This window comes from Entelurus aequoreus, linkage group LG26, assembly GCF_033978785.1.
Source record: "Entelurus aequoreus isolate RoL-2023_Sb linkage group LG26, RoL_Eaeq_v1.1, whole genome shotgun sequence".
Classification (NCBI taxonomy): Eukaryota; Metazoa; Chordata; class Actinopteri; order Syngnathiformes; family Syngnathidae; genus Entelurus; species Entelurus aequoreus.
In genome coordinates this window covers 19,364,246-19,508,424 of record NC_084756.1, presented here as the reverse complement: position 1 = coordinate 19,508,424, position 144,179 = coordinate 19,364,246, and the positions used below count along the sequence as shown (strand labels likewise).

The 144,179-nt window shown below is 38.7% G+C and overlaps 1 protein-coding gene across 4 annotated transcripts; it reads right to left on the bottom strand.

The window, feature by feature from the left end:
* Nucleotides 1–30,866: 30,866 nt before the first annotated feature.
* Nucleotides 30,867–124,608, bottom strand: atg7 (ATG7 autophagy related 7 homolog (S. cerevisiae)). 4 transcript variants are annotated; one of them, XM_062038241.1, is made up of 18 exons: nucleotides 124,526–124,608; nucleotides 111,549–111,732; nucleotides 111,251–111,305; nucleotides 107,676–107,793; nucleotides 107,516–107,593; nucleotides 106,901–107,017; nucleotides 106,417–106,566; nucleotides 100,365–100,453; nucleotides 97,131–97,252; nucleotides 89,290–89,380; nucleotides 86,044–86,188; nucleotides 85,810–85,968; nucleotides 55,195–55,389; nucleotides 50,053–50,061; nucleotides 49,138–49,381; nucleotides 48,496–48,611; nucleotides 38,655–38,730; nucleotides 30,867–30,937 (listed from the first exon to the last, which is right to left on the bottom strand). In XM_062038241.1, the coding sequence occupies exons 2-16, from the start codon at nucleotides 111,718–111,720 to the stop codon at nucleotides 48,499–48,501; spliced, it is 1,857 nt and encodes a 618-aa protein (XP_061894225.1). In that variant the 5' UTR covers nucleotides 111,721–111,732; nucleotides 124,526–124,608; the 3' UTR covers nucleotides 30,867–30,937; nucleotides 38,655–38,730; nucleotides 48,496–48,498. The 4 variants fall into 4 exon arrangements, with proteins under 4 accessions (XP_061894225.1, XP_061894223.1, XP_061894224.1 ...); XM_062038239.1 differs by lacking the exon at nucleotides 124,526–124,608 and adding an exon at nucleotides 124,141–124,519; XM_062038240.1 differs by lacking the exon at nucleotides 124,526–124,608 and adding an exon at nucleotides 124,029–124,141.
* Nucleotides 124,609–144,179: the final 19,571 nt, after the last annotated feature.

The following is a 144,179-nucleotide window of genomic DNA, read 5'->3' as shown; positions in this document are numbered from 1 at the left end:
TAATATGGATCTATAATCATGATGACCGAAAATTGAGAAATGAGCCTTTTGATCCTCATATTTATGTAGACAAAAACGGTCGACCGTGTATTCTATATCCATGTTGGCTTGATCAGTTGGTCAACTTGGTTGTCGACATAAAGAGGGTGGACTTAAAACTGGTTTGACTGTTTGTCTCCACTTGGTACACTGGATATTCCTATGGGTAGAAAACGTTATGAACATTTGGGGAACTTTGTGTCAAAATGAACACAAACATGAAAATAGTGACTCTCTGGCCCTCTTTTGAATTTTTTGCCCTAAAATGACACAGATGTGTGTTTGTTTTTTCAGTCTAAACGCTCCTTAGCGCTTAAAAACTGATCTTTTCGCTTTAGATTCAGGCCACATCAGGTGGTACTATGAATCCGAATGGAATCTGATCTTTTCAAATGTGACTTCAGTCTAAACTCGATGCGACCTGAATGCGACCTGTAACGTGACTTTTTTGTCAGCTTTGGGCGAGCTACGTCATTCCTGTGTGCGGGGAAAGACACAGCCCGCCAGCAGAAGTGGATACTTCATCACAACATCCGGTTTCAGTGAGGAAAGTCTTTTAACGGGCAAATTTTCAGTGCACCACTAGTAAATTGTGTGCAAATAATAGGCTATATTAAAGGCTCTATTATAGGCTGTATTTGACAAGAACAAGAAAGTTTGATCATATTACGCCTATACCGGCTCACCTGCACTGGCTTCCTGTGCACTTTAGATGTGACTTTAAGGTTTTACTACTTACGTATAAAATACTACACGGTCTAGCTCCATCCTATCTTGCTGATTGTATTGAACCATATGTCCTGGCAAGAAATCTGTGTTCGAAGAACTCCGGCTTATTCGTGATTCCCAGAGCCCAAAAAAAGTCTGCAGCCTATAGAGCGTTTTCTATTCGGGCTCCAGTACTATGGAATGCCCTCCCGGTAACAGTTAGAGATGCTACCTCAGTAGAAGCATTTAAGTCCCAGCTTAAAACTCATTTGTATACTCTGGCCTTTAAATAGACTCCCTTTTTAGACCAGTTGATCTGCCGTCTCTTTTCTGCTCTGCCCCCCTCTCCTGCATGGAGAAGTCGGGACCCAGGGTGGACCACTCATCTGTGCATCAGTTGGGGACATCTCTGCACTGCTGACACAAGATGATCTCTGCTGGCCCAACTATGGACTGGACTCTCACACTACAAACCCCGGTTCCATATGAGTTGGGAAATTGTGTTAGATATGAATATAAACGGAATATAATGATTTGCAAATCATTTTCAACCCATATTCAGTTGAATATGCTACAAAGACAACATATTTGATGTTCAAACTGATAAACATTTTTTTTTTGCAAATAATCATTAACTTTAGAATTTGATGCCAGCAACACGTGACAAAGAAGTTGGGAAAGGTGGCAATAAATACTGATAAAGTTGAGGAATGCTCATCAAACACTTATTTGGAACATCCCAGAGGTGTGCAGGCTAATTGGGAACAGGTGGGTGCCATGATTGGGTATAAAAACAGCTTCCCAAAAAATGCTCAGTCTTTCACAAGAAAGGATGGGGCGAGGTACACCCCTTTGTCCACAACAGCATGGGCAAATAGTCTTTTCTGGGCCCGAGATCATCTAAGATGGACTCATGCAAAGTGGAAAAGTGTTCTGTGGTCTGACGAGTCCACATTTCAAATTGTTTTTGGAAATATTCGACATCGAGTCATCCGGACCAAAGGGGAAGCGAACCATCCAGACTGTTATCGACGCAAAGTTCAAAAGCCAGCATCTGTGATAGTATGGGGGTGCATTAGTGCCCAAGGCATGGGTAACTTACACATCTGTGAAGGCACCATTAATGCTGAAAGGTACATACAGGTTTTGGAACAACATATGCTGCCATCTAAGCGCCATCTTTTTCATGGACGCCCCTGCTTATTTCAGCAAAACAATGCCAAGCCACATTCAGCGCGTGTTACAACAGCGTGGCTTCGTAAAAAAAGAGTGTGGGTACTTTCCTGGCCCGCCTGCAGTCCAGACCTGTCTCCCATCGAAAATGTGTGGCGCATTATGAAGCGTAAAATACGACAGCGGAGACCCCGGACTGTTGAACGACTGAAGCTCTACAGAAAACAAGAATGGGAAAGAATTCCACTTTCAAAGCTTCAACAATTAGTTTCCTCAGTTCCCAATCGTTTATTGAGTGTTATTAAAAGAAAAGGTGATGTTACACAGTGGTGAACATGCCCTTTCCCAACTACTTTGGCACGTGTTGCAGCCATGAAATTCTAAGTTAATTATTATTTGTAAAAAAAAAAAAAAAAGTTTATGAGTTTGAACATCAAATATCTTGTCTTTGTAGTGCATTCAATTGAATATGGGTTGAAAAGGATTTGCAAATCATTGTATTCCGTCTATATTTACATCTAACACAATTTCCCAACTCATATGGAAACGGGGTTTGTAGATCCACTCGACGTCCATTGCACCGGTTGCCCGGGGGGGGGGGGGGGGGGGGGGGGGTATGGTTGGGTCTCCACATCTGCCGTCCCCTTCAACGTTTCTCATTGTATCCCATTGGGTGGAGTTTTTTCTTGCCCTTATGTGGGATGTCGTTGTGGCTTGTGTAGCCCTTTGAGACACTTGTGATTAAGGGCTATATAGATAAACTTTGATTGATTGATTGATATATGTAAATATGAAAATATATTTGGGGAAAACAGATTTTGAAAAAAATCAAGATTCAGGCCACTTTGGCCTGCAGTGTAAACGTAGTCTCTTACACGTTAGTTGTGTCATTTTCCAAAAGACACTCATTCACCCAATTGGGCCAGGGTATGAATAGCCTTGGCCTAAGTTAATATTTGTATTGGTTCGAACAATCCAGCTCACATTCACAAACTTATAAAATATCATTTTCACATGCATCGTGGCCCATAAAACACTATGATGTCCTCTTTCTTGCCTTACTATCCTGGACGCATCACCAGTGACAGTACTAAATTGCAGTATGCAGTATGTGTGTGTGTTACTCTTGGCTGTAATTAATTTACAGAGGGAAAAAGGGACCAAACTGAAGACTGGGGAGACATAAAACCAAAAACGCTAACTGTATAAGGTAAAGAAAAGTATTATGAATAGAACAAACTGAAAGTATATTCAATAAGAAGAGGTAATAACTATTTTGAGCTATAAAAGTGAACTGACTCTAATAGGCAGTTACAGCAGGACACTCCAGTCCAACTGCAGCTATAAATCAAATAGTGAAGTAGAAGGCTCGATCAAATTTGACAACACATTTTTAAAGACATGAACCTCACTGGCGGGATGCCAGGTTCGCAGCACACATTTTCCATGCATAACATAATCCCTCACAAAGGACCCATTCACACACTTATATATATATTTATGCACGCACGCACACACACGCACGCACACACACACACACACGCACGCACGCACTCACACGCACATACAAACACACATATTGTTCAGTCCGTCTAAACTTTAACTTGAACTTCCCCCAAAAACCCTGCAGTGACCGCATGAAAAGTAGCTCTCAGGTTACAAATGCTCCCAAAATAGGCCTTAAGTACATATTACAGCCCTCTGGTGACGTGCGTGATAGTTTTTGAAGGGTTACACATACGCACATGCCAAATGATGAATTGACTACCAAGCTTTAGAAAAAAAGAGCCACAGGAAATCAAATATATAAATGTCAAATATAACCAACACAATTTTGATTCAGGGTTGCTGTAATAAATGTACAGTGTATATCAGACCTGGGTAAATTAAGGCCCGTTAAGCTTTTCAATCTGGCCCGTCGGACATTCCCAAAATATTTTTTTAGTTCTTTAAGATGGAAACTGTAGCTGCCATTATGAAGTGCAGTGATGTTTTTAAATTACCGTAAGTCTTAAACTATACAAAGTATTTCAGTGGTTGCAGTCTGTGCTGTTGCGTGATGTGAACCGGTGTCGGGTAAGACCAGCGGGATTCGGTCAGAGCCAAAAAAAAAAAAAAAGTACCTGCTTCGGTACCCACCCTTGCAAGTCGCAACAATGACTAGGACAGTGTTTCCCACACATTCATTTATTTGTGGCGGCCCGCCACGAAAGAATTACGTCCGCCACAAATTTTAAAAAAACGTCCTGTCCAGCTTCTCAGGCAAATCATACAGTTGGTGTAGATGCCCATATAGACTGTTCAGATTTACTTTACAAAAGAGAAGTGTAGGATACTTCTCTTGTTGCCTTATTTGTATTTGACCACTACTGTTTTCTGTTTATTTGTTACTGACTGTGGCACTGTTTCACTTTATGTTGCTGGTAAATAATATGGTTGTAGTAGTAGGCTAAAGTTAAATTATTTAGTATGCACTAATTAAAGGGGCAGAGCTTTCAGAGACATTTCAGCTTTTATATTTTATAAGATATATTTTTTGTAAGAACCACAATTAATAAATATATTTCAGTGAATAACTTATTGTTCAAATCTGTATATATAAATATGTACATAACGTGTTGTAATTGTATTGTAAAATGGATGGATGGATGGATGGATGGACGTTTAAAACAAAACTGTTATTATTAATTAGTAAGTATACATTTTTTGAGCCTTTTTAGAGAAAATCATATCATTGTAGTACATTATGCAAATTATTCAATGATGTCATGGTGACCACGCCCATAGACACGCCCCCACTGCCACAGGTATCTTGGCAGTTTATGGGAAACACTGTAGGAATAATACATTTAATACATTTAATCCACTTAAGCTTGTTGGCAGAAGCGAGGTGGAGAGTTGGGAGGCAAAGTCAACATGACCATGGATACTTTCTGAATGTTTCAAACCACACATTACTTGTTCATTGCTTTCTTTGGACTCATATTGAGCTAGCAAAACAAAAAAAAAAGGAGAAAATGCTACGAAAAACAAACAAATAAAAAGCATACAATGTAGAAGAGTAGCCAACAGCAACACCCTGCTGACTGAATGAGCAGTGAGCACCGGAGAAAGAACAGCGCGCCGACAATGGATGTGCTGTTGGCACAAAACAGCACACAATGAGTAGATAAATGGTTCATATAGATAAGGTTCATCAACCAAAGCATATTTTTCTCCCGTCTGTGGCTCCTAAATCGAAAAGGTTCTACAATGAGGGGTTCGTAAATCGAGGTTTCACTACTCCTCCACACATGACGCTCGGCAACCCAATCTTTGCCCATTTGGTGACGTTTTCCAATCGGTGACTTAAGCGGATTATCCATTTATGGTAGAGGTTTACCCAAAGTACTTTGCACGACTCCACCACTGTCGTCTTCTTTGTTGTCAATAAGTTCTTTCTTTTTCTCTATCCTCTTGTTGCGGGGCAGTCTGGCTCAGACATGCACATAAATTCTTGCTGTTGCCATTTCTAATACGAAGTAGCATATAGTATAAACTTATATCTGTCAGTAGAGTCACTTTGGAAGCACTAAAAACTACAACAAATATGGCAGGAAGAAGACAGTCCAAATGGAGGCACATAAATAAGATTGCCCACAAAACGGTGCATCCTGGGGAGACTTTCAGAAAGCGGCTTGATAACAGTCTGTAAAACATAATCTATGCAACATTTTGACCAAAAGAGCCACCATTACATGGTGGTTAGTAATGTAGAAATAAAATCTTAATATCCCCTTTAAAGGCTGATTATTTATTTCTATGTGATTTATTATATTTTTTAATTTCTAACATGTTTACAAAAAATGTTCATGTTGTCATTCCATTCTGTGTTGTTTTGTTTAAAATTTTGCGTGGGGAAACTGTGACTACAAATTGTCACATAACAAAATGTAGAAAAAGTGAAGTGCTGTGAATACTTTTATTGTAAATCCTCTTTTCATCAGAACAAAAACGCTTTATGGCCTTTACTGTTACCGTAATTTCCGGACTATAAGGCGCACTTAAAATCTTTTTTTTCCCCTCAAAACTTGACAGTGCGTCTTATAACCCGGTGCGCCTAATGTACGGAATAACTGTGGTTTTTGTCACCGACCTCGAAGCAATTTTATTTGGTACAGTTTGTAATGATAAGTGTGACCAGTAGATGGCAGTCAAACATAAGACCTACGTGGTAAGAGGTATGGTGGCAATATGACTCAAGTAAACAACACTAACATTTTATATTTTCTATTGAAAATATATAACATTACACACGGCGCTCAAAAATGTATCAAAATGTTTTAGTACGACTTTGGTAAGCTATGAAGCCGCACCGCTTGATGGATTGTCGGCACATTAAACATGCGAGTATTATTATGGTGTGCGTATAAAGTAAGACATATCTCATGTTTTGTTTCGCAATATTATGCAAAAGCAACTTTTTTTACCCCCTGGTGGTACCGGCTGATCTGTATTTGGGATCTGCATAAATCCTGAAAAATTGCGCAAGTCCGTCTTTGTAGTCCGTGGCGACATCGTAGTCGATAAGCGTCTTTTTTTTCTTGTTATGGGACATTCATCCTCCGCTGTTGCCATTTCTAATATAAAGTAGAGTAAAGTTCTTACTTATATCTGTCAGTAAACTCGCCATGAAAGCGCTAAAACATACCGGTGTAGTGAGTTTACATTATTCACCCAAGGAACGTCAGCTATTAGAGTTCCGGTCGGACGTTTTTTCACGGGACACATTTCCGGTGTTGTTGTTTCCGGATGAGGAGATGCTGCTCCGTTATTGATTGAAGTAAAGTCTGAATGTCATTAAAACAGTTAGCGCCATCTTTTGACACTTCTTCCACTCCCGTCCTTGCACGCTACACAGCTACAACAAAAATGACGGACAAAAGACGCTGTTGAAGGTGAGCCACGTAAATAAGACCGCCCATAAAACGGCGCATCCGGAAGCGACTGTCAGAAAGCGGCTTGAAGATGATCTGTAAAACATAATCTATGCAGCATTTTGACCAAAGAACCACCATTTCATGTTATGTAGACCACAAGGAAGTGTTTTACATTTAGAAAAAAATAAAATAAATAATATGACTCCTTTAAAGCGCCCTATAATCTGGTGCGCCTTATATGAAAAAAGATTGAAAATAGACTATTCATCGGCACTTACGATACTTACAAAACTAGTTTTGATGTACCACAAAAATTGTCTCTCTTTTTTTTTTCTTTTTCAGACCAACTATGGTGTGTGTGCCGGAAAACAGGCGATAGGACTTGTGGCTTTTTGTAGGGCTCAGCAATCAAAACAATCGCTCTAGCCTCTGATTAAAGGTTGTCAACACGCGTTCTCAAAGTAAGACGGACCGCGGTAGATATGAGGCAAGAAAAGAAGCCCTAAAACATAACTTCTTTCTTCTCATCCACTGTTATCTTTTGCCTCCTCTCTTTACTCCTCCTCCTCCTCCTCTGTGTTATGAGTAGGAGTCGGGGAGGAAGTACGTGGGATTTTCCCACAGTTTGGCAAGACCTGATTCCAACCCCCGCACCACCTCACAACACACAAACACGCACACACACGTATTTCTGTCCCCCCCACTAATGTCAAGGGGGGAGTCTTGAGGAAAAACACTCATATTCAAGCACTGATCATTCTGGGATGTTTCTTGGAACTTTATACCACGCGTTTTGTTGGACATATACTGTGTGTTGCTGCTACGGTAACAGAACAAAGGTTGCAAAAGATTCTTATTGAGGTTATCCTGCGCAAGATCGCGGGGGAAGCTCACAGTTGTGGCCCACCTTTATAAAGTCGGTTCAGGTTCAAAGAAATTGTTCCCCTAGGGTAGGGGTGTCCAAAGTGCGGCCCGGGGGCCATTTGCGGCCCGCAGCTAATTGTTTACCCGCCACATTCTGGAAATACTATTGTAAAAATAGAAAATAACATTAAAAAAAGTGGAATGAGGTGAAATCTAACGAGAAAAAGTTGCAATGTTGACACAAAAGCTGCCATGTAGGCTGTTATTTTTTCTTTTGTCTTTCTTTATTTTTCTTTTTTTGCCATTGCTCAAAAAAAAAAATAATGACAAAAAAATCCATGTTACAATGAATTATTTTCAGGGCTCCAATTACTTCAAATATTTCACTTTAAAATGTTTTATGTGGTAAATATTGCATATATTGTGTAGTTGCCATACAAAAACATCAAAGTTTTCTTTGACAAAAGCGCATAAAACAAACAAAATAATAACTCCAGCATAAAATCGACAGATATATCTGAAGTTGATCTCGTAACTTAAGTGTTGAAAGTAAAAGAAAAACCTAATAAAAATGTATCACTTTATGAGTGGGGGACCTTTTGGATCCCAAATATATTTAGTGGTATTTTATTTATCTTTTCACTGTGATTACTCAAAAATATTAAAGAATTAAAATCAATGGTGTCCTGCATTATTTATCTTTTAGGGCTCTAATTACTAAATACTGCATATTTCAGTTTTACTATAAAAAAAAACAAAGTTGTTTTTGACAGAAAAGCCATAAAACATTTTTATTTTATTTTATATTACTTTATATCAACTTGAAGTTCATATAGAGATTTACTGTAAGCGTTAAATAATTAAAAAAAATTATAATCTGTCTTATTTTTAACATTTTAATGACTCAGACCCTTTATGGTCCCCGGGACCCCTAAAGGTAAAATAAATAAAAAATCCATATATTTTGTTATGGTTTGAAAATGAAAAATATCAAGATGGCCCCCACATGCTCTAATTTTACCGTGTGCGGCCCTCAGTAGAAAAAGTTTGGACACCCCTGCCCTAGGGTGTAGAAACCACATCAACAAAATGCAGCAACTGACGGTGGGAGTCTTTAGTGTTTTACCTCTGCAGCCTGTGTCTCCTGGTGCAACAATGTCAGCCCCGTAAGATCCTCCAGGAAGGAGTGTGAAGAATTGAAAACCTTGGACAGGAAGTCGAAGCCTTCCCTCTCATAGTGGTCCAATACCTAAAAAAAACAAAGAAAAGCAATATTAAAGATATCATCTTTATGATGAAGTCTATCTGTGAGTGTCTGTGGGTTACTAAAAGACTTTAAAGCAGCACTTTAAAAAAAACCTGAAAATAAAACACAAACTGAAGAAACTGGAATACGATTGAGAACCGAATATCATTTATTTATTTAATTATATGTGTCTACGTACCACCGAGCTGAAGACATGTGTAATGTTTTATTGTTATTATGTCCGCCCCTCTATAGGTTGTAAACTATGTGGGGCTCAAAGTGGTGGGCCACCAAGTGTCTGTTGACATCACGTTCTGGGCGGCATTTTGCCTTTCTCAAAGAAAAATGCCCTTTGCTTGCGTTGTTTTAGACTGTTGGAACCATTCGAATCGCGAAAAAGTGTAAACGTTTTTTTCCAGAGTTCCTTGAGAGGTAATCGAGAAGGGCGAAAGCGTGCAAGATTTTATGAAAAGTAAAAGAAAAAAGTGTCACACACTCCAGTCCAGGGGAGCAGAGTCAAAAGAACGCACAAGTTTGCAGTGATCACTTTGTTAAAGGTTTGTTTGATGTACAAAACCCAAAATCGGTGAAGTTGGCACATTGAGTAAATAGTAAATAAAAAGAGAATACAATGATTTGCAAATCCTTTTCAACCTATATTCAATTGAATAGACTGCAAAGACAAGATACTTAACGTTCGAACTGGAAACTTTATTTTTTGCAAAAATTAGCTCATTTGGAATTTGATGCCTGCAACATGTTTCAAAAAAGCTGGCACAGATGGCAAAAAAGACTGAGAAAGTTGAGGAATGCTCATCAAACACTTATTTGAAACATCCCACAGGTGAACAGGCTAATTGGGAACAGGTGGGTGCCATGATTGGGTTTAAAAGCAGCTTCCATGAAATGCTCAGTCATTCACAAACAAGGATGGGGCGAGGGTCACCACTTTGTGAACAAATACATGAGCAAAATTGTCGAACAGTTTAAAAATAACATTTCTCAACGAGCTATTGCTAGGAATTTAGGGATTTCACCATCTACGGTCTGTAATATCATCAAAAGGTTCAGAGAATCCGGAGAAACCCCTGCACGTAAGCGATGATATTACGGACCTTTGATCCCTCAGGCGGTACTGGATCAAAAAGTGACATCAGTGTGTAAAGGATATCACCACATGGGCGCAGGAACACTTCAGAAAACCACTGTCAGTAACTACAGTTCGTCGCTACATCTGTAAGTGCAAGTTAAAACTCTACTATGCAAAGCGAAAGCCATTTATCAACAACACCCAGAAATGCCGCCGGCTTTGCTGGGCCCAAGCTCATCTAAGATGGACTAATGCAAAGTGTAAAAGTGTTCTGTGGTCTGACGAGTCCACATTTCAAATAGTTTTTGGAAACTGTGGACATCGTGTCCTCCGGAACAAAGAGGAAAAGAACCATCTGGATTGTTATAGGCGCAAAGTTCAAAAGTCAGCATCTGTGATGGTATGGGGGTGTATTAGTGCCCAAGGCATGGGTAACTTACACATCTGTGAAGGCACCATTAATGCTGAAAGGTACATACAGGTTTTGGAGCATAACATATGATATCGAAATGAACCCCTGCATATTTCAGCAAGACAATGCCAAGCCAAGTGTTACAACAGCGTGGTTTCGTAGAGATCCTGGACTGTTGAACAACTTAAGCTGTACATCAAGCAAGAATGGGAACGAATTCCACTTCAAAAGCTTCAAAAATTGGTCTCCTCAGTTCCCAAACGTTTACTGAGTGTTAAAAAGGAAAGGCCATGTAACACAGTGGTAAAAATACCTGTGTGCCAACTTTTTTGCAATGTGTTGCTGCCATTAAATTATAAAATAAGGATTATTTGCAAAAAAAACAAAGAAGTTTCTTAGTTTGAACATGAAATATTTTGTCTTTGCAGTCTATTCAATTGAATATAAGTTGAAAAGGATTTGCAAATCTTTGAATTCTGAATTTATCTAGGAATTACGCAACGTGCCAACTTGACTGGTTTTGGTTTTTGTAAAATAACCTTTTGTGTCACCCGTATGTGGGCTCTGTACCGAGGATGTCGTTGTGGCTTGTACAGCCCTTTGAGACACTTGTGATTTAGGGCTATATAAATAAACATTGATTGATTGATTGACAACCAAAAAGGATAATCAAGAGCATGAATTTATTTCCGTTGCACTTGTACCTTGGAGCCTGTTTCAATAAGAAATCGGCAAAATGGACGTTTGTCTTGCTGACTTGCCACAGCAGCTCCGCACCCAATTGTGTTTTCCATTGAGACTCCCCTCCCGTCCCCGCTCTCAACGTCATAGTCACAGTTTAGATTCCCCAGATTGGTCGCTTAGCCGTGGTCTGACAATTTTCTGTAGACGACTATGAGTAAACACGTCAGTGACTCAAAGTATACGGTCTGCAAAGGCACGTTTGGAAACACAGACCATGCACTGACTCATGAAGAAACCACTCACGCCTCAAGAGCATTTCAAAGGCTGAAGGAAGTGAAGGCCATAAACAACATGTGGTGTTAGACGCAGCGAGTAATGGGCTGCTGAGTTCATTAGAGGGAAAAATCAGTGCAAAACTCTCCTTTACACATTTAACACGTGAGGCTTCGAAATTGCAGGCCTGTTCCGCTGGTTTTAGGAATTTATTGCAAAAACTCTAGCCAAAGATCCTCCATATGACAGGAATTTTTCCAACATGGCGCCGCTGTAGTGGCTGCTGTTGGCAGGACCTCTGTGCTCTTGCGTCATCCGTTTGTGTTCCTGGTGTTTCCCTCTTGTTTTCATGCCTTTAATTTTTTTTTTTTGCCTTTTGGTCCGGGACCCTTTGAGACTGTGCGACAAGGGGTGGCACTTTCGTGACTTCTGCGGTGCTTTTTTGTGAACTTTTGGATCTGCCTCCTGGGAGCCTTTCGGCCATGGAGACCAGCTGCTGGGTCTCTGCCACACCAGAGTCAGTTTGGAGAGACTGGAGGGGATGCGGATAAAGAGACAGGGCTGCGGAGTTGGCGCCGGGCGCCGGGACGGACAGGCTTCACAGTGTCTTGGCTGAATGAGCAGGTATCGGACGCCTCGGTTTACAGGGGTCTCAGACACGCGGCCTGCGGGCCAATTGCGGCCCGCAAGACGTTATTTTGCGGCCCGCACCTTAATATGAAAATGTAATGTTAGTGCGGCCCGCGAGTTTCATATGATTGGCACTTGACAGCGTCATACTTGCCAACCCTCCCGATTTTTCCGGGAGACTCCCGAATTTCAGGGCAACCATTCTCTCGACTGTCTGCCGATTTTCACCTAAACAACAATATTAAGGGTGTTCCTTTAGCGCCCTCTACAACCTGTACAAATGGCATGCCAGCCCAGTCACATGTTGTATTTGGCTTCCGTACACACATGTAAGTGACTGCAAGACATACTTGATCTACAGCCACACAGGTCACACTGAGGGTGGACCGTATAAACATCTTTAACACTGTTACAAATATGCGCCACACTGTGAACCCACACCAAACAAGAATGACAAACACATTTCGGGAGAATATCCGCACCGTAACACAACATAAACACAACAGAACAAATACCCAGAACCCCTTGCAGCCCTAACTCTTCCGGGCTACAATATACACCCCCGCTACCACCAAACCCTGCCAACCCCCCAAAAATCAACCCCCACCCCTACGTGCATCGGTAGAGGTGGGCGAGGTTTGGTGGTAGCGGGGGGTGTATATTGTAGCCCGGAAGAGTTAGGGCTGCAAGGTGTTCTGGGTATTTGTTGTGTTGTGTTTATGTTGTCTTACGGTGCGGATGTTCTCCCGAAATGTGTTTGTCATTCTTGTTTGGTGTGGGTTCACAGTGTGGCGCATATTTGGAACAGTGATAAAGTTGTTTATACGGTCACCCTCAGTGTGACCTGTATGGCTGTTGATCAAGTATGTCTTGCAATCACTTACGTGTGTATGCAGAAGCCTCATACAACATATAACTGGGCCGGCACGCTGTTTGTATGGTGAAAAAGCGGACGCGAGGACAGGTTGTAGTGGACGTTAAAGGCAGTGCCATCACGGTACGCCCTTAATATTGTTGTCCGGGTGAAAATCGGGACAAATTCGGGAGAATGGTTGCCCCGGGAGATTGTCAGGAGGGGCACTGAAATTCTGGAGTCTACTGGAAAAATCGGGAGGGTTGGCAAGTATGTTGCTAGGGCGGGATAGCCATTCAAAGAAGGTGAATTCATTAAAAAGTGCATGTCTGATGTTTTTAAGAAATCTTTTCTTGCGGCCAAGCCTCACCCAGTTTCTGCATCCAGGGGCCCCGAGGTAAATTAAGTGTGAGACCCCTGACTTAGACGCATCCTCGCTCATCCATGCGGACTGGACACTGGCCGAAGGGTTGGTGGGCGGCCGAGGGGGGAGTCAGCTCTCTTGGTTGCTTTGTTGGGTTTGCTCCTGTCTCTGGCCATGCTCCCCCCACCCCAGCAGGCAATGACCTCGAACACCACAGAGGCCACCACAGTGTATATGTTTTTTTTTTAGTTTTGTAGCTGTATGTAGTAGAGATGTCCGATAATATCGGACGGCCGATATTATCAGCCGATAAATGTTTTAAAATGTAATATCGGAAATTATCAGTATCGGTTTCAAAATTATCAGTATCGGTTTCAAAAAGTAAAATTTATGACTTTCTAAAACGCCGCTCTGTACACGGACGTAGGGAGAAGTACAGAGCGCCAATAAACCTTGAAGGCACAGCCTTCGCGTGCCGGCCCAGTCACTTAATATCTACGGCTTTTCACACACACAAGGGAATGCAAGGCATATTTGGTCAACAGCCATACAGGTCACACTGAGGGTGGCCGTATAAACAACTTTAACACTGTTACAAATATGCGTCACACTGTGAACCCACGCCAAACAAGAATGACAAACACATTTCGGGAGAACATCCGCATCGTAACACAACATAAACACAACAGAACAAATACCCAGAACCCCTTGCAGCACTAACTCTCCCGGGACGCTACAATATACACCCCCCGCTACACCCTACCCCCCCACACCTCAACCCCGCCATGCTCTCTCAGGGAGAGCATGTCCCAAATTTCAAGCTGCTGTTTTGAGGCATGTTAAAAAAAATAATGCACTTTGTGACTTCAATAATAAATATGGCAGTGCCATGTTGGCATTTTTTTTCCATAACTTGAGTTGATTTATTTGAGAAAACCTTGTTACATTGTTGAATGCATCCAGCGAGGCATCACAAGAAAAGTAGGCATATTAATGTGTTAATTCCACGACTGTATATATCGGTATCGGTTGATATCGGAATCGGTAATCAAGAGTTGGAAAATATCGGATATTGGCAAAAAAGCCATTATCGGACATCTCTACCCGTCAGCGATCCTGTTCTGTCTCCCTGTAATGTTTGTGTGCTCTTGAATGGGATTGTGTTGAAAATCTTAATTTCCCCCTTGTGGATTAATAAAGTATTTCTGATTCTGAATGCTCTGCTGTTTTTGAGAAATCCACTGCAAATACACAACATCTTAGCTGATTTTAAAGGGCAAGCTGAATATCTTTATAACATCTATATGACAGGAGTGCACTCCTGCTGTTTTAGTAGCATTTAGACAATTATGGCTTGTACGTAAACAAAAAAAAGCATGCATTTCTATTATTAGAGGTATCATATTTGATAGTGTTAGCATGAATACTTGTAGTAAGCGGCGTTTGGCACCATTTTAGACAAATCCACGTCAGCTGTGCCGTGTATTTTTACTGGCTGGCGTCCTTACATAGACACACACACATAGTGCAAAAAAGCCCCAGCCCTACAGGAACCGCTCCAGCCCAGACAGGGGCTGAATTGTTTTGTTTCCATAGTGACCTGGCAGCACACAGCTGACTGAGGCACACAGACAGACATGCACTCACTTGCTCTCTCTCTTTCTCGCTCGCTCGCTCGCGCGCACACACATACACACATACGCGCACACACATACACCACACACTGGAGTCAACGGGTTGTTCGCTGGACACACAAAGGGAGTGTTGGGGGGGGGGGGGGGGGGGGGGTAAATGTGGCGGTGGGTTGTACATAGAAGGAGCAGGAAAAAAGAGCCAAAAATGTAAAGCTGCAGTGGGACATCTCAGCGGATTGAGATGTGGATTTGGCTGAAAAGGAAAGAAGGGAAAAAAAATGCGTGGGTGGGATTTAAACCCGATTCAAAACAAACCTGCCATGTTCTTGATTGTTTCTTACAACACTGGATTTCACTGAACGCTCTAAGCCGGGGGGCAGCAACCCGCGGCTCTAGCGCCGCCCTAGTGGCTTCCTGGACCTCTTTCAGAGATGTGTGAAAATGGAAAAAAGATGAAGAAAAAAAAAAAGTTTTTGTTTTAATATACAAACCCCGTTTCCTTATGAGTTGGGCATTTGTGTTGGATGTAAATATAAACGGAATACAATGATTTGCAAATCCTTTTCAACCCATATTCAATTGAATGCACTACAAAGACAAGATATTGATGTTCAAACTCATAAACTTTATTTTTTTTTTGCAAATAATAATTAACTTAGAATTTCATGGCTGCAACACGTGCCAAAGTAGTTGGGAAAGGGCATGTTCACCACTGTGTTACATGGCCTTTCCTTTTAACAACACTCAGTAAACGTTTGGGAACTGAGGAGACACATTTTATTTATTTTTTTCATAAAGAAATACAATCATGTGTGCTTACGGACTGTATCCCTGCAGACTGTATTGATCTATATTGATATATAATCTATATATTGTGTTTTTTATGTTGATTTAATAAAAATTAAAACTTTTTCTTTTTTTTCTTTTTTTTAATTTCTTGTGCGGCCGAGTACCAATCGGTCCGCGGACCGGTACCGGGTTGGGGGACCACTGCTCTAAATGACAGAAAGTCTCTGCTGTTTTTAGGAATATACTGTTAAAATGCTAGTCAAATACCCGCTATATGACAGAAGTGCTCTGCTGTTTTAAAGATCTAAGGCACAAACACTGGTCAGAGATCCTCTATTACCAGGAGTGATCTGCTGTTTTAAGGGATGTACTGTAAAAAAATAGAGTCAAAGATCCTCCAAATGCCAGAAGTGCTCCGTTCTTTTTAGAAAGTTACTGTAAAAATGTTAGTAAAAATGTGGTCTACATGACAGAAGTGGTCTACATTTCAAAAACACTAGTCAAAGATCAAAACACTGATTTCGTTAAGAGTTACTGCAAAAAGAAGACTAGTCAACGATACTCTTTTTAACAGGAGCGCTCTGCTCTTTTTATAAATTTACTCTGAACATGCTAGTTAAAGATCCTCTACATGACAGGAAGGCTGTGCTGTTTTTAGGAATATACTGTTAAAAATGCTATTTAAAGAAGTGCTCTGCTGTTTTAAAGATCTAAGGCAAAAACACTGGTCAGAGATCCTCTATTACGAGGAGTGATTAGCTGTTATTTAGGGATGTACCATAAAAATTGGGAGTCAAAGATCCTCCAAATGCCAGAAATGCTCCGTTCTTTTTGGGAAGTTACTGTAAAAATGTTAGTAAAATGTGGTCTATATGACAGTAGTGCTCTGCTGTTTTTAAAGAATACATTACAAAAACACTAGTCAAAGATCAAAACACTGATATTGTTAGGAACGACTGCAAAAAGAAGACTAGTCAACGATACTCTTTAAAACAGGAGTGCTCTGCTCTTTTTATAAATCTACTCTGAACATGCTAGTTAAAGATCCTCTAAATGACAGGAAGTCTCTGCTGTTTTTAGGAATATACTGTTAAAAATGCTAGTTAAAGACCCGCTATATGACAGAAGTGCTCTGCTGTTTTAAAGATCTAAGGCAAAAACACTGATCAGAGATCCTCTACTACCAGGAGTGATCAGCTGTTATTTAGGGATGTACCATAAAAATTGGGAGTCAAAGATCCTCCAAATGCCAGAAGTGCTCCGTTCTTTTTAGGAAGTTACTGTAAAAATGTTAGTAAAATGTGGTCTATATGACAGAAGTGCTCTGCTGTTTTTAAAGAATACATTACAAAAACACTAATCAAAGATCGAAACACTGATTTTGTTAGGAATGACTGCAAAAAGAAGACTAGTCAACGATACTCTTTAACACAGGAATGCTCTGCTCTTTTTATAAATCTACTCTGAAAATGCTAGTTAACGATCCTCTACATGACAGGAAGGCTGTGCTGTTTTTAGGAATATACTGTTAAAAATGCTAGTCAAAGACCCGCTATATGACAGAAGTGCTCTGCTGTTTTAAAGATCTAAGGCAAAAACACTGATCAGAGATCCTCTATTGCCAGGAGTGATCTGCTGTTATTTAGGGATGTACCGTAAAAATTGGAGTCAAAGATCCTCCAAATGCCAGAAGTGCTCCGTTCTTTTTAGGAAGTTACTGTAAAAATGTTAGTAAAATGTGGTCTACATGACAGAAGTGCTCTGCTGTTTTTAAAGAATACATTACAAAAACACTAGTCAAAGATCGAAACACTGATATTGTTAGGAACGACTGCAAAAAGAAGACTGGTCAACGATACTCTTTAACACAGGAGTGCTCTGCTCTTTTTATAAATCTACTCTGAACATGCTAGTTAAAGATCCTCTAAATGACAGGAAGACTCTGCTGTTTTTAGGAATATACTGTTAAAAATGCTAATTAAAGACCCGCTATATGACAGAAGTGCTCTGCTGTTTTTAAAGATCTAAGGCAAAAACACTGATCAGAGATCCTCTATTACCAGGAGTGATCAGCTGTTATTTAGGGATGTACCGTAAACATTGGGAGTCAAAGATCCTCCAAATGCCAGAAGTGCTCCGTTCTTTGTAGGAAGTTACTGTAAAAATGTAAGTAAAAATGTGGTCTACATGACAGCAGTGGCCTACATTTCAAAAACACTAGTCAAAGATCGAAACACTGATGTTGTTAGGAGTTACTGCAAAAAGAAGACTAGTCAACGATACTCTTTAACACAGGAGTGCTCTGCTCTTTTTATAAATTTACTCTGAACATGCTAGTTAAAGATCCTCTAAATGACAGGAAGACTCTGCTGTTTTTAGGAATATACTGTTAAAAATGCTAGTTAAAGACCCGCTATATGACAGAAGTGCTCTGCTGTTTTTAAAGATCTAAGGCAAAACCACTGATCAGAGATCCTCTACTACCAGGAGTGATCAGCTGTTATTTAGGGATGTACCGTAAAAATTGGGAGTTAAAGATCCTCCAAATGCCAGAAGTGCTCCGTTCTTTTTAGGAAGTTACTGTAAAAATGTTAGTAAAAATGTGGTCTACATGACAGAAGTGGTCTACATTTCAAAAACACTAGGCAAAGATCAAAACACTGATTTTGTTAGAAGCTACTGCAAAAACAAGACTAGTCAACGATACTCTTTTTAACAGGAGCGCTCTGCTCTTTTTATAAATTTACTCTGAACATGCTAGTTAAAGATCCTCTACATGACAGGAAGGCTGTGCTGTTTTTAGGAATTTACTGTTAAAAATGTTAGTCAAAGACCTGCTGTATGACAGAAGTGCTCTGGTATTTTAAAGATCTAAGACACAAACACTGGTCAAAGATCCTCTATTACCAGGAGTGATCTGCTGTTTTAAGGGATGTACTGTAAAAAAATAGAGTCAAAGATCCTCCAAATGCCAGAAGTGCTCCATTCTTTTTAGGAAGTTACTGTAAAAATGTTAGTAAAAATGTGGTCTACATGACAGAAGTGCTCTGCTGTTTTTAAAGAATACATTACAAAAACACTAGTCAAAGATCGAAACACTGATATTGTTAGGAACGACTGCAAAAAGAAGACTAGTCAACGATACTCTTTAAAACAGGAGTCCTCTGCTCTTTTTATAAATCTACTCTGAACATGCTAGTTAAAGATCCTCTACATGACAGGAAGTCTCTGCTGTTTTTAGGAATATACTGTAACAAATGCTAGTCAAAGACCCGCTATATGACAGAAGTGCTCTGCTGTTTTTAAAGATCTAAGGCAAAAACACTAATCAGAGATCCTCTACTACCAGGAGTGATCTGCTGTTATTTGGGGATGTACCGTAAAAATTGGGAGTTAAAGATCCTCCAAATGCCAGAAGTGCTCCGTTCTTTTTAGGAAGTTACTGTAAAAATGTAAGTAAAAATGTGGTCTACATGACAGAAGTGGTCTACATTTCAAAAACACTAGTCAAAGATCAAAACACTGATTTCGTTAGGAGCTACTGCAAAAAGAAGACTAGTCAACGATACTCTTTTTAACAGGAGCGCTCTGCTCTTTTTATAAATTTACTCTGAACATGCTAGTTAAAGATCCTCTACATGACAGGAAGTCTCTGCTGTTTTTAGGAATATACTGTTAAAAATGCTAATCAAAGACCCGCTACATGACAGAAGTGCTCTGCTGTTTTAAAGATCTAAGGCTAAAACACTGATCAGAGATCCTCTATTACCAGGACTGACCTGCTGTTTTTAGGGATGTACTGTAAAAAATGGAGTCAAAGATCCTCCAAATGCCAGAAGTGCTCCGTTCTTTTTAGGAAGTTACTGTAAAAATGTTAGTAAAAATGTGGTCTACATGACAGAAGTGGTCTACATTTCAAAAACACTAGTCAAAGATCAAAACACTGATTTTGTTAGGAGCTACTGCAAAAACAAGACTAGTCAACAGTACTCTTTTTAACAGGAGTGCTCTGCTCTTTTTATAAATTTACTCTGAACATGCTAGTTAAAGATCCTCTACATGACAGGAAGTCTCTGCTGTTTTTAGGAATCTTCTGCAAATGCTTGTCAAATACCCTGCAAACAGGGAGTTAGGAGTGAAGGTGGTTTGATCCAGCACCACCCTTGTCTTCACATGAAAGTGTTATATAGATCTGAGGCTGTTTGACCTTTTTAGAGACACAAAGAGCGCATTGAGATCAGGAGATGAAAGCCTAAAGCAGACTTTGACAGGAGTTCACTTCCTCTGTCTCGCCTGTTTTAACTTTCACCCTGGACACGTTTTCACCAAGCGGTAATCCGGTTCCTATTGGTGGGGTAAAGTCTAAAGAGTTTGGGTTTGTAGTCGGCAACACAAAATGCTGAAAGAATGGTCTGGAGCCGCAAAAAATGATAACACTTATATAAGTGTTATAATCAAGACAACAGATGATGTAAGTGTCTATATTAGCTATATTAGCCTACTATCAAAAATGACTGTGTCGCAGGCTGACGCAAATCTTTGTTGACAGAAATGTTGAAATGTAATATATATTCTACACATTTTTACAACATTGGAAAACATTAGTAAAACTTCTCAGAGGGTGAGATAGTTCCTGTCTTAGAATGGCCACACACACATCTTAGTATTGATGTGTGTGTCCAAGTTAAAAGAAATGGCTGGCTGTCTTCTTCTAATGGATTTATTACAATCTCTGCAAGCTAGGTAACGTTTGCTGTGGTCTGGAACAACATGGCACACAAACAACTATCAAAAATGCAGCCAATCTTACATACAGGTAATGTGTCATGAAACATGAAAAAATAAACTAAATACACAGAGGACATAATTAAAGGAAATTAAATGAGCTCAAATATACTTACAAACGAGGCACAATGATGCAATATGTACATAACAGCTAGCCTAAATAGCATGTTAGCATCGATTAGCTTGCAGTCATGCTCTGAACAAATATTCCTGACTAGCACTCCAACAAGTCAACAACATCAACGAAGATCAACTTTGTGCATTCACACACAGCATAAAACGTTTGGTGGACACAATGAGACGAAGAAGGAGTGGCATAAAACATCTTTCTGTGGCAGCGTCGGAGAAAGTTATACACGTAAACAAACTGTTGAGTCGCAGCCCTCACAACGGTGAGTTCAAGGGCCGCTGAAATCAGTAGGACAAAACGGCGCTGGCCAAATACTCTCATCAGTGCAGCACAAACACATTAAACAGTGGGCTTTCTAACAATTAGGAAGGTTTGTATAATGTTTGTCCTCCTACAAAAACCATATTACAACAAAAAAAAAATGTTCACCCCATTTTTTTTCCATTTCCACCAGGGCGTCGCTAAAGAGCCGCATGTGGCTCTAGAGCAGGGGTCACCAACCTTTTTGAAACCAAGAGCTACTTCTTGGGTACTGATTAATGCGAAGGGCTACCAGTTTGATACACACTTAAATAAATTGCCAGAAATAGCCAATTTGCTCAATTTACCTTTAACTCTGTTATTATTAATAATTAATGATATTTACACTTAATTGAACGGTTTAAAAGAGGAGAAAACACGAAAAAAATGACAATTAAATTTTGAAACATAGTTTATCTTCAATTTCGACTCTTTAAAATTCAAAATTCAACCGAAAAAAAGAAGAGAAAAACTAGCTAATTCGAATCTTTTTGAAAAAATAAAAAAAAATTTTTATGGAACATCATTAGTAATTTTTCCTGATTAAGATTAATTTTAGAATTTTGATGACATGTTTTAAATAGGTTAAAATCCAATCTGCACTTTGTTAGAATATATAACAAATTGGACCAAGCTATATTTCTAACAAAGACAAATCATTATTTCTTCTAGATTTTCCAGAACAAAAATTTTAAAAGAAATTCAAAAGACTTTAAAATAAGATTAAAATTTGATTCTGCAGATTTTCTAGATTTGCCAGAATATTTTTTTTGAATTTTAATCATAATAAGTTTGAAGAAATATTTCACAAATATTCTTCGTCGAAAAAACAGAAGCTAAAATGAAGAATTAAATTAAAATTTATTTATTATTCTTTACAATAAAAAAATAAATTTACTTGAACATTGATTTAAATTGTCAGGAAAAAAGAGGAAGGAATTTAAAAGGTAAAAAGGTATATGTGTTTAAAAATCCTAAGGTTGTATTTTTTCTCTAAAATTGTCTTTCTGAAAGTTATAAGAAGCAAAGTAAAAAAATTAATGAATTTATTTAAACAAGTGAAGACCAAGTCTTTAAAATATTTTCTTGGATTTTCAAATTCTATTTGAGTTTTGTCTCTCTAAGAATTAAAAATGTCAGGCAAAGCGAGACCAGCTTGCTAGTAAATAAATACAATTTAAAAAATAGAGGCAGCTCACTGGTAAGTGCTGCTATTTGAGCTATTTTTAGAACAGGCCAGCGGGCTACTCATCTGGTCCTTACGGGCTACATGGTGCCCGCGGGCACCGCGTTGGTGACCCCTGCTCTAGAGCCACAGGTTGCTGACCCCCGGGCTAACACTAGATTGTGCTGTCCCAGCCGAGTCATACCAAAGACTATAAAAATGGGACCCGTTTCCTCCCTGCTTGGCACTCAGCATCAAGGGTTGGAGTTGGGGGTTAAATCACCAAAATGATTCCCGGGCGCGGCGCCGCTGCTGCCCACTGCTCCCCAAGGGGATGGGTCAAATGCAGAGGACAAATTTCACCACATCTAGTGTGTGTGACAATCATTGGTACTTTAATCTTTAATGAATCTTAATCTAACAGGTCTGTGATCCTTTCTGTTACTGCAGAAGTGAGCATTCTCTGTCCACCGTTATCACTATTGTACTGGACCACTGCAAAAACCTGTTTTTTTATGGTAGCCATTACAAATGCTGACAATGGAAATGCAAACAAGTATGTGAGACCCAATACTCTTTCATCTACATTTCAATATTTATAAAAAGCTGCAGAAAACAACAATCAGTTGCATATTTGGGGCATCATTATACAACCACTGCAGATCAAGAAAGTCATTATGGGCAACAACTCTGCATAGATTATGTTTTGCAGATCATCTTCAAGCCTCTTTCTGACAATCTCTTCAGGGTGCGCCGTTTTGTGGAAAGTCATATTCATCTGCCTTTACGTCAACTGCATCTTAGTTTACTGACATATACTGTATGTAAGTTAGAACTACACGCTAATTTGTATCAGAAATGGCAACAGCGAACGATGCATGTTCATGTACGAGCCAGTCTGCCCCACAACAAGAGGATAGAGGGAAAAAAAGGGAGCTTATTGACTACATCGCAGACTACAATGGTGGACTCATGCAAAGGACTTTGGGTAAAATTATACCATACATGGATAATCCGCTGACATCACAGGTCAAAAAACATCGCAGGACAGAGCAAATTCCAAAAGGCTTGTTTAGAAGAAGTATTTTGTTTATACTGTGAATATATTCGCCATGCCTCTATGGCTTGATTTAAAATTTTCTGGATTTATGCAGACCGCAAATACACAAAAACAGGTACCAATAGGTAAGCAAAGTTGGTTTTGCTATTATAAATCTCTTTAAAGTCGCATTCTCGAATGAAAAATTTAAGATTTGATGAAAATTAAGGTGCAGTATTAAACTAAGTTTTACAAAATATGCAATTAAAAAAATTAATAAATAAAATTAAGTAGAACTTTTAAATGGATCACAATTTGGACATGGGTGATTATAAAATCGATTAACAAATGTCAATATTCGATAATTGATTCATTTATTGTAAATAAAGTAATGCAGACAATTCTAAAATTTGGCTGATTGCAGCGAGCCACCTCGCTGGCAAGCTACCTTATTATAGGGCACTAATGATCCAGTTTCTTATTAAAAATGCACTGTTTTTAAAAGTTGTAAGGGATAAACGTTTATTTAGTGAAACGAAAAGAAATGTAAAACTGCATGAATATACAGTACAGGCCAAAAGTTTGAACACACCTTCTCATTTCAATGCGTTTTCTTTATTTTCAAGACTATAAGACTATTGTAGATTGTCACTGAAGGCATCAAAACTATGACACCTGTGAAGTGAAAACCATTTCAGGTGACTACCTCTTAAAGCTCATCGAGAGAATGCCAAGAGTGTGCAAAAAAGTAATCAGAGCAAAGGGTGGCTATTTTGAAGAAACTAGAATATAAAACATGTTTTTCAGTTATTTCACCTTTTTTTTGTTAAGTACATAACTCCACATGTGTTCATTCATAGTTTTAATGCCTTCAGTGACAATTTACAATGTAAATAGACATGAAAATAAAGAAAACCCATTGAATGAGGAGAAGGTGTGTCCAAACTTTTGGCCTGTACTGTATATAAATTTTAATCGACTCGTAGCTCCTGAATCGTAATCGTAATCCAATCGTGAGGTGGCTAAAGATTTCCACTTCTAATGGAACTAACTATATGAATGAGTAAAATGATGTCTTCATTATTGGTTTAATTGTTGTAAAATGAAAATATGGCTTTGTAGTTGCCAACATTGAAAGTCAGTTGCTGTACTTGTGAGAACAGGGGGCGGATAATAAGGTTTTAATTTCTTTCTGGTCCCTTTCATTCATAATTTACTTTAATGTGATGTTTATTGTTTTATTTTTCTTCCTTTGTTTTTTCATGAATTAAATTAAATTAAATAAATGACCTGACCTGAACTATTTTACAACTAGAAATGCACTCGGAAAGTGCAGATCTCCGCCAGGCCCCATCTCCTAAGAGTAAATAATAGTTTTTTAAAATGCTAAATCCAGACAGTGAACCAGATCAGCCCCAAAATGTTATCATCTGTCCCTTATCTAATTTCTGACATTTCCTGGAGGTTTCATGACAATCCACCCACGTGGCTCTGATGTTAAATCGGTAATCCAAATGCTCGAGGGTTCCTGGTACAAATCCAGTTTCTGCCATCCTAGTCCCAGCCATTGTGTCCTTAGGCAAGGCACTTCACCCACTCCCTTGAAAATAATAATTCTAACTTTTTGAGCTATATGTTGGAAGTAAAACCAATGTTTGAATTTTACAAAATGTTATTGTATATATCAATGTTATTGTATATTTATTACACTGGAAACATTTCTAATTTGAAGTCAAAATACACTATATTGCCAAAAGTATTTGGCCACCCATCCAAATGATCAGAATCAGGTGTCCTAATCACTTGGCCTGGCCACAGGTGTATACAATCAGGCACTTAGGCATGGAGACTGCTTCTACAAACATTTGTGAAAGAATGGGCCGCTCTCAGTGATTTCCAGCGTGGAACTGTCATAGGATGCTACCTGTGCAACAAATCCAGTCGTAAAATGTCCTCGCTCCTAAATATTCCAAAGTCAACTATTGGCTTTAACATAAGAAAATGGAAGAGTTTGGGAACAACAGCAACTCAGCTACGAAGTAACAGGCCACGTAAACTGACAGAGAGGGGTCAGCGGATGCTGAAGCGCATAGTGCTACAGAGCTCCAAACTTCATGTGACCTTCCAATTAGCCCACGTACAGTACGCAGAGAGCTTCATGGAATGGGTTTCCATGGCTGAGCAGCTGCATCTAAGCCATGAATCACCAAGTCCAATGCAAAGAGTCAGATGCAGTGGTGTAAAGCACGTCGCCACTGGACTCTAGAGCAGTGGAAACGTGTTCTCTGGAGTGATGAATCATGCTTTTCCATCTGGCAATCTGATGGACCAGTCTTGGTTTGGAGGTTGCCAGGAAAATGGTACATTTCGGACTGCATTGTGCCAAGTGTGAATTATGGTGTGGGGTTATTTTTCAGGAGGTGGGCTTGGCCCCTTAGTTCCAATGAAAGGAACTTTGAATGCTCCAGGATACCAAAACATTTTGGACAATTCCATGCTCCCAACCTTGTGGGAACAGTTTGGAGCGGGCCCTTTCCTCTTCCATCATGACTGTGCACCAGTGCACAAAGCAAGGTCCATAAAGACATGGATGACAGAGTCTGGTGTGGATGAACCTGACTGGCCTGCACAGAGTCCTGACCTGAACCCGATAGAACACCTTTGGGATGAATTAGAACAGAGACTGAGAGCCAGGCCTTCTCGGCCAACATCAGTGTGTGACCTCACCAATGTGCTTTTGGAAGAAAGGTGGAAAATTCCTATAAACACACTCCACAACCTTGTGGACAGCCTTCCTAGAAGAGTTGACGCTGTAATAGCTGCTAAAGGTGGACCAACATCATATTGAACCCTATGGGTTAGGAATGGGATGGCACTTCAAGTTCATATGTGAGTCAAGGCAGGTGGCCAAATACTTTTGACAATATAGTGTATCTAAAGAAACTTAATACAAGTCACAATCCCCTGAATAGTACATTTTCAGTGAGACATAAGAACTTGTTTTTAGCCAATAGCTCTTCTGAGGGAAAAATACTACTTTTGAGCATCTCAAGTTTGTTATAAGACACGCAACTTCACAATACTAGTAAATATAGCTAATAATACATTTTAATTGCTAATGTCCTATTTTAATAAATCTTATCAAGACAATTGTTCTATTTGCAGATTTGTAACTCATTACAACCAAAAATAACTTCCATCCTCGACAAGTCGCCACCTCATCACAGGGCCAACACAGATAGACAGACAACATTCACACTCACATTCATACACTAGGGCCAATTTAGTGTTGCCAACTTGTACAAGCAAAATTGACTTGTAATGAGCAAAAAAATCTGCCAATGGAACAAGTCAAAATAGCAATTAAAACTTATAGTTAGGTATACTTACTAGTATTGTGAGGTTTTGTGTCTTATAACAAACGCTTGATATTCAAAAGTAGAATTTTTTCGTACTGAAAAATGACTATTGAAGGGATTGTGACTTGTATTAAGTTTCTTTAGGTATTTTGACTAGAAATTAGAAATATATACTTGGTAAAATGTTGAGTTTTTCCAGTGATAAAACAAAACTCTAATTGTTTTGTTTACATAATAAAAATCTAAATGTTACGAAAAAAATGCCATCATTTAATGACAATACATTTGTAATTTTTCTCTAGATGAAAATTTCATAGTTAAACGATAACAAAAGTGTAAGACAAAAAAGGGTCACCTTTTACAAAAAAATAAGTTGTTAAAATACTGAAAAATAGGCAATTTTCTGAAACCAAAGTGGACATTTTTACGAGAATTATGTGTAATTTTTTTTATTTTTTTTTTAGGAAAAATTGCCTGATTTTTTATTAGAATAATCTGTAATTGCACAACAAAAATATCAAAAATATGATTATACAGTAATAGTCGGAATGTTAGAAAAAAAAAGCCATAATTAAAAATGAAATTACTAGTTAAAATGGTAATATTATGAAAAAAAACAGTATGTAATTTTACAAACAAAACTAAAACAAACAAAAAAAGTTGCAGTTTTTTGGGGGTTTCCATTGTCTGATCTGTAGCACTTTGTGACACCCTTGTGATTAGGTACGAATAGCAATGATTGTACAGTACAACACTGCTTGATCTGGTTTGACAGTTTTAAACTGGAACTGGAATTTGGTGCTTGGTGTATTAAAGCGGGGCATATTATTTCATTCAACTTACTCACTAGGAACATGTCAAAACTTCACAAGCACACATTTTGCTCAAATGATCAACCGTCCAAAAGGAGTGGGTAGAAGCAGAGTTTGCCTGGTCCCAACCCTGTGCCGTAAGCAGCAGAATTAAAAAAGAAAGAAAGAACCAACTAAACTCCCCACATGAGCAAGCACTTTGGCGACGGAGGCAAGAAAAAAACTCCCCAGTGGGAAGAAAACTAGGCAGAGAGAGAGAGAGAGAGAGAGAGAGAGAGAGAGAGAGAGAGAGAGAGAGAGAGAGAGAGACTGAATAGAGTAGCTAGAGTTGCGAAGTAACAAATATTTCAGAAACAGTACATTAGTATAAAGCAGAACTTACTCATATTCTTCCCTAGTCCCACAATGAGTACATGATAGTCATATATCAGTCACTTTACTTCAACTGTTCTTTAGTATACTTTGTAAACACCATCTGCTTGTACTGTTTCTTAAACTGGCTCATGTTAGTACGTTGTTTACATTATTTACCAAATCCATTCCACAGTTTAATCCCACGTACAGATACACTAAATGTTTTCAAAGTTGTGCCTGTTTATAAATGTTGTATGTTCTGTTTATTACCGTATTTTTCAGACTATAAGGCGCACTTAATATCCTTTTTTTTTTTTTTAAACTCGACAGTGCGCCTTATAACCCGGTGCGTCTAATGTAAGGAATCATTTTGGTTGAGCTCACCTCAAGATATTTTATTTGGTACATGGTGTAATGATAAATGTGACCAGTAGATGGCAGTCAAACATAAGAGATACGTGTAGACGGCACTATGATGGGTCTCAAGTAAACAACACCAACATTTAAATTGTTCCATTGAAAATATAGAACATAACACTACGCTCAAAATTCTATCAACATTTTTTAGTACGACTTTGGTTAGCTATGAAGCCGCACCGCTTGATGGATTGTCGGTGCATTAAACATAGGAATATTATTATGGTGTGTGTATAAGGTAAGACATTATCTGGCGTTTTGTTTCGCAATATTATTCAAAAGCATCTTTTCTTACCTTCTGGTACCTGCTGATCTGTATTTGGGATCTGCATAAATCCTGAAAAATTGTGCGTGTCCGCCTTTGTAGTCCACCGTAGTCGATAAGCTTCTTCTTTTTCTCTATCTTCTTGTTATGGGACATTCATTCTCTGCTGTTGCCATTTCTAATATAAAGTAGTGTAAAGTTCTTACTTATATCTTGTCAGTAAACTCGCCATGAAAGCGCTAAAACATACCGGTGTAGTGAGTTTACATTATTCACCCAAGGAACTTTGGTTATTAGAGAGTTCCGGTCGGACGGCTTTTCACGGGACACATTTCCTATGTTGTTGTTTCCGGATGAGAAGATGCTGCTCCGTTATTGATTGAAGTAAAGTCTGAATGTCATTAAAACAGTTAACTCCATCTTTTGACACTTCTTCCACTCCCGTCCTTGCACGCTACACCGCTACAACAAAGATGACGGGGAGAAGACGCTGCCGAAGGTGAGCCACGTAAATAAGACCGCCCACAAAACGGCGCATCCTGAAGCGACTTGAAGATGATCAGTAAAACATAATCTATGCAACATTTTGACCAAAGAACCACCATTACATGTTATGTAGACCACAAGGAAGTGTTATATATTTAGAAAAAAAATTATAATAATTTGACTCCTTTAATGCACCCTACAGTCCGGTGCACCTTATATATGAAAAAAGATAGAAAATAGACTATTAGACAGTGTGCCTTACAATCCGGTGTGCCCTACGGTCCGGAAAATACGGTACGTGGCTCCACTTCGACTGCGTCTTCTCCCAGACATCTTTGTAGTAGTTTTTAGCGCTTCTATATGGAGCCTTCTGACAGATATAAGTTAGAATGATACACTACTTTGTATTAGAAATGGCAACAGCGGAGGATGCATGTGCATGTACGAGCCAGTCTGCCCCACAAAAAGAGGATAGAGAAAAAAAAAAGGAGCTTATTGACTACAATGCTGACTACAATGGCGGACTCAGGCAAAGCACTTTAGGTAAATTTATACCATAAAAGAAGGAGAAACCGCTGATGTCACAGAGCAGAAAACATCACAGGTCAGCGCAAATCCTACACGGCTCGTTTAGAGGAAATATGAAGGAAGGCAAGATTATTTTATAAATGTCTCCGCAATGCCTCCACGGATTTATTTCAAATTTTTAGGGTTTACGCAGATCCCAAATACACAAAAACAGGTAAGCAATATTATTTTATAAATGTGTCCGCAATGCCTCCACGGATTTATTTCAAATGTCCAGGATTTACGCAGATCCCAAATACCGTATTTTTCGGATATAATTCTTAGTTTTTTTTATAGTTTGGCCGGGGGTGGGACTTATACTCAGGAGCGACTTATGTGTGAAATTATTAACACATTACCGTTAAATATCAAATAATATTATTTAGCTCATTCACGTAAGAGACTAGACGTATAAGATTTCATGGGATTTAGCGATTAGGATTGACAGATTGTTTGGTAAACGTATAGCATGTTCTATATGTTATAGTTATTTGAATGACTCTTACCATAATATGTTACGTTAACATACCAGGCACGTTCTCAGTTGGTTATTTATGCGTCATATAACGTACACTTATTCAGCCTGTTGTTCACTATTCTTTATTTATTTTAAATTGCCTTTCAAATGTCTATTCTTGGTGTTGAGTTTTATCAAATAAATTTCCCCAAAAAATGCGACTTATACTCCAGTGCGACTTATATATGTTTTTTTCCTTCTTTATTATGCATTTTCGGCCGGTGCGACGTACACTCCGGAGCGACTTATACTCCGAAAAATACGGTACACAAAAACAGGTACCAAATATAGGTAAGAAAAGTTGGTTTTGCATGATCAGGCTCCTTTACATTACTTTTCTACTATCCTTTCTATGTTTTGGAGCCCATTTTATTAACATGTAATAAGGTATTTTTACATCTTATTTCCGATACTTTCCGCCTTTTAAAGTAGTATCAGCAGTAACAGTGGCAGGGTAATTTCTGTGTGAAATCCACACCTGCTATGTAAGAAGCAAAGGTTGCTTCGCTGTGCGAAAGCGTGCGCTGTTGCAGCAATATCCTGCAACCCCGGGTTCTGGATGACAGGCAAAGTGGGCTAATAGCAGGATCTGCAGCAGTTTTGCAGGATTTCGACAGAAAAACAGAGGCTAGTGTGATGTAACTTATCGCAAGGCTACTTTGTGCGAGGCCAAATGGCACACACAGATGGGCGCTCACACAACAGACATCAGCGAGCAACTGCTGCCTGATTGATTTTCCAGCTTTTCCTGGCATTCTCTATTCCTCCAGGAGCAACATTTCAACACGCCATCTTCTGACTTTGCAGTAAGAAACCAGGAATTATGGGAATTCCCCCCCCCCAGCCCCCCCAAGCAGCCGCCTTGCCCCAAAAACCACTACTACACCCTTATTTGTGTTTCAGCTGCATTTTGTGTTTCAGATGCTGATGGGACAAGTTCATGTTATGACGTATTTGAGGTGAACTGGAGCGTGCCACTTACAACAGGTGAGCATGCCGTGCACTTGTCAAAAGCCAGGCTGGCGGGCAGGACGTTGTCGAACCTGGAGAGGAAGCCCCGGATCTGCGGAGGAAGGAGCATTGTAAACACATCAACACTCCTGTATGGAGGGGAAAAAAACATTACATTTATATGCACACAGCTCCTGTTAACATGTCAGTTTTATTTAGCTAACAATTAAATATGACACTTGGAAGCTTGGCCATGTGGAGGGTTGCATGTTTGAAATATAGGTTTAGAGCACCCTCTGGTGGCAGGGAGACAAACTTTTCAGCAGCTATCACTTCCATTTATAGTTGTTGTATTTAAGCTGAAGTCAGTTAAAATGAATACGATTTAAATTACTTGTGGTGTGATTGTTTAGGATGTGCCAGGCCAACAGGGATGGAAAACTACTTTGAGAAGAAAAACATGTATTACAAGTGGTAGTTAGTGAAATAAAGTCAAAATATAAGACAATAACGTGCAAATATTTTGAAGGAAAAATGTCAAAGTTGTTTTCTGAAGAGTGATTATGACAAGTATGGCAATAGTGTTAACATTTACAAGAATACAACAACAACAGACATAATTTAGAGAAAAGATTAGTTTGTATATCAGAAATACTTTTTCTTTTGTCATAAAATGAGAAATCTATTTTCTGAGTATAGCATCATAATGTCATGAGAATAAAGCCATGCAAGTATATGAGAAAAATATCGTACTTTGACTAGAAAATAATATACCACAAGAAAAAAAAAAGGTAATTATTCGAATTAAGTTTTGGGTGCCCGATCGAACAGATAATTATCAGGTCAATATGAGGAATTATGATGTCATACAAATATATCAGATAAAATGAAAAAATAGCACCAACAACCAATAAAGCACTCAAATCAGCTGAGAATGAATGACCTACTGTATACCAGGGGTTCTTAGCCTTTTTGACCTCGAATCGATTTTCGGAGTATCGTGATTCTTATTTGTAACGATTCTTAATCGATTAAAAACAATCAACTATTGACTAAAAAAATAAATAAATAAATATATATATATATATATATATATATCTTCAACCTCAGCCTGCAGCTGGGGAGAGTGCCCACCCTCTGGAAGACGTCGTGCATTGTTCCAGTTCCCAAAAAGAACTGCCCCAGTGAGCTGAACGACTACAGACCAGTGGCGCTCACCTCTCATATAATGAAGACAATGGGGCGGCTCTTTCTCAGCCTCCTCAGACCACAGGTGCAACATGCCCAGGACAGCCTGCAGTTTGCGTACCAGGCAGGCGTTGGTGTGGAGGATGCTATCCTTTACCTGCTGCACCGAGTCCACTCACACCTGGATAAGGGAAATGGCGCTGTGAGGATCCTGTTCCTGGACTTCTCGAGTGCCTTTAATACTATCCAGCCCCGCCTTCTCCAGGACAAGCTGGACAGAATGCAAGTGGACTCCTGCCTGGTTGCCTGGATTTCAGACTACCTCACTGATAGGCCACAGTACGTCAGACTGAAGGACATCACATCTGACACTGATCAGCAGCACCGGAGCACCGCAGGGAACGGTGCTGGCCCCTCTTCTGTTCACCCTGTACACCGTTGACTTCTGCTACAACTCAGAGCTGTGTCACATCCAGAAGTACGCGGATGACACAGCCATCGTCGGGTGCATCAGGGACGGCAGAGGAGAGGAGTTTCGGAGGCTGGTGAGGGACTTTGTTGTCTGGTGCCACAGGAACCCCTTGCAGCTCAATCCGACAAAGACCAAGGAGCTGGTCATTGACTTTGGGAGGTCGAGTCCAAGGTCACAACCTATTGTGATCAAGGGAGTCGAGGTACAGACCGTGGACTCATTCAAGTACCTCGGGGTGTGGGTGGACAATAAGCTGGACTGGACTGTTAACACAGACCACTTGTACAGGAAAGGACAGAGCAGGCTGTACTTCCTGAGGAGGCTGCACTCCTTCAACATCTGTAAAAAACTCTTGTGGATGTACTACCAGTCTCTAGTTGCCAGTGGTCTGTACTAGGGGGGGGGGGGCAGCATATCTAAGAAGGACAGCTCCAGACTGGAGAAACTGATCAGGCGGGCCGGTTCTACGATCGGAATAAAACTGGACTCACTGGTGACGGTGGCAGAGAAGAGGACTGTGAAAAAACTAGTGAGCATCCTGGATGATGCCAGTCACCCTCTGCATACCGTTGTCAGTAGCCAGAGGAGCCTGTTCAGTGCTAGACTGCTTCATCCCAAGTGCAGGACTAATAGACTCAAAAACTCCTTTGTCCCACACGCCATTAGTCTGTACAACTCCTCTCTGGGGGGGAAGGGGGGGTACTAGGATGACAGGGGATGCAAAACAATAACAGTGAAATACTTTTTCATAACATGGTCATTACTGCCTAGTTTCTCTTGTTATAGTCTTATTTTACTGTTATATTTTTATTCTCATCGTTGCTTTTTATTTTTATTCTATTGTAATATTTTTCTATTTTGTCTCCATTTATACCCTCATTATTTACTTTTTACTTTTTACAATTTTGTACACTGCTGCTGGAATTTAAATTTTCCTGAGGGAACTCTCCTGAAGGAATCAATAAAGTACTATCTATCTATCTATATATACTGTATATATATATATATATATATACACACTGTATATACATTTTTTTTTAATTTTTTTTTTAATCTGTTCTGTCCAGATTCCGAACTAACAAAGGTCTTAACTCATTCTCTTTCTATGCCACATCAATGTGGAATGCGCTCCCAACAGGTATAAAAGAAAGGGCATCTCTATCCTCCTTCAAAACCGCAATAAAAGTTCACCTCCAGGCAGCTACAACCCTAAACTAACACCCTCCCCGGATTGCTAATAATCAAATGTAAACAATCAAATGCAGATACTTTTTCTTTTTCTTATGCCTTCTGATCTCTCTCTCTCTCTCTCTCTCTCTCTCTCTCTCTATGTCCACTACTTGATGTCCATATCCCCCCCCCCCCACCCTCCCTCCACACCCCTGATTGTAAATAATGTAAACAATTCAATGTGATTATCTTGTGTGATGACTGTATTATGATGATAGTATATATGATAGTATATATCTGTATCATGAATCAATTTAAGTGGACCCCGACTTAAACAAGTTGAAAAACGTATTCGGGTGTTACCATTTAGTGGTCAATTGTACGGAATATGTACTTCACTGTGCAACCTACTAATAAAAGTCTCAATCAATCAATCAATCAATCCAGGCACTCAGGCAAATTGTATTGTTGATGTCGATGCCCATATCTCCTGTTCAGATTTCATTTAGAAAGGAGAAATATTGGATATTTCTCCTGTTGCCTTATTTGTATTTGTCTTTATTCAATGTTAAGTTATAATTTATTTTTATTTTTTTTAAACACAACAGGGGTAAAAATGCCCCCGTGCCAACTTTTTTGCAATATGTTGCTGCCATTAAATTCTAAGTTAATGATTATTTGCAAAAAATTCTCAGTTCGAACATTAAATATATTGTCTTTGCAGTCTATTCAATTGAATATAAGTTTAAAAGGATTTGCAAATCATTGTATTTTGTTCTTATTTACAAATTACACAACGTGCCAACTTTACTTGTTTTGGGTTTTGTATATACACCGGCTCCCAGGCGCACTTTTACTGACAATATGGCCCTTAAGTCAAAACAATTGCCCATGCCTGACCTTTGCTGTGCTGTAAGTGTGTTGGGGTGAGCAAATCCAGCGCTTTTTTCTCTTCCGTGTGCTGTGTTGTAAATGGGCCTGTCGTAAACTTACCCTAAACTCACTGAAAACAAACACGGCGTTGATCGATTCGTGTGGTACATCTTTACGGTTTTATTTCACGTGTTATTTGTTCCAAATGTTCTGCATGCATTCCGCTAACACTGCAAAACTCATCAGCAACCTGAAATGCCAGTTTCACTACGACAGTGTTTTGAAAGCCTATGAAGACACCCAATGCTAAAAAGAAGCTGTCCCAAAGCAGCAAAGAAAGGTGTGCACAAATTACAGTTAAATCTGAATTTAAAAAATAATAGAATAAATAAGTAATGGGACTTAAAAAGCAGGAACTTTGGTATCAGTTTGAAAAAATTGGATTGTGCATCCCTAGAATAAAGTTATATGAATTGTATTCCGTCACGTGACTTTTGAACGGAAGTAATCAAAGTGGTGGGCCACCAAACTAACATTGCTACTGTGAAGCAAACAGAGTGAGAACTACCTAAGAATGCAAGGGGCCTAGATTTAACACTAAAAGCAGATACAAGCAAAACAAATCAAACTATGCAATGGAATCAATCCCTATACGTTATCAAAAAAAAAAAAGATTTGTCGAGTGATCAGAAAAATGATCCATCTATCCCATACATGTCGAACTATCTGATGCTCCAGACTTCATTTTAAATGAAAAAACAGATAAAAACATAGGAAAAGCATGGGTGTTTAAGACTTCTGTGTGTGTGGCCTGGTCAAGGACATTGTTATCAAGACTCTCCCAGATAAATCAGTTCAGTTCAGTTTCAGTTTATTTCGAACATGCATACGATACAATGTAATGCATCCCATATTTCCAGTTGTTTCATTACAGCACATCCGAAAAGGAGTAAGAAGAAGCTCAGCTTATTTAATCCTACTCCTTTTCATTTCATAGCAATTGTATCCCATTTCATTGTTCTCTGTAACAGAACAGTGAATAAATAATAAATAAATAATATACCAGAGTAAGTAAACAAATATTAAATACATAAATAATCTTTATATGAAAATTAAAAAAAGGGTTAGATGTTCATCATAATTTTTGTTCTGTGTCCTTTTTAAAAAATGCTCCAGGGAGTCACGAGAGTGGCACTAAAGAGCCGCGTGCGGGTTGCTGACCCCCGCATTAGATTACCATTATGCATTGTATTGCATCAATTTATGCAGTAAACGACCCTTCCCTAACATATTATGGAGTGTGAAGTGAAACACACAATCAGTTCCTTCCATGTCCACAGGTTGTCACTTTTGCCTTGCAAGTGAGCCGCTAATCAGCTGCAAAGGTTGCATTGGCATAACTTTACATAGAAAAAAGGCCGCCTTGATGGACATCACACGCATGCACGCACGCGCGCGCGCGCGCACACAAACACACACACACACAAACACACACACACACACACACACACACACACACACACACACACACACACACACACACCACACACACACACACACACACACACACACACACACACACACACACACACACACACACACACACACACACACACACAAAACACTTTGGACACGTTATGCATACTCTTTTTGTGATCATTGTTTTCACTCACACTCGCAAATGTGTACGCTCCTTTTCTGTGGATGATTGAATGGCTGAAATATCACGGGCTGCCGAGGTGTCGAGCAAATGGCGGAATTCGTCAGGGGTGACGAATATTGATAAAAAGATGATGGTGATGAGGATGGAAATGAGATGTGTGAGATAGTTAACACCAACAGACGTGCAAAAGGGCACAGCTTGAATAGCAACGCATCATGTGGTCTTCTTTTTAAGTCTTACTTTAAAATAAAGTGGGCATTCAACTTTAATATGAGTCTGTCAATCACATAAGTAATAAAGAACATGTCATTTACTGAGGTAGGTAAAAGCACTACATGCTGTACGTACATTCAATCTCGAACAGAGTGCTCTGGTGGAACTGCTGCCATTTCCATGGCAACCCCATGACAACGCATGCATGTAATGGTCACCTAATGCCAAAAAATTTGTCAAAGATTCCTTGACTAAGAAAATTATGCTCTACACTTTCTCTAAACTTTATTAAAGACAACCACAATGAAAATAATATAACATAAAAAGAGAGCAAGAAATTAAAGCAGTTACTGTTACAATAAACTCTAAATATAATAAAAATGAAGTGTTAATTCAATGACAAAATGTAAAATGATTATCAAAATATAAAATATCCATCCATTCATCCATCCATTTTCTACCGCTTGTCCCTTTCTGGTTGTACAATATGTAACTTATGATATAAAGAGAATAAAGTTGATAATGTCATAACTTGTACAAAAAAGTAACTATTTAATGAGTTACGTTTAATATTGTAAAAATGTATGTAATGTATTACGTTTCATACATACACTCATATAATCACGTTTCATCAAACATATATTAACGTTGTTCCCACCAGGGGAAACTGGGTAAAACATTGCACACTGATAAAGCTTAACCTACGTGTACTATAACAATCTACAAGGTTAATATAGTTTGCTTCTCTCTCTTCCCCTCCATGTATCTGCTTTCTTTTGTAATTGAAGTTTTCATTACATTTATGTATTGTTGCATTTGAAACAAATGTATTGTTGGTAATTGAGGTAATTATTATTATTATCAATAGTTTTATTTCTGTTGATATTTTTATTGTTCCATTTGTAGTGCAATAATGTTCAGTGTCATTTCAGTGTTAATACGATCTACTTCAGTAACTGCTTCTTTGCTATAATTTTTCGTTTCATATTTGTACTAGGGCTGCAACTAACGATTAATTTGATGATCGATTAATCTGTCGATTATTACTTCGATTAATCGATTAATAATCGGATAAAAGAGACAAACTACATTTCTATCCTTTCCAGTATTTTATTGAAAAAAAACAGCATACTGGCACCATACTTATTTTGATTATTGTTTCTCAGCTGTTTGTACATGTTGCAGTTTATAAATAAAGGTTTAAAAAAAATAAAAAATAATAATAATATATATATATATAAAATTGCCTCTGCGCATGCGCATAGCATATCCAACGAATCGATGACTAAATTAATTGCCAACTATTTTTATAATCGATTTTAATCGATTTAATCGATTAGTTGTTGCAGCCCTAATTTGTACATATCGTATTTGCTGATGTTCTGTTTTTGTTGTTGTCCCTCTGTCTTATCCCCCTCCTATCCCCCCAATTTCTCCCCGTCTTCCATTTTTTCTTATTTCTATCCCCTCCTGCTCCGATCCGGCTGCACCAAACATGATATACATCCATTTAATAAAGTCATATACAAATAAGGCAACAAGAGAAGTATCCCACACTTCTCTTTTGTAAAGTAAATCTGTACAGCAGATATGGGCATCTACATCAACTATATGATTTGCCTGAGTAGCTAAAGAGGACAAAAAAACAAGTTTAATATTGTGAAAAATAAGTAATCATTTAATGAGTTAAGTTTAATACTGTTAATATAAGTAATCATTTCCCCCCTAAAAAAAAACCTTATGAGAATTAGGTGGTCATTAAAGCAATATTTGTTTATTAGAAAGAATAGGGTGTAATATTAGGAGATCCCTCTCCCCACAAAATGAAAAACATTACCAAATTAATGTTTTTTATAAAACAGAAATAATTGTTAATAAATCGTGCAAGGAAAAATGTCAACTTCAGATTTAAATTATAATTTCATAAGAATAAAGTACATAAACATATATCATTTACTTGTTTTTATTGAATCTAATTTCCTTATAGTTTTAAATGTTTTTGGTTTTCTTGTGCAAAGCATCTCATTGCATTGTTGGCCATATGTCAATCTGCACATGCCAAATAAATCATCCAACTTGAATATAAGGACAAAAAAATCTTGATTTTTAAGGCAGAATCAGTCAATGATGTAACAATGTTCACTTTTGATTGACACAAACAATATGTTTGCAGTGGTGTGCATTGCGCTAAGAGCCGTTTCTAATATGTTTATTTGTGTAATGAGATGGGTAAAATATTCAAGTCCTCACCTGGTGCGGCACGAGGCCGAGCGATGTGGGAGGTTCGTTCATTCGGTCGTCACTGCTGCTGGCCACCGCGTAGCCTCTGCAGGGAGGAGAGACACGCAAGGTGACGTCCTTCATTTGTATGTGAATGCCATGAGGAGGATGGGCAATTTAGATAAAAAATAAACCCAGCGCACAGAGAAAAGGAGCGAGGAAAGAGGTGGAAAATGACGCAAGAGAGGTCTGTAGCCCCTTGTGTACTAACGTCACATCCCAAAGTAAAAGCTACACAAGAGGGAAAGCTTTAAAAGCAAAGAAAAAAAGATTTAACGTGTGTGTAAAAAAACTAAGCCAGTATACAGTGGGTACAGAAAGTATTCACACCCCTTTAAAAAGTAAAAATTAAAGTACCACTGATAGTCACACACACTAGGTGTGGTGAAATTACCTTCTGCATTTGACCCATCCCCTTGTTCCACCCCCTGGGAGGTGAGGTGAGCAGTGAGCAGCAGCGGTGGCCGCGCTCGGGAATCATTTTGGTGATTTTAGGTTAAACGTTTGTTTGTTTCATTGCATCCCATTGCTAAATAAATAAAAAAGTACATTTTATTTCTAAATAATGTACACTCCGCACCCAATTTAGACAGAAAAAAACAGAAATGTAGATTTGGTTTTGCAAATGTATTAAAAAAGAAAAACTAAAAGATCACAAGGTATTCAGAACCTTTGCTGTGACACTCATTTTTAACTCACATGGTGTCCATTTCGTCTGATCCTCCTTGAGATGGTTTTGCTCCTTCATTGAAGTCCAGCTGTGTTTAATTAAACTGATCGGACTTGTTTAGGAAAGGCACACACCTGTCTATGTAAGAACTTACAGCTCACAGTGCACATCTGAGTAAATGAGAATCATGAGTTTGAAGGAAATACCCAAGGAGCTCAACGACAGAATTGTGGCAAGGCACAGATCTGGCCAAGGTTACAAAATAATTTCTGCAGCACTCAAGATTCCTTAATGCATAATCCTTAAATGGAAGAAGTTTGAGACGACCACAACTCTTCCTAGACCTGTCCGTCCAGCCAAACTGAGAAATCGTGGGAGAAGAGCCTTGGTAAAAGAGGTAAAGAAGAACCCAAAGATCATTGTGACTGAGCTCCAGAGATACAGTAGGGAGATGGGAGAAAGTTCCACAAAGTCAACTATCACTGCAGACCTCCATTAGTCAGGCTTTATGGTAGAGTGGCCGGACGGAAGCCTCTTCTCAGTGCAAGACATATGAAAGCCTGCATAGAGTTTGCTAAAAAGACATGACAGACTAAGAAATACGATTTTCTGTCAGGGCTTTGAGGCGATCCGGTTTGGTGGCTGCAGGATTAGGTCTCTGCTTTTTGCAGTTGATGTGGTCCTGATGGCTTCATCAAGTACCTCAGAGTCTTCAGCTCTCACTTGATCGGTTCGCAGCAGAGTGTGAAGCGACTGGGATAGGAATCAGCACCTCCAAGTCCGAGTCCATGGTTCTTCACCGGAAAAGGATGGAGTGCCATCTCCGAGTTGGGGAAGAGATCTTGCCCCATGTAGAGGAGTTCAAGTACCTCAGAGTCTTGTTCACGAGTGAGGGAAGAGTGGATCGTGAACAAGATCGCGGCGTCTTCAGTAATGCGGACGATCTATCGATCTGTTGTGGTGAAGAAGGAGCTGAGCCGGAAGGCAAAGCTCTTAATTTACCGGTCGATCTACGTTCCCATCCTCACCTATGGTCATGAGCTTTGGGTTATGACCGAAAGGACAAGATCACGGGTACGAGCGGCCGAAATGAGTTTCCTCCGCCGGGTTGCGGGTCTCTCCCTTAGAGATAGGGTGAGAAGCTCTGTCATCCAGGAGGAGCTCAAAGTAAAGCCGCTGCTCCTCCACATCGAGAGGAGCCAGATGAGGTGGTTAGGGCATCTGGTCAGGATGCCACCCGAACGCCTCCCTATGGAGGTGTTTTTCGGGCACGTCCGATCGGTAGGAGGCCACGGGGAAGACCCAGGACACGTTGGGAAGACGATGTCTCCCGGCTGGCCTGGGAACGCCTCGGGATCCCCTGGGAGGAGCTGGACAAAGTGGCTGGGGATAGGGAAGTCTGGACTTCTCTACTTAGACTCCTGCCCCCATGACTTGACCTCGATAAGCGGAAAAAGATGGATGGATGGATGGATGGATGGATGGTTTACTGAGACCAAGATTAAACTTTCAGGCGTTAATTCTAAGTGGTATGTGTGGAGAAAACCAGGCACTGCTCATCACCTGTCCAATACAATCTCAACAGTGAAACATGGTCGTTGGCAGCATCATGTTATGGGGGTGTGTTTCAGTCGCAGGGGCAGGACGACTGGTTGCAATTGAAGGAAAGATGAATGAGGCAAAGTACAGGGATATCCTGGAAGAAAACGTCTCCCAAAAGTGCTCAGGAACTCAAAGTGGGCCGAAGGTTCACCTTCCAACAGAGAATGACCCTAAGCACACAGCAAAAATAACGAAGGAGTGGCTTCAGACAACTATGTGACCATTCTTGACTGGCCCAGCTAAAGCCCTGACCTAAACCCAATTAGGCATCTCTAGAGAGACCTGAAAATGGCTGTCCACCTACGTTCACCATCCAACCTGACAGCACTGGAAAGGATCTGCAAAGAAGAATGGCAGAGAATCCCCAAAGAAGACCCATGGCTGTGCGAGCCCAAAAGGGTGCTTCTACTCAATATTGAGCAAAGGGTCTGAATACTTATGACCTTGTGATATTTTAGTTGTTCTTTTTTTAATACATATGGAAAAAATTCTACACGTCTGGTTTTTTTCTGTCAAGATGGTGTACTAAGTGTACATTAACAAGTGCTGTTCCTTCCGCCTTTTATTTGTTCATAGCGTTTCTACTCGTATTGATTCTTCATTCATCACTCCAAGTAACGTTTGTAAGTTTGACAATATAACTAAAACAATGTTTACTTATTAAACCATCCCATGTGTGATGTCTGTAGGAGTGTTTTCATGCATATTTGTACTATCGTAATGTAATCAAGCCGCCGTCGTTCGCATGAACTAATATGCTAACACATTTACAAGAGTCTGTGTTAGTACAATTAACTCACAATGTCATTCTTTTCGTATATTTTCAGTTTTGTTAATTCACCAAAACGTCACCATGGAGCTATCGAGTCTGTTTTTCTGCTTTGAGAGCTAGCCCCGACTTAAACAAGTTGAAAAACGTATTCGGGTGTTGCCATTTAGTGGTCAATTGTACAGAATATGTACTGAACTGTGCAATCTACTAATACAAGTTTCAATCAATCAATCAATCAGCTTTCGCAGCATGTGGGTCCACTAGAATTGATTGCTCCCATTAGCTGCATTGCTAGCCACCAAAAACGAGCCGATTTTTACAAGTTAGAATGCAAAAAAAACAAAAACTTTTGTTGTTTCTCATAAGGATAGTGAACAATAGGCACAATTCCAAAAAAGCGGGTCCCCTTAAAGGGGTTGATTCAAACATATTCAACTGATGCATTTTGGTGTCTGCCGCCATTTTTTTTTAATGCCGTTTTTTCATTTAGGTAATCTATCCATCCATTTTCTACAGCTTGTCCCTTTTGGGGTGGCAGGGGGTCGCTGGAGCCTATCTCAGCTGCATTCGGGCGGTAGGCGGGGTACACCCTGGACAAGTCGCCACCTATAATGTATCTATTATTAGATACTGTATCTACTCAATGAAATAATGTCTTACAATGTGCATTTTCTTACGTTTGGATCATGATTGCGCTTCTGTTGTGATAGTCCACTGCGTGTCACGGTGTGTGGGGGGGGGGTTTGTTCAAGTTGAAGTAGTTGAAGTTATGTGTTGTTCAGTCTGTTATAGCTAACTTTAATAATCAATGCAAGTTTAAGTGTTATTTTTGTACAAAAATAAATAAATAATAAATGATAAATGGGTTATACTTGTATAGTGCTTTTCTACCTTCAAGGTACTCAAAGCGCTTTGACAGTATTTCCACATTCACCCATTCACACACACATTCACACACCGATGGCGGGAGCTGCCATGCAAGGCGCTAACCAGCAGCCATCAGGAGCAAGGGTGAAGTGTCTTGCCCAAGGACACAACGGACGTGGCTAGACGTGAAAAGACTTGTTAGTCACAATCAATGCTTGCTGGGTGGCGAAAAAAGCGTCGAAATGTGTGTATTTGTGTATTGATGTCTTTGTGTGTGTGAGTGTGTGCGTGTGTGTGCGCACGTATTTATAGAACAGCGTATTGGTGATTACCTTCGAAAAATGGCTTTATCGCAGTTTGTACTGTATTCTTTCATGTTTGGCAAACTTCCCTCTTCAATTTGGTATGAAATAAATATCCAGATTTAAAGCATTGCCATCGCAGAACATTCGGTAACATTCAAAGAACGTAATATGTAACATTTCGGGAACTGGAAAAATGCTTGCTGTTTGCACCAATATGGAACCAAAAAGCAACCCAAATGCACCCTTTAGGTAACGTTAATTGCCCAAAAAGGCTAAGGTAATCACAACGTTCTGGGGGACAAAATGGTTAGCTGGGTTATTTGTCAAAACATCTGAGTGAACATGATCACAGATCACTCTGAGACAGCACACATAGTTGTAATAAATAATATAAAAAAACAACTGAAGATAGTGTAGTGATTTCAATATCAAATTTATTTACATTACTATACAAACCTGCATTGACATTTAAACCATTTTTGTTACCTTGTTTCTGGTAATTCTGTTCATTATTATTATTTAAGTGTTTGCTTCATATTTTATTTACTTCTGTTTGTTTGTGTGCAATTCAATTTGTTGCTTTTGTATATATCTCGAGTGATTTTATTGTTGCACTTAATTGTTTTCTTGCACGACAAATTATTTTTGCACATTGTTGTTGCATGTTTTTGTTACCAAAAATAATAAACCGAATAAGAATCAGCTTTATTGGCCAGGTATGTTTAACACACAAGGAATTTATAACTTTGGACTGTGCTCTTTCGGTAGAATGTAAACAATAAATAATAACAGTTAAAAATAAATACTGGTAATTTAAGACTAATATGTACAAGACTGATGAGACAAGATGACACTTTTTACTGTAAATACAAAGCTTTATCAGGCCACTCTTGTAGCTGAATGTTCAACATTTTGAAATTAGGAACCATATGTGGCACCCTGGACATCATTCCTTCATTAGTATTAGTTGTGTTATTATTGTATTGGCATTATTTATATTCTTAACTGGGCCACCACCATGTATTTATTAACGACATGTCATATGTAAAGACATTCCAGGCTACCAATAAGATAATGTAAACAACACTGCCAGAGCCGCAACGAGTTTATAGTAGGTGTGTTAATGAGCAATAATCAATATTATTAGCAAAAATAGAGGGCCGCAAAATCAAAATCAAATTTTGCTGAGGGCCCCATGGAGGCTTGGGCCAGCTCTGCAGTCACTTGTACAGACAAAAGATCATTGTTTGGTTAACGTGTATATATATATATATATATATATATATATATATATATATATATATATATATATAAATATATATATATATATATATATCGTGTGTATTTATATATATATATATATATGGCGTGCCATCACTAGAGGCAGGGGAGGCACGGCCTCACCTGCCTTCATGGAAAGAAAAAAATGGTAAAAAGAAAAGAAAAAAATTAAATTGTTATGTATCCAGTGATTATACTAAAGTTATTTTCCAGTTAATTCACCAGTTTTAGATTATTTTTATTTTTATTTTCACATTTGCTGTTCAAATACTGAGAAGAGACGGTGCGGTGATCAGCAGCCAGTTGAGGCACGTCACTGCGTTGTGCCTCAACATGGATTGTGCGCAATGACTGGGCTAACTGCTGGCCTGCTGTGCAGTGAGACTGTGTTGCTATATGAATTATATTATACATTTCCATAGTTTAGTTAGCTGAGGTATATAATGTACAGTGTATTTTGTCAACAACTGTATGTGTGTCACGTATTTCTTGTGCTGATCGATCATAAAACTGGAGGCTCGTCTCATAACCCCGCCTCCTGGTGCCAAGTACCTCCGCCGCGATGCACCGCCCGACGGGAGCGCCACACCAACCAAAGCCCACACCCAAACCCTCCACGTGCAAGACCGAATCCACCCAAAAAAAAGTCACTTAACAAGAAGCCAAAAAGTGCAAAAACAACAATGCTCGCACGACGAGCCGTGAACAGGGACACAACATTAGGTACACCTGCAGACGGCAGCGCGGATTTCATATTTCATTCATTCACAACTCTTCCAACACAAACACCACTGCTCCCGCACTTATAAGTAAAGGTAAGACCATAATAACATCTTTTTTTATGAGATGTGCTTTTTTGTGTGCAAGCTACAGTTTGTAAGTGTAAAGTTAAAGTAAAGTACCAATGATTGTCACACACATACTAGGTGTGGTGAAATTTGTCCTCTGCATTTGACCCATCCCCTTGTTCACCCCCTGGGAGGTGAGGGGAGCAGTGGGCAGCAGCGGCGCCGTGCCTGAGAATAATTGTTGGTGATTTAACCCCCAATTCCAACCCTTGATGCTGAGTGCCAAGCAGGGAAGAATGCTGGTATGAGCTTTTAAACACATTAACTTAAAACATTAAACATAACTAATATAATATATTATATATATATATAATATATAATATTATATATATATATTATATATATATATTATATTATATATATATATATATAATATAATATATAATATAATATATAATAATATAATTAAACATAAAACATAACTAAAAACATTAACTGCTGCCAATCACATGGTGAATAAGATACTCTTTAGGGTTCATATGTTTTGTAAATCTGACTGTGATGAAGTCAGTGCCTCACCAGACATGAACCTCACCGCACGCCACTGATATATATATATATATATATATATATATATATATATATATATATATATATACACACACGTTAGGTAAAAAAAAAACACGGAGGCTATTTCATCCCTACAAGCCTGTTTCGCAGGTTTCCCTGCTCTTCAGGGGAGTTATATATATACTGTATATATATATATATATATATATATATATATATATATACACACATATATATACACATACTGTATATATATATATATATATATATATATATATATATATATATATATATATATATTTTTTTTTTTTTTTTTGGCTACCCCTGTGGTAAATTTTAAATGTGCTTTATAAATAAAGTTGATTTGATTTGATTTGATATACACTACCGTTCAAAAGTTTGGGGTCTCATTGAAATGTCCTTATTTTTGAAGGAAAAGCACTGTACTTTTCAATGAAGATAACTTTAAACTAGTCTTAACTTCAAAGAAATACACTCTATACATTGCAAGTGTGGTAAATGACTATTCTAGCTGCAAATGTCTGGTTTTTGGTGCAATATCTACATAGGTGTATCGAGGCCCATTTCCAGCAACTATCACTCCAGTGTTCTAATGGTACAATGTGTTTGCTCATTGGCTCAGAAGGCTAATTGATGATTAGAAAACCCTTGTGCAATCATGTTCACACATCTGAAAACAGTTTAGCTCGTTACAGAAGCTGCAAAACTGACCTTCCTTTGAGCAGATTGAGTTTCTGGAGCATCACATTTGTGGGGTCAATTAAACGCTCAAAATGGCCAGAAAAAGAGAACTTTCATCTGAAACTCGACAGTCTATTCTTGTTCTTAGAAATGAAGGCTATTCCACAAAATTGTTTGGGTGACCCCAAACTTTTGAACGGTAGTGCATACTGTATATATATATATATATTAGGGCTGCAACAACTAATCGATTAAATCGATTCAAATTGATTATAAAAATAGTTGGCGATTAATTTAGTCGTTGATTCGTTGGATCTATGCTATGCGCATGCGCAGAGGCAATTTATTATTATTTTTTTTTTTTATAAACCTTTATTTATAAACTGCAACATGTACAAACAGCTGAGAAACAATAATCAAAATAAGTATGGTGCCAGTATGCTTTTTTTTTCAATAAAATACTGGAAAGGATAGAAATGTAGTTTGTCTCTTTTACCTGATTATTAATTGATTAATCGAAGTAATAATCAAGAGATTAATCGATTATCAAATTAATCGTTAGTTCCAGCCCTAATACCGTAATTTCCGGACTATAAGCCGCTACTTTTTCCCCTCGTTCTGGTCCCTGCGGCTTATACAAGGGTGCGGCTTATTTACGGCACGTTCTTCTCCGACACCAACGAAGAGGATTTCGGTGGTTTTAGTACGCAGGAGGAAGACGATGACACAATGATTAAAGACTGACTTTTCATATACCGGTAGGCTGGTTATTTTGATAACGTACAGGCGAGCAATTTGTATTACTTTGCACCGTTGTATTATTTGTACTCTGCACGAATGCTGTTCGCCATGTCAAAGATGTGAAAGTTTGATTGAATGATTGAAAGATTTATTGTTAATAAATGGGACGCTTTGCGTTCCCAAACAGTCATCTCTGTCCCGACAATCCCCTCCGTGGTAGCAGGAACCCCTATATACTACGGTAATTACACATCAAAACCCTGCGGCTTATAGTCGGGTGCGGCTTATATATGGAGCAATCTGTATTTTCCCCTAAATTTAGCTGGTGCGGCTTATAGTCAGGTGCGGCTTATAGTCCAGAAATTACGGTATATATATATATATATATATATATATATATATATATATATATATATATATATATATATATATATATATATATATATATATATATATATATATATATATACATATACATATATATATATACATACATATATATATATACATACATATATATATACATACATACATACATACATACATACATACATACATACATACATACATATATATATATATATATATATATATATATATATATATATATATATATATATATATATATACATATATATACACACACACACATACGCGTTAGGTCAAGAAAAAACACAGAGGCTATTTCATCCCTATTAGCCTGATTCGCAGGTTTCCCTGCTCTTCATGGGAGTTATATATCTATAACAAAATGTCATAATTTTAGTAGAATGTAGTCAGAATTTAGTAAAGTTAGTTTATTCTGACAAAAAAGATTAGCAAGAATTAAGTTGTAATTTTAATGTTAATGCAATATAATGAGATTTTTTCCAAAGAATAACCGTGTCATATGTTAATAGATTCGAAATATGCGAGAATAATGTCAACATTTTCACAAATAATAGTGTAATTCTAGGAAGATAAAGTAATCATTTTTACCAGAATAAAACAGACAATTTACAAAAATGAAGCTGTAATTTAGGAGAATCTATATTTTGATGAGAATACAGGTACTGTAGTGTATGGAAAAAAAAGGTATATCAGAATTTTAAAACAATTTCATTTAAAGAAAAGGAAGTCTTTGTATTTACATTTTATGAGAATAAAGTTGATTTAGAGATATTTTATTACAGTGAAGTTGACATAATAAAATATGTGATATTAGGTTTAAACTGAACATAAAAATCTACGTATAATCTTATGTGAATAAAGCTGGCATTTTATGAATCGAACATATCAGGAAAGAAATATATATTTTTAAAACTCTAAACTGAAAGGTAGGGTTATGCTCATTAGCACAGCGGGGCAATTTCTTCTGCCATTAAGCACTTGGAGCTTTTCACTCAGAATGGTCTGCGGTGGCGAATAACGTGTGAGAAAAAAAGTGCAGATCTACAGCGACTGAGCTGGAGTTCATTCAAGGAACGAGCATCCTGGCTACTCAGCCCAAGGTTGCTATGGTGACTGTGCTCACCCTTCACTGTGTTGTAGAATGGACACCATCATCTCCACAGCCAGAGCGCCGGCAATCATGGCCAGACCAGGTCGGCTTACGGTGCACTGCTGATCCAGTGTCCGATCTCGCGTGGACTAAAAAGAGAAAGGACGGATGTCTACTGAAATATAATCTTTCAACAAGCTGCGTTCATAAGCTTTTACACAAGGAGGGGTCATCGCTAAGTTGATGTGCACTCAGGATACCTGATTAAAAGGGTTTCAAAATGGGGGAAAAGCACCAAAAAGAAGGACAAAAATGTCAGCGACTGTTGGAGTCATTTCCACATCACAATGCGCCTTTATTGTGAAAGGCTACAACATGGTTGAATATTGCAATGCTAATAAGCTGGGGAAATGGTGGCTGCATCTCAAGCTGATCTCACAGGTCGCACTTTGTCTGCCTTTGGAGCTTTTCAAGCAACACAACAAAACACGACAAAGGGACACGTTTGGATCAAAATAGCCACTTGTCACAAAGTGAGTGACAACAGAACAGTAGCACAGCTGAGGCACGGGGGACTTGCGAAAGATTTGTCTCATTATTGCCGACACCTTTGACGTTGACTATTATTTTTCAAGTGTTTGTTTAGTGTGTGTGCTGTCAAGCGTGTCTCCTTACGTCCCCTGGCGCACCACAATCGTTGCAGAAGTAGCAGCCTAACTTGTGCCCCGGAATGTTGGAGAACAGAGAGGATCCCTGTGACAGAGGCCGCCGAGCCCAGCCGGCGTGGAGGTCGAGGAAGAGGAAGCCGACGAACAGGAAGGGGAGGAGCTCGCGTCCCCGCCGCAGGCATTTTGGCCAGCCGGGCTTTCTTCAGGCCGTGGCGCATGACCACAGATGTGTCGAAGCCGAGAGCGGCGTTTGATTACCAGCTAGCAAAGACAGAGAAGACAGTTAATGAGGGATTTTCTGGGTTTTGCTGCAACGTGCGATAGTTGTAGTTGGAGCCTATCCCAGAGAGGCAAGAGGTGTGTGCACCCTGGATTCACATATCATTCACTCTCATTTGAAATGTGGACTCGTCAGACCACATAACATTTTTCCACTTTGCATCAGTACATCTTAGATGAGCTCGGCCTATTAAAGCCGCGGCGTTTCTGGGTGTTGTTGATAAATGACTTTCGCTTTGCACAGTAGAGTTTTAACTAGCACTTACAGATGTAGCGACGAACTGTAGTTACTGACAGTGGTTTTCTGAAGTGTTCCTGAGCCCATGTGGTGATATCCTTTACACACTGATGTCGCTTTTTGATGCAGTACCGCCTGAGGGATCAAAGGTCACGGGCATTCAATGTGGTTTTCAGCCTTGCTGCTTACGTGCAGTGATTTCTCCAGATTCTCTGAACCTTTTGATGATATTATGGACCGTAGATGGTAAAATCCTTAAATTCCTTGCAACTAGCTCGTTGAGAAATGTTGTTTTTAAACAATTTGCTCAGGCATTTGTTCACAAAGTGGTGACCCTCGCCCCATCCTCGTTTCTGAATGACTGAGCATTTCATGGAAGCTGCTTTTGTACCCTAGAGCAGCGTTGATTACCAGCTAGCAAAGACAGAGAAGACAGTTAATGAGGGATTTTCTGGGTTTTGCAGCAACATGGCGATAGTTTGTAGCTGGAGCCTATCCCAGCTGACTTCTGTCGAGAGGCGTGGTGCACCCCGGATTCACATATCATTCACTCTCAATTTACACAGTTTCCAAAAACAAATTTGAAATGTGGACTCGTCAGACCACAGAACATTTTTCCACTTTGCATCAGTCCATTTTAGATGAGCTCGGGACTAGCAAAGCCGGCTGCGTTTCTGATTAAACTAAAATTGTGGTTTGATGTAAATGAATCATCTTTAAACTTGGAAAAGACTAAATTTATGGTATTCAGTAATAAAAGAAAGATAGAAGTTAGTTTATCCATAAACAATGTGAAAATTGAGGTGTCTGAAATCTGGGGCCGTATTTATCAAGCTTCTTAGAGTGCCATTTTACACTTAAGTCCTGAGAATTTGCGAAATTTTGTCCTACTCTCAAACTTAAGAATAAAAGCTATTTATCAACTTTCTTAAGTCTAAGAATCACTCCTACTCTCCACGATATTTAAGAGACCTTCAGAGGTGTCTTAAGTGGTTAGGAGTTGCCAGCAGGGGATGGCACTGAGGCGAGAGAGACGTGTGCGAACGTTCAGGGAGCGGAAGGATGTCCTGGCTTTGTTTGATGACGAGCAGCTGATCAAACGGTATCGTTTAGACAGAGCAGGTATTATTTTTGTCACAGATTTAATCATTTTCGATTCCTTGTTGATTTCTGCATGTGTCTGCAGTGGGCTGGTATATATAGAGCCACCCACACCAGTTTCAAATGAGTTGCCTAATTAATGAATTGGAAAGAAAATGTTATGAGAGTAGCGTATGTGTGAGGTGAGTGACGTCAGTGAGTGTGTGGGCGAGAGAAGAGAGGGAGCGGTAGCGTGAGTGCGGGCGGGAACTAGTTTGTTTTGTATTATTTTGTAGTTTATTGTCAAAATATACACTCCCATTGTCCACTTAAATATTTCTAAGATATTTATTTATTCTTAGACATGGGATTCCCTTCCGTGATTGGTCATTTCTATGGACACAGAAATGACGTCACCTAAAATTCCGTTTACGGCACATAGTAATGTCGTAATTCAGCTCTGAGTGTGACACTTAAGATTCAGTCCTACACTTCGCTGAAAGTGTGAGTAAGACGCTTGATAACTAACTTTTAAGTGCAGCTTTCAGCGAATAATTTATTTACTCTTAAGTCAACTCTTAGCAGACTTCTTAGGAGTAATTCTAAGAAGCTTGATAAATACGGCACCTGGGGCCGTACTTATCAAGCTTCTTAGAGTGCCATTTTACACTTAAGTCCTGAGAATTTGCGAAATTTAGTCCTACTCTCAAACTTAAGAATAAAAGCTTTTTATCAACGTTCTTAAGTCCAAGAATCACTCCTACTCTCCACGATATTTAAGAGACCTTCAGAGGTGTCTTAAGTGGTTAGGAGTTGCCAGCAGGGGATGGCACTGAGGCGAGAGAGACGTGCGCGAACGTTCAGGGAACGGAACAATGTTGTTGTTTTTTTATGACGAGCAGCTGATCAAACGGTATCGTTTAGACAGAGCGGATATTATTTTTGTCACAGATTTAATACTTTTCCATTCCTTGTTGATTTCTGCATGTGTCTGCAGTGGGCTAGTATATATAGAGCCACCCACACCAGTTTCAAATGAGTTGCCTAATTAATGAATTGGAAAGAAAATGTTATGAGAGTAGCGTATGTGTGAGGTGAGTGACGTCAGTGAGTGTGTGGGCGAGAGAAGAGAGGGAGCGGTAGCGTGAGTGCGGGCGGGGACTAGTTTGTTTTGTATTATTTTGTAGTTTATTGTCAAAATATACACTCCCATTGTCCACTTAAATATTTCTAAGATATTTATTTATTCTTAGACAAGGGATTCCCTTCCGTGATTGGTCATTTCTATGGACACAGAAATGACGTCACCTAAAATTCCGTTTACGGCTCATAGTAATGTCGTAATTCAGCTCTGAGTGTGACACTTAAGATTCAGTCCTACACTTCGCTGAAAGTGTGAGTAAGACGCTTGATAACTAACTTTTAAGTGCAGCTTTCAGCAAAGAATTTATTTACTCTTAAGTCAACTCTTAGCAGACTTCTTAGGAGTAATTCTAAGAAGCTTGATAAATACGGCACCTGGGGCCGTACTTATCAAGCTTCTTAGAGTGCCATTTTACACTTAAGTCCTGAGAATTTGCGAAATTTAGTCCTACTCTCAAACTTAAGAATAAAAGCTTTTTATCAACGTTCTTAAGTCTAAGAATCACTCCTACTCTCCACGATATTTAAGAGACCTTCAGAGGTGTCTTAAGTGGTTAGGAGTTGCCAGCAGGGGATGGCACTGAGGCGAGAGAGACGTGCGCGAACGTTCAGGGAACGGAACAATGTTGTTGTTTTTTTATGACGAGCAGCTGATCAAACGGTATCGTTTAGACAGAGCGGATATTATTTTTGTCACAGATTTAATACTTTTCCATTCCTTGTTGATTTCTGCATGTGTCTGCAGTGGGCTAGTATATATAGAGCCACCCACACCAGTTTCAAATTAGTTGCCTAATTAATGAATTGGAAAGAAAATGTTATGACAGTAGCGTATGTGTGTGGCCGTGAGGTGAGTGACGTCAGTGAGTGTGTGGGCGAGAGAAGAGAGGGAGCGGTAGCGTGAGTGCCGGCGGGGACTAGTTTGTTTTGTATTATTTTGCAGTTTATTGTCAAAATATACACTCCCATTGTGCACTTAAATATTTCCAAGATATTTCTTTATTCTTAGACAACGGATTCCCTTCCGTGATTGGTCATTTCTATGGACACAGAAATGACGTCACCTAAAATTCCGTTTACGGCACATAGTAATGTCGTAATTCAGCTCTGAGTGTGACACTTAAGATTCAGTCCTACATTTCGCTGAAAGTGTGAGTAAGACGCTTGATAACTAACTTTTAAGTGCAGCTTTCAGCGAAGAATTTATTTACTCTTAAGTCAACTCTTAGCAGACTTCTTAGGAGTAATTCTAAGAAGCTTGATAAGTACGGCCCCAGATTTCTTGGGGTCATCTTAGATGAAAAGTTGACATGGAAAGCTCATATATTGCATGTGAAAAATAAGGTATCTAAAAGCTTATTTATTTTGAACAAGGTTAAATACAGTTTCCCGTATAATACAATGAGAATTTTATATTGCTCAATTATTCTACCTTATTTCAATTATTGTGCAGAAATATGGGGAAATACATATCACAGCAACATAATGCCTTTATTTCTTTCACAGAAAAGAGCAATTCGTATCATTTGTACAGTAGGATATAGAGACCACACAAATGCCCTCTTCATTAGGTCAGAATTATTCAAACTAAAAGACATTGTAGAATTGCATACTCTATTAGTGATGTTCAAAGCTAGAAATAAAGTTCTTCCGAAGGACTTACAAAAGTTATTTGTGTTCACGTCTGAAGATGAGAACCACAGAAGGCCGTATGACTTTAAACATCCAAGAGTGCGAACAAATTTGAAGCAAATGTGATTGTCTGTTGCTGGTGTGAAAACATAGCTCTAGACAAAGACTTAAAAAGTTGCAAGAATATATTTGAATTTAAAAAGAGTTACAAAAAGAGACAACTGGAATTATATCAAACTGATTTTTGATTTTGATTGGACGTGTCATTTTGAAAATGCTTAAACAAAAATTAAAAGTATGTTGGAGTTGGGGTGTTGATGGAGGGAACAGTGATAAAGTCATCTAAATAATTTGTGTTAAAAAGGGGGCAGATAAACATAAGAATAGTATTCTTCCATCTGCTCCTTTCTGATCATGGAAATGTATAAGAAACAAAAAAAACAATGAAAGTGTCAACTGTATATGGCTTGTATATATGCATTTTCATGAAAGGAATAAAAAGAAATGATGATGATGATGATGGGTGTTGTTGATAAATGGCTTTCGCTTTGCATAGTAGAGGTTTAACTAGCACTTACAGATGTAGCGACGAACTGTAGTTACTGACAGTGGTTTTCTGAAGTGTTCCTGAGCCCATGTGGTGATATCCTTTACACACTGATGTTAGTTTTTGATGCAGTACCGCCTGAGGGATCAAAGGTCACGGGCATTCAATGTTGGTTTTCAACCTTGCTGCTTACGTGCAGTGATTTCTCTAGATTCTCTGAAACTTTTGATGATATTACGGGCCGTAGATGGTGAAATCCCTAAATTCCTTGCAATAGCTCGTTGAGAAATGTTGTTCTTAAACAATTTGCTCAGGCATCTGTTCACAAAGTGGTGACCCTCGCCCCATCCTGGTTTGTGAATGACTGAGCATATCATGGAAGCTGCTTTTATACCCAAGCATGGCACCCACCTGTTCCCAATTAGCCTGTTCCCCTTTACCAAATTTACCAAATAAGTGTTTGAGCATTCCTCAACTTTCTCAGTCTTTTTTGCCACTTGTGCGAGCTTTTTTGAAACATGTTGCAGGCATCAAATTCCAAATTAGCTAATATTTGCCAAAAATAACAAAGTTTTCCAGTTTGAACGTTATGTATCTTGTCTCTGAAGTCTATTCAATTGAAGATAAGTTGAAAAGGATTTGCAAATCATTGTATTGTGTTTTTACGTATGATTTAAACAAGACGCCAACTTCACTGGTTTTGGGTTTTGTAGTTTATTTTTTTCGTTTGTTACTGTGTGTTTGTTAGCATATTTTACTGTATTTGGCCTGTTTATTGTATTTCTGCTTCTATGGCATATGTTGTATTATTGCTGCCTGTGTGGATTATTTTCTTTATCATTGCCTGATGTGGTGCACTAATTGTTTGGTAGCTACGTGGTTTAGTTTAATTAAAAATGTGTATTGCTGCCATGCAGCATATATTGTTTTAATAATCCCAGCATCCCTCAGGTCTTCCTTTGTTTTTTGTATTATTTCCTTTTTTCTCATAAATAAAAAAAAATTGACAATTGGCTGAATTGTTGCACCGGACACGCCAATCACTACAATTTTGACATTTCTGCACCGTGGTCCTGATGTAAGCGACGTCAATAAACAAGACAGATTGTGACCACTCTCACTTGAACACAATTTTACGTCTTTACCTTCCTTTTACTGGCAGCAATCACGGTGGGCAGCCAGCGGCTCTCCCTGGTGTCCATCAGCAAGAAGACCACATCGTGCTCCGAGATGAGCTTCTGCAGCTGCTCTACGTCCTTCTGGGCCTGGGACTGGGTGGCTTGAGAGAAATTCACAGGGTGGCCGGGCATTGGGATGCTCATATTGTGGCCCTCGGCTTTCTGATTGAACGGAAGATGGAACAAAACATAAGGAGGCTTAGGGGAAAAACTTGCGTACAATTCTTTGAGCTTGTATTCATCGCTAACAGTTTTTTGGACTTTCCCATTCTATTGAGGGATGTTCTTTGTATGATGATGATGCTTTTATTTTGTTCGAACAAGTCTAATGAAATTACATTAAACATTATGGCTACCTTTTTGTGTATTTAGGATCTTCATTAGTGATGAACATTTTAAATCAAACAGTGGAGACATGGCGCAGATATTTATAAAAAATATATTGCCTTCCTTCATACTTCCTTTAAACCAGCCGTTTGGAATTTGCTCTGTTCTGGGATGTTTTTCCCAATGGTGACGTCAGTGGATTATCCATATATGGCAGACCTGGGCAAATTAATGCCCGCCGGACATTCACAATTTTTTTTTTTTTTTTAGATCTTTAAGATTGAAACTGTAGCCGCCATTATGACGTGCAGTGATGTTTTCAAATGACCGTAAGTCTTGAACTATACAAAGTATTTCAATGGTTGGAATCTGCGCTTTTGCATGATATAATAGTTACTATGGTAATCTAATTAGTTACTATGGTAATCTAAGTCACAGCAGCTCAAACGAGGCACCAAGCACTGTGGTGGGGAGCGTTTCCACAGAGTGTTTCCATAGCAGCCAGCCTGAAATGTGGGTGTCAGGGACAAACGCGGAAGGAGATTTTTACAACAAAGTTCTAAAGCTTAGTGATATATCAGATAGTAGGTGGATTTGTTTTACCCTTTGCGTTTATATTTCGCTGTGATTGTTCATATTTGTTGCGTTTCGCTTGATTGTAAAATATGTCGATCGAGAGGGGGTGTGACGTTCATAGGTTGTCAATATTCAGTGTTTTATCGTTCATAGTTAATATTGTAAATCACACATTCTTTATTTTCATGTACATTCTGGGTGTCTCATTCAGTAAAAAAAATGTAAAATTCCATTCCGTTTTTTTTCAGGCGGTCTGTCATAAAGTTTTTAGCATTCAACCAGACATTATTGTGAGGTTTTGTATTAGTGTTCCTAAAAATAGATATACCGGCCCCCAGACACTTTTTTTTTCTCTAAATTTGGTCCCCCGAGTCAAAATAATTGCCCAGGCCTGATATATGATATACATGCGCGAGTCAGCCATTGTAGCCCGTGCTGTAGTCCAGTGTTTTTCAACCTTTTTTGAGTCAAGGCACATTTTGTTCATTGGAAAAATGCGGAGGCACACCACCAGTAGAAAACTTTCAAAATGAAACTCAGCAGCCGATATTGACAGTAAAAAGTTGTTCTCGCAAGTGTTGGATATGAATTCAAATCATAACTCCACATGCATCACAATAGCTCTTGTCTCAGTGTACTGTCACAAGCTGACATATCCCACCTTGACTTATTTGGAGTTTTTTGGTGTCTTCCTCTGTGTAGTGTTTTAGTTCTTGTCTTTTGGTGGCTTTTCCTGTTTTGTTGTTATTTTCCTGTAGCAGTTTAATTTCTTCCCTGAGCACTATTCCCCACACCTGCTTTGTTTTGACAATCGAGAATATTTAAGTTGTTGCTGTCCTTCTTTGTGGGGACCTTGTTGATTGTCATGTCATGTTCGGATGTACTTTGTGGACGCCTTCTCAGCTCCACACGCTGTAAGTATTTTCTGTCGTCCAGCATTCTGTTTTTGTTTACTTTGTAGCCAGTTCAGTTTTAGTTTCATTCTGCATAGCCATACCTAAGCTTCACTGCCTTTTCTTAGCGGCACTCGCCTTCTGTTTATTTTTGGTTTAAGCATTAGTTACCTTTTGACCTGCACGCTGCCTCCCGCTGTTGCCTGCATATTGTCATCACGACAAAGCAATTAGCTACCTGCTGCCACCTACTGATATGGAAGAGTATTATACGGTTACTCTGCCAAGCTCTAGACAGCACCGACACTCAACAACGGCACATTATTTGCGGATTATAATTACTGGTTTGCAAAAAATATTTTTAACCCAATTAGGTGAAATGACATAATCTGCCACGGCACACCAGACTGTATCTCACGGCACACCAGTGTGCACAGTGGTTGAAAAACACTGCTGTAGTCAATAAGCTCCTTTTGGTCTATGCTCTTGTTGTGGGGCAGACTGGCTCGTACATGTACATGCATCCTACGTTGTTGCCATTTATAATACAATGTAGCGTATAGTAGACTCAGTAGACTCCATAATGGATGTACTAAAAACTACAAAAAAGATAACTGGGAGAAGAGGCTGTCGAAGTGGAGGCACGTAAATAAGACCGCCCACAAAACGGCACATCCTGAAGAGATGGTCAGAAAGTGGATTAAAATGGTATGTAAAACCTAATCAATGCCAAAATTGGCATGTTATGTAGATCACAAGGAAGTGTTTTCAAAGTAGAAAACAGTCATATTAAGACCCCCTTAAGGAACATCACATGTTTACGCTTGCAAAAATCAACACAAAAGGAAGTAGCAGATAAGAGTACATATATATTTTGCAATCACTTTGATTTAATCTCAGCACTGACTTTATAATGCTTCCACATAGAAGTTGAGCAAGTTTTTTTTATCTGGTAGCAGACCAGGAGATGGCTCAGCAGTACCCACAATTTTGTTTTATTTGGTTGCCCAAATCCATGTGGGGATTTTCAGCTAAGTGACCGGAAGCTATGCTAAGGTTAAGTAGCCCATAGCCTACAGTATAGCCTACAGTACATCTTGCTGTCTGCAAAAGTCAATAACTTAAATGTACAAAATAACTTCCATAAGTGCGTACAAATCGACACAACTGCAGAAGCCTTGTTTTAACCTTTTTAACTGAACATTACTCTGTCAACAGCATATTGTCTAAATTACCGAGCTAACAGAGCTATATAAACAGCAAACATGAAAGCTCCAGACTGCAGATGACAATACTAATGCAGCAGAATGGAATAATCTCCCGATCAAACTCCGCTTCCGAAAAGTTTGAAACTGCCTCCGGTTTTCTAGCCGTCTATAAAGTTTTTACTCGTATGGGTTCTCCATTTATCACTCCAAGCAACGTTTGCAAGTTTTACAGTGTAGTGGATTGTCCGAAGCTTAAACTGCAACAAAAGTGAGTTTAGTACAAAAGGTTTATTTACCAATAATCAAAAGTACAAAGTTGGATTGAGCTGCCCGTGCAGACAGACAAACGTCCTCCGGAGGACACAAAAATCAAACAATCTCACTCAGCCCTTGTCACTTGGCCATTTTATCTGTTTTCTTCATGCGTCGACCTGTTTGTTATGCAACATCCTTGAATCCCTTAGTCATACTTAGATAATCAAAACATCAAAACTCCATATTCAACTTTGGCTTTTCTGGTCCTTCAATGGTTTAGAATAGAAAAGAAATGAAACGAGCAGACATTCTTTACAGACACGAAATATAGCTCGAAGGTCAGAAATTCCACTACAACAGTATAACCAAAAACATTTTTACTTACTAAACCTTCCTATGTGTAATGTCTGTAGGAGTATTTTGTATGCATATTTGTACGTGCTATGGTAATGTAGTAAAGCTAGCATCGTTAGCATTAGCTACTATACTAGCATGTTTAAGAGAGTTTTTGTTAGTAATATTAACTCACAATGGCATTCTTTTTGTATTGCTTCAGTTTCGGTAATTCACCAAAACGTCCCTGTGGACTTATTTACACTGTTTAACTGATTGGAGCGCTAGCTTCTGCAGCTAGTGGGTCCATAACGATGACTTCTGTTTTGTTTGATCAGCCGTTTTACTGCTGTGTGACAGGCACCGTTTTGAAACAATTAAGTTACGTAAATAAGCATTTATGCATTTTTTCTGTGTAAATAACTAATTTCACAACGCTGGAGCCTATCCCAGCTACACTCGGGTTGAAGGCGGGGTACACCCTGGACAAGTCGCCACCTCATCACAGGGCCAACACAGATAGACAGACAACATTCACACTCACATTCCCACGCAGTCACGGGGAGAACATGCCAACTCCACACGGACAGACCCCGAGCCCAGGGATCGAACCCAGGACTTTCAATGACACCTTGGCCCTCATGTATTATTAATTATCTGATTGGTTTTGTGTTAATTACTGAACAAATTTCTTACACAAAAAAATCAGCTATAATTATAGAGGTGCTTAGAGACAAAAATAGATCTGTGCCATGGGAAATACAAAATGAATTGAAAATGATTAACCAAATTCTGGTTGTAGACAAATACACTACCGTTCAAAAGTTTGGGGTCACATTGAAATTTTTGAAGGAAAAGCACTGTACTTTTCAATGAAGATAACTTTAGACTAGTCTTAACTTTAAAGAAATACACTCTATGCATTGCTAATGTGGTAAATGACTATTCTAGCTGCAAATGTCTGGTTTTTGGTGCAATATCTACATAGGTGTATAGAGGCCCATTTCCAGCAACTATCACTCCAGTGTTCTAATGGTACAATGTGTTTGCTCATTGGCTCAGAAGGCTAATTGATGATTAGAAAACCCTTGTGCAATCATGTTCACACATCTGAAAACAGTTTAGCTCGTTACAGAAGCTACAAAACTGACCTTCCTTTGAGCAGATTGAGTTTCTGGAGCATCACATTTGTGGGGTCAATTAAACGCTCAAAATGGCCAGAAAAAGAGAACTTTCATCTGAAACTTGACAGTCTATTCTTGTTCTTAGAAATGAAGGCTATTCCACAAAATTGTTTGGGTGACCCCAAACTTTTGAACGGTAGTGTATTTACAAAATAAATTGCACTCTTTATATAATCCATTGTATGTATTATATAAAAATATAATATAATAATATAATATATTATATACTGTATATTTAATATGCAAATATTACATATCTGTTATATTTTATATTGCTACTATGGTACAATTTTAGTCTATTTTATATCTGCATTATCCTTTCCATCTTTACCCTTTCCATCCTTTATAACTGAGCTACTGTGTGGAACAATTTCCCTTAATCAATAAAGTGTGTCTAAGTCTAAGTCTGAGTCATGTTGCCTCAACTGCTTTAAGACCTGACAGTCGATATAGTTGTTGAATGCCTCGGTTTGACATTCCTGCACAAGCATCCACAGGAAATGTTGCAACATTAGAAAAAAAATAGGAGTAGCACAAACATGAAAGGTTAATGTTAATGTCTCACCCTCGGTTATCATGCACGACTGCCAATCTACAATGACTGGAGAACGAACAAGACGGCAAAGTAAAATGCCACAGGTGAAGCCAAGGAAAGTAGCGATGGATACAAAGTGGCGTGAGATCTCAAGAAGAAATGTCTCTTTCACTAAGTCAATCATTATCTCCTGCAGAAGAACCATCAAAGTGTGCCTTTAATTTTAATTTCAGGACGGCGAGACAAGAGAGCCACTCCGCCTCTTAGCGCCTACAACCTCTTTAAATGCCAACTTGACCAAATCATCAGAGGACAATAAAAATCTCCTGGACATTCACTGTACAACCTGAGATCCCTCTCGGTTCATGGTTCGGTTCCCGGCCGCGTTTAGATATGCTTGTTTGGGATTTAGACATCACGTCCCACTGGGAGGAGGCCCCCCGGCAGGCCAAGGACCAGATGGGGGGATTACATCTCCTCTCTGGCCTGGGAACGCTTCGGGATTCCCCAGGAGGAAGTCGCAAATGTTGCTCTGGAGAGGGAAGTCTGGGGGTCTTTGCTGGAGCTGCTGTCCCCGCGACCCGATTCCGGATAAGCGGTTGAAGATGGATGGATGGGATTTAGACATCCAATTAAAACAATTACTTTCAAGGGTCGCCACATGAGTCAATTGCATGATTTTATTTGTCTTAGTATTTAGGTCAAATGCACATCCTGACACAATCCTGCCATTCATTCAGGTTTAGAACCGGCACTGGACATTTGCAATGGCTGGTTGGGAATTCTCCGCACAATTCTCCAGGGCAAAAACCAGCATCAAAAAGGTAAAGAAAAATTAGTGCTGTCAAAGGATTTGAAATCATAGAGCGATTATTTACTAACAATCTGCATTTACCGTATTTTCTGGACCATAAAGTGCACCGGATTATAAGGCGCACTGCCAATGAATGGTAAATTTTCAATCTTTTTTCATATATAAGGCACACCGGATGATAGGGCGCATTAAAGGAGTGATATTATTTATTTATTTTTTCTGAATTGAAAACACTTCCTTGTGGTCTACATAACATGTAATGGTGGTTCTTTGGTCAAAATGTTGCATAGATGATGTTTTACAGATCATCTTCAAGCCGCTTTCTGACAGTCGCTTCAGGATGCGCCGTTTTGTGAGAGCTCTTATTTATGTGGCTCACCTTCGGCAGCGTCTTTTCCCCGTCATCTTTGTTGTAGCGGTGTAGCGTGCAAGGACGGGAGTGGAAGAAGTGTCAAAAGATGGAGCTAACTGTTTTAATGACATTCAGACTTTACTTCAATCAATAACGGAGCAGCATCTTCTCATCCGGAAACAACAAGAACACCGTAAATATGTCCCGTGAAAAACCGTGCCACCGGAACTCTCTAATAACTAAAGTTCCTTGGGTGAATAATTTAACTCACTACACCGGTATGTTTCAGCGCTTTCATGGCGAGTTTACTGACAGATATAAGTAAGAACTTTACACTACTTTATATTAGAAATGGCAACAGCAGAGGAAGAATGTCAGATCACAAGAAGATAGAGAAAAAGAAGAAGCTTATCGACTACGGTGTCGGCACGGACTACAAAGGCGGACGCGCACAATTTTACAGGATTTATGCAGATCCCAAATACAGATCAGCAGGTACCAGAAGGTACGAAAAGTTGCTTGTGCATAACATTGCGAAACTAAACACCAGATAAAATGTCTTACCTTATACACACAACATAATAATACTTGTATGTTTAATGTGCCGACAATCCATCAAGCGGTGCGGCTTCATAGCTTACCAATGTCGTACTAAAACATTTTTATAGATGTTTGAGCGCTGTGTGTAATGTTCTATATTTTCAATGGAACATATAAAATATTGGTGTTGTTTACTTGAGTCATATTGCCATCATATTGCAGTCTACATGTATCTCTTATGTTTGACTGCCATCTACTGGTCACACTTCTCATTACACCGTGTACCCCAAATAAAATTGCTTTGAGGTCTATAAGCAAAACCAGAATTATTCCGTACGTTAGGCGCACCGGGTTATAAGGCGCACTGTCAAGTTTTGATGGAAAAAAAAGGACAAAACACAGTCAGGAAAATTAAGTTGTTTATATTGTAAAAAGAAAAAGAAGAAGTAATCCATTGTCTACTATTAAAGTAGTACCTCAACTTACAACCACAATCTGTTCCACGACCAAGCTTGTACTTCAAAACAATCGAGTCATAAAGCAGAAACGCCCATTAAAATTAATTTAAAATCAACTTAATCAGTGCTTGGCCCTCTCAAAACACCCCAATTTTAACACGCCATTTAGACAGAAAAACAAAAATTTTGATTAGGGCTGTCAATTATTTATTAATCATATTAGTCACATTTTGAAATATGGATCCATCAGTGATGCAGAGATCATGATACATGTGTTTGTTACATCTTATCTCGACAACAATAACGTATAATTTTTGGGTCTCCCCATGTCCAGCATTGAAAGATTACAGTTGGTTCAAAATGGGGCTGCTAGACTTTTGAGAAGGACATGAAAGTTTGATCATATTATACATATACCGGTACTGGTCCAAATGCACTGGCTCCCGGTACACTTTATTACTTACGTATAAAATATTAAACGGTTTAGCACCATCTTATCTTGCCGATTGTACTGTACCCTAAGTTCTAAGAACGCCAGAACCAAAAACAAGTCTGCAACCTTTGGCTCTGGAATGGTTTAGCAACATCTTATCTTGCTGATGGTACTGTACCCTAAGTTCTAAGAACGCCAGAACCAAAAACAAGTCTGCAACCTTTGGCTCTGGAATGGTTTAGCAACATCTTATCTTGCTGATGGTAGTGTACCCTAAGTTCTAAGAACGCCAGAACCAAAAACAAGTCTGCAACCTTTGGCTCTGGAATGGTTTAGCACCATCTTATCTTGCTGATGGTACTGTACCCTAAGTTCTAAGAACGCCAGAACCAAAAACAAGTCTGCAACCTTTGGCTCTGGAACGGCATAGTGTATGCTTCTGTGTACTGTAGTCACTACGTGGTCCCTTGACGTACTGTCATGAGTCTTTCAAAGTTCTGCATCAGCCATTCAATTCTAGGGGCAGTGTTTCTGGTAAAAAAAAAAAAAAACCTGACACTTAACTTGTCACGATTTAGCTTGTTAGCTTCTTTGGTTGCTAATAAACAATGGTATCTAGAATATAGGTATTTGAAGCTATCTAGAATAGCTTCAAATACCCCATTTTGTAGCTTCAAGTCACTTTCACCTTACTCTCATGGCTTACCTCTGCTCCAACGTCTCACTCTTCCTTCGTGCTGGCTTCTAGAAGCAGCAGTACATCCTTTGTATATTCAGATTCAATAATATAAGGTTGTGAATCCTCAATTGTTCAAAAATAGTCGTCTTTTTTGTTTGTTACCAAATCTGCCATGATTAGAAGACACACACGCCTTTGTTTCCGGAAGTAAGACGCACACTTGTTGCCAGAAGTAGAAAGTGCGCTGCTATGGAAATGGAAATAAATGCGCCCAGGAATTAGTTCCTGCAATGATTAAAATGACCAAAATACAGTAAATATAGTAAATATTACACATTGTTATGAACGTGTCTGTTACTACATTATTATACTTGCAGTGCATATATAAAACGTTGGAGGGTTTTGAAGTTGTTTCAGAGGGTGTTGAAGGCTACAACGGTGACTTCCATTACTCCCATCTGTCAAGCGTTTATCATCTTTAAAATTCCCCCTCAAAAAAAGACGTGTTCTTGTCCCTCATAATAATTGTGCATGAAAAAAGTGCAGTTCCCCTTTAACTTCAATATAGTAATCAAACAGGTTTAGTGGCTCCAAGTGGGTTTTCTTTTGTTGGAAATGGGCCCAAATTGCTCTTTTGATGGCTCTTTTGAGGCAAAATGTTTAATGACCCCTACTCTAGAGCATTTTTTTATTCTGGCTCCAGCACTCTGGAATTTACTACCAGCAACACTTAAGATGCCACCTCAGGAGAAGTATTACCTTACCTTAAAACTCATCTAAATACTGTAGCTTTTAAATACTGCATATTACCCCCTTATTTTAATCTATTTGTTCCCATAGAGCTGTTGTGTGTTTTGTCCTCACCCTGTGTCTTGTGGCTTTGAGTGAGTGACCGCGGAAGTCACGACTGAGAAAAACCTTTATTGCTCAAACGGCACAACCCAGTGACAAATATTACTTCAACCGATGGTGAAAATAAACGTAACTCAAGTTATGCTCGTATCTCAAGGTACTCAAAAGTTGAGGTACAACTGTATATTTGATGTTTTACCCTCTCCACCACCTCCCCATGAAAAAAGTATGTATCGATAAAATATGTATGTAACATTTGGTTAATCAAAAAATGTATTACTTTCAAAGTTAACGCAAGCGATTACCCACACAAAAAAATGTGTATTCATCGTGTATAAAGGAAGTGATCAGGTCAATACTTATGCCTGCGCACAGTACAAAATAAACCCTGACAAGACTAGTTTAGATAAAATTGTTATTACCGTAATTTCCGGACTATAAGCCGCTACTTTTCCCCCTCGTTCTGGTCCCTGCGGCTTATACAAGGGTGCGGCTTATTTACGGCCTGTTCTTCTCCGACACCGACGAAGAGGATTCGGGTGGTTTTAGTACGCAGGAGGAAGACGATGACACAATGATTAAAGACTGACTTTTCATATACCGGTAGGCTGGTTATTTTGATAACGTACAGGCGAGCACTTTGTATTACTTTGCAGCGTTGTATTATTTGTACTCTGCACGAATGCTGTTCGCCATGTCAAAGATGTGAAAGTTTGATTGAATGATTGAAAGATTTATTGTTAATAAATGGGACAAGCCCCTCCGTGGTAGCAGGAACCCCTATATACTACGCTAATTACACATCAAAACCCTGCGGCTTATAGTCGGGTGCAGCTTACATATGGAGCAATGTGTATTTTCCCCTAAATTTAGCTGGTGCGGCTTATAGTCAGGTGCGGCTTACATATGGAGCAATGTGTATTTTCCCCTAAATTTAGCTGGTGCGGCTTATAGTCAGGTGCGGCTTATAGTCCGGAAATTACGGTACATTTTGAGCAAATAAATGACGTGCATTCAAATTGTATGATGCGCAAGCTCGCAACCGCGGCGGCTTGGCAACCAGACAAACCCAACTTAATAAAATGTTATTTTATCGTAGAGCACATTCGCAACCCTATTCACCAACCCTGGGTAATGTATATAATTCGGCATTAGTTCAGCCAGTCGGCTCATATGATCAGAGCCAAGTAAGGAAGTAGCGTGCTTAGTCTGGAGGCTAAATACACACGGTGTTTTCTGTAACTGTTGTTTGGTAAGGAAGTGTTGATGTATATTCCAGGGGTCACCAATGTGGTGCCCGCGGGCACCAGGTCGCCCGTAAGGAACAGATGAGTGGCCCGCGGGCCTGTTCTAAAAATAAAAAAATAAAAAAATAAAAAAAATTTATTTTTTATTTTTTTAAATTAAATCTACATAGAAAAAACACAAGATACACTTTCAATCAGTGCATCAACCCAAACAACCTCCCCCATGCACACTCATCCACACCCACTCACACAAAAGGGGTTATTTCTTCTGCTACCAATATTCTGGTTCCCACAACATAGACAACACACCTGCAAGGGACACAGTCCCTGAAGCACACGTGATTGTATAGGCTGCTGGTCCACTAACATTTTCATTAATTACTATTTTTATGTAATTATTTTTATATTGTTTTACTTTCTTTTTTATCCAAGAAAATGTTTTTTATGTATTTATCTTATTTTATTTTATTTTTTAAAAAAGGGCCTTATCTTCAACAGACCAGGTTGTCAATGAAATTAGATTTGTTTAAAGAGTTTTTTAAACCAGGCCCAGTCCAGATAATGTCCAAGTCGGACTCAGCAACACACACCTTCATTCATGTACACAGAAAAAAATTAGGGAACACAACAGATTGCATATAATTTATAAACAAAATTACATTTTCAAAATAAGCATTCATGTACAGTCCAGATTATGTCCAGGTCACTCAAATTAGGGAACACAACAACAGATATCATATAATCTATAAACATAATTATACTTTCAAAATAAGCCTTTGAGGACTTCTCATCTTTTTTTTAATGTTTTTTGGCATCATTATCGTTTTCAACCATGTAACTTTCTAAAGTTAGAAAATACTGAATAAATGTTTTAAAGAAAGTAATACTAAGTGAATATCTGTTTTTGGCCTTAAAAATAAACATTTTACAGAGTACTATAATTAAATTGACTAAATCATGATTGTCAATGAACTCTCCTAAAGTAACAGAAACCACATTAAGCTTCATAAACAAACCAATCCTTAAACACATTTTTCCAACTTCCACCCAAAACAAAGACACAATATGACAATACCAAAACAAATGCAGGGTGGATTCAGGCTCCTGACAACAAAATCGGCAATCATCTGACTCTGTCATATTCCATAATTTTAACATTTTCCCTGTGGGTAAGAAGTTATAAATAATTTTAATTTGAAAATAACGATTTTGCACATCGATAGTGGTTTTATAGATTAGTTTGAATATGGCATCCCATGGCAACGGGCAGTCAAAAAAGTCCTCCCATTTTCCATTTGTGTTGTATGAGGCAGCCTTCAAAGATTTCTTTATTAAATAAAAATTATATATTTTTCTATTTATTTTGGTTCCTTTTTGCCAACTAGAATTTCTTATTAGAGGTTTACAAACTAATAATTTAGTAGTTCCATAATTAATTATTTGTTTCTATCTTTTCCCAATTACTCCAGTTAGTTGATAAAATGAAAAGCTTGAGCAAGCATCAACATACATAGCTCTAAATTCATCATACTTCATAATTTTACCATTCTCATTGATAATATCATTGACAAAAATGATTCCTCTTTCAAACATATTTTTCCAAAAGAAAGGCTTTCCATCTATTACAATATTAGAGTTCATCCATATTAACTGCTGCAAAATATCGTCTCTTTTTTCTGGCACATAAAATTGAAAACACCACTATGAGTGGATTGTTTCCTTTATGAACCCCGCCATGTTTCCCAGCAGACTCTCTGGGAGGGGATCACTTGTAAAAAAGGATACAATTTCTTTTGATACAGTACATGTTTTTTGTCCAACAGGACATTTGTGTACCACTCAATGTTTAAATACATCTTTGGAACAATTGATGCTTTTAAAGACAGACACATAGCTTCAAGGTTGAGAAGTTTCAGGCCCCCATATTCATACTCTTTGTACAAAACCTTTCTTTTAATCTTTTCTGGTTTGCCGTTCCAGACAAAATCGAAGACCCTCCGCTCATAAATCTTAAAAAAGTTTTGTGATGGAGCTGGTAATGACAAAAACTAATAAATAAATTGAGGAATAATTAACGAGTTGGCAATAGACATTTTACCATACAAGGTTAGGGATTTCCCTTTCCATAATTGCATAATTTTGTCCAGCTTTCTTAGTCGATTATCATAATTTACTGAGCCTAGATCTTCCAGATTTTCTGGGACAACAACACCAAGTATGTTAACTGGTCCATCTGTCCACAAAACAGGCACTTTGCATTCCATTCGAAAGGACGTTCCCTTTAGATTTCTGATCCTTAACATTTTACATTTATCATAATTAAGCTTAAGGCCAGATTGCTGTGAAAATATGTCCAAAAGATTAAGAAGGTTCCGCAAACAATGAGGAAAAATCGTATCTTTGTGAATCAGCCTTTTCTGACATGAACTTCATCAAGAACAAACACAGAACACGCCTCACTGATGCACATCTGCAAGACTCACTCAGAGTTGCAGTGTCAAGTTACACACCAGAGTACAACACACTAGTTAACAGCATGCAATGCCAGGCTTCCCACTAACTGACAAAGAAACATAACAGATTTGGTGTCCAGTTCAAAGTGTGACATGATTTAAAAATTTGAGAGTTTACTTTTGTATTTTACATGAGTTATTATTTGTACAAACATGGTGCAAAGTAATTCATGATTTGTTAAAAAATGTTAGTGGCTAGCTAGTTAAAATGGGATATTGTGATTTCACAAGACTGTCTTAGAAGTGATCATTTGAAAATGTTAAATTTGAAAAATGTGCACTTATAGAGAAAATATAAAAATAAAGTGTTGCATATTGATATTTATCTGTTTCTATATATATTTATTGTGAGAAATCATTAAGATGATCAGTGTTTCCACAAAGATAAATATCATTAATTATTAATAATAACAGAGTTAAAGGTAAATTGAGCAAATTGGCTACTTCTGGCAATTTATTAAAGTGTGTATCTAACTGGTAGCCCTTCGCATTAATCAGTACCCAAGAAGTAGCCCTTGGTTTCAAAAAGGTTGGTGACCCCTGGTATATTCTTTGCTTGGTCTGATAAATGTTGGAGCAGTTTGCTTCATCGGGAGGGTGAAGTCGCTCAATTTAAAGTGTTGGATTTAACTGTGCTGGATCATTGGCTGCTAGTGAGGGCACAGGAAACGGGGCATTTTTTCTACCAGGAGACAGCGCTTAAGATTGAGTGTTTCGCTGCTAAATTAATAATACATTCATATTGGATATGGATTTTTAAAGGCCTACTGAAATGACATATTTTTATTCAAACGGGGATAGCAGATCCCTTCTATGTGTCATACTTGATCATTTTGCGATATTGCCATATTTTTGTTGAAAGGTTTTAGTAGAGAACATCGACGATAAAGTTCGCAACTTTTGCTCGCTGATAAAAAAAAGCCTTGCCTGTACTGGAAGTAGCGTGACGTCGCAGGTTGAAGGGCTCCTCACATTTCCCCATTGTTTACACCAGCAGCGAGAGCGATTCGGACCGAGAAAGCGACGATTACCCCATTAATTTGAGCGAGGATGAAAGATTCGTGAATGAGGGACGTGAGAGTGAAGGACTAGAGTGCAGTGCAGCACGTATCTTTTTTCGCTCTGACCGTAACTTAGGTACAAGGGTTCATTGGATTCCACACTTTCTCCTTTTTCTATTGTGGATCACGGATTTGTATTTTAAACCACCTCGGATACTATATCCTCTTGAAAATGAGAGTCCAGAACGCGAAATGGACATTCACAGTCACTTTTATCTCCACGACAATACATCGGTGAAGCACTTTAGCTACGGAGCTAACGTGATAGCATCGTGCTTAAATGCAGATAGAAACAAAAGAAATAAGCCCCTGACTGGAAGGATAGACAGAAGATCAACAATACTACTATCAGGAGACACCGAACCAAACACTGTACCTGTAAATACACGGTTAATGCTGTTCCGCCTGTCGAAGCCTAGTTGCTAACGACGCCATTGAAGCTAACTTAGCTACGGGACCTCGTCAGAGCTATGATAAAAACATTAGCGCTCCACCTACGCCAGCCCTCATCTGCTCATCAACACCTGTGCTCACCTGCGTTCCAGCGATCGACGGCGCGACGAAGTACTTCACCCGATCATCGATGTGGTCGGCGGCTAGCGTCGGATAGCGCGTCTGCTATCCAACTCAAAGTCCTCCTGTTTGTGTTGCTGTAGCCGGCCGCTAATACACCGATCACACCTACAGCTTTCTTCTTTGCAGTCTCCATTGTTCATTAAACAAATTGCAAAAGATTCACCAACACAGACGTCCAGAATACTGTGGAATTTTGCGATGAAAACCGAGCTGTTTGTATTGGATACAATGGTGTACCAATACTTCCGGTTCAACCATTGACGTCATGCGCAAACGTCATCATATCGAAACGTTTTCAGCCGGAAGTTTGCCGGGAAATTTAAAATTGCACTTTATAAGTTAACCCGGCCGTATTGGCATGTGTTGCAATGTTAAGATTTCATCATTGATATATAAACTATCAGACTGCGTGGTCGGTAGTAGTGGGTTTCATTAGGCCTTTAAATATGTATCTAAAATAGGTGGTTGATTGGTTAGGTATTTATGAATTTGCATATTGGGTTTTCTGCTGCATTTATTTATTGTTTCTGGGGTTAAATGTATTTTATATGTATCTTGGTGCATTTATGTTGAGATCATTTATTTAAAATCTGTTTTAACTTAAAGGGAAAAGATTAGTCCATTTTCTTGCACTAAATGGTTAAGAGTTTGATAGCCTAATTAATAATTGTAAATTATGGGATTGATAATTGATTGATTTTTTACCGCATGTTAATCTTGTGGTGTTTTTTCCTTTAAGGTTTTTCACCTAAAGACTGCTAAAGACTGCTAAAAAGGCTAAAAAGAAAAAAGAAGCTGTTTAAAGGAAAAATAAAAGGAAAGAAATAACAACGGTCTGGTCTTTTGAGTGCAATCCAGAAGCCACACTCAGCATTGGTACATCCTTTTAAGTGTGGGATAAGCACAGCATAAAAGCAAAACACTTGACACAAATAGAACATTTAAAAATGTTCCCGCATGGCATTCTAAAAAAAAAAAAAAAAATGTGTTAGTGTCAAAATATTGGGGCCTTTTTCAAGTTAATTTTAATTATGCAAGCAAGTAATTTACTTTGATTGATCAATATTAATTGAAATATATAAAAATGATTAATCTGATTGTTAAAATTAAGCAGCACAGGTCTGGAAAACATTTTAAAAGAAAAACAAATGCATCTATTTTGTATGAGGTCAAGTGCTTAGCTTATGTGCATACTTTGGATTGGTACTGGTGTGTTTTTGTAAGCGCACACATGCACACACAACAATATCAAAGTGCCTCCAATCCCAATGCGGTCCTAACCATTATGAATTACTTCGCAGCAGTTTTCAGAAAATTGACAATCCATAATTAATACATCATAGTAAGTCCTAATTGCAAACTTGTTACTTCAAAATTGATATTTCATCATCGGAAACGGGAAAGGAAATTACCTTGTCACACAGTGTGTGAGTCATTAGGGGAAGAGGACAGGTCTGGAAAAGCTGTCTGCTAATTTAAAACGCACAAGTTGTCCTGAAAATTAAGTGCCGTCACACTTTAACTCTATACTCAATGTCCTCAACTGTTGAAACAGACATTCCATGACCAACTGCTACTAATCAATTACATAACTAATACACATAATTTTCCTTTTTTAACCTTTAAGGCTGCGTTCACACTTGGGGTTGTTATTTTGCTCTTAATAGTGGTCTTTTTGTCACGTGACCAAACAAAGTGCAAAGTGATAAACATAATGTATGCATCCAGTAAGGACTGGATTGTGCATCTTTCTGTGACAGCATGCGACATAACTGAAACACTCCAAACCAAAATGCCATTTGCTGCGTTGCATAGGTTATTTTCATATTCTGCTCATTTAATCAGCTTAGATTTTGCGAGAAGCTTGGAAAATATACTTATAAAGAGTGTCAGTCACCAGTGTTGGGTTAGTTACTGAAAACCAGTAACTAGTTACAGTTACTAGTTACTTTATTTCAAAAGTTACTCAGTTACTAACTCAGTTACTTACACCAAAAAGTAATGCGTTACTGTGAAAAGTAACTATTTAGTTACTTATATATATATATATATATATATATATATATATATATATATATATATAGTTTTTTTTAATTTTTTTTAAGGCCCCTAATAATGCCCTTTTAGCCTTCATTTCAGTATTGTTAGTGCACTGGAGAACAATATAATCTGTTGATCAATTTGACATGCATTTGCATCACGGAACTCTGCTAAGCAATGTGGTCTACATACAACACAAAGATATGTTTCAAAGGGCCGATTTTTTTCAGGCCAGAACAAATTGACAAAACTATTTTAAATAGCTGCAACATAACATACATAAGTAACAAACAGCATAATAACAACATAGCTGTAAACCACGGAAGGCACACACTACATACACAAAGCCTAACCAGGCGTTTTTTTATCTCAAGGAATTCTGAAATAATGTCTGAAGCCCAGAACACTCTACACATTTCCACAGTTTTAGTTTAGAGAAAAGGAAAGATTGGCCTGGCCCACTAGCATCCCTCTTTATGTTTGTGAACTTTATAGTCTATACATTTAGAGTGATGTGATAATCAAACACTCTAGAAGTCTAGAATGAAAGAGCAACAGTATATAAAATAATTGACAGAGTGTGTACCTTCAGTGCGCAGTGCCTCGTTAAAATCCAGCCGCTGTTGCTTAGCAGGTGCAGTGTGTCTCTCTTTACTAGCTTCGTCGAAGCATGTTGCTGTTGTAGCTGGTTCAGCAGATTTGAATTGCTAGGATAGGATCTTTGATCCAAGACACAACTTACATTCAACTAAAATGTTCTTTTCTTTGTGGTCGACAAAAGTATTGAGAATATCTCCATGTTAAGAAACTCGGCTACGGGCTTCGCCATGATGTCTTGTTAGTAAACACAGACACGCCCCCTCCCACACACACACACACACACACACACACACACACACACACACACACACACACACACACACACACACACACACACACACACACACACACACACACACACACACACACACACACAGCGCGCCTCTTTCTTGTCGCCTCTTCCGCAGCGCTGCAATGAAACACACTCAGATCTTCTCAGTTTCTAGCCGATACTACATAAAAAATAACGTCAAATAACGCAGTAACGCATCATGTAGTAACGGTAGCTGAGTTACTCAATATAAAAAATAACGCGTTAGATTACTATTTACCGCCGAATGTAACGGCGTTACAGTAACAAGTTACAAAGTAACGCGTTAGTCCCAACACTGTCAGTCACACACAGAAAGGGAGAGAGCAGGGCAGAGAGACGGCAGTTTCAACGCATTTCCTTTTGTACATAAACTATATTGCCAAAAGTATTTGGCCACCCATCCAAATGATCAGAATCAGGTGTCCTAATCACAGGTGTATAAAATCAAGCACTTAGGCATGGAGACTGTTTCTACAAACATTTGTGAAAGAATGGGCCGCTCTCAGGAGCTCAATGATTTCCAGCGTGGAACTGTCATAGGATGACACCTGTGCAACAAATCAGTCGTGAAATTTCCTCGCTCCTAAATATTCCAAAGTCAACTGTCAGCTTTAATATAAGAAAATGGAAGAGTTTGGGAACAACAGCAACTCAGCCACGAAGAGGTAGGCCACGTAAACTGACAGAGAGGGGTCAGCGGATGCTGAAGCACATAGTGCAAAGAGGGTCGCCGACTTTCTGCACAGTCAATTGCTACAGAGCTCCAAACTTCATGTGATCTTCCAATTAGCCCACGTACAGTATGCAGAGAGCTTCATGGAATGGGTTTCCATGGCTGATCAGCTGCATCTAAGCCATACATCACCAAGTCCAATGCAAAGCGTGGGATGCAGTGGTGAAAGCATGTCACCACTGAACTCTAGAGCAGTGGAGACGCCTTCTCTGGACTGATGAATCACGCTTTTCCATCTGGCAATCTGATGGACCAGTCTGGGTTTGGAGGTTGCCAGAAGAACGGCTGTTTGGCTTCACTTAACCAAAAAGACTAATCATTTGGCTCAAGGGGGGAAACACCTGCCACTAAAAAGGGACATATGGTGTTTTTGACTTATAAATGTTAAAATGTTGGGTACTCATGTTAAACAATGCCAAAGCGTCAAATCATAAGGTTCATGCATTTGGGCGTGAGCTTGCTTTGGTTGCCTCTGACCGTTGTTTTGTGGTCGTTTTTAACATTTGTGATGTCACAATGCCACACTTATGTGGTGGGCACTATAGTAGAGTCATGGCCAAAAATATTGGCACACAAAACACAAAGGTTGAGTCATTTTGGTCTCCATTTTAACTGGCTGCAAGTGTGATTTCTATATTGCCAGCACCTGTACTTGCTACAGGTGAGTTAATTTACAAGTTAAAGGAGCATCATGTGCTTAGAATACAACTATTTCTTACAATTTTGAAAAGGTGCCAATAATTTTGTCCAATCCATTTTTGGAGTTTTGTGTAAAATAATATCAGATTTGGCTTTTTGGTTGTTTTTTTTGTGTAGTTCCAATGCAAACAAAATTAAAAAAAACATGTGAATACCAAAGCATTTGTAATTTCAACACTTTTCTAGGAGAAGTGGTGCATTATCTGACAGAAATGAGGGGTGCCAATATTTTTGAGTTTGAGTTTGAGTTTATTTCGAACATGCAAGCATACAACATGATACATCACAATTTCCAGCTTCTCTTTTCAACATGTTCGAAAAGGAGTAGGAAGAAGCAGAGCTTATTTAATCCTACCCCTTTTCTTTTACATAACAGTTGCTAAACTTTTTTGTTCACTTCCTGTTCTCAATTTATTCACAATGTACTCCATAAGTAATCACAATAAAAATAAATAGATAAATAATAATTGGTGAAGTAAGTTACATTTCATATGATGAGATAAGTAAGATTATTTTGAGAGTGAAAGAATGGATTAATTAAATACATTCAGAATGTTTATCATGGTTCTTCTTCTTTGTACTTTGTAAACACTAAGTTTGAAGAGTTTCTTGAAGTGGATCATATTAGTACATTGTTTGATTACTTTGCTTAATCCATTCCATAATTGAATTCCACATACTGATATACTGAAGGTCTTAAGTGTTGTATGTGCGTACAAATGTTTTAAATTACATTTTTCTCTAAGATTATATTCCCCCTCTTTTTTTGAGAAGAATTGTTGTATATTCTTGGGTAGCAGGTTATAGTTTGCTTTGTGTATAATTTTAGCTGTTTGCAAATTCACTATGTCGTGGAATTTCAGTATCTTTGATTAAAAAAATAAAGGATTTGTATGTTCTCTATATCCAACATTATGTATTATTCTAACTGATCTTTTTTCTAACACCGTTAATGAATGAAGTGTACTTTTGTAATTATTTCCCCATATTTCTACACAGTAACTCAGATATGGTAACACTAGTGAGCAGTAGAGAATATGAAGTGATTTTTTGTCTAGAACATGTTTTGCTTTATTCATTATTGACGTGTTTCTTGCTACTTTATGTTGTATATTTTTTATGTGAGATTTCCAGTTAAATTTATCATCAATCATTATACCTAGAAATTTGGTTTCATTTACTCTTTCAATTTATTTTCCGTCTATTTGTATTTGTGTTTGACTTTCTCCTCTACTGTTACCAAATAGCATTATTTTAGTTTTACTGAGATTCAACGATAGTCTGTTTTTGTCAAACCATCTTTTTAATTTGTTAATTTCTTCTGTTATTATTTGTATTAACTTCTGTGTGTTCTCTCCTCAACAAAACGCTGTTGTATCATCCGCAAATAGTACTAACTTTAAATCTTTTGTAACTTTACAAATGTCATTTATATAGAGATTGAATAATTTAGGTCCTAGTATTGATCCCTGAGGTACACCACAGGATATATTTAGCGTTGTAGACGTGTGTTCGCCTAGCTTAACGTATTGTTTCCTGTTCGTTAGATCAGTCTTTTTCAACCACTGTGCCGCGGCACACTAGTGTGCCGTGAGATGCAGTCTGGTGTGCCGTGGGAGATTATCTAATTTCACCTATTTGGGTTTAAAATATTTTTTTGCAAACCAGTAATTATAATCCGCAAATGATGTGTTGTTGTTGAGTGTCGGTGCTGTCTAAAGCTAGGCAGAGTAACCGTGTATTACTCTTCCATATCAGTAGGTGGCAGCTGGTAGCTAATTGCTTTGTAAATGTCTGAAACAGCGGGAGGCAGTGTGAAGGTAAATAGGTATCTAATGCTTAAACCAAAAATAAACAAAAGCTGAGTGCACCTAAGAAAAGGCATTGAAGCTTAGGGAAGGCTATGCAGAACGAAACTAAAACTGAACTGGCTACAAAGTAAACAAAAACAGAATGCTGGACGACAGCAAAGACATACTGCGGAGCAAAGACGGCGTCCACAATGTACATCCGAACATGACATGACAATCAACAATGTCCCCACAAAGAAGGATAAAAACAACTGAAATAGTCTTGATTGCTAAAACAAAGTAGATGCGGGAAATGTCGCTCAAAGGAAGACATGAAACTGCTACAGGAAAATACCAAAAAAAGAGAAAAAGCCATCAAAAATCGGAGCGCAAGACAAGAACTAAACGGCAAAAAACTCCAAATAAGTCCAATAAGATGTGGCAGGTGGTGACAGTATACCTACTTTGAGACAAAAGCTATAGTCATGCATGCTTGGTTATGCTTTAAAGTCATATCCAACAGTTGCAATGACTTTTTACTGTCAACTGAGTTCGTTTTTTAATTATTTCTGCTGGTGGTGTGCTTCCGGATGTTTTCAACGCAAAAAATGTGCCTTGGCTCAAAAAAGGTTGAAAAACACTGCGTTAGATAACTTCTTATCCAGTTTAAGACTAACCCTCTGATGCCATATCGTTCTAGTTTTTTGATTAAAATATTGTGATTAATAGTGTCAAATGCTTTAGTTAGGTCCATGAACACTGCTGCTGCACATTTTTTACTATCTATTGCATTGGTAATTTCTTCTGTAATTTCAATTAAAGCCATTGAAGTTGAAACATTAGCTCTGTATCCATATTGGTTCTCTTCGAGTATTTTATTTTTATTTATGAAACTCTCTAATCTGTTATTGAACAGTTTTTCAATGATTTTAGAAAATTGTGGAAGTAAAGAAACAGGTCTATAATTTGTAAATTGATGTTTGTCTCCAGTCTTATAAATTGGTGCAACTTTAGCTATTTTCATTTTGTTTGGAAATGTACCTGTTTGAAATGATAGGTTACTAATATACATTAATGGTCCTGAGATCTCTTCGATAACCTTTTTTATCATTTCTATATCAATTCCGTTACAATCAGTTGAAGTCTTAGATTTACATTTTTTCACGACTGTAACTATTTCCTCCTGTGTCACATTACTGAGGAACATGGAGTTGGGATTTCGCTCTATGGTATCATTATAGTCCTCGATTGAAACTGGGTCTGGAATCCTTTCTTCCAATTTTGGTCCAATATTTACAAAATAATTATTGAAGCTTTCAACTACTTCCTTTATGTTGTCATTTTTTTTTATTTCCGTCTAAGAAGTATTGGGGGTAGTCCCTCTTTGTGCCATTTTTGATAATGCTATTAAGGATGCCCCATGTTGCTCTCATGTTATTTTTGTTCCTATTTTTGGCCATGACTGCCTGCATGGGCCCCTCTTCTCTGCTCTCTTTAACCCCCAATTCCAACCCTTGATGCTGAGTGCCAAGCAGGGAGGTAATGGGTCCCATTTTTATAATCTTTGGTATGACTCGGCCAGGGTTTGAACTCACAACCTACCGATCTCAGGGTGGACACTCTAACCACTAGGCCACTGAGTCATACCAAAGACTATAAAAATGGACCCATTACCTCCCTGCTTTGCACTCAGCATCAACGGTTGGAATTGGGGGTTAAATTACCAAAATGAGCATGCAATGCCATTCCTTCTCGATCCCCATGCTCTCCCGACAGATGTCTACAAAAGAATATCATTTCTGTTTTGACATTATACATTTTGTCAACATTGACCAGTACGAAGTTGAATTACATGCTAAACTCAGACAAAAAAAAGACAATTGTGACATTACTTCTTGGTTTGGAAGGATTAAGTATTATTTTCATCTAATTGTATGGGATGCGCACAATAACACCGATGTGCAACGTGCACTAAGATAAATCCTAGAGCAGGGCTATTCAACTACATAATGAAGAGGGCCGCAGTTTCAAGAGTCCAAGGGCTCAGGGACCGGACGCCAAAATGTGGATGTTTCGTCAGAAAGTGCGTCCGCAGGTTATATTCCTTTGAGACTGTGTTTACTTGAAAGTTATAGTTAAAGTACCACTGATAGTCACACACACACTAGGTGTGGTGAAAGTACTCTCTGCGTTTGACCCTTCCCCTTGTTCCACCCCCTGGGAGGTGAGGTGAGCAGTGAGCAGCAGCGGTGGCCGCGCTCGGGAATCATTTTGGTGATTTAACTCCCAATTCCAACCCTTGATGCTGAGTGCAAAGCAGGGAGGTAAAGGGTCCCATTTTTATAGTCTTTGGTATGACTCGGTCAGGGTTTGAACTCTGGACCTACCAATCTCACGGCGAACACTCTAACCACAAAGCCACTGAGCAGGTTGATTTTTATTTGATTACTTGATTGCAAATTAAACACGTGGGCTTTCACATTGCACTGTCAATAAAATAATGATTCTGCCATCGCTACCCATTTCCAGCGTGTGCAGCAAAACAAATAGTTAACTGCATGAATAAATAGTAGCTCCACAAGTTTTGTTGAGGAAGGATGTTCCTTCTTTTGAATGACTTTCTTTCCTCAGTTTTATTTCATTAAACTTCTTCCTTCATTTACTTTTGTAAGACTGAAAATATAAACATAAAATAAACATTTACAAAAGTATAACGGCCATTGTGTATTTTACATCATGTCCATTGTGTGTTCTAAATATTAAAATAACACGTTTAGTGTTAATACATTCACACAATAAACTACAGATGTTTACCCATATAGAAATTACCGTATTTTTCGGACTATAAGTCGCAGTTTTTTTCATAGTTTGGCCGGGGGTGCGACTTATACTCAGGAGCGACTTATGTGTGAAATTATTAACACATTATCGTAAAATATCAAATAATATTATTTAGCTCATTCACGTAAGAGACTAGACGTATAAGATTTCATGGGATTTAGCGATTAGGAGTGACAGATTGTTTGGTAAACGTGTAGCATGTTCTATATGTTATAGTTATTTGAATGACTCTTACCATAATATGTTACGTTAACATACCAGGCACGTTCTCAGTTGGTTATTTATGAGTCATATAACGTACACTTATTCAGCCTGTTGTTCACTATTCTTTATTTATTTTAAATTGCCTTTCAAATGTCTATTCTTGGTGTTGGGTTTTATCAAATAAATTTCCCCCAAAAATGCGACTTATACTCCAGTGCGACTTATATATGTTTTTTTCCTTCTTTATTATGCATTTTCGGCCGGTACGACTTATACTCCGGAGCAACTCATACTCCGAAAAATAAGGCTTTGAGTACCTTGAAGGTAGAAAAGCGCTATACAAGTATAACCCATTTAGCATTCATCATTACTGCTTATGAAGTTTATTTGTGGCTGTGTCTGAAAAAAAAATAGTAATGTTCCTTTTTAAAGTGATTCTGATTCTTCTGGTGGGTGGGGCGTGGAGGATTTAAGTTGCTTGGAGTCATTTCCATTAGACTTTATAAGTGCATTTTTGGTTGTTTTTTTATACTGAGCTGATACTAAGGAACTGCTGTTCTTCAAGTATCTTTTGGCAGCTGCTACTGCAAGTTAAATTACTGTATGTGCAAAAAGATGTTGAAACACTGTGGACTTAAACACCTAACAATTTGAAACACGTTTCAATAAAGTGGTGAATGTAAAATAACAAGGATTCGTTTTTTAAATACTTTTATCATGGTATCGAATGAGTATTGAGACTCACAGGTATTGGTATTGATAACCAAAATGTTGGTATCGTGACAATCCTTGATCAAACGATCCATACCAGCAGAGCAAACAGACTGAGTTCATCCTTACCAAGCCAACCATGACAAGTGTGAACACACGGTCAGAAAATGGTCAAGTGATACACGTTAACACAAAGAGTGAACATTATATCAGTAACGACTGAGACTCTAAAAAGGGGTAAGATTAAATACGATCTTTTCTTCCTATTCTTTTACAAATGTGTTGAATTGTGCAAGAGTAAAAGTGACGTACTTCAAATTTTTTGTTGAGTATGTTTGAAATAAACTAAACCATTATCGCTTGGATGATGCTGTCGCTTTAATGCCAACCAAATAAATTAATTTAGGATTAAACAGCAGGTCAGTATATCGTAGCAAATCCGAAACTAAATGGAGGCCCCATTGTGTTATTTTTGTTGTAGCTAATGCAGTGAATACATTTAATTACAACTATATACAATTAGAAATCACTTTTTCGTTAAACACGTTTTTAGATGTTTTATTTTTATTAGTGAGGTCAATTTGTGCTAGTCACTAGCCACTGTGCGTTTGGCTGAATGCTATTTAAGTTAACATCTGCTTGGTAAAATAAATATTTGCATGTAAAGGATATTTATTTGTTTGTACTGCTCATACTTCATTTAGCAGTAAGCAGCTTCCTGCGTTGCGATACATTCTATTTCTTGCTCTATGGTTATGGTTTTTGTGGCATACACAATATAACCGAAGACTCAATATGTCCCAGCTAGCAACAAAAAAATTAACCATCTAATTAGAAACTGCTGGTCTTCTTTAAAAACCTCATGCATCAGAACACAGCTGCTTCCATTAAATTGTTTTTTAAATTGAATAACTACCCAAAACGCACCGTAGGACATTGATACACCCTGTACAGAATACAGCCGCCTGGGGCAGGCTCATTAAAAACATAACAAATGAAACCACAATGATTAATATGCAAGTATGACCAAGAATTCATTTTCCGCATGGTTTGTCCATCACATCTTGGATACAAGCAATCAAACAGGAACGCGCCAGCAAGAACACATTCAGATTAGTCACACCTGCAAAATGCAGTAAATTAATAAATAAATAGGCTCATCATTTATAAATCAGGACAATAACAACATTGATTACTGATTACTCCTTTTTTGTTTATTAATTTTACGACTACTACTATATATCGTAATTATAAAATGTTTTATCGATTATGTCTTATCAAACGTAATTAATACTGGGTACAGCAAATATACACTATATTGCCCAAAAGTATTTGGCCACCCATCCAAATGATCAGAATCAGGTGTCCTAATCACTTGCCCTGGCCACAGGTGTATAAAATAAGGCACTTAAGCATGGAGACTGTTTCTACAAACATTTGTGAAAGAATGGGCCGCTCTCAGGAGCTCAGTGATTTCCAGCGTGGAACTGTCACAGGATGCCACCTGTGCAACAAATCCTGTCGTGAAATTTCCTCGCTCCTAAATATTCCAAAGTCAACTGTCGGCTTTATTATAAGAAATTGGAAGAGTTTGGGAACAACAGCAACTCAGCCACCAAGTGGTAGGCCACGTAAACCGGCAGATAGGGGTCAGGAGATGCTGAAGCGTATAGTGCAAAGAGGTGGCCGACTTTCTGCACAAACAATTGCTACAGAGCTCCAAACTTCAAGTGACCTTCCAATTAGCCCACGTACAGTACGCAGAGAGCTTCATGGAATGGGTTTCCATGGCCGAGCAGCCGCATCTAAGCCATACATCACCAAGTCCAATTCAAAGCGTCGGATGCAGTGGTGTAAAGCACGTCGCCACTGGACTCTAGAGCAGTGGAGACTTGTTCTCTGGAGTGATGAATCACGCTTTTCCATCTGGCAATCTGATGGACCAGTCTGGGTTTGGAGGTTGCCAGGAGAACGGTACATTTCGGACTGCATTGTGCCGAGTGTGAAATTTGGTGGAGGAGGAATTATGGTGTGGGGTTGTTTTTCAGGAGTTGGGCTTGTCCCCTTAGTTCCAGTGAAAGGAACTTTGAATGCTCCAGGATATCAAAACATTTTGGACAATTCCATGCTCCCAACCTTGTGGGAACAGTTTGGAGCAGGCCCCTTCCTCTTCCAACATGACTGTGCACCAGTGCACAAAGCAAGGTCTATAAAGACATGGATGACAGTGTCTGGTGTGGATAAACGTGACTGGCCTGCACAGAGTCCTGACCTGAACCCGATAGCACACCTTTGGGATGAATTAGAACGGAGACTGAGAGCCAGGCCTTCTCGACCAACATCAGTGTGTGACCTCACCAATGCGCTTTTGGAAGAATGGTCGAAAATTCTTATAAACACACTCCGCAACCTTGTGGACAGCCTTCTAAGAGTTTAAGCTGTAATAGCTGCAAAAGGTGGACCGACATCATATTGAACCCTGTGGGGTAGGAATGGGATGGCACTTCAAGTTCATTTGTGAGTCAAGGCAGGTGGCCAAATACTTTTGGCAATATAGTGTATATTACATATACAATACCACCTTGATTTTTGTCCATACAAATGTAATCCGTTCTAAAAGGTCAGATGACGACCAAATCTTACAAAACAAAATCAATGTTTCCCCAAACAATATTGAAGATCCAAACAGCCCAAAATATGAACACAAAACACATTTTATAGATACCTTGAAAAAAAAAAAAAAAAACGCACCAGAGAGTGCGGACCTCGGCAATACCCTGCAGTTCCTCTCAATAGTAAAAAAGTCCTGAACCAGGACAATGATCCGGATCAGGCCCAAAATAATCACTTGCTTTTTAATCCTATTTCGGACATTTCCTGAAAGTTTGATGAAAAAAATCCCCTCACAATGCTTTGAGCTATCTATGGCGCCATGAAAGAAACGGAGTGAACACTCTTGCCTGTCTCCTAGCTCTACGGCCACTAGCATACACACAAACACACGCACACACACACACACCTAAACATAAGGTAACGTGGTAAAAACGATCCGAATAGTGTCGTTTTGTGGCCGGTCTTATTTACGTGGCTCCACTTCGACTGCGTCTCCTCCCCGCCATACTTGTTGTAGTTTTTAGCACTTCCATTGCGAGGCTACTGACAGATGTAAGTTAGAACTATACGCTACTTTGTATAGAAATGGCAACAGTGGAGGATGTGCATGGACAAGCCAGTCTGGCCCACAACAAAAGGATAGCGAAAAAGAAAGAGCTTACTAACTGCAGTGTTGAACTATAACGGCACTTTCGTGCAACGATCTTTGAGTACATTTCAACTAGGGATGTCCGATAATGGCTTTTTGCCGATATCCGATATTCCGATATTGTCCAACTCTTTAATTACCGATACCGATATCAACCGATACCGATATCAACCGATATAATTAACACATTATTATGCCTAATTTGGACAACCAGGTATGGTGAAGATAAGGTACTTTTAAAAAAATAAAATAAAATAAAATAAAATAAAATAAATACATTAAAAACATTTTCTTGAATAAGAAAGAAAGTAAAACAATAAAAAAACAGTTACATAGAAACTAGTAATTAATGAAAATTAGTAAAAATGAACTGTTAAAGGTTAGTACTATTAGTGGACCAGCAGCACGCACAATCATGTGTGCTTACGGACTGTATCCCTTGCAGACTGTATTGATCTATATTGATATATAATGTAGGAACCAGAATATTAATAACAGAAAGAAACAACCCTTTTGTGTGAATGAGTGTGAATGGGGGAGGGAGGTTTTTTGGGTTGGTGCACTAATTGTAAGTGTATCTTGTGTTTTTTATGTTGGTTTAATAAAAAAATAAAAAAAATAAATAAATAAAAATGATACCGATAATAAAAAAAAACGATACCGATAATTTCCGATATTACATTTTAACGCATATATCGGCCATATCTCTAATTTAAACCATATATGGAGATATCCGCTGACGTCAGAGGGCAGAAAATGTCACAGGACCGAGGACATTCCAAACCGCTCGTTTGGAGGAAGTATGAAGGAAGGCAAGATTATTTTATAAATATCTTCGCTATGCATCTTAGATTTGAAGATGGCGAGAAAGAAAACAACGACACTTGCGTGAAGATTATGATTAATTCTTCATCTAAACGGGAAGATATGAACATCCCATCCCAGTGAGAACAGACATTGTGCAGTAAATGACCGTTTTATTATGTTCATATTTTGTATTTCTTGTTTAGCACTGAGCAATACCGCTACTTGCTGGATCTCACCTTCAAAAACTTGCAGCTCATCCTCTTTAAATTGAGGCTCAGAAATATAAGGTTCTGGATCATCATTTGTCCCAAAGTAGTTTTTCTTGTCTATCACGAAGTCTGTCATGATTAGTAGTTATTAATGTTGAACAAAATAGCGAACGTTGTGATACATCTGTGAAATTAATACGCTGTATGCTTAAAATGACAAAAATGCTGTTAATATCTGCTTACGTTCTCTTTTAACATGTTCTATCTTCACTTCTGTTAAAATGTAATAATCACTTATTCTTCTGTTGTTTGATACTTTACATTAGTTTTGGATGATACCACAAATTTGGATATCTATCCGATACCAAGTCGTTACAGGATCATACATTGGTCATATTCAAAGTCCTCATGTGTCCAGGGATGTATTTCCTGAGTTTATAAACATAACATAAATTTTTAAAAAAACGAAAAAAGATGTTGTGATGCCAAAAAATATCGACTTAATCATAGTAGTATCGACTAGATACGCTACTGTACTTGGTATCATTACAGTGGATGTTAGGTGTAGATCCACCAATGGCGTTTGTTTACATTGTGACGTCGGTGAGCTACGGTGTGTAGTGAAGCATGTTTAGCTATTCCTCGTCCTGCAAGGATGATATTTGGAGGGTGGGGGGTGGAGGACCGGTACTTTTCAGAGGCGGTATAGTACCGAATATGATTCATTAGTATCGCGGTACTATACTAATACCGGTATACCTTACAACCTTAGTTTGGACACACCTCATTCAGTGCGTTTTCTTTATTTTCATGACTATTTACATTGTAGATTGTCACTGAAGGCATCAAAACTATGAATGAACACGTGGAGTTATGTACTTAACAAAGAAAGGTGCAATAACTGAAAACATGTTTATATTCTAGTCTCTTCAAAATAGCCACCCTTTGCTCTGATTACTGCTTTGCACACACTGGGCATTCTCTCTATGAACTTCAAGAGGTAGTCACCTGAAAGGGTTTTCACTTCACATGTGACAATCTACAATGTAAATAGTCATGAAAATAAAGAAAACCCATTGAAATGAGAAGGTGTGTCCAAACTTTTGACCTGTACTGTATCTGCATAGTGCGTTCATCATGCATTAATTTGTGTTGTGTGTGAATGAGACTGTTGATGGGGGGAGGCAGGTAATCGAGGCATTGTTTTAAATATGTAAAGAACTTTGTGTTGCATTTCTTTTATGTATGAAAAGCGCTTTATAAATAAAGTTTGAGCGATTGATTGATTCACCTAAACTAATACAATATATCATATTTAACAACATAATGAATTACTGTCTTATGTTCTTGATGCAGTATTTTATTTAATATATCAATGTATTATTTACTATACTTTTTTTTCAAATTCTTAACTGTAAAGTTTATCACAAACGTAATCCGATCATATTTATAATATTAATAACAATTATAATACTGCTTGTATTAAAAACTACAATTTTCGCAATATTTTTTTATTAAATTTTCTTTTGGTACTTACAACACCAGGGAAGATTTTGTTGAGCCTGTCCACCGCTGCCATTGCTTTCGACTTCCCTCCTCCGAGACAGTCTTCAAACTCGTAGAGAGGCTGTCGGACGGGATTGGAGTAGGAGATTTTTGCATTGTCTACAAAGGTGATGTGTCTCACCCCCCAGCCCTACAACGAGGAGGAAGAAGATGTCAATTAGGTGAGCCCTCTTATGCGACCGTCCATTCTTCCCTTTAGTCTCACCATCAGAGTCCTGGCCACATTGCAGCCCAGAGTCCCAGCTCCCAACAGAAGACACTTGGTGCTGACCACTTTGTCAAGGTCTAGCGAAGGAACCAACCTCCATCGCATCAGTTTGAGATTAAGGTCAACTGAGGACTCTGCAAGTCTAAATGGAACAAATGCCATAATTTAGCATGGAACAGTATAGCTTCGGCATATCATTCATTATCTACAAACCCCGTTTCCATATGAGTTGGGAAATTGTGTTAGATGTAAATATAAACGGAATACAATGATTTGCAAATCATTTTCAACCCATATTCAGTTGAATATGCTACAAAGACAACATATTTGATGTTCAAACTGATAAACCTTTTTTTTTTTTTGCAAATAATCATTAACTTTAGAATTTGATGCCAGCAACACGTGACAAAGAAGTTGGGAAAGGTGGCAATAAATACTGATAAAGTTGAGGAATGCTCATCAAACACTTATTTGGAACATCAGACAGGTGAACAGGCAAATTGGGAACAGGTGGGTGCCACGATTGGGTATAAAAGTAGATTCCATGAAATGCTCAGTCATTCACAAACAAGGATGGGGCGAGGGTCACCACTTTGAACAGTTTAAGAAAAACCTTTCTCAACCAGCTATTGCAAGACATTTAGGGATTTCACCATCTACGGTCCGTAAAATCATCAAAATGTTCAGAGAATCTGGAGAAATCACTGCACGTAAGCGGCTAAGCCCGTGACCTTCGATCCCTCAGGCTGTACTGCATCAACAAGTGACATCAGTGTGTAAAGGATATCACCACATGGGCTCAGGAACACTTCAGAAACCCACTGTCTATTCGGGGTGTAGCGATAATCCAAATTGGAATTTTCAGCACAGTATAGAAACATAGGGAGTTCCCAGATGGGTCATATGTCAAGGACAAGAAGTGTAAATGCCTCGCAATATAGTCTTGCTTTGGTAACAAATGCAGTGCAGCCCAGCCTTAGCCAAAGAGAAGCCAGAGCTTGAAAACTCTCTTCTGTCGTTAAAGTCTCCAGTAACCCCACATTCGCCTTCCAATCATTAGAGTCGTGTATACTGACAGTATGGTCAACTTAATTTCAGGCAATCTCCTCAATGATTGTTTAAAAGGCACTCACGTGACTAGAGGACGCCATCACTACTACCAACTTTGAACTGATTATATGAGTTCGTGGTGCTTCCTAATTAGTTTTTAGATGTGTGAAAATGCCCTGTTGTGCAGCATGGGGCTGCTCCACCCGCCAGAATTGTGGAAAGCTTTTACATTGCTTTCCCCACAACGCGGAAAGAAGACAAGTATGGGAAGTGAAAGTACGCAAAAAACACTGAAGAGCCACCGATTACAGCATCTTACGCGAGGTAAACATTTTGTGTTTTGTTCAGGAGAGAACACACAGAATCTATGTATGAATAATAACAGAAGAAATTAACAAATTAAAGAGATGGTTTTACAAAAACATACTATATTTGAATCTCAGTAAAACTAAATCAATGCAATTCGGTAGCAGCAGAAGAGAAAGTCAAACACAAATACAAATAGACGGACATTGAATGTGTAAAATAAACCAAATTGTGGGTGTTATAATAGATGAGAAAATGAACTGGAAAGCTCATTAAAAATACACAACATAAAGTGGCAAGAAATATGTCAATAATGAATAAAGCAAAATATGTTGCACTCCATATTCTCTACTGCTCGCCAGTTTTACTATACCTGAGTTATTGTGCAGAAATAAGGGGAAATAACAACAAAAGTACAAACAAACAAAAAAAAGATCCATTATAACAATACAAAATGAGTGATACATACAGTGTTTACTAATACATTGGAGGCAGCCACCACAGTTGACATACTTCATACAAAAGTCAAAATTTCTCCGTAATTGTTGGTCCAAAGCTAATGAAGATTTTGGCAATATGAGGGTAACACGTTTTGTTTTTTGGTCGTTTTAGTGTATTTTTTTTAGGTTTATTGTGCCGTCGGGTGCATGTTAAAGTGCCTGCTGGTCATGGAACACGGCAGGAATGTAGCAACAGAGTGCATCAAATACGGCCGGAAAATGTTCCTATCACAAAAAAAAAGCATGTTTTATTGTAGGTTTATGAGTTGGAGTATGTTTAGAACTATACATTGATTTATTATTTTGTTGAAAAACTAAAGTCAAAAGGAAAGCAATTGCATGCGGCACAGCCGTATACGTCCTTGGTAGTAGTCATGGCGCCTGTTTGTTTTTTTATACACGACTCTGCCCCTCATATACTGCCATTGTTCAGCAGAGATGGGGAACAGCGCAATAAGGTCAAACTACTAATGCTGCACTTTAGCTAATAAGGAACATTGATTTCTTAAAAATAAAATAACAAAATTGACATTGTTCAAATTGTTTGTTTCATTCGTCTAAATGACTCATGAAAAGAAACCTGGTAAACTATTGAATCATTTGTTTTTTCTTCTGAAACCAACACCAAAAAAAAGGATAACAACCTCTGTCCATTTTCTACCACTTGCCCCTTTCAGGGGCTCTTTTTCAAGGAAAACAAAAACTGAATAACATTAACTTTTTGTTATTATACATGTATTAATTTAATCACATATAAAAATATAGATAACAAGGATATTAATTTAATTTTTACAAAATGCAAATCCATTTGATTGGCCAAGTTTACCTGGAAGTAGTTTTACGTGGACTTGCGCTTGCAGGTAAACAGACGTAGAAGAAGACAGAGGAATATACTACGATTTAAGTTGAATTTACCCAGGGTTTTTTTCATCCTTCTCCTTAGTCCTTCTATGTTTGTTTACCAGCAAACTCAAGTTTGCAGAACACTACTTTCGGGTATGATTGTCACATCAAATGGATCTGTAAAAATTAAGTTTATATTTTTGCTTGTTATTCAATGCCGCCAAATAAGAAAAAAAAAAGTCTTCATTTGTTGTTTTTTATTTTAGCAAACTAATCATATAAAAAAGGGTGGTTATCAGTTTTATGTTGCTTTTAAAGGAAAATTTGAGTGAACAAATGATGTATGTGTGGTTTTTTTTCACTTTAAAAAATCATTAAAGCTGTTTACGTAATAGCTAGGCAGTTTCATGTGTTCCATTTGTTCCATTACTGTACTAGAAAATAACTTGACTGTGACCTCAAAACTGAGGAATGTACCTCGCAGTAATTACAATGTACCATTACATCCCTAACTGCTATTCTTTATTTAAGTTTAATCTGTTACCTTATAGGGTCCATACATTCACTGAGATTGACCATTCTGGGTCCCATGGCCCCCTTGGGGTTCTTTTCCCAGCCAACGCTCTTTGGACATGCTGTGAACAAAAACAAAAAAAGTGGTAAAAAAATTAAACTACAAAGGACTAAATTGTGCAAATGTATTTATGGCGGCAAATCCGAACTGGACTTTCATCAAATGAATCTGCAGTATAAAATGGTAATATAAGCCATGTCCCCTTTTATGAGGTGGTTTCTCAAAAAACAAGGCTGAAGATAATTGGCTACGGTAATTCCTGTTCCAAGCAGCCTTATGAGTCTTATTCCAATTTTCTATTACCAGCTAAATAAATCGCTTTTGCATAAAGAGTAACCAATCATCCTAACTCAATGAACAATCTTCCCAGATCTCCACCTCGCCATTATCATTTCATTAGCCTTCATCCCTTATTCAACACATATCAAGTTTTGGCATGATAGGTGGTTCACATAAAGGTGGAATACGCATACCGTATTTTTCGGAGTATAAGTCGCACCGGCCGAAAATGCATAATAAAGAAGGAAAAAAACATATATAAGTCGCACTGGAGTATAAGTCGCATTTTTTGGGGAAATGTATTTGATAAAACCCAACACCAAGAATAGACATTTGAAAGGCAATTTAAAATAAATAAAGAATAGTGAACAGTGAATAGTGAACAACAGGCTGAATAAGTGTACGTTATATGAGGCATAAATAACCAACTGAGAACGTGCCTGGTATGTTAACGTAACATATTATGGTAAGAGTCATTCAAATAACTATAATATATAGAACATGCTATACGTTTACCAAACAATCTGTCACTCCTAATCGCTAAATCCCATGAAATCTTATATGTCTAGTCTCTTACGTGAAGGAGCTAAATAATATTATTTGATATTTTACGGTAATGTGTTAATAATTTCACACATAAGTCGCTCCTGAGTATAAGTCGCACCCCCGGCCAAACTATGAAAAAAACTGCGACTTATAGTCCGAAAAATATGGTAAATAATAGGGGTGTCAAAAAATGTTTTTGGATTTTTGAATTAATCGCGATTCTTATTTGTAAAAATTCCTAATCAATTCATAAAAATCCAAAATTGATTTAAAAAATAAAAATGAAAACATTTACATATGTATTTATTATTATTTTTGTTTTTAATCTGTCCTGTCCAGCCATTCAGGCAAATCATATTGTTGATGTTGGTGCCCATATCTGCTGTACAATTTTACTTTAGAAAATAGAAGTGTGGGATACTCTTGTTGCCTTATTTGTATTTGACTTTATTAAATGTTTGGGCAGAATTGTATTAAACAAAACCAGTTTACTTTTGAGTAAAATAGACATGTATCAGAGCTGTTTATCTATATTATGGAGGAATGTAGTTAATCATAGAATTGGCACCCAATGTTATTAAAAAGTATTGATTTTGAATCGAGAATCGTTTTGAATCGAGAATCGTTACCCCCAGGAATCGAATCCTGCGGTGCCTGTCGCAGCCAGTAAACGCCACGTAAGAAGATGGCGGATCCATCCATAAATTGGTGATGCTGATAATAAAAGTACTATATGCTGGATTCGTACAACTTTTCCATGGCCAAATTCAAGCACTTTTTAAGGACTTTTAAGATCAGTTTTCCAGTTTTTTCAATACTCTTCAGAAGGTGAAAACCAGTGTGAATCAATCCATAGCCTTGTTGTGTTTCTGTAGACCAGGGGTCACCAACCTTTTTGAAACCAAGGGCTACTTCTTGGGTACTGATTAATGCGAAGGGCTACCAGTTAGATACACACTTAAATAAATTGCCAGAAGTAGCCAATTTGCTCAATTTACCTTTAACTCTGTTATTATTAATAATTAATGATATTTATCTTTGTGGAAACACTGATCATCTTAATGATTTCTCACAATAAATATATATAGAAACAGATAAATATCAATATGCAACACTTTATTTTTATATTTTCTCTAAGTGCACATTTTTCAAACTGAACATTTTCAAATGATCACTTCTAAAGTGAAATCACAATATCCCATTTTAACTAGATAGCCACTAACATTTTTTAACAAATCATGAATTACTTTGCACCATGTTTGTACAAATAATAACTCATGTAAAATACAAAAGTAAACTCTCAAATTTTTAAATCATGTCACACTTTGAACTGGACACCAAATCTGTTATCTGTTTCTTTGTCAGTTAGTGGGAAGCCTGGCATTGCATGCTGTTAACTAGTGTGTTGTACACGGGTGTGTAACTTGACACTGCAACTCTGAGTGAGTCTTGCAGATGTGCATCAGTGAGGCGTGTTCCTTGTTTGTTCTTGATGAAGTTCATGTCAGAAAAGGCTGATTCACAAAGATAAGATTTTTCCTCATTGTTTGCGGAACCTTCTTAATCTTTTGGACATATTTTCACAGCAATCTGGCCTTAAGCTTAATTATGATGAATGTAAAATGTTAAGGATCGGAAATCTAAAGGGAACGTCCTTTCGAATGGAATGCAAAGTGCCTGTTTTGTGGACAGATGGACCAGTTAACATACTTGGTGTTGTTGTCCCAGAAAATCTGGAAGATCTAGGCTTAGTAAATTATGATAATCGACTAAGAAAGCTGGACAAAATTATGCAATTATGGAAAGGGAAATCCCTAACCTTGTATGGTAAAATGTCTATTGCCAACTCGTTAATTATTCCTCAATTTATTTATTAGTTTTTGTCATTACCAGCTCCATCACAAAACTTTTTTAAGATTTATGAGCGGAGGGTCTTCGATTTTGTCTGGAACGGCAAACCAGAAAAGATTAAAAGAAAGGTTTTGTACAAAGAGTATGAATATGGGGGCCTGAAACTTCTCAACCTTGAAGCTATGTGTCTGTCTTTAAAAGCATCAATTGTTCCAAAGATGTATTTAAACATTGAGTGGTACACAAATGTCCTGTTGGACAAAAAACATGTACTGTATCAAAAGAAATTGTATCCTTTTTTACAAGTGATCCCCTCCCAGAGAGTCTGCTGGGAAACATGACGGGGTTCATAAAGGAAACAATCCACTCATAGTGGTGTTTTCAATTTTATGTGCCAGAAAAAAGAGACGATATTTTGCAGCAGTTAATATGGATGAACTCTAATATTGTAATAGATGAAAAGCCTTTCTTTTGGAAAAATATGTTTGAAAGAGGAATCATTTTTGTCAATGATATTATCAATGAGAATGGTAAAATTATGAAGTATGATGAATTTAGAGCTATGTATGGTGATGCTTGCTCAAGCTTTTCATTTTATCAACTAACTGGAGTAATTGGGAAAAGATGGAAACAAATAATGAATTATGGAACTACTAAATTATTAGTTTGTAAACCTCTAATAAGAAATTCTAGTTGGCAAAAAGGAACTAAAATAAATAGAAAAATATATAATTTTTATTTAATAAAGAAATCTTTGAAGGCTGCCTCATACAACACAAATGGAAAATGGGAGGCCTTTTTTGACTGCCCGTTGCCATGGGATGCCATATTCAAACTAATCTATAAAACCACTATCGATGTGCAAAATCGTTATTTTCAAATAAAAATTATTTATAACTTCTTACCCACAGGGAAAATGTTAAAATTATGGAATATGACAGAGTCAGATGATTGCCGATTTTGTTGTCAGGAGCCTGAATCCACCCTGCATTTGTTTTGGTATTGTCATATTGTGTCTTTGTTTTGGGTGGAAGTTGAAAAAATGTGTTTAAGGATTGGTTTGTTTATGAAGCTTAATGTGGTTTCTGTTATTTTAAGAGAGTTCATTGACAATCATGATTTAGTCAATTTAATTATAGTACTCTGTAAAATGTTTATTTTTAAGGCCAAAAACAGATATTCACTTAGTATTACTTTCTTTAAAACATTTATTCAGTATTTTCTAACTTTAGAAAGTTACATGGTTGAAAACGATAATGATGCCAAAAAACATTTTAAAAAAGATGAGAAGTCCTCAAAGGCTTATTTTGAAAGTATAATTATGTTTATAGATTATATGATATCTGTTGTTGTGTTCCCTAATTTGAGTGACCTGGACATAATCTGGACTGTACATAAATGCTTATTTTGAAAATTTAATTTTGTTTATAAATGATATGCAATCTGTTGTGTTCCCTAATTTTTTTCTGTGTACATGAATGAAGGTGTGTGTTGCTGAGTCCGACTTGGACATTATCTGGACTGGGCCTGGTTTAAAAAACCCTTTAAACAAATCTAATTTCATTGACAACCTGGTCTGTTGAAGATAAGGCCCTTTTTTAAAAAATAAAATAAAATAAGATAAATAAATAAAAAACATTTTCTTGGATAAAAAAGAAAGTAAAACAATATAAAAATAATTACATAAAAAATAGTAATTAATGAAAATGTTAGTGGACCAGCAGCCTATACAATCATGTGTGCTTCAGGGACTGTGTCCCTTGCAGATGTGTTGTCTATGTTGTGGGAACCAGAATATTGGTAGCAGAAAGAAATAACCCCTTTTGTGTGAGTGGGTGTGGATGAGTGTGCATGGGGGAGGTTGTTTGGGTTGATGCACTGATTGAAAGTGTATCTTGTGTTTTTTTATGTAGATTTAACTTTTAAAAAAATAGAATAAAATAAAAAAAATAAAAAAAATTACATTTGTTTATTTATTTTTAGAACAGGCCCGCGGGCGACTCATCTGGTCCTTACGGGCGACCTGGTGCCCGCGGGCACCGCGTTGGTGACCCCTGCTGTAGACTATTCAATGTCATTGGTGTTTACAAACGTGTCTCCATTTGTGTTGTTTTTCAAATTTCTGGTTCTTTTTCTTCCTTACAGCACTCAATGACATCGAAGAGCACGGATTGACTCACACCGTATTTGTGCTTGTAAACTGCATAATGTGATATAAGTACACGCACCCTCAAAATGTCAATGTCACTCATTTATTAACAAAACTGTTCCACATTAATATAAGGATAATATATTAAAGGAAAATATTTGGTTTGTTTCACAACACCTCAGTCATCTTTCATTAAGCATATGCAGCCTTATAAGTGTGGCTATGATAAAAAAATCGATTTTTAGTTGAGAGAAGTTCTTAACATTATAATTTATCATTGACAAACGCTCGCTTTTTTCCTTTCATAGCTTGTAATAACTGTCCGTAATTAACATGTCATCCAGCGCTGATCTCACAGTTTAGGTCTAGCATGTACCAAAAGGTTAGAAAACAAAACTTTAGCTACCGTTAGTTAACTTGTAGGGCTAGTAATCTCTGTGGTTTACCTTTTATATGACTCGAGAGAGCAGACTCTCCCATTGCGAAAAGCTGGATTTCCTTTTTGCATACTTTGCAGCAGGCTACACGTGGATTTGGTCCACGTTTTATCCAAAGTTTGTATTTGTCATTTTCCATCCAATGTTCATTAAAACGACAACCTCCCGGCATGATGGACCGATGCACCACTGTCCTCTTGGGGGCGACACAGAGCAGTATATACACGGCTCTGGCATGACAACAACCTAATGTAAGGGCTTGTGCAAAGCCAACAGATCAAGCGTGTAGCTTTCATTTTTAACTAAACTTATTTAATTGTTTTCCATTTTATAATTAGCCTATTGAGTCAGACTGTCGAGAAATATGATGAACATTTCCAAGCATTTACAAGCACTTCACCCAAAATTCAAGCATTTTTCAAATCTTGAAAACACAACATTAAATTCCAAGCATTTTCAAGACTTTAAAGCACCCGTACGAACCTTGTATACTATATGCTCAATACTAAAGTGGTTAGATCGATATTCTTATTTTCTCACAATCATTTTTGTTGTTGTTTTTGTAAATATTTACAAACTCCGGGAATAATTCCCTGGACACAGGTGAACTTTGAGGGAAAATAATTTATAGTTATAGTTATAGTTTATTATTCTTCGGTCAATCGTCAACAAAATAAACAAACAGTTGTGCATTCATAGATTGAAAATGAAAATGTAGCAGACCGAAAGGGTTTAGGCTGAAGTTGAACACTTATTGCGCCTAACCCTATGAACAATGTCAAGTACAAGATGAACTTCCGAAAATTATGAAATGTCCTTTGTACAAGATGAACTTCCGAAAATTATTAAATGTCCTTTGTACAACATATTATAAATACACATTATACACAACATAAACACAGTTCAATTATATACACAGTAAAGGCATGTGAAATATCCTTGTACACGTGTTAAACCTTTGTACCAATTGATATACTATATACAAACAATTATACTTCCATTATTATTTATATCCCACATTTAGTATTTTAATTAACATTGATCATAGTATTAACTACTGTGTTGATTCAAGAGTGATGTATTTTTTCAAGACATTGGTCTTAAAGTGTTTTTTAAATGTGTGAATGGAACTGGAACATTTTAAGGAATCATCCAAGCTGTTCCGCAGTTGAACCCCCCTGACAGAAACACATCTACTTTTTAAGCTCGTTCTTATCTTAGCTTTCTGGAAGACAGCTGAACCTCTGAGGTCATAGGGATTCTCTCTGGGTTTCAACCTCGCCTGTAGACGCCCAGGCAGCATGTGGTTATGAGCTTTGTACGTCACAATAGCAGTGTTGAGGTCAACAAGATCGTGCGGTTTTAATGTTTTTAATTTAATAAACAGAGCTTTTAATTTAAAGGAGTAGTAAATCGTTTTTGCTTTTATTCAGTTACTGTGCACTATTGACTTTGTTGTACTGTATGTATGTAATAAAAGAAAACAAGGAACTAGTTTAAATATTGTGTTGATATTATTAAATTGTGAATAGCACTCACCATTAATAAATGGAAAAATTGACAGTTAGTACAGTATATGTGATCGGTATTAGTCGATCTCCCTCATGGATGATCAGAATCAGCAGAGAAAACTCTGATCGCAACATCCCCAGTAAAATTGTATAAAAAGTAGGAATGTCCGATAATATCGGACTACCGATATTATCGGCCGATAAATGCTTTAAAATGTAACATCAAAAATGATCGGCATCGGTTTCAAAATTATCGGTATCGGTTTCAAAAAGTAAAATGTATGATTTTTTAAAACGCCGCTGTGTACACGGACGTAGGCAGAAGTACAGAGCGCCAATTAACATTGTAGGCACTGCCTTTGCGTGCCGGCCCAGTCACATAATATTTACGGCTTTTGACACACTCACGAGCGAATGCAATGAATACTTGATCAACAGCCATACAGGTCACACTGAGGGTGGACGTATAAACAACTTTAACACTGATACAAATATGCGCCACACTGTAAACCCACACCAAACAAGAATGACAAACCCATTTCGGGAGAACATCCACTCTGTAACACAACATAAACACAACAGAACAAATACCCAGAACCCCTTGCGGCACTAAATCTTCCGGGACGCCACAATATACACCCCCCGCTACTCCCTAGCCCTTCCCACCACCTCAACCTCCTAATGCTCTCTCAGGGAGAGCATGTCCCAAATTCCAAACTGCTGTTTTGAGGCATGTTAAAAAAAATAATGCACTTTGTGACTTCAATAATAAATATGGCAGTGCCATGTTGGCATTTTTTTCCATAACTTGAGTTGAAGTTGTTCTCTTATTTTGGAAAACCTTGTTACATTGTTTAATGCATCCAGCGGGGCATCACAACAAAATTAGGCATAATAATGTGTTAATTCCACAACTGTGTATATCGGTATCGGTTGATATCGGTATCGGTAATTAAGAGTTGGGGAATATCGGATATCGGCAAAAAAGCCATTATCGGACATCTCTAATAAAAAGTCAACAACAACAAAAAAGATTACTTGAGTCAGTGGGGAGTTCAGGTAGCTTGACCTGAAAAATGATGCTATGCTGAATGGAGCGGATTCCCTGCAGGGTTCTGTCTCTGAAACATAGCACCTCCACAGTGTCTACCATAGAGCCCCTAAAACACAAAAAACAGAGAAAAAACACATTTGAGCAGCTTCCAACGTGTTATGTGGCATTCTCACCACAGCATGATGCAAACAAGTTCACATAGCAACACATTTCCCCTAATAAGGTTGTGAAAGGCTGCGTTCACAATCAAAACTCCTCGGGGAAAAAAAAAAACTGAATGCATTTCTCTCATTGCCAGCGTCAACAGTTTATGTTTAACGGTGGGGAACACGCACAAAATGGATGAGGTTTGTTTTGGATATAAAGTGCCTGGGAGTCGAGCATTTTTAACATGAAAAACAACAGCGTCCATCACAGCTCAGTGTTTTATTACCAAATACATGATGGTCAAATGATCTATAAAGTGGAAAAAATGTTGGTCAAGCATCGCTGACCTGCTGTGACAATTCCTAAAATACTATTTTAAGGTGAAAATGTTTCGGCGTATACAGAACTGCTTCTTGCCCAGTGTGACTAATACATTATTATTGGTTGACTGTTCCGTCGTGATTTCTTAACACAAATTTCCCATTGAGAGGACAAATGTTCTGTTAAGCGTCTTTTTACCATGTTTGCTTCTGTAGCCCGTCACAACCGGGTAAACTTAACATTTGGGAATCTGCGGTGCTACCAAGCTGCCCAAAATATGTTGCCAAAATCAGATCAGACTTAATTAGATGAAAAACCACAACTGATTAATCCGCATTAGAGCATTCCTTTTAACAGGGATGGATAGTAAAAAAAAAACGTACTGTACAGCAACTGTCAACCACTGCAGTGAATTTTAAATAGTCACCCAGTATTACAGTAGTGAGTACAGCAAGTGAGTGTGCCACACACTCACTGAGGCATTTTACCCATCACCAGGAAACAACAATTAAAAGCTTAAAAAAAATCCTATTTTTGATATTTGAAACTCTAAAACTCTAAAATTTTTAAACGCATTTGAAATTAAATTTTGCACATTAATAGATAACATTGTACGTCTCACTTCTGGAAAATATTGAGTCAACTGAGACAGCACCCGTCCCTGGTTTTATAGCTGCAGGGCTTTCCCCCCCCCGGCAGTTAGCGCCATCAAAACACATGCTATTTGAGTCAATATTTTTTTTTAAATATCTACAATTTAAAGCAGAGAAAGCAATCGGCTAAAAGGCGGAGGAATAATTGCAGAGCCGTGAATAGGCCGACTGTAGCTACTGTATATGTGTGCTTGGCAGGTGAGTCTCTTCACAATATTACTAAAACACAGGCAACTTTGCGGAGTACATTCTTCTTCTTTTATTACTGATGTCGACCTTTTGCCGCTTCAGCCATATTGTGCTGAGCCGCCAGAGCAGGATTCCATTTTCTGTTCTATGGCTTTTTACAAAACCCAAAACCAGTGAAGTTGGCACATTGCGTAAATCGTAAATAAAAAGAGAATACAGTGATTTGCAAATCCTTTTCAACTTATATTCAATTGAATAGACTGCAAAGACAAGATATTTAATGTTCAAACTGGAAAATCTTTTGCAAATATTAGCTCACTTGGAATTTGATGCCGGCAACATGTTTCAAAAAAGCTGGCACAAGTGGCAAAAAAGACTGAGAAAGTTGAGGAATGCTCATCAAACACTTATTTGGGACATCCCACAGGTGAACAGGCTAATTGGGAACAGGTGGGTGCCATGATTGGGTATAAAAACAGCTTCCATGAAAGGCTCAGTCATTCACAAACAAGGATGGGGCGAGGGTCACCACTTTGTGAACAAATGCGTGAGCAAAAAGTCCAAAAGTTTAAGAACAACATTTCTCAACATGCTTTTTCAAGGAATTTAGGGATTTCCCCATCTACGGTCCATAATATCATCAAAAGGTTCAGAGAATCTGGAGAAATCACTGCAAGTAAGCGACGATATTACGGACCTTCGATCCCTCAGGCGGTACTGCATCAACAAGCGACGTCAGTGTGTAAAGGATATCACCACATGGGCTCAGGAACACTTCAGAAAACCACTGTCAGTAACTACAGTTCGTCGCTACGTCTGTGAGTGCAAGTTAAAACTCTACTATGCAAAGCGAAAGCCATTTATCAACAACACCCACAAACGTCGCCAGCCTCGCTGGGCCCGAGCTCATCTAAGATGGAAAAAAGTTCTGTGGTCTGATGAGTCCACATTTCAAATTGTTTTTGGAAACTGTGGACGTTGTGTCCTCCGGAACAAAGAGAAAAAGAACCATTCGGATTGTTATAGGCGCAAAGTTCAATGATGGTATGGGGGTGTATTAGTGCCAAAGACATGGGTAACTTACACATCTGTGAAGGCGCCATTAATGCTGAAAGGTACATACAGGTTTTGGAGCAACAAATGTTGCCATTCAAGCAACGTTATCATGGATGCCCCTGCTTATTTCAGCAAAACAATGCCAAGCCACGTGTTACAACAGCGTGGCTTCATAGTAAAAGAGCGCGGGTACTAGACTGGCCTGCCTTTAGTCCAGACCTGTCTCCCATTGAAAACGTGTGGTGCAATATGAAGCCTCAAATACCACAACGGTGACCCCCGGACTGTTGAACAACTTAAGCTGTACATCAAGTAAGAATGGGAAATAATTCCACCTGAAAAGCTTAAAAAATTGGTCTCCTCAGTTCCCAAACGTTTACTGAGTGTTGTTAAAAGAAAAGGCCATGTAACACAGTGGTAAAAATGCCCCTGTGCCAACTTTGTTGCAATGTGTTGCTGCCATTAAATTCTAAGTTAATGATTATTTTTCAGTTCGAACATTAAATATCCTGTCTTTGCATTTGCATTGAATATAAGTTGAAAAGGATTTGCAAATAATTGAATTCTGTTTTTATTTACGAATTACACAATGTGCCAACTTCACTGGTTTTGGGTTTTGTATTACAATACCCTATTATTTTGATGAATTGCCAGAAAAATCTGCTGATGACAATTACGCCCCCAAACAAGTTTTTGTGGACTTACAGTATATAAGAATTTGACATGATTGATTCCATTGTACTGATGACTATAAGCACACAAAACATAAAAGTCATAAGAGACAAAGACATTCAAACCAAAACTATCTGCACATGCACACACACACACACTCACACAGTTAAAGGTGCTTACCAATATTTAGCTAAGAGAACCAGTAGATTTCTCAAAGGCCATCCTGGATGTTGAGACAGATTACATGGATCATACACGCCCACAGTGATCTAGAAGACATGGACAGCATTAATCCTATGAACATTCAGTAGGTTAGGTTGTATTTTTGCCTCATTCCTGTGACAGAGACACATTTTAAGAGGAAAATATATGTAAATGTATTATACTTTACATTTTTTTTTCTATTCAATGTCATTTTTTATTATTGTAATAGGGTAGTATTAAATATAAAGGCTGGGCTGGTATGAAATACAATACAAAAATGTACATTTTGTCTTTTGGATCACATATGGTTCTGACCTCTCAGTTTTTATTTGTGTATTTTAGAGCCTGTTGATTTAAAGATATTCCTCTTTAAATCAAGACTCAAAACACATCTATTCCTCACTGCTTATTTACTGTAAATCTTATCGATCTTTGTTGTTTTTATCCAATTGATTTTATTTATTATTTTGATTTTGTATGGTGTCCTTGAGTGCCAGAAAGGCACCTTATAAGTAAAATGTATTATTATCAATATCTGTTATGTGACAGATAATAAAAAATGATCTATCTATCCATCCGTCTATCTGTTACAACTACATTACACAATTATAGACAAAAATGTAAAAACATTATTTGAAATTCAAATGAAAAAGTAATGTTCTAACAATAATAGAGTGATTTGTATGTGTGTGCTTAACTTTTCATACTTGGATGGTAAAAAACGTTTAAAAAAAAATAAAACGACATTCACATTACATGTTTATTATTTAAGTTAAGACTTGGGTTTTTTATTGTGTTTACGTTGTAATCGTGTTTTAATATTTTTTTTACACTTAAAAAGGGGCTGTTTGCAACATTTACACAAATGCCTAGAGGGCGCTAACTTTCCAATGTACTTCCAAGTGTTGTATCGTGCATTAGCTTTGGGTGTTGTTAGCTAATGATACTGGTTTAGGTACTTAGTGTTAGTTGTCATTGAATGGGTAGTATTTCTATCATAACAAGCTGACTGCAAAGATTTTCCCAAAATCTTTTTTTTTCGGGCCGGCAAAAATTTGTATTAGATTAACTTGGTAATTGTGAAAAATATAGACAGTTTTAAAACAAATGTGCTGTGTTAAACCATTAATGGTAACATGAGCTTGCCGGTGGGGTTTATGTTATAATTTTTGGTTTGAAAAATGTAACATAATTTGGGGAATTTTGCCTATCACTCACAATTCTATTGTAAGACAAGAACAGGTCTTTCTTTTTTTATGCATTCTAATTTGTAAAATATGGCATCTGTCCTTTTAGATTTTACAATGCAGACATACAAGCTCACAATGTCACTTTGTGCCACACTACAAACTTGTACACCAAGCTATTTTTTAACATAAAAATGTAAAGTGTTGGAAATACAAACTCATCATATTCTGAACAATTTCAGATGGGGCCCATGGCCAAATACATCTTATCAAATACAACCAAGATTGTATTTTTTTTTACCTTGGCTTTTAACCACTTTTCGAAAAATTATGAAAATGTGTGTAATTTTTTTAACATGTATATTGTTTGACAAGCAAAAGTTTTAACTCAAATCTTCGGGGGTCTCTGGAACTGTGAAAATGACTTTGAGAACCACTGATATAGAAACTTTTTTTTCTTAGAAAAATGTTTAGAAGACATAGAATTCAAGTCTTAATGGTATCCACGCTCAGTCTAAGTGTTCCTTTAGCCCAGAATACCGATAACATGCTGGGGCTTTATATTATTTACCAGGAGTGTTTTTATATGGGTTTTTTATTCACGTTAAACTGGCGTGGTTGTGTGGGTTAGAGAAAACCCGCACACATCGTCCTGTTGCATCGCTTACTATGAACAATGTGTTACCTATTATATTTTGAGGGTTTATTGTTTTCTTACGCTTTCACAAATGCATCAAACTTTCTTACCTTAGCTTCGCTCATCCTACTTTTTCATTCAGTGCACTGTTGAGGAGTCGGGACATTTGTACATCCAGATTACAGGCTGCTGCATGCGGCCCGGTGATGCTTTGTCTACTCATTGTGCACTCTGGCAGTTCATATGAGGCAGAATTAAACCCACCACTGGTCAAATAAGCCATAATGAAATATAGTAATGATGAAAATTGCGCCGAGGAAAAGATGCGTCCGTACATTGCATATCATTTTTCGAGGGGCACACGGCCAAACTGAGGGGCAACGAGAGCCATGGCCGCTGTTAAATTATTGCCCTGCTTGTAACCTAAATATTAACCAAGTTTTAGTAATATTGTTATTATAAGCGCTAATGCCAAGGAATTACTTTTAGCGTTGGTCAACTTTGACATTCAACTTAGACCTGGAGATGTCCAGAAAGAAACGCAAAGACGCTCGTTTACGGCACCTTTTGTTTTTACCCTAGGTGAGGATTAGGATTGATTCTTCATCTAAACGAGAAGATATGAACATCCCATTAGTCGGCATACCAGTGAGAGCAGACATCGTACAGTAAGTGATTGTTTTATTGTGTTCGTAGTTTGTATATCTTGCTTAGCTGGATCTGTTCAGCACACAGCTTCTTAAACTTGTAGCTCATCCTCTGCATATTCAGACTCAAAAATATAAGGTTCTGGATCTGCTGGACTCTAGAAAGAGGTTCCCCAGCCTCCGTAGCAGAACCTCCAGGGTCTGTAACAGCTTCTTCCCTCAGGCCGTAAGACTCTTGAACGCATTAAAATAATCCCCTCAATTCCCCCCAAAAATGGATTAACTCGCTGGAATATAAAGGCAATATAACATACATCCATAAACGTGGATGCATATGCAAAAGTGCAATATATTTATCTGTACAGTAATCTATTTATTTATATCTGCACCTTATTGCTCTTTTATCCTGCACTACCATGAGCTAATGCAACGAAATTTTGTTCTTATCTGTACTGTAAAGTTCAAATTTGAATCACAATAAAAGGAAGTCTAACTCTAAGTCTATCATAATTTGTTCCCAAGTAGTCTCCGTTGTCGCTCATTAAGTCTGCCATGAATAACAGTGATGTTTTTGTTGAAGGAAATAGCAAACTGTGTGATGAGTCTGTGAAATCAATACATTCTGTATGCATGTGCCTCACAATACGAAGGTCCTGAGTAGTCCTGAGTTCAATCCCGGGCTCGGGATCTTTCTGTGTGGAGTTTGCATGTTCTCCCCGTGACTGCGTGGGTTCCCTCCGGGTACTCCGGCTTCCTCCCACCTCCAAAGACATGGACTGGTGGTTCTAGGTTGATTGGCAACACTAAATTGGCCCTACTGTGTGAATGTGAGTGTGAATGTTGTTTGTCTATCTACGTTGGCCCTGGGATGAGGTGGCGACTTGTCCAGGGTGTACCCCGCCTTCCGCCCGAATGCAGCTGAGATAGGCTCCAGCACCCCCCACGATCCCGAAAGGGACAAGCGGTAGAAAATGGATGGATGGATGTATGCATGTTAGAATGAATGTGCCTGTTACTGCATTGCATATCTACTTACAATGTGTATATAAAATGCTGATGAAGGCTTTTAGAAGTTTTTTAGAGTGCTTTTTGGGCGGAATAGATCGAAACCAGTTGGTTCCATTGTTAGCTAACTTTTGTAAGAGTTTATTTACAAGTTAGAATGCATACAAAATAAACAAAATAAGTGCTTGTCTGACATAATTCCAAAAAAAGTGCAGTTAGCCCTTTAAATGAGTTAGTTGAGATAATTTTAAAACATTGCCGGTACAGCTAAACCGTTCTATAAGGGCAAGAGTGTGACCCCAGAACCAATTTACTGTGTCTGTTACTTCCAATGGTAAAATGGCTTCAGATTACATTTATTTTCCACTTTAAAAGGTCCAATATAGTACTGTACCACAATATCATAGACCAATGATTCTCAAACTGTGGTACGTGTACCACCAGTGGTATGCGGGATCCATCTAGTGGTACGCCAAAAAATAACTTTGTTAAAGGCCTACTGAAATGAAATATTTTTATTTAAACGGGGATAGCAGATCCATTCTATGTGTCATACTTGATCATTTCGCGATATTGCCATATTTTTGATGAAAGGATTTAGTAGAGAACAACGACGATAATGGTCGCAACTTTTGGTCGCTGATAAAAAAAAAGCCTTGCCTATACCGGAAGTAGCGTGACGTCACCAGAGGAAGGACTCCTCACATTTTACCATTGTTTACAATGCAGCGAGAGAGATTCGGACCGAGAAAGCGACAATTACCCCATTAATTTGAGCGAGGATGAAAGATTCGTGGATGAGGAAAGTGAGAGTGAAGGACTAGAGAGGCAGTGCAGGACATATCTTTTTTCGCTCTGACCGTAACTTAGGTACAAGGGTTCATTGGATTCCACACTTTCTCCTTTTTCTATTGTGGATCAGGGATTTGTATTTTAAACCACCTCGGATACTATATCCTCTTGAAAATGAGAGTCGAGAACGCGAAATGGACATTCACAGTGACTTTTATCCCCACGACAATACATCGGCGAAGCTCTTTAGCTACTGAGCTAACGTGATAGCATCGGGCTCAAATGCAGATAGAAACAAAATAAATAAATTCCTGACTGGAAGGATAGACAGAAGATCAACAATACTATTAAACCATGTACATGTAACTACACGGTTAATAATTCCCAGCCTGGCAAAGCTTAACAATGCTGTTGCTAACGATGCCATTGAAGCTAACTTAGCAACGGGACCTCACAGAGCTATGATAAAAACATTAGCGCTCCACCTACGCCAGCCCTCATCTGCTCATCAACACCTGTGCTCACCTGCGTTCCAGCGATCGACGGAAGGACGAAGGACTTCACCCGATCATCCGTGCGGTTGGCGGCTAGCGTCGGCTAGCGCGTCTGATATCCAAGTAAGTCCTCCTGGTTGTGTTGCTACAGCCAGCCGCTAATACACCGATCCCACCTACAACTTTCTTCTTTGCAGTCTCCATTGTTCATTAAACAAACTGCAAAAGATTCACCAACACAGATGTCCAGAATACTGTGGAATTTTTAATGAAAACAGAGCTTTTTTGTATTGGATTCAATGGGGTACCAATACGTCCGGTTCAACGATTGACGTCACACGCATACGTCATCATACATAGACGTTTTCAACCAGGAGTTTAGCGGGAAATTTAAAATTGCACTTTATAAGTTAACCCGGCCGTATTGGCATGTGTTGCAATGTTAAGATTTCATCATTGATATATAAACTATCAGACTCCGTGGTCGGTAGTAGTGGGTTTCAGTAGGCCTTTAAATATAATAGATTTTATTTGATTCGTTATTTAAGAACAGTGTTTTATTTTACTATATTCAAACTCAGTGCTACTGTTCAAACTGTGTGTAATGTTACATTGGCCAAAAATATGACATACTTGTTAAAAACTACGCTACTGTATTTTAATGTTGGTCATTATGTTGGTAGTTGGCCAGCCAAGTGTTTTCTTGGGTGGTACTTGGGAGAAATGTTCAGAACCATTGCCATAGACAAGTGGTCCCCAACCTTTTTGTAGCTGCGGACCAGTCAACGCTTGAAAATTTGTCCCACGGACCGGGGGGGTTTGTTTTTTTTTGGTCATAAAAAAATACAATCATGTGTGTTTACGGACTGTATCCCTGCAGACTGTATTGATATATAATGTAGGAACCAGAAATATTAATAACAGAAAGAAACAACCCTTTTGTGTGAATGAGTGTAAATGGGGGAGGGAGGTTTTTTGGGTTGGTGCACTAATTGTAAGTGTATCTGGTGTTTTTTATGTTGATTTAATAAAAAAAAAATTTTTTTTTGTTTTGTTTTGTTTGTTTTTTTAATTTCTTGTGCGGCCCGGTACCAATCGATCCACGGACCGGTACCGGACCGCGGCCCGGTGATTGGGGACCACTGCCATAGACCACTGAAATAGGCAATCCAGTGTCTCCATGGCAATGACCAAGATGCAACCTAACAAAATGATTATGAAGTTAAAAATGACTGTCATAAAAGACACAAAAAATACCACACTAACCTTGGTCTTAGACGGGAAGAACGTCGCCCACTCCTCTGCCAACAAGGCCAAGTGAATGGCGTCATCAGTGTATTTAATTAGGAAATAGGGAACCGCTGTGGTGCCTGCTTTGATACACAGGCCATCATAGGCCACCTGCAAGGCTGCGATCTATGGCAGAGTCCATTAGAAGTCATAAATAACAAAGTGCATGTGCTTATGATTCAGTGATCTAAGTGACACCACCGATGTTGTATACTGTATATCCAGCTTGAAAAGGGCAACTATGACTAATTTAACAGATAATACTTTGTAAACGGTTTAATACGGCGTAATGAATGCATCTCTCTCAGTGTTAGTGATTGATTTTGGTGATTAAAATTATTGAGTTGCGATATGACATTTCTATCTCTAATTGGAGCACATAAATCAAAATTGTTTGCGGGTTAGGGTCAAACTTTTTGGCATTTAATTTCATGCAAGCACTGAAGTATAATTTAAAAACCTGTTTTGCGGAGAACACCTTCTCCAGGACAGCAGGCTGCTTTATGATCTTTATCCCCTCCGGGAAGCATAGTGCGGGGAAGCAGAACCAGTAGTAGAAATGGTACTTCTTTAAGTCCTGCAGGAAGATAGGAAGGAAGAAAGTATTGTAGTTTCTTAACTCACACATAATATTTATGTAGTAGAATTTCTGACCTTTGAGCTATATTTCGTGTCTATCAAGAATGTCTGCTTGTTTCATTTCTCTTCTATTCTATACCATTGAAGGACCAGATGTAGGACAAAGTTGAATATGGAGTCGCTCTGACCATTCTACAAAATGTTTTGATTGTCTAAGCATGAATAAGGGATTCAAGGATGTTGCAAAACAAACATGTCGAAAACAACGGGACCTTGGGGCATGGGGAAACAGATAAAATGGCCAAGTGACAAGGGCTGAAAGAGATTGCTTGATTCTTGTGTCCTCCGGAGGACGTTTGTTTGTCTGCATGGGCAGCTCAATCCGACTTTTGCACTTTTGACGATGGGTAAATAAACTTTTTGTACTAAACTCACTTTTGTTGCTGTTTAAGCTTCGGACAATCCACTACATTAGCAATAATACAAGGATACGTACCGCAAAGGTCAGCAGAATAAACCTGCACAGCACCGCTGGGTTTTTTAGTGCTTCTGCTGAAAGCATGGCATTCCAAAGCTAAAAAAAACAAAATTTAAAAGGTGAATTACATTCATTCGACAACATTTGATTTGATTTTGTGGTTGAATGTGACATTTACCTCCTTGGACTCGTTCTCCAGCAGAGCCCTCTTATCAGTGCTCTTAAAGGCATCCAGAGTGTTGGTGTTGTACAGTTTGCCAACAGCCGCACAGCAGTGGGCTGGGGTCGAACCATCTCTGATATTCAAAAAGGAAGAAAAAGTCAAAGTTAAATGTGTTTCATATTTAATACAGAGCTATGCATGAGTCAGAACACTAACAAACAACAACAATGGAGGAGTGCAGGGATCTCCTGTGTTCACTTTTACACATTTCATCCAAGAAGAGACAAAGGGCAGCAAGAAAAAGGGGCACTGCAGCAAAGTGGAGACTGTATCCAAAGCTACGCTAATGATAGCATGTGTGTTTTTTTATTTGTAGCCATGGATCCTCAAAATGATTGTTAATTGCACTTTATTATTTCGTGACTAAACAAGCTGTCGAAAAAACATCGACTTTCCTATTGAATTCCTATCGAAAATGTTATTTTATCTTTGGAATGCCATGCTTTCAGGAGAAGCACTATCAGACCCAGCGGTGCTGTGCAGGTTTATTCTGCTGACCTTTGCGGTACGTATCCTTGTACTATTGCTAATAATATGTGTGAGTTAAGAAACTACAGTACTTTCTTCCTTCCCATCTTCCTGCAGGACTTAAAGAAGTACCATTTCTTCTTCTGGTTCTGCTTCCCCTCACTATGCTTCCCGGTAACATAGTACTTAGTTACTTACTTACTTACGTAGACACAGAAGGTAAACAAACTATCAATAAATGCTGAGACATGGAGAAGAGGTAGGAATATGCTCCGCTTCTCCATGAAAGTGATGTTCTTTAAAGGGGAACTGCACCTTTTTTGGAATTCTGCCTATCATTCACAATCCTTATGTAAGAAAGAAAACATTTTTCTTTTTTCATGCATTCTAACTAGTAAATAAATAAGATCAAAAGTCGGTTTACAATGGAGCCTACAGGAATCGCACTATTCTGCCTATATAGCGCTATAAAAACATCCAAACACCTCCATCAATGTTTTGTATAAAGGCTGTAAGTATATATACAATGTAGTAACAGGCACACTCTTAATAACATAATAGTTACGTATTTTGCTCATTTTAAGCATAAAGAGGCACATTTATTTCAAAAACGCATTGGCGACATCACTGATTACTCACTGCAGACTGCATGAGAGCAAACAAACACAATAAAATATCACTTACTGTACAATGTCTGCTGTCACAAGGATGCCGACTGATAGGATGTTGATATATTCCCGTTTAGATGAAGAATGACTCATAATCAAGCGTCCTTTTGTGTCTTTCTCGCCATTTCCGGGTCGAAATTGTATGCCAAAGTTAACCAATTTGTCGGATTATGTCCTCATCCCTCTACTGTCCAGGTGAAAGGCATTATTTATGATCTAGAATAAACTTTCACATGCTCTGAGGCGAGAAAGCAGCTCACCAGCCAATGATGTCAACATAGCAGCAACAGTGACAATACAATGCTAAAAATTGTTTGTCTGGGTTAGCGCTTATAATAACAATATCACTGATACATTTATTTATCATTTATACTTGATTAAATTCATGTCACGAATTTTAAATGAGTATTATTGGCGCTTTTTGTATGGCTATTTAGAGGGCTTTATGGCCGCAACAGAGAAACTCACTTTAACTCCATTGTAAGATGACTTTTATTTACGTTTATTTAGAGTTATAATGCTCTGAACCAAAAATACATCCGTCTTCTTGTCTCTCATAATGATTGTGAACGATAGGCAAAATTCCCCCAAAAAAGTACAGTTCCCCTATTAAATGTACCTTTGTTAAGTATGTTTAAGTCAGAATGTTAAAAAAAATAAACCAATGTTTACCATCATGGTTTAGCGTCCGATTTATGTACAGTATGTGTATGCAATAATTTTTTTTCTGATTAGATCTAATACCAATATCTGCTCCTATTGGAATGCCGACTGATGGAATGTTCATATTTTCTCATTTAGATGAAGAATACATTATAATTCTTACCTAGGTTAAAAAAAAGTGTCGCAAACAAACATTTTTTCATGTCTTTCTCGCCATCTCAGAGTCTAAGTTGGATGACAAAGTTGACCAACTTCTCGGTTTAAGGCCCCAACCTTCTACTATCTAGTTGAGAGGCGTGATTTATAATCTAAAATTAACTTTCACCAACTCAGAGGCGATGCAGCAGCAGATCAGTATGTCAATATAGCGGCATAAGCTAGTTAGATCGCTGTGGTCATGGCGCCGCTAAAATTAGTTCCTCAACGTTAGCACTTATAATAACAATATTGATAATACTTGGTTAATGTTCAGGTAAGGAGATGTAAATGAAATATTGTTGGAGGTTTTGAATGTTCTTTTAGAGGGCATTATGTGCGGAATAAAGTGCTCCCATTAACTACATTGTTAGCCACCGCGTACTTGCCATATTTTATGACTTAGAATGTATTAAAAAAAAAATTGTTCTTGTCTTACATAAGGATTGTGAGTGATAGGCAAAATTCCAAAAAGTACAGTTCCCCTTCCAGGTAAAAGAGCATGTGGGGTCAAAATAAATTGTGTACCGTATTTTTCGGAGTATAAGTCGCTCCGGAGTATAAGTCGCACCGGCCGAAAACGCATAATAAAGAACGAAAAAAACATATAAGTCGCACTGGAGTATAAGTCGCACTGGAGTATAAGTCGCACCGGCCGAAAATGCATAATAAAGAAAGAAAAAAACATATGTAAGTCGCACTGGAGTATAAGTCGCATTTTTTGGGGAAATTTATTTGATAAAACCCAACACCAAAAATAGACATTTGAAAGGCAATTTAAAATAAATAAAGCATAATGAACAACAGGCTGAATAAGTGTACGTTATATGACGCATAAATAACCAACTGAGAACGTGTCTGGTATGTTAACGTAACATATTATGGTAAGAGTCATTCAAATAACTATAACATATAGAACATGCTATACGTTTACCAAACAATCTGTCACTCCTAATCGCTAAATCCCATGAAATCTTATACGTCTAGTCTCTTACGTGAATGAGCTAATTAATATTATTTGATATTTTACGGTAATGTGTTTATAATTTCACACATAAGTCGCTCCTTAGTATAAGTCGCGCCCCCGGCCAAACTATGAAAAAAACTGCGACTTACAGTCCGAAAAATACGGTAATTAATCTGTGTATATAGATGATTAATGCAATATTTTTTTGGGATTAAATTGCATGAATATAATATTTTCTTAGAATATTTAGCCTAAAATGTGAACCTTGAACCAGAGTAAAGCTAATGTATAATATTTCTGTTAAGACAAATTATGCTGCAATTGGCTAACAGGTTTCAAAAAATAAAAAAAAAGTGAATTTCTGCACATTTCGAAATGAAGTAATGAGGAAGTGGATACAAATGAAGACTGGGTAAAAGTTACAACATTGCTATCTTCTGCAAAGCTATATTGCTCCCACTCTGCTTTTATATACTGTCAAAACACCTCACATTACAAATGTGGACTCCACCTAATCTGCTCATATCTCCTCCTATCTGGCTCTGTTAGCTTCAATCCACTTGACTTACACTTCAAATGCACTGAACTCCAAGGTCAGACGGGTGGGTAAACCAACCGGATCACCTGTAGGAGAAACAATCAATCAATCAATCAATCAATCAATGTTTATTTATATAGCCCTAAATCACAAAAGTCTCAAAGGGCTGCACAAGCCACAACGACATCCTCGGCACAAAGCCCACACAAGGGACGTCGATGTGAATGACTATGAGAAACCTTGGAGAGGACCGCATATGTGGGTAACCCCCCCTCTAATTAAACAGACAATGTGGTGTACATTGTTAACAGCAGCACATGCTTCTTTACCATTGCAGTAGTATCCCTTGATGCATTTGGGGCTCTCATCCAGACGGTAGTCGTTAAGTTTCTTCTGTGTGAGCTGGTGCCAGAAGCCTGCCTCCAGAGCACTGCTGAAGGGAGCAAACTGCAGCTTGATGTCTGCAGAGGACGACTCTGCTTCACCGGAGTCGGACGCCATGATGACCTCACACTAGAAAAGTTCATAAACTCAGTATTTTCTTATTACAAATACATATTTTTTTACAGATATACCACAGGCCGGCTCTCCGCAGTGGTCATTCAGAGCATCTCAAGCTTGATCGAGCCATCGTGGGTAGCGAGAGGACCGCTGTTTTTAGAGTTCAACTCGTTTGCGTTGTTTTCATCACCACTATACACCAATAACGATGACCTAGAACACATATCCGAGTTTATCTAGAATATCGACATTTTCGGATTGAACAAGTACTCGTGCCTCAAAGCTCTGACAAAATTTGGCAAGTTTACACTTGACCAAACAATCCCCGTGCAAAACATCTATGGTAAGTAAAATATTAATTGGAATCCCTATTATAATGTACCGGTAAGTTATACATGTATCTGTGTCTGCCAAATCTCTTTTAAATTGATCAATTCCAACACTGATTTTTTTGCACCCGCCAACTGCCTGGTTGCTTGTGAGGTGACTCACGAGTCGAGTCCTCGCAGCTATGTTTACTCAAATTTTACATGACATCTGAAGCTAATTGCATGAAAGTAATCAATTAAAAAAGGAACTTAACTGTTTCTTTGTTAATTTGGCAAGCTTTGCAATGATACCAACCTTTTTTTTTTTTAAATGGAGTAAATATCAAAGTTATGACAAATCTTGAGCCCCATTGAGTTTGTATTGAAGAAGTTGACCATAAATTTCTGTTGGTCTTAAAAGTCCATAACTTTATTAATATGTATCACAGGAAAGTTATAATTATATCACTGGAATCGTCTTTACAATATCTGCCTGATAATACTAGTTTCGTGTAAATCAGTATCTTTTTTTAAATGTTACACACATACCTACATAGTACTGGTATTAATTGATTTAAAAAGGTACCGTATTGTTCGGAGTATAAGTCTCACCGGAGTATAAGTCGCACCGGCCGAAAATGCACAATAAAGAAGGAAAAAAACATATATAAGTCGCACTGGAGTATAAGTCGCATTTTTTGGGGAAATGTGTTTGTTAAAACCCAACACCAAGAATAGACATTTAAAAGGCAATTTAAAATAAATAAAGAATAGTGAACAGCAGGCTGAATAAGTGTACGTTATATGAGGCATAAATAACCAACTGAGAACGTGCCTGGTATGTTAACGTAACATATTATGGTAAGAGTCATTCAAATAACTATAACATAAAGAACATGCTATACGTTTACCAAACAATCTGTCACTCCTAATCGCTAAATCCCATGAAATCTTACGTCTAGTCTCTTACGTGAATGAGCTAAATAACATTATTTGATATTTTACGGTAATGTGTTAATAATTTCACACATAAGTCGTTCCTGAGTATAAGTCGCACCCCCGGCCAAACTATGAAAAAAACTGCGACTTATAGTCCGAAAAATACAGTAACTGACTAAAAATTATCTATTTTGGTGAAATCCCTTTTTTATTGGCTGTTTAGATGAAGAAAGATTCATAATCAAGCGTCCTTGTGTGTTTCTTTCTCGCCATTTCCGGGTCGAAATTGTATGCCAAAGTTAATCAATTTATCTGATTATGTCCTCATCCCTCTACTGTCCAGGTGAAAGGCATTATGTATTATCTATATCACCACAATATAATACAACATAATGATGACCTAGTATATTAAAGTTATGACAATTTATTAAAGTTATACTTAATAAATATTTAATAAATATTTAATATATTAAAGTTATGACAATTTTAACAAAAATGTCACACCTAAAATGTTGATTCTCATTCACGTTGTATTGAAGAAATTGACCATAAATTTCCGTTGGTCTTAAAATTAATATTTATCACAGGAAAATTATAAATATATCACTGGAATCATCTTTACAATACCTGCCTGATAATACAGTTTCATGTAAATCAATATTTTTTTTAAATGTTACACACATACCTACATAGTACTGGTATTAATTGATTTAAAAAGGTAACTGACTGAAAATTGCCTATTTTGGTGAAATCCCTTTTTTATTGGCTGTTTAGATAAAGAATGACTCATAATCAAGCGTTCTTTTGTGTCTTTCTCGCCATTTCCGGGTCAAAATTGTATGCCAAAGTTAACCAATTTGTCTGATTATGTCCTCATCCCTCTACTGTCCAGGTGAAAGGCATTATTTATCATCCAAATCACCACTATACACCAATAATGATGACCTAGAACACATATCCTAGTATATTAAAGTTATGACAATATTACATCTTGAGCCCCATTGACTTTGTATTGACGAAGTTGACCATAAATTTCCGTTGTTCTTAAAAGTCCTTAACTGTATTAATATTTATCAAAGGAAAATTATAATTACCGTAATTTCCGGACTATAAGCCGCACCTGACTATAAGCCGCACCAGCTAAATTTAGGGGAAAATACAGATTGCTCCATATATAAGCCGCACCCGACTATAAGCAGCAGGGTTTTGATGTGTAATTACCGTAGTATATAGGGGTTCCTGCTACCACGGAGGGGATTGTCGGGACAGAGATGACTGTTTGGGAACGCAAAGCGTCCCATTTATTAACAATAAATCTTTCAATCATTCAATCAAACTTTCACATCTTTGACATGGCGAACAGCATTCGTGCAGAGTACAAATAATACAACGGTGCAAAGTAATACAAAGTGCTCGCCTGTACGTTATCAAAATAACCAGCCTACCGGTATTTGAAAAGTCAGTCTTTAATCATTGTGTCATCGTCTTCCTCCTGCGTACTAAAACCACCGAAATACTCTTCGTCGGTGTCGGAGAAGAACAGGCCGTAAATAAGCCGCACCGTTGTATAAGCCGCAGGGACCAGAACGAGGGGAAAAAGTAGCGGCGTATAGTCCGGAAATTACGGTATATCACTGGAATCGTCTTTACAATACCTGCCTGATAATACTAGTTTCATTAAATCAATATATTTTTTTAAATGTTACACACATACCTACATAGTACTGGTATTAATTGATTTAAAATAGTAACTGACTGAAAATTGTCTGTTTTGGTGAAATCCCTTTTTTATTGGCTGTTTAGATGAAGAATGACTCATAATCAAGCGTTCTTTTGTGTCTTTCTTTCTCGCCATTTCCGGGTCGAAATTGTATGCCAAAGTTAACCAATTTCTCTGATTATGTCCTCATCCCTCTACAGTCCAGGTGTGTGTGTGTGCAGAAAACATCGCACAGGGCGATGTGATGCGTCTAGTGCAGTAGCCTTGGAGTAGTAGTACCTGTAGTTAGTGCATGCTGCATGCCGCTTTTTGCTTGCTATGCTGCATGCTGCTTCTGCCTGATACTCATTGCTTTCAGCTAGTGCCGCCGGCTAGCCCTCTGTCTCAGAGGGCGAAAAGAGGAGCCGAGTGCATAAGCCTCCTCAGCCGGTACATAGCCTCTCCATTGTCAAGACTCGTACATGCCTCCTCGTGGCCACACACGGTAACTGGAACCTCGCGGTTCCAGGCTAAGTTGTACGGGATCTCGGAGCAGCAGGGGGCCCCAGAGACGGGGCATGCAGGCCCACCGGTGTGTGGACATGCCCTGGTGCCCAGTCAACCCCTGTCCCAGCTATGGGTAAATAACCCCAGCTATGGGCGAATAGTGAAAACCGCCTCAACGGTGGACCAGGCGGAAGATGGCGGCAGCGGAATGCACCACAACGGCTGGGAAGGCGGATGAAGGCTGCAGCAAAGACGGGTCCCCAGTCGTCTTGGTCTCCATGCCACTGGACCCTGGCCCGCTCAATGCCAAGGACTGTGTGGTGGCTGACCGTGCACCAGTCTCCCCACATTAAAAGATTCCACGCACAGGCGTCCTCCATATAGGGAATCCACCCTAACATCCCGGATTAAGTCCTATGGCGACCAGCGAATGGCGACGGGGGTAGGATTGTGAGATCTGGAAGCCTCCAGTCAAAAACTGGCACATAAGGCGGTGGGTGCAAGATTCAGTCGCTGGGCTCTTGGAATGAGGCAGAAAGAGCCCTTCGGCAGCTACACTCACGACTGAGCAGTCCTCTTTAGGATCCACTCTGCTCACCCCACCTGGGGAAGGGGCTAGAAAAGGTGCCCTAAAAATAGCCTGCCTCTAACCTCCCGACTGGACTACCGCATCCAGAGGGATCACCATATGCGGTCGAAAAACACGAAATATGAATTTTGGAGCGTGGAATGTACGCACAATGATGGATAATACGGCCAGCGACAGACCAGAGAGGAGAACTGCGATCATTGCCAGGGAACTGCAGAGATGCCGGATAGACATAGCTGCACTTTCAGAAACCCGACGTGCAGACGAAGGACAACTGAAGGAGGAAAAGGGTGGCTACACTTTCTTCTGGAAAGGAAAAGCCTCTGATGAGCCCAGAATCCATGGGGTTGGATTTGCCATCAGAAACCAGCTTGTTAGTCACCTCTCTGAACTTCCCGTGGGGATTAGTGAACGTCTCATGACTGTCCGTCTGGTGCTCACCAACAACCAGATGGCAACAGTTATCAGCGCCTATGCCCCTACTTTAGACTCTGAAGACGAAGTAAAAGAGACCTTCTACGCCTGCTTAGATGAGACACTGTCTAGGATCCCAAAGGAGGATAAGATTATTCTCCTAGGTGACTTTAATGCCAGGGTCGGCCGGGACCAACACCTCTGGAAGGGCACTATAGGGAAGGAAGGCATCGGGAACATCAACTCCAATGGAATCCTGCTTCTCAGCAAATGTTCACAGCACAACCTCACAATTACCAACACTCTCTTCCGCCAGAAAAACAAACTGAAGGCATCTTGGAGGCATCCTCGATCCAAACAATGGCATCTCATTGACTATGTCATTGTGCGAGCCAGGGACCGTTGTGATGTGAACATCACAAGGGCCATGTTGGACACAGATGCCTGTTGGACAGATCACCGCCTCATTCGCTCCACAATGTCCATCAGACTTAAGAGGAAAAGGAGGGTTCAAAAGAAGCAGATCCGGCCAAGGCTGAACCTCGAAGGCCTGAATGAAACTGCCACCCAGCAGCAACTTCAGACATCCCTTGAGGAAAGCCTCCAGCAGGAATACCCTGATAACATCGAAGAACACTGGAACCTGCTCAAATCAACCATCCTCGTTACCTGTAAAACCACCCTTGGGTACAAGTCCAGAAAACACCAGGACTGGTTTGATGAGAACGACACAGAGATAGAACAGCTCATCTCCAAAAAACGGAGTGCCTTTCACACCTGGCAGAATGATGTGACCTGTTAAGCCAAAAGAATAGCTCACTCGAGAGCCAAGGCAGATGTTCAGAGCCGGGTAAGGGAGCTTAAGAACTCCTGGTGGACTGAAGGGGCTCTGGAGATCCAGAGACTAGCAGACTCAGGGGACACCAGAGACTTTTTTAGTGCTACCAGGGCTGTCTATGGGCCAACTTACCGCGGCCTAAACCCCCTGCGCTCAAAGGATGGGCAGCAGCTGCTAAAGGACAATGAGTCCATTAATGCCCGATGGAAGGAGCACTTTCAGGAACTCCTCAATCGTGACAGCACAGCTGAACCAGACATCACCAACCACATCCCCCAGAGTCCCATCAGGGAAGATATGGGGGAACCCCCCACCATAACAGAGGTTCAAGATGCCATCAGGAGTCTAAGGAACAACAAGGCTGCCGGACCAGATGGGATCCCAGCGGAGATCCTAAAGGAAGGTGGAAGAGAGCTCCTGTATCAAATCCACACCCTACTTCTCAAGGTCTGGGAAAAAGAAGAACTCCCCTCAGAGCTCAGGAACGCTCTTATTGTGACCATATTCAAGAAGGGGGACAAGGCTGACTGTGGAAACTACAGGGGCATCTCACTCCTGTCAACAACTGGCAAAATCTTAGCTCGTGTCCTTGCAAATCGATTGCTACCACTATCTGAGGAAGCACTCCCAGAATCACAGTGTGGCTTTCGCCCAGCTAGAGGCACAGCCGACATGATTTTTACAGCCCGCCAACTCCAGGAAAAATGTCGTGAACAAAGACAGCCTTTGTACATGGCCTTCATAGACCTGACAAAGGCCTTTGACACGGTAGACCGTCAGGCTCTGTGGAGTGTGCTGTCGAGGTGCGGCTGCCACGATAAATTTATCAGAATAGTGAGGCTTCTACATGATGGCATGGCAGCCACAGTGCTCAGCAACAGCGGCTCCGAGTCTGAGCCTTTCACTGTGGAGACGGGTGTCAAGCAAGGGTGTATCATAGCTCCCACCCTGTTTGCCATCTTTATTGGTGCTATACTGCACCTCATTGGCAAAGAGTTGCCACAGGGGATCCCCATCCTGTATAGAACCGATGGCAGGCTCTTTAACCTTAACAGGTTCAAAGCCAAGAGCAAAGTTAGAAACACCACTATCATGGAGCTTCAGTACGCGGACGACAACGCCATCGCAGCACACTCAGCAGAAGAACTTCAGGGTATCTTGAATGCCTTTGCTAAGGCATACAGAGCCCTGGGCCTTGCCCTCAACATCAAGAAGACCCAGGTCCTACATCAACCTCCACCCAACCAGCCAACTAATCAGCCCGCCATAAACGTGGACAACACCCCCCTTGAAAACGTTGACCACTTCCCATACCTCGGCAGCATCCTCTCCTCCAAAGCGGACATTGACTCAGAGGTCAACCATCGCCTGAGCTGTGCCAGTGGAGCCTATGCCAGACTCAGGAGGAGAGTCTTTGAGGACCGGGATCTAAGGGCTCAAACAAAGCTCCTGGTCTACAGAGCTGTTGTCATCCCCACCCTGCTGTATGGGGCAGAGTCATGGACTACTTACAGTAGGCACCTGAGAGCCCTGGAACAACATCACCAGCGATCCCTACGGAGGATTTTGAGGATCAGTTGGGAGGACAGACGCACCAACATCAGCGCCTTGGAGGAAGCCAACATGCCCAGCATCACCACCACAATTATGCAGCACCAACTCCGCTGGACAGGTCACGTCATCCGCATGTCCAACACACGTCTTCCCAAACAGGTCCTTTACTCCCAGTTGAAGGAAGGTCAGCGTGCCCCTGGTGGGCAAAAGAAACGTTTCAAGGATAACATCAAGACCAGCTTAAAGCATTTCCACATCCCCATGAACAACTGGGAGGAAATAGCACTGGACAGGCCTCGCTGGAAGAAATCCGTACAAGAAGGTGCAGCACTCTATGAGATGGAACTCCGCCGTATCGCAGACACAAAGCGACAACACCGCAAGGAAAGACAGAAGAAGGCTCCCCCCCCATCAACCACTCCCATTTTCCCCTGCCCACATTGCACCAAAATATGTGGATCACGGATTGGCCTACACAGCCATCTACGGATCCACAAATAGACGACCCTACGGAGGACAGTCATACTCGTTTCGAGTGACCGCCGATGATGATGATGATGACAGTCCAGGTGAAAGGCATTACTTATTATCTATATCACCACAATATAATACAACATAATGATGACCTATAACACATATCCTAGTATATTAAAGTTATGACAATTTTAAGAAAAATGTCACATCTAAAATTTTGAGCCCCATTCACATTGTATTGAAGAAATTGACCATACATTTCCGTAGGTCTTAAAATTAATATTCATCACAGGAAAATTATAATTATATCACTGGAATCGTCTTTACAATACCTGCCTGATAATACTTGTTTCATGTACCGTATTTTTTGGAGTATAAGTCGCACCGGAGTATAAGTCGCACCTGCCGAAATGCATAATAAAGAAGGAAAAAAACATATATAAGGTGCACTGGAGCCCGGCCAAACTATGAAAGAAAAATGTGACTTATAGTCCGAAAAATACGGTAAATCAAAATATTTTTTTTAATGTTACACACATACCTACATACTGTAGTACTGGTATTAATTGATTTAAAAAGGTAACTTACTAAAATTGTCTATTTCGGTGAAATCCGTTTTTTATTGTCGGTTCAGATGAAGAATGACTCATAATAAAGCGTCCTTTTGTGTCTTTCTCACCATTTCCGGGTCGAAATTGTATGCCAAAGTTAACCAATTTGTCTGATTATGTCCTCATCCCTCTACAGTCCAGGTGAAAGGCATTATTTATAATCTATATCACCACAATATAATACAACATAATGATGACCTAGAACACATATCCTAGTATATTAAAGTTATGACAATTTTAACAAAAATGCCACATCTAAAATTTTGAGCCCCATTGACGTCGTATTGAAGAAATTGACCATAAATTTCCGTTGGTCTTAAAATTTATATTTATCACAGGAAAATTATAATTATATCACTGGAATCGTCTTTACAATACCTGCCTGATAATAGTAGTTTCATGTAAATCAATGTTTTTTTTAATGTTACACACATACCTATATAGTATTGGTATTGATTTAAAAAGGTAACTGACTGAAAATTGTCTATTTTGGTGAAATCACTTTTTTATTGGCTGTTTAGATGAAGAATGACTCATAATCTAGCGTTCTTTTGTGTCTTTCTCGCCATTTCCGCGCCGAAATTGTATGCCAAAGTTAACCAATTTGTCTGATTATGTCCTCATCCCTCTACTGTCCAGGTGAAAGGCATTATTTATAATCTAAATCACCACTATACACCAATAATGATGACCTAGAACACGTATCCTAGTATATTAAAGTTATGACAATATTAAAAGTTATGACACATCTTGAGCCCTATTGACTTTGTATTGACGAAGTTGACCATGAATTTCCGTTGGTCTTAAAAGTCCATAACTGTATTAATATTTATCACAGGAAAATTACAATTATATCACTGGAATTGTCTTTACAATACCTGCCTGATAATACTAGTTTCATGTAAATCAATATTTTTTTTTAAAATGTTTCACACATACCTACATACACTATATTGCCAAAAGTATTTGGTCACCTGCCTTGACTCACATATGAACTTGAATCCCATTCCTAACCCATAGGGTCCAAAATTATGTCGGTCCACCTTTTGCAGCTATTACAGCTTCAACTCTTCTGGGAAGGCCAAAATGTCCAAAATGTTTTGGTATCCTGGAGCATTCAAAGTTCCTTTCACTTGAACTAAGGGGCTAAGCCCAACTCCTGAAAAACAACCCCAAACCATAATTCCTCCTCCACCAAATTTCACACTTGGCACAATGCAGTCCGAAATATAGCGTTCTCCTAACAACCAAGACTAGTCCATCAGATTGCCAGATGGAAAAGCGTGATTTATCACTCCAGAGAGCGTGTCTCCACTGCTCTAGAGTCCAGTGGCGACATGCTTTACACCACTGCATCCGACGCTTTGCATTAGACTTGGTGATTTATGGCTTAGATGCAGCTGCTCGGCCATGGAAACCCATTCCATGAAGCTCTCTGCGTACTGTACGTGGGCTAATTGGAAGGTCACATGAAGTTTGGAGCTCTGTAGCAACTGACAGTGCAGAAATTCGGCGACCTCTTTTCACTGTGCGCTTCAGCATCCGCTCACCCCTCTCTGTCAGTTTACGTGGCCTACCACTTGGTGGCTGAGTTGCTGTTGTTCCAAAACTCTTCCATTTTCTTATAATAAAGCCGACAGTTGACTTTGGAATATTTGGGAGCGAGGAAATTTCACGACTGGATTTGTTGCACAGGTGGCATCCCATGACAGTTCCACGCTGGAAATCCCTGACCTCCTGAGAGCGGCCCATTCTTTCACAAATGTTTGTAGAAACAGTCTCCATGCCTAAGTGCTTGATTTTATACACCTGTGGCCGGGCCAAGTGATTAGGACACCTGATTCTGATCATTTGGATGGGTGGCCAAATACTTTTGGCAATATAGTGTAGTACAGGTATTAATTGATATAAAAAGGTCCATCCATACATCCATTTTCTACCGCTTGTCCCGTTCGGGGTCGCGGGGGATGCTGGAGCCTATCTGAGCTGCATTCGGGCGGAAGGTGGGGTACACCCTGGACAAGTCGCCTCCTCATCGCAGGGCCAACACAGACAGACAATATTCACACTCCCATTCACACACTAGGGCCAATTTAGTGTTGCCAATCAACCTTTCCCCAGGTGCATGTCTTTGGAGGTGGGAGGAAGCCGGAAGGTCAATGACTGAAAACGGTCTGTTTTGATGTAATCCCTTTTTATTTTCCGTTTAGTTCAGAAGTTGGCAACCCAACATGTTGAAAGAGCCATATTGGACCAAAAATACAAAAAACAAATCTGTCTGGAGACGCAAAAAGTTAAAACCCTTATGTAAGTGTTATAATGAAGGCGACACACTAAGTGTCTCAGAAGGTGAGATAACTCTTGGAAATTACTGGCTTAGAACTGCCAAATGTATAAATGTGTGTGTCCAAGTTAAAGGAAAGGACAGGCTGTCTTCTTCTAATAGATGTATTACAATCTTTGCAAGCTGGGTAACGTTTGCTGTGCTCTGGAACAACATGGCACACAATCAGAAATGCAGCCAATATTACATACAGATAATGTGTCGTGAGACATGCAAATATAAATTAAATACACAGAGGACATAAGGAAATTAAATGAACTCAAATACACCTACAAACGAGGCATAATGCTGCAATATGTACACACAGCTAGCCTAAATAGTATGTTATTAGCACTCCATTCAAGTCAATAACATCAACAAAGCTCACCTTTGTGCATTCACGCACAGCATAAAACGTTTGGTGGACAAAATGAGACAAAGGAGTGGCATAAAACACGTCTTCCTGTGGCAGTATCGGAGAAAGTTGTACATGTAAACCAACTACGGTGAGTTCAAGGACCGCCAAAATTAGTAGGACAAAACGGCACTGGCCAAATACGGTCATCAGTGAAGCATAAACACAAACATATTAAACAGTTGGCTTTCTAACAATTAGGAAGGTGTGTGATATGTTTATCCTCCTACAGAAACATTATTAAAACAACAAATATATTTTCCCCCCATCTTTTTCCATTTTTGAAAAAGCTCCAGGGAGCCACTAAAGCGGTGCTAAAGAGCGGCATGCGGCTCGAGAGCCGCGGGTTGCTGACCCCCGGTTTAGTTCTTGCACCCATTGCCTCCCTGCTTGGCACTCAGCGTCAAGGGTAGGAATTGGGGCTTAAATCACCTAAATGATTCCCGAGCGCGGCCACCGCTGCTGCTCACTAATCCCCCCACCTCCCAGGGGGTGAAACAAGGGGATGGGTCAAAAAATGCAGAGGTTAATTTCACCACACCTAGTGTGTGTGTAACTTTAACTTAAATTATCCATCCATCCATCCATTTTCTACCGCTTATTCCCTTCGGGGTCCCAGGGGGGCGCTGTAGCCTATCTCAGCTACAATCGGGCGGAAGGCGGGGTACACCCTGGACAAGTCGCCACCTCATCACATAACTTAAATTATATTGTTGTTTATTGTGATGTTGTCATCATGTATTCACTATATTAAGCAACAATCTCAGAGTCTTGTTCACAAGTGGGGGAAGAATGGATTGTGAGATCGACAGGCGGATCGGTGCGGCGTCTTCAGTAATGCGGACGCTGTATCGATCATCCGTTGTGGTGAAGAAGGAGCTGAGCTGGAAGGCAAATCTCTCAATTTACCGATCGATCTACGTTCCCATCCTCACCTATGGTCATGAGCTTTGGGTTATGACCGAAAGGACAAGATCCCGGGTACAAGCGGCCGAAATGAGTTTCCTCCGCCGGGTGGCGGGGCTCTCCCTTAGAGATAGGGTGAGAAGCTCTGTCATCCGGGGGGAGCTCAAAGTAAAGCCACTGCTCCTCCACATCGAGAGGAGCCAGATGAGGTGGTTCGGGCATCTGGTCAGGATGCCACCCGAACACCTCCCTAGGGCACGTCCGACCGGTAGGAGGCCACGGGGAAGACCCAGGATACGTTGGGATCACTATGTCTCCTGGCTGGCTTGGGAACGCCTCGGGATCCCCCGGGAAGAGCTGGACGAAGTGGCTGGGGAGAGGGAAGTCTGGGCTTCTCTGCTTAGGCTGCTGCCCTCGCGACCTGATCTCAGATAAGCGGAAGAAGATGGATGGATGGATGGAAGCAAAAATCTAACTTGAGTTTACAAATATTGGAATAATTAAATAATGCAGGGATCCGCTTGGATCTTTTATGTTTGTAGTTTACACTGATGTGCAATTTGTAAAAGGCTACAGATAGATAGATTTGAGGTTTATTTGTATCCCTTAGCATTGCACCACACATGTATCCGTATTAAAAAAGCTATTCCATTTCACTGCTGCAAAAAAAATGCATGAGCATTTTATTTGGACGACGGGTTTCCAGCAATGCATAAATAAATCAAACTCACCGATTGAGTTCTCAAGGGCGGCACTGTGGAAGAAACACCCGTTCGAGTGTCAAAATGAGTGAACTATTCCACCAAACAAATTGCAATGAGCCAAGATTTGTTGTCCACTTACCACGGGGCTCTTCACTTCCGTGTTTAGGGGTCACGGGACGGGCGGGGCGTAAACAAAGCGGTGCATTGTGGGTAGCTCGTCCATATACAACCGAGTCGAGTGAATGACAGCCGAGCTTACTTCATGGTGCTTGCACCATGGAGTAAAACATAAAAAACCAAAAAATCAACAAGCAGGCACAAACTATAACGAAAGAAAAAACCGATAAAAACCTATATGTGCCGTTCCTTTTCATCGCGAACGCGACATTTCCCACACACGTTGTGACAACTGTGTGCAGTATTTGTACGCCTCAACGAGTAACTTCGCTTGATATTATTCACACTGCCGTCGATTAAAGTTCCTCAGGTAAAACTTCACTGTGAAGAAAATGGCAGGCTCTCACCGTCCAGAAAAATGTTGTTTGACAAGAAAACGATCCAGGAAGTTTGGGAATTGTTACCGTCCAACCACTGCGCTGCACGATTAGGAACCGTCACAAAGTAGCACTACTGAAAGAAAACGAAAAGTGTTTGTTTTAACTTCTTCCCTTTTGTCGTTTTAATGGTAATTATTCAGATATAATATAAACATTCAATCAAATCTAAATTGTTTTTCAGAAGGAATTTCTTCCTGTACTTTGTAGAAAAAATTATGATATGTGCCGAATGTACATTGATTGTTTTTGTGGGACATTCCTTATGTGTATTATTGAAATAGGGGTGAGCGATACTGCAAAAATTGGTATCTATTCGATACTGAGCCTTTTAAATGAAGGGTCAGCGTTGCAAATATGCTGGTACTTTTTACTTGACATGTGTAAAAGTAGATTTTAGCAATTTGATTTTCATTTTTTGATCCTTATTATAACCATAATTCAACACAGGACAGTTATTTTAGACAAAAACACCAACAATCGTATTTGTGAATAATTGAACAATATACAAGGGGTAGTAAATGGATGGATGGATAATAATAACAATATGTACAAACTTAATTTTTAGACATTGTATCAAAATCCAAAAATACTACGATACGATTATTCTCAATATTATAATTGTTCTCGGATTCCCTTTTAACATAAACAACTAAACAAATGCAAAAACTAATATTGGCTCTAATTCAAAAGAATTTGCCTTTTTTGCCCTTAAAGGACGTATTCCTTTAGGTATTTGTGAAAATAAACAGAAGAACTTAAACATATACATTTCATTGCACTAGTATATATACAACGAAATTGCATGGATCCATTTATTTTGCACAAATTTGGATCAATCTGCCCAGCCCTATTTAAACTGGTATGATGGTATGAGCCTAATGTACAAAACCCAAATAATCATTAACTTAGAATTTAATGGCAGCAACACAGTAAACGTTTGGGAATTGAGGAGACCAATTTTTAAAGCTTTTCAGGTGGAATTATTTCCCATTCTTGCTTGATGTACAGCTTAAGTTGTTCAACAGTCCGTGGTCTCCGTCGTGGTATTTTAGGCTTCATAATGCGCCACACATTTTCAATGGGAGACAGGTCTGGACTACAGGCAGGCCAGTCTAGTACCCGCACTCTTTTCCTATGAAGCCACGCTGTTGTAACACGTGGCTTGGCATTGTCTTGCTGAAATAAGCAGGGGCGTCCATGATAACATTGCTTGGATGGCAACATATGATTTACACAATGTGCCAACTTCACCGGTTTTGGGTTTTGTAAATAGTTTATCAACATAAGCTTCAAATTAGTCATAATGTTGATGAATACAGTACTCTACATCTTTGCATGAGCATGGTAAAACAATACATTCGAGAAAAGTAGTGTTTTAACCTCATTACCAATTGAACATAACAGCCATTACAGCCAAACATTAAATCTCCCGTTTCCATTATCTTTGCCCATTGCTCAGCCCGACTAGCCCCCCGATTCGTAACAAGATCAGCCAAGACCTTTTCCTGATGCAAAACAAGATAATGTGCTCTGATGGTTGATAGAGGCACTGTGTTCCAAATATTAGATAAGCGCAAATATATGACATCCGTCAATACTATCTGGGTCCTGTGCCGCATGTCAGGTGGAGTTTTTTAGTTTAGTTTATTCCTGTTTTCCCAGTGTTTCCGGTTTTGTGCTTTTATTTTTCTTCCCTGCAGATCCTGTTTTGTGTTCATTTCCACCCCTTGACTCCAGTTAGTCATAGCAACTGGACACGCCTGCTTCTTGTGATTATGTTGCAATAACACAGCTGGTGCTACAGTCAGTTGACAGCTCGTACTGTCTGCACATCAGTGGTGTGTCTTCAGGGCCAACAAGGCCTTCTCTGCTGGCCTAACATAACCAGAAATCATGATCATGATTAAAGATAAAAGTATTCTTATTCTCTTCATGTCATATTATGCTTCTTCCAGTGCCGTTGTTGTTAGTTTTAGTTTCTATCCAATCAGAATTCAGCTAGCTTATGTTGCCATGCTGTACCAATTCTGCCCGGGGCCTTCAGAATCAACAATGCGGGCGTCCGTGCACTGTAAGTGAACGGACACATACAGTTGATAGACAATTGCGATAGCCAATCAGATCACGAGTTGTTGACAGTAGCCTATCTAGGTAGCCTGACGTTAATGAAGGTTACATTGAACGTGACATTTACTCGTCCTGTGATTGGATACTCACCGGGACCGTTAGTGGATGAATTTGAGAACACATACAGTTGATAGACAGTTGCGATAGCCAATCAGATCACAAGTTGTTGACAATAGCCTACCTAGGTAGCCTGACGTTAACGAGACTGTGATTAAATACTCACTCAAGTGAGTATCCATTCCACAAGTTGCAATTTAACAGGAAGCAGGAAGTGTTGCGCCACAAAGAAAGAGAACAAAATGTTGATTAAGTGGCAGATATATATTTGCAAGGCCATTTTCAAGAAGGTTATTTAAAGAGAAACTACATCTAGTGAGACAATGTCGGCGATTAAGTGGGGAAATGCCCGCCATTTCCACTCGAATCAACCGACTACGAGCGGTACCACTGGCTTATACGGCGTGGAATGGGTGCTACAAATTGTGAGTTCAAATATTTTATTTCTTTATTTTTTCACGATTAATATGTTTTTTCAATTTTAATTTTGACAGTACCACATAAGATATGTTTTAATTGCTGTTGCGGGTTTATTGATTTTTAAATGCGCCAGAAATTAACCAGTTTTGTACACTGTTGATGTGTTTCAATGCCCAGTAGGACGTAAATGTGTTTCCGTATAGTATTTCTCCAGCAATGGTCAAGTGGTGACATAAATGATGGTATTTTGAGAGGTAATCATTGAAGTCGGACATCACTGAAGGCCTAGGTGGGAAACGCACGGCCCGCCACTGCTGCCCACTAATGTTTCTTTCAGTTGAACTTCATCTGTTTTCCTTTTGTTTATTTTTGGTTTGTTTTTACGGTGTTTTTATTTATCCGTACTTGCACTTGCTGCCTCAAGATAGTCTAGCTCAGGGGTCGGCAACCAAAAACGATGGACCAAAAAAAAACAAATCTGTGGAGCCGCAAAAAATGAAAAGCCGTATAAAAGTCTTATAATGAAGACAACACATGATGTAAGTGTCTATATTAGTTATATTAGCCTACTATCAAAATGACTATGTGCAGGCTGATGCAAATCTTTGTTGACAGAGATGTTGAAATGCAATATTTATTCTACACATTTTTACTACATTGGAAAACATTAGTAAATCAGAGGGTGAGATAACTCCTGGAAATGACTGTTTTAGAATGGCCAAAGGTATTGATGTGTGTGTCCAAGTTAAAAGAAAACGGCAGGCTGTCTTCTTCTCATGGATTTATTACAATCTTTGGCAAGCTAAGTAATGTTTGCTGTGGTCTGGAACAACATGGCACACTAACAACTATCTGAAATGCAGCCAATATTACATACAGATTCCAGTTAGTTTTTTTTTAAACTGTATAGTGTATATTACTGTGAATGGAAAAACAGTAGTGCTGTTTTTATATATTAAAAAAAAGGCAGCTCAGTTGCCAAAATTTTACTGTAAAATTAATTTTTTTTGTTTACAGTAAAAAAAACAAAAGTAAATTTTACAGTAAAATTCTGGAAACTGAGCTTCCAGTTTGATTGTTTTTACCGCAAATCAACAACTGTAGATTTTTTGGTGTATTACTGTAAATGCCAAATGCCAAGTTGCAATAATTTCACATCAAAATGTATGTATATTACTGTAAATGGGTAAACAGTACTGCTGTTTTTAAGGTAAAAAAAAAAAAAAAAAAAGGCAGCTCAGGTGCCAAAATGTTACTGTAAAATTGCAGTTTTTTTAATTTACAGTAAAAAAAAACAAATGTAAATTTTACAGTAAAATTCTGGCAAATGAGCTGCCAGTTAGTTGTTTTTTTCAACCGCAAATCAACAACTGTAGATTTTTTGGTGTATTACTGTAAATGCCAAATGCCAAGTTGCAATAATTTCACATTAAAATGTATGTATATTACTGTAAATGGGTAAACAGTACTGATTTTTTGGTGTATTACTGTAAATGACAAATGCCTTGTTGCAATAATTTCACCTCGAAATGTATGTATATTACTGTAAATGGGTAAACAGTACTGCTGTTTTTAAGGTAAAAAAAAAAAAAAAAAGGCAGCTCTGGTGCCAAAATGTTACTGTAAAATTGCAGTCTTTTTTATTTACAGTAAAAAAAACAAATGTAAATTTTACAGTAAAATTCTGGCAACTGAGCTGCCTTTTTTTTTTAACCATAAAAACAGCAGTACTGTTTTTCCATTTACGGTAATATACACAACATTTTTAAGGTGAAATTATTGCAACTTACCATATTTTTTTTAACATTTTAGTTTTTCAAAAACCTACAAATAAGATGCATTAAAAATTGTGTAATAATAGTATTCACTGTTAGAAGCGGCCCCTGGGGCCAAACATAACTGCGATGGGGCCCTCAGTGAAAACCACTTTGACACCTCTGAAGTAAAACATATGCAATTTTTTCCTGCATGAGATTTTGATTGAATTTGTGTAAAAATTGGGGGTCCATTTTAAAGTTAATTTACATTGTGCATGTGAGTAATTGACTGCAAATAATCAAAAGGAAAAAGTGTGATTATTCGGAAAAAAAATTTAATCATTTGACAGCACTGCTGGACACAAAAGAACACCCAAATGACACTCAGAATATGTATATACTCACTTTAATACATACTGCCTGAAAATGGAAACCGACATGAAACTGCAAGAAGAGTTCTCATATGTTCAAGATAATGTGATCCTTGAAACCGCACGGTCTCAAGTGCATGATGGACTTGCATTTGTAGAGCATCATTTGGACATTTGGACCTGAAAACATGCAGGTAAAGCATGTGGAGAGGCAGCAAGGATCCCTCCGAGTGCTTTCATCTGAGATTAGCTGTGAGAAAATTAGGGTGGATCTTGCATCATCCTGTGCATCTTATCCGCTGTCCTATTTTTCTTGTTTTTCTAAACAGAGAGGAAGAAAATAAGAACATGGGCTACTTCAGTCGCTTTTGTGTCAATAATCTTTTAAAATGGATATTCAGTAGTTTTTCACATGACTTGTTATATTTTGGTGGGGAAAGATACACAATATTGCCAAAAGAATTGGGCCACCCATCCAAATGATCAGAATCAGGTGTCCTAATCACTTGGCCCGGCCACAGGTGTATAAAATCAAGCACTTTGGCATGGAGACTGTTTCTATAAACGTACAAACAATTGTGAAAGACATAGGATGCCACCTGTGCAACAAATCCAGTCGTGACATTTCCTCGCTCCTAAATATTCCAAAGTCAACTGTCGACTTTATTATAAGAAAATGGAAGAGTTTGGGAACAACAGCAACTCAGCCACAAAGTGGTAGGCCATGTAAACTGACAGAGAGGGGTCAGCGGATGCTGAAGCGCATAGTGCAAATACTTTCTGCACAGTCAGAGCTCCAAACTTCATGTGACCTTCCAATTAGCCCACGTACAGTACGCAGAGAGCTTCATGGAATAGGTTTCCATGGCCGAGCAGCTGAACCTAAGCCATACATCACCAAGTCCAATGCAAAGCGTGGGATGCATTGGACTCTAGAGCAGTGGAGATGTCTTCTCTGGAGTGATGAATCAGGCTTTTCCATCTGGCAATCTGATGGACGAGTCTGGGTTTGGAGGTTGCCAGGAGAACGCTACATTTCGGACTACATTGTGCCGAGCGTGAAATTTGGTGGAGGAGGAATTATGGTGAGGGGTTGTTTTTCAGGAGTTGGGCTTGGCCCCTTAGTTCCAGTGAAATTAACTTTGAATGCTCCAGGATACCAAAACATTTTGGGCAATTCCATGCTCCCAACCTTGTGGGAACAGTTTGGAGCGGGCCCCTTCCTCTTCCAACATGACTGTGCACCAGTGCACAAAGCAAGGTCCATAAAGACATGGATGACAGAGTCTGGCGTGCATGAACTTGACTGGCCTGCACAGAGTCCTGACCTGAACCCGATAGAACAAAGCATGGGCTTGGAATGGGATGGCACTTCAAGTTCATATGTGAGTCAAGGCAGGTGGCCAAATACTTTTGGCAATATGGTGTATTTTGGGTCACAGCTTTGAGGGACCGTCGAATTTAAGCAAGATTGGCAGCAAGAAAATCTAGAAAATGCTTTTTTCAAGCATCAGAAAAAGTTGTTACATTTTTTTATTTTTATTATGTATTGTTTAATTATTGAAAGATTGTCAATATTTATATTTGAGTTTGAGTTTGAGTTTGAGTTTGAGTTTATTTCGAACATGCAAGCATACAACATGATACATCACAATTTCCAGTTTCTTTTCAACATGTTCGAAAAGGAGTAGGAAGAAGCAGAGCTTATTTAATCCTACCCCTTTTCTTTACATAACAGTTGCAAAACTTTTTGTTCACTTCCTGTTCACAATTTTTTCACAATAAACTCCATAAGTAATTACAATAAAAATAAATAAATAAATAATAGTAAGAATTTAATAATAATAATTGGTGAAGTAAGTCATATTTCATATGATGAGATAAGTAAGATTACTTTAAGAATGAATGAATGGATGGATGAAATACATTGAGAATGTTTGTCATGGTTCTTCTTCTTTGTACTTTGTAAACACTTTAAGTTTGAAGAGTTTCTTGAAGTGTATCATATTAGTACATTGTTTGATTGCTTTGCTTAATCCATTCCATAATTTAATTCCACATACTGATATACTGAAGGTCTTAAGTGTTGTACGTGCATACAAATGTTTTAAATTACGTTTTTCTCTAAGATTATATTTCTCCTCTTTTGTTGAGAAGAATTGTTGTATATTCTTGGGTAGCAGGTTATAGTTTGCTTTGTGCATAATTTTAGCTGTTTGCAAATTCACTATGTCGTGGAATTTCAGTATTTTTGATTCAATAAATAAAGGGTTTGTATGTTCTCTATATCCAACATTATGTATTATTCTAACTGATCTTTTTTGTAACACCGTTAATGAATGAAGTGTACTTTTGTAATTATTTCCCCATATTTCTACACAGTAGCTCAGATATGGTAACACTAGTGAGCAGTAGAGAATATGAAGGGATTTTTGGTCTAGAACATGTTTTGCTTTATTCATTATTGACGTGTTTCTTGCAACTTTATGTTGTATATTTTTTACGTGAGATTTCCAGTTCAATTTATCATCAATCATTATACCTAGAAATTTGGTTTCGTTTACTCTTTCAATTTCTATTCCGTCTATTTGTATTTGTGTTTGACTTTCTCTTCTACTGTTACCAAATAGCATTATTTTAGTTTTACTAAGATTCAACGATAGTCTGTTTTTGTCAAACCATCTTTTTAATTTGTTAATTTCTTCTGTTATTATTTGTATTATCTCCTGTGTGTTCTCTCCTGAACAAAACGCTGTTGTATCATCCGCAAATAATACTAACTTTAAATCTTTTGTAACTTTACAAATGTCATTTATATAGAGATTGAATAATTTAGGTCCTAATATTGATCCCTGAGGTACACCACAGGATATATTTAGCGTTGTAGACGTGTGTTCGCCTAGCTTCACGTATTGTTTCCTGTTCGTTAGATAACTTCTTATCCAGTTTAAGACTAACCCTCTGATGCCATATCGTTCTAGTTTTTTGATTAAAATATTGTGATTAATTGTGTCAAAAGCTTTAGTTAGATCCATAAAAACCGCTGCTGCACATTTTTTACTATCTATTGCATTGGTAATTTCTTCTGTAATTTCAATTAAAGCCATTGAAGTTGAGACATTAGCTCTGTATCCATATTGGTTCTCTTCGAGTATTCTATTTTTATTTATGAAACTTTCTAATCTGTTATTGAACAGTTTTTCAATGATTTTAGGAAATTGTGGAAGTAGAGAAACAGGTCTATAATTTGTAAATTGATGTTTATCTCCAGTCTTATAAATTGGTGCAACTTTAGCTATTTTCATTTTGTTTGGAAATGTACCTGTTTGAAATGATAGGTTACTAATATACATTAATGGTCCTGAGATCTCTTCAATAACCTTTTTTATCGTTTCCATATCAATTCCGTTACAATCAGTTGAAGTCTTAGATTTACATTTTTTCACGATTGTAACTATTTCCTCCTGTGTCACTTTATATTTATAAAACATTGGTATTGGTAGAAAAAAAAAAGCTTAATAGAAAAATCTGATGACTAGAGGAAGATTGGTTAGAAAATATGACTCACCCCATATCACACATGGCTCAGCTACTAATTGTCCATGAAGCATTAACCATTTGTCAAGTAGTATGTACAACTTTGAGGATATCGATATTGCATGTATAATAGCATGTTTTTCAAAGCATGTTGACCACAACCCATATGCAGTGCGTGTAGGTCAATAGGGCTCGAAGAGGTGACGTAGTGGAATAGAAAAACTTGCAATGCATTGTGGGATTTGCGGGTATCTGAAGCGTGTTTACGCGGTCTGCAAGCTAAACACTGCTGCAGTGTTTTGTTTTTCTACTTAAAAAGTTTAAAACATGGTGCAAACGTGTTGCATTATTAACTGCCACAATCGTTTGCTTTTGAAAAAAGCGTGGGGGGGGGGGGGACAATGGGGTGAGATTTCCTTCATTTCCAAGGACTTCAGATCAGTGAGCTAGCAAAGATGGCGAATGGTCTGGATAGCAGCCGTGAGATGAGCAAGCGCCCCTTTCTTGCTTCATCACCCGACACGTGTTGGTGTGTTTATGGTATTTTCAAACTGGTATGTTCGATGTGTGCGTCATACATAGCATTTAGGCGGCTAATGTTAGCATTAGACAAACTGAAAACAACGTCTGCTCATTTTGGGGTGATCTGTAAGATAAAAAAAAAATACATACTCCTTTTAGAGACGAAGCGCCACGTGATCAAAGTATTCAAGTACCGTATTTTTCGGACTATAAAGCGCACTTAAATCCTTTCATTTTCTCAAAAATCGACAGTGCCATTTATCAACAACACCCAGAAACGCCACCGGCTTTGCTGGGCCCGAGCTCATCTAAGATGGACTGATGTAAAGTGGAAAAGTGTTCTGTGGTCTGACGAGTCCACATTTCAAATTGTTTTTGGAAACTGCGGATGTTGTGTCCTCCGGACCAAAGAGGAAAAGAACCATCCAGATTGTTATAGGCGCAAAGTTCAAAAGCCAGCATATGTGATGGTATGGGGGTATATTAGTGCCCAAGACATGGGTAACTAACAGATCTGTGAAGGCACCATTAATGCTGAAAGGTACATACAGGTTTTGGAGCAACATATGTTGCCATCCAAGCAATGTTATCATTGACGCCCCTGCTTATTTCAGTGTTACAACAGCATGGCTTTGTAGTTAAAGATGCGGGTACGAGACTGGCCTGCCTGTACTCCAGACCTGTCTCCCATTGTAAATGTGTGGCACATTATGAAGCCTAAAATACCACAACGGAGACCCCGGACTATTGAACAACTGTCTTAAGCTGTACATCAAGCAAGAATGGGAAATAATTCTACCTGAAAAGTTTCAAAAATTGGTCTACTCAGTTCCCAAACGTTTACTGAGTGTTGTTAAAAGGAAAGGCCATGTAACACAGTGGTAAAAATGCCCATGTGACAACTTGTTTGCAATGTGTTGCTGCCATTAAATTCTAAGTTAATAATTATAAAGTTTTTCAGTTGGAACATTAAATATCTTGTCTTTGCAGTCAATTCAATTGAATATAAGTTGAAAAGGATTTGCAAATCATTGGATTCTGTTTTTATTTACCATTTACACAACATGCCAACTTCACAGGTTTTGGGTTTTGTAAAATACTCAATGAATCTCAAGTTGTGTACAGGGTTAATCTGCATTCTTCTCCTCTTGGCTGACATGCTCAGACCACACCTACCCTGTTGCAATTCATCAGGAGTCGACCCCAGCCATCCACTCATCCGCTCAGAGCCGCATAGAGACACGTCCCGCTAGATATAATTGAATAAATATGGGATAATCCGGCGTTGGACTGTTCTTTGTGTACAAAACATCGGTCTGGTGCCGAGAGCTGAGGTGAAGTATGCCGTGAGGTATGTCTTTAGCTCCACAGAAGAAGAAAATAAAATACATCCATTGCTGCATTTTCCCAGTTTAGGCACACAATTCTTACATGCAAAAAAAACCAAACCCACTTTCAGCTGCCATTTTCAAGCAAATGTGAGAAATGGTAATTAATGCTGGAGAAGCGGCAAGTTTCCAGACATGGGATTTCCTTCAGTTGTGGTGTGAGAAATAAAAAAGATGGAACTCAAAGTATACCTTAAAACACATGATATGACACTTCCGGATGATGTAGAACAAGAGTGCAACATTTAATTACATGAGTCTGAAAAGATACAAATGCAGGATGGGGCCCCTCTAAAGAAAATACTCCCTGTATCTGTATTGTGTTATGGGGGACAAAGCACATCATTATTATATTATTTTGTTATTATTAAAACAAGGTTTCATTGCACTTAAGTGTACTTAGGGCCTGATTTACTAAGCTCCACATAACGGGGGCTAAACTGTGAGTGTTATTCATAACTGGTGCAGTTCGCCTTATTTACAGCCCTCGCAAAAATGACTAATGATCTATTGCTAACGATGGATTCTGATGCTTCATCTATGTTGCTGCTTCTTGATCTTAGCGCCGCTTTCGATACCGTCGATCATAATATTTTATTAGAGCGTATCAAAACACGTATTGGTATGTCAGACTTAGCCTTGTCTTGGTTTAACTCTTATCTTACTGACAGGATGCAGTGCGTCTCCCATAACAATGTGACCTCGGACTATGTTAAGGTAACGTGCGGAGTTCCCCAGGGTTCGGTTCTTGGCCCTGCACTCTTTAGTATTTACATGCTGCCGCTGGGTGACATCATACGCAAATACGGTGTTAGCTTTCACTGTTATGCTGATGACACCCAACTCTACATGCCCCTAAAGCTGACCAACACGCCGGACTGTAGTCAGCTGGAGGCGTGTCTTAATGAAATTAAACAATGGATGTCCGCTAACTTTTTGCAACTCAACGCTAAGAAAACGGAAATGCTGATTATCGGTCCTGCTAGACACCAACATCTATTTAATAATACCACCTTAACATTTGACAACCAAACAATTAAACAAGGAGACTCGGTAAAGAATCTGGGTATTATCTTCGACCCAACTCTCTCGTTTGAGTCACACATTAAGAGTGTTACTAAAACGGCCTTCTTTCATCTCCGTAATATCGCTAAAATTCGTTCCATCTTGTCCACTAGCGACGCTGAGATCATTATTCATGCGTTCGTTACGTCTCGTCTCGATTACTGTAACGTATTATTTTCGGGCCTCCCTATGTCTAGCATTAAAAGATTACAGTTGGTACAAAATGCGGCTGCAAGGCTTTTGACAAAAACAAGAAAGTTTGATCATATTACGCCTATACTGGCTCACTTGCACTGGCTTCCTGTGCACTTAAGATGCGACTTTAAGGTTTTACTACTTACGTATAAAATATTACACGGTTTAGCTCCAGCCTATCTCGCCGATTGTATTGTACCATATGTCCCGACAAGAAATCTGCGTTCAAAGAACTCCGGCTTATTAGTGATTCCCAGAGCCAAAAAAAAGTCTGCGGGCTATAGAGCGTTTTCTATTCGGGCTCCAGTACTCTGGAATGCCCTCCCGGTAAAAGTTAGAGATGCTACCTCAGTAGAAGCATTTAAGTCCCATCTTAAAACTCATTTGTATAATCTAGCCTTTAAATAGACCCCCCCTTTTTTAGACCAGTTGATCTGCCGTTTCTTTTCTTCTCTCCTCTTCTCCCCTGTCCCTTGCGAGGGGGAGTTGCATAGGTCCGGTGGCCATGGATGAAGTGCTGGCTGTCCAGAGTCGGGACCCCGGGTGGACCGCTAGCCTGTGCATCGGTTGGGGACATCTCTGCGCTGCTGACCCGTCTCCGCTCGGGATGGTTTCCTGTTGGCCCCGCTGTGGACTGGACTCCCGCTGATGTGTTGGATCCACTGTGGACTGGACTTTCACAATGTTATGTCAGACCCACTCGACATCCGTTGCTTTCGGTCTCCCCTAGAGGGGGGGGGTTACCCACATATGCGGTCCTCTCCAAGGTTTCTCATAGTCATTCACCGACGTCCCACTGGGGTGAGTTTTTCCTTGCCCGTATGTGGGCTCTGTACCGAGGATGTCGTTGTGGCTTGTACAGCCCTTTGAGACACTTGTGATTTAGGGCTATATAAATAAACATTGATTGATTGATTGATTGATTGATTTAAATCAGGATTTTGCGTGATCATTTACTGCACATTAACTTTATCATGCACATTTTGCTGTGTTTTTTAAACAAGCAGCAGACATGTACCACTTTCTATGGGCATTTTAGAACCCAGCAGTCCTGACTCCTGCGGTGCATCTACAATGGAACCCACACTTTTTTTTTCAGTCCGCGGCACTGACTGCAAATGTGAAGAACAATATGCAAGAAAATGCATATTGCAAGAAGTTATTTTTTTCCAAATATGCAAATAATATAGCTTATATATAAAAAAAACATCATTTTTTAAAAAGAAAACGCCAGCAGACACCAAAACACATCAATTGAATTGGTTTTAATCAGCCCCTTAAGTCAGGGGTGTCCAAAGTGCGGCCCGGGGGTCATTTGCGGCCTGCACACATTCTGCAAAAATTGCAAAATTGATAATATTGAAAAAATTTAAAAAAAACATTTTAAAAAAGTGGAATGAGGTGAAATCTAACAAGAAAAAGTTGCAATGTTGACACAAAGCTGCCATGCAGGCTGTTTTTTTCTTTTGTCTTTGTTTATTTTTCTTTTTTTTTGCCATTGTAGTGGATTGTCCGAAGCTTAAACAGGCAACAAATGTAGTTTAGTACAACAAATTTATTTACCCATTATCAGAAGTGCAGGTTGAATTAAGTTGTCCGTGCAAGCAGACACAATGTACTCCAGAGCACACAAGACACACACAAGCCAAAATCACCCCCGAGTTCCGGTCTTCTGCCATTCATTTATATGTCTGTTGTGCGTCATCGTTCCTTATCAAATGCGTCAATGTCTTGTTTTGCTTTTCCTATCTGTTCCATAACAACTCGAATTCTGTAGACAGGTTGGCACGACTCAATATTCACTTTTGTCCCACAACTGGTCCATTCAATGGCACAAAATACAAGAGTATTGAAAATGAGCGGACATTCTTAAAAGACAAGAAATATAGGTCAAAAGGTCAGAAATTCTACTACATACCCGCCTTCCAGGGTCTTAAGACCCTGGACCAAAACAATTTCTGATATAGACCACTAACTTAAATCTCTACCGCAGATAGAGGCAAAAACCTCAATGTTTTTATACGAGGCAAAAATTCCGTCTATGACCCTCCTTCAGAGCGATCGCTGTTACCAGCCTGCAGTAAAACCATCTCACAGAACACAATTAGTGGCCTACCCTTTGATTTAGTAAGGGAATAACAAATACTTTGATCATGGACATCATTGAACATAAATAGATGAATGTATATAGACTTATGACTGTAAGACATTTTGCAAAAATATTTTTCCCGGCATTTGCAATGAATGTAGTTACCAATATTGTTAATTATCAATTGATTTTGAACACACAACTGAATTTCGTATGAGTCCATGTTCGATTAGTGCTCATATAGATGGCTCGGTGGTGCCTCAGGCTGGTGGCCTGCCGACACTTTTGGCTGCCCTGGTGAAGAAAGAGATCCACTCAAACAGTCTGTCTCTGTCTCTTCTTGGGGTGTGGTTCAGTCCATTGGGCAGACTGTTCAATGGCATGTGCGTGCTGGCCGAAATTGGGGAAAACTCAGGTAGAGTTGGAGCTGTGGGGGCTTTGGGGAAGGCTGGGGCAGAGTATGGGGCGTGGGGCTTTGGTCCAGGCCCTCGGCTTGCTTCAGGCCTCCTCGCTGCTTCGGCACTCCCGACACTTCTTTCCACAGCTGCTGGAGTCCCGGTGGACACATTGGCTGGCAACCTTAGTTGTTCTCGTCATCGCTGGCAAGGTGTTGTCTCTCCTCTCGGTTCCTTCCAGTCAGGTATCGGGTATTGGTCCTGGATCGGCTTTGACCGTGCCCCTCTTAGCGAGTGTAAGGGAATCTGGAGTGGCTGCTTTCATCCTCAAATCTGCACAGAGGAACTGGCACACAAATTCTACATTTTGCAAACTTACCATTTTGGTCTCATGGTCTTTCCACCTTCCTAGGAAGCTGCTGGTCCTGAGAAGTGCTGATCTTGTGACTGAAGAAGATTAACCTGTTTTCTTAAAATAGGTGCCGTTGTTTGACCTAATCTTTTTAGGGAAACCATGTCGGGATATTAGATCATTCACAAAATATTTAATTACTGAATTGGCACCCTCCTTTGAGGTTGGGGTTGCTTTCGCCAACCACTGCAATTGTCAATCTAAATCATTACGTTCCTTTATCCTTGCACCGGATTGATCATATCGATTAAATAAAACCTCAACACGCTCAAACTTGACCCAATCCAAACTCACCTCCCCCCTCTGTCCCTCTCACAGGGACAGTGTTAGTCGTAGTAATAGTAATAGTAGTAGTAGTAGTAGTATTAGTAGTTTCAGAAACATCCAAGAAAAAGAAAAGACAGCTGATAGTCAAGTGCAGCAAGAACAGAGGCGGAGGACAGGTCATGTTTGAGGTCACTGTTCGCTTTTGCAATAGTACTTTGATATTTTACAACACCTAGTGAATTATTGTGGCCACAATAATTCACTAAATAGTTGTATTTAATTTAGTCTATCTATGATGGGACAATGCACAGAAACATTAAGTTCAGAAACAGATATGTTCTGTACCAGATTATATCTAAATAGCTACTTTCCATCTGCAGTCCCTGGCTACCTAAATTAAGGGGATCCACAAATCAAGCAATAAAATTATGACACTAATTAATCATAATAAATATATACATTCATAATAATCAATAATTAATCAAAAATAATCATACTGTAGCATGTAATCAGATTAAGAGAAATCCTAAAATGCCCCTTCATGGACACATACTTAACATACAATACAAGCACACCTTATTGACATCATCACACAAAGACAATACATGCTCTTGTTCACATCTGTCATCATTCATAAAAACAACCAAGATTTTAACAGCCATACCTCACAATTTACAACAAAAATGCTCCCATGGATAAATATACTACACATTAAGTTGATGTGTCAACATAATGCCCCTCTTAGTGACCATCTGAGCAGCCTTGATTACTCCAAAGCCACTTTTTTTTTTTAATTTCAAATGTTCTATTCCTTTTGTTATAACGTGGAGAAGGCTAATTGGTCTGTACATGTTCTGGTCTTCTTTATTTCCTGCTTTATGGATTTAATCATAGTAGCAGTTTCTCCACGTGGTAGGGAAAGTGTTTTCCGTTATTGATTTATTTAGGCCAATATAAGCTTTGGCTTCCGCCTATTCTTTTTTCGGTCATTCTTTTTTCTTTTCTTTTCTGTGTGTAAATGTGTATGATTGTTAATATGTCTAATTTACTGTTAAACTGCTCACACAAATTGGTTGATGGTTGATTACATGACCAAAATAAACTTATTTCATCTATTCATTCATTATCTATCGCACTCATAGTTTTATTCCATTTTGCATGTAATTATTCCTATTGATTTCTTCCCATTTCACTCAAGCAACTAAACAAACAAATAAACAAACTTGCAGCTAACCACAATCAACAGCATACTATTTACGAATCCAAAATAATCAGTCTTATAAAATAATTTTAGCTTTAGATATGATTTAGGGCAGTGGTTTTTAACCTTTTTTTCCCAGTAAACTAAAGAAATAAAATACAGCATAATGTCATTATTTTCTGATTTATTAAATTGTATAACAGTGCACCATATTGCTCATTTGTTGTGGTCTTACTTAACTTATTTGGACAAACAAAAAATAAGAATAACTAAAACGTTTTAAAAATTAAATAGTGATTAAATTATAATAAAGATTTCTATACATATAATCAATCATCAACCTTCTTTGGATATTGCAATAGAGATCCATCTGGGCTCGTGAACTTAATTCTAAATATTTATTTTGTTGAAGAATTATTCTTCTATAATTATATTTATAAAGGATTTTGAATTGTCGCTATTTTAAAATATTTAAAATCTCAGGTACCCCTTGGCATACCTTCAAGTACCTCCCTTTTTTGTCCGAGCGGAAACACCATACCCTCCTTTGAGAACTACTGGTTTAGCCTATAAAAAATCCTTTGTCTCATACATCATTACACTGTACAATTCCTCTGTGGGGGGCTGGGATGACAGGGAATGCAAAACAATAACAGTGCAATACTTTTTTATATCATGGTCGTTAATGCCTAGTTTCTCTTTTAATAGAATCTATTTTGTTTCCATTTATACCCTTATTAGTTACTGTTTACTTTTTAGTTCTTCTTCCAAAGGGAACTCTCCTGAAGGAATCAATAACGTTTTATCTGTCTATCTATCTATCTATTACTAACCCGAGCACAATTCATGACGTCATGCTCATCTTGCAGACAGTTATTTCCATTTAGTTGTATTCTCTATTTGTAATTCTACATGCACCAATGTCACATAGAAATTTGCTTTCTTTGTTATTTATTTACATTATTATTTCTGGTTTACTTGCTGTCTGTTTACTTAAGTTCTCATATTTTGGTCTGTCTTCCTCCTGATTAGAATTTGTTTAACGCTTCTCTACGTTTTGTTTTGACAATGGCGCTGAGTGGCTCTTATCTGTACTTCTTCAGACTCTATGTTTCACAGATGCCCTTAGATGTATTAGAATATAAATTTAACTTTTATTTTATTGTGTGTTTATTCCTAAAAAAAATTAAAATGTCAATGTATAATCAATTTATCTTTTTCAAATTTAAATTCAATATTATTAATTTATTTGTTGTATAACTATTAATTCAAAGTTACAATGTGTCCTAATCTATGATGTTCGTGCGTGTGTGTTTGTCTCAACTTCCACACAGAAACTGGATGGATCAGATAAGCAACAAGGCTGTACCAAAAAAAAGTATACTAGACATATAAATGAATGATGAATTAAACAATGTTTCAATGTCCCACAATCCGTATTTATTGATTGATATTTAAACGTGTAATTTTCCATATATCTATTATTTTACTGGACTTAGCAAGCACCTACTACTAGCACACTCTACAGACCGAGAATAACTGTTCAACCACACTTAGTAATGCCAAGCTAGATGCTAACTTAGCCTTACTATGCCTCAGTAAGCAAACTTTTGCTAACACAATGCTAACCTAGCTCAATGCTATCAGTGTCACTCCTCTTCGAACCAATGCCTCACGCAGCTGTCACTCACACAGCCTCGTCACACGCACACACTCTTATCTCAAAATGTCTCCCAGCTGAGACTATATGCGTCACACAGTCACTCACACACAGAGAATTTACCAGCACAGTTAAAAGTAAATGCAATAGACAACTACTTTTCTCATCCAGAAGCACAGCTGTATCATATCAGAACCTTAATAATAAGAACAACATTTATCATTCACTCTTAGATGGACAAATAGTCAAGTTTAAGGAGGGTAATCTGGGCTTCCCTGCTTAGGCTGCTGCCCCCGCGATCCAACCTCCGAGAGCGGAATAAGATAATTAAATGGATAAATCATTCACTCATATGTTTTCTGTACATAAACTTTGTCTACTTTCTCACACGCACACACATTTTAGACAATTTCCAGACTTTTACAGATAGCGGGGCTGTGAAAAAAGCGTGAGGGGAGGTTGCAAGAGGGGGGGGAAAGGAAGGGGGGGATTAAACCAGACAAGAAACCAGGTGCTACACAAAAGTTATTAAAATACACAGATATATATATATATTAATTTAAAAAAAAACAAACAACACACACATTTTTATCCCACAAACCACGCCCCCCTGGTCCGGACCAAAATAAACAACTAATGCACGCGTGCTTTTGTGGAATCGGCCGTCTCATATCACAAACACAGGTCCCATCATTACTCATACAACGGCGATTAACCCGTTCCAGCGGAGCAGCTCCTGCTTTTACTCCCTGACCAATACACGGCAACAGCATAAAAGCACCATAGAGTCACTGATAATCACCCAATGCTCTACAGTCATCATGTTTTGGTCAGTTCCATACAGTTTCACCAAAGCTTCACCAAAGCTCCACCAAAGCTCTACCATATGCAGCCCGATCAATATCCATCTATACTGCAGCCAATTAAACAGAACGTCGTGACAAATACAGCTCAGTTGATCTCCTTTACCGGAGTCACCAAACGGTCACCCAAAATGAGGCTTTTCCACCGCTGCAGTTTCCACATAGAGAGATATGTCGCACATTCATAGACTTCATAAATTTGTATGGGCCAAATGTGCCACCAGTTAGCAAAACCCTGCCTTAAATTTAGCTGTATCCAACTCTGGCTAATTCTGATGCACTTGCAGAAAGAAGCATCCTCTGCCAGCAACGACAGAGGATGAAGAGGTTAAGAGAAATTTTTCGTCTCACATAGTCTATGCTTCTACACTCCAAACCACCAAAATTCTATCAACAATCCCCTGATGTTAAAAACAAGAAATCACAAGTTTTCAACAAACACACAGACAAATGATCACATATAAAACAACTCAATCCAACCATAATTTACCCCAGTCCAGGTTGTTTTTGGAGAACCTGACTAAACCTATCTTTTATCAAAAATAGATTCAGCAATTAGTCTTATCGATCTGGCTCTCTCCAGGCAGAAAATGTTTACACTTTAAGCAAAACGCTTACCTTGTATTAGATGCGCGCGTGCAGCACACTGTCTGCCTGACAGAGAGAGCGAGACCGGCTGTCGACCTGTAGCTTCTAAACCATCCTAGTTCGTGACGCCAATTTGTGTAGTGGATTGTCCGAAGCTTAAACAGGCAACAAAAGTAGTTTAGTACAACAAATTTATTTACCCATTATCAGAAGTGCAGGTTGAATTGAGTTGGTCGTGCAGACAAACCACAAGTTACTCCGGAGCCAACAAGACACACACAAGCCAAAATCACCCCCGAGTTCCGGTCTTCTGCCATTCATTTATATGTCTGTTGTGCGTCATCGTTCCTTATCAAATGCGTCAATGTCTTGTTTTGCTTTTCCTATCTGTTCCATAACAACTCGAATTCTGTAGACAGGTTGGCACGACTCAATATTCACTTTTGTCCCACAACTGGTCCATTCAATGGCACAAAATACAAGAGTATTGAAAATGAGCGGACATTCTTAAAAGACAAGAAATATAGGTCAAAAGGTCAGAAATTCTACTACATTGGGTTTTGTAAATAGTTTATCAACATAAGCTTCAAATTAGTCATAGTGTTGATGAATACAGTACTCTACATCTTTGCGTGAGCATGGTAAAACAATACATTCGAGAAAAGTAGTGTTTTCACCTCATTACCAATTGAACATAACAGCCATTA

Coding starts and splice junctions, on each gene's coding strand:
- atg7 (XM_062038238.1), bottom strand. CDS start 111,821: ATGACCACTGCGGAGAGCCGGCCTGTG. Junction 111,733..111,794: donor CTGCGGAGAGCCGGCCTGTG/GTATATCTGTAA, acceptor GAACTTTTCTAG/TGTGAGGTCATCATGGCGTC. Junction 97,253..100,364: donor GTTCTCTTAGCTAAATATTG/GTAAGCACCTTT, acceptor TTTGTGTTTTAG/GGGCTCTATGGTAGACACTG.